Genomic DNA, 144,179 nt, shown 5'->3' on the forward strand with positions numbered 1-144,179 from the left:
GCATTTTAAATGTAGTTTAATGGAATCATGCTCGTTTTCATATGTTATATATTGGCCTAAAACCCTTTAGCCCACTGTATTCCCAAAACGGATGGCTCCAATAATGCAGCTAATGGAAGTCACTTGAGAAGCAAGCTCGATCTTCTGAAGCGTTGCATCTCTGTTTAAATTTATAGCTATCAGTTCCATGAAGCCTTTTCACTCATCTAATGAGGTTTTTCATTTTCAAAGCAATGATACGTTGCTCTCTGAGAGATTGGAAACTTCTCAAGTTCATGATGGGAACTACATTCCCAGTTATAGGTCAGCAGAGCAGTAGATCTGGCCACACACAACCCGGCTTTGTTAAAGAAGTGGTTAAACATCATTCTAACAAAGATACAAGATTACTGGTATTTATATTTCCCACACCAGTCAGTTGAACTGAAGAAGCTGCTCAGATGAGCAGTGTAACGTCTTCAATAATTACTCAGCAAGTCCAGTTGTTTATTTTTGAATTACTTGTATTAGATATACTGGTATTTATACTTTTACTACATTTTTTATCTAGGGACTGGTCCAATACCCGTTCATCATGTTAAAGTCTTAACACCATGGATAAAACAACCCTGAATGACCCACAAAGACCCATACAATGTACGACCCCTCATAGCTTATCCATACGTTCAGCCACCACACACCCATGAAAGCATGGTATACATAGTGGTAGAAGGAAGATGTCCACAAAGCAGGTCTTACACATCCCCAGTCTGTTGGTTGGTTGAGGGACTAACCAGTGATACTTGAGCTGGTTTGAAAAGTAGATATGGCTGTCTAAGGGGATACCAATGCTTAAACTTGTACACCAATGTAGGGCAAAGTTTACTATCCAAATCTGAATCTTGTACACATAGGGGCAAATTCACTAAACGACGAAGCGCCTAACGGTAGCGTGAATGCGCCAGCGTAGCACATTTTCGTTAGTTCGCCGATTCACTAACGGACGTTGGCGTAAATTCGCTAGTGTTACTTCGCACCCTTACGCCTGGCGAATTTGCTCAACGGACGTAACTACGCAAATTCACTGACGCGCGCATTTTTCTGAACGCTACCTTTTACGCCAGACTTCCTTCGCCACCTCAGACCAGGCGAAGTGCAATAGAGTAGATAGGGATTGCTTCAAAAAAAGTAAAAAAAAAAACGCTGGAATTTTTTCTTTTTTTATGGGTGATAGGCTGAAAAAGATCGAAAACATTTTTGGGGCTACCCTCCTTCCCCCCTACATTTCCTAACTCATGGCACCTTAACTATACAGTGGGCACATGTGAAAGGCAAAATAAAAATTTTATTTGCTGTTTTGAAGGTTTCCCAGGCTTGTGTAGTGATGTTACATATACCTCCATTGTAACTTCAATTTGGCGCCGTATGCAAATTAACCATCGCTAGCGTAACTTTGCTTTGCTTGGCGAATTAACGCTAGCGCAACTTCGCAACCTTACGCTTCCCCTGAGCGCAACTTCGGATTTCAGTGAATTTGCGTAGCGCATTGGCAAAAATACGCCTGGCAAAGCGCGGAGAAGCGGACGCTGGCGAAACAACGAATCTTAGTGAATGTCCCACATAGGGAGAGCAAAGTTTAGTATCTAGCCTTTATTCTTCTTTACATACACATGACATGCATTTTGAATCTTGCAGACATAGGGAGAGTAAAGTTTAGTATCTACATCTTAATCTTGCGACATAGGTAGAGTTAACTTTAGTATCTGCCCCCTGAATCTTGTACACATAGGGAGAGCAATGTTTGGTATTTAATCTTTTTCTCTCCCTATACACACACAAGATCCACATCCTGAGTCTTGCACACATAGGGAGAGAAAGGTTTAGTATCCAAATGTTAATCTTGCGCACATACAGAGAGAAAAGTATCAATCTTGTACACATAGGTAGAGTAAACTTTTGTATCTGTTCCCTGAATCTTGCAGACATAGTGAGAGCAAGCATTATTATCCATATTGTAATCTTGACATATAGGGAGAGCAACGTTTAGTAGCAGCACCCTGAAAGATGAGTATTACTAATTCTGATATTTACAAATGATGTAGACAGTCTATCTAGCAGTTGTGAAAAATCAAATACAAGAGGAATAAGAAGAGAACCATTGTAGCTACAGAAACAGTTTGTCTTCAGCAGGGGAGAGTGCACAGCAGATACGGATTGGAGGATCCTGTGCGCATAATAAATAAGCAGTCGTGGAGAGCATAGAGGCTAATTCAAATATAAGGTATTGTTATGGGCCATGGAAACCAGATTATGTTACAGAGGGCGGCATTAGAGCACTAAAAATGCCCAATGTGTCTCAGCCATAAGACAAAATAAAAAGAGCCTTTAAATCAGACAGAATCCCTGTAAGAAAATGTGCCGGTTTTCCATGCAGAATAATGAGGAGTTTAATCTCCCGGGCTCAGATAGAAGAGGTTTCCATTCATATCAATATCTGTGTATTGCTCCTCCGCCTGTTTCACTTATTAAGAGAATTGCTATTTTTTCCTCTTTTGATATAGAACAGAAGCCAATCCTTCAGCGGTGATAAATGACTGGGCCAATTACATTGCTTGCTGAACTCTTGGCCAGCTGCTTACATTTATCACCGGGGCTACATTTTTATGTGTTACTGTGTTTTATTTATGCCGCTATCTATCTACGCAGGGCATCATCAGTATTCCCATCCATTCTCCTATCACAGCTTCCAGGAACCATGTGACAACTTTCTCTTTCCCAGAAAACAGTGGGGGACAAATTGATGTGATGCATGGTACAAAGCTTAGCTCCATTACAATGAGGGATTCTACCCCTACAGTCTGTCAATTGCCCTGTAACTAGTGATGGGCGAATTTCTCCCGTTTCGCTTTGACGAAAAATCGGAAAGTTCACAAAAAAATTGGGAAATTTGAAAGTTTTCACGAAAAAATCGTGAAATTCTGACGTTTTCAGGAAAAAATTTTGCAATTTGAACGTTTTCACAAAAAAATTGAGCAATTCCAACGATTTCACGAAAAAAATCGAGAAATTCTAACGTTTTCACGACCTCTAACCTCTATGCGTTCGACCTTTAATCAAATAACAAAGCAGATACACCTATTGTACTACATGCCTGCCCTGGAACATTAAATCCAGGTTCAGACTCGGGGGCCCACAGAGGCTCAAATCTCAGGGGCTTTGCTTGGGGCCCGACGGATCTTCACCAAATCCAGAGCAAAGATGGTGTCTGGAGGGGGCCACTCTAGGCAAGGGCTTCAATCAGTGCCCCACTCGGTCCTGCATTACAATTTTCCTGGTGCCCCACTGACCTAGTCCAACCCTGAGTAGAGAAAATAGGTTACTTATACTGAAAAACAATAAAGTTATAAGATCTGTTATCTGGAATGTTTGGGACCTGGCTTTTCTAATTAAGAAGTCCTTTCGATAATTTGGGAAGGCTACTACAGGTATGGGATCTGTTGTCCGGAAACCCAATAAACTAGAAAGCTCCAAATTACGGGAAGGCCATCTCGCATTGACTCCATTTTATCAATTTTTTTTCAATTATTTTCTTTTTTCTCTGTAATAATAAAACAGTAGCTTGTTCCAAACTAAGATATAATTAATCCTTATTTGAGGCAAAACGAGCCTATTGGGTTTACTTAACGTTTAAATGATTTCCTAGTAGACTTAACGTGGAATATGCAAATTATGGAAAGACTCATTATCTGGGACAACACCAGGTCTAGAGCATTCTGGATAACAGGCCCAATACCTATAAAAGGATTTACCTGTCACTGTTGTATTATCAGTTCACTATGGAACATGCTTTCACAGATTTTGGAAATTTCTGAATAATGGGTTTCTGGATAACAGATCCTGCACATGTACATGGTTTGCAGAGTAAAATAGGACAGATGCTCGGTTCTAAACATATTGCTTTGTAAAGTATAGCAACTCAAGCGTTGCATTTGTTTTATTAAAAATAACCAGCAGAGGGCACTGTTTTATTTAGTGATTGAATACAGTCAGAACAATCATGGCTGCTCCCATTTATTATTATAGGCATAAACACAAATCTACAGATCAATATGGCTGCCTGTGCAGAATGGCCCATACTATTTTCAACACGTATAGGAAGATAGAGTGATTGTAAAACCTACCATTAACAGGATATATATCCCTTTAAAGTTCATGGGTGCGGTTTGGTTTGAGGAGCTGAATGCACTAAAAACAACTCAAAGCTATAGAAATTATGAACAAATAATAAATGGAAGTGTTCACCCCAAACTGGCCTTCAGAATGTGCCACCTAGGGTGGGCCAGCCCAACAATTTCAGAAAGTGAAATTTTAACCCAAGCCACAAATAAAGAGCAGGATTTAAGAGAATTTGGACACAACTATTCTAGAGAGTAACAGAAAAGGACCATTTTAAGGTGCCAGTGGGCTCCCTACAGTTGCCCCAATAATTTTGACATAGTACTACCTTTTAACTGGTCATCTAGACTACAATTAGGCAGGCAATAAAGACATGTTCTGTGCTTAGTAGAGTACAAGTGGAGGTGCTCCAGGTGCTCCATCCTATAATGACAGATAAATACAAAATGGGAAAACAAAGTGAAAAATTCAACGTCTTATTAAGAACTGTGTTGTGGTGGCTTAAAATCTGTCATTTCAGGGTGATGTGTTAAAAGTTATAGTGGATGAAAGATCTGATGGCGGACCCCTCAACAAACACCCCTTTTGCCCATTTATCATAGCGGCCCTGGTGACAGAGTTGGGAGGGGGGTTGTGAATGGGGCAAAGGTAATAGCTGAAATGTTAAAGGGTCATCATTGTAGTAACTGGCAGGGAAAGGTGGAAGGGGGGCAAGAGACTAGAATCTCATGCCATTACAGTAGGGTTGCCACCTGCGCGGGCCAAACTTACTGACATCTGGAATATGTTTCAATGGTCAAAGTAAAAGAAACTGGCCTGTGACGGGAAAGGACAGTTGGAAGGAAGTACTGAAACATACAATGGGGCTCATTTACTAGAACTATATAAAGATTTACAATATTACAAATATTTTTATATAGTCAGTGCATTCAGGGCAATTTCATTTCCTGGTGTTTCTGGCTCTTTCCACCAGTTTGGCCCCTTAATGTACCTTCTGACATGCCGCAAACCTCCCACTGACATATATCAAATCACAGGGCGATGGTGGAATTCAACACTGATTGTAGCAAGTGGAAAGTGAGTTCACGTATGAGTATAAATGCACCTATAACACATGGATGACCCTTCTTGCCCCAATTTTTAATCAAAACTATTTTTTCTCACCATAGAGAAGAAGCTCTTGTCACCTCACCCGACCTCAGCTGAAAGGGTCTAATTCATAAAATGACTTGGCTCGGTAATAGGAAAGTGCACAGCTCCAGGGGTCACCCTGATCCGCACGGGTTATTTAGAACACGGTGAAAAGAGAAGAATGAAAGAAGACTTTAATGAAATCAAACATCCATCCATTGGTTTTGTTGTTCCTAAAGGCACTCTGTGTGCAACACAAATAATCACTCCCTCGGTAACTAATGTGGTTGCGCAGGTGCATATTACAACAATACAGTTATTGGCCTGAATCTTGACCACAAATGGGTATAATAAACAAATTATGGTTTAGTCCAGGGGTGTCCAACCTGCGGCCACATTCATATATGATGGATATGAATGTGGCCCAGCTTCAAACAAACGGTTCCAGAGGAAACGTCATGTCACAAAGGATATGCCCCCCCGGACCCAATGGGCCCACCCGCTGTCACTACTTGGTACCTTGCATTGGCAATTCAGCTTGTTGTTCCGGTTGCGCTCCGGTTGTGCATGTCTGACTTGCACTCTTCACTTTCCTTTTTTTATGCATTGCAAAAACATGAATTACGTACATTTGCATCACATTGCATGTAAAAGGAGACAAAAAGGAACACAGCCAGCTCTAATCCCTCCTGTAACTTCGTAAAAATATTATTATTAAAACAATTTTCTGCACTCAAAAACATAGTGTCAAAAGTCAATGCAGAACTATAGCTCAACCGATGGGAGAGATGACCCGGGTGTAAAAACCCCAGGTCCGACACTTAAGATTTTTCAATTCAAATTGACATTTTATGCAATGAAGTTAGCACTCACCAAATCAGGTAAATGGCCCGGGTGCCGTGCCGTGCCCCAAACCCGTAGCTTTAGGCGAAATTTCAATCAAAAAATGTACACGCACTCCTGCAGCCAGCCGGGGAGGTAAAAAAAAAGCTTTATTCCATGTTGCTAAAAATGTAGAAGGAGAGAGAAAAGGAAGGGGGGAAACAGAAAGAAATTAAGAAATAAAGGTATGGAGATAGGAGAAAACAAGAGAGTGAAATAACACTATGGGGGTTGTTTATCAAAGTCCGAAATTTATCTCAATATTTTCTGCTACAAACTCTGATCAAATCTGCTCGGGTTTTTTGCGCTTTACAATTCCTGAAAATTTGCCATGCGGGAAAAAAATCAGATTTTCTGGATTTCTTTGGATTTCAGTCTGTCATCTTGTTAGGAACAGGTTTACTATGCCAGGTTATAACTATATGGTGACCTATGGAGTAGGGAAGATGGGGGGACTCTGCCCATTGCCCAGTTAGTAATAATAATAATATAATAATAATAAGTCTATTTAATATCCAGGTGTCCCATATTCCAGTGTATAGCTTCATCTGGTTATCCAGCTGGTATTTTAGTTCTTTTCTGTGTATTTTCTTTACTTTTACAAATCAAAAGTGTGTTTGTATTTCATGTGCGGCCCCAGACAATTTCTGTGGCCCAGATAAGCCAAAAGGTTGGACACCCCTGGTTTAGTCTGAGACATGCCCTGACCAAAAATGGCATAGTGACCAATACCAGTGATTAATAGTGTACCGCACCCACAGCATTTTAGGACCTTCCAAACCCTTAGAAGATAATCAGTATTAGAGATATGTAATACTAACAGTGTTGGGCTGAGCCTCCTAGGGGCCACCAAAGAACCGTTTTATTAAGATACCCATAATTAAAGATATAGAGACTCATTTATAAATTTCCCACAGGGCAGAACGATTCTCACCGTGAAAATATTTGCCCTACACATGGTTATATTTATAAACCCGAATAAGAGCAGTGTATTTAATAAGCAAACAGAATCCCAATTTGTATTCGCAGTGTGAATGTTCATAGGGGATTTGTAAATTTGATATAATCGTTTGAGTTATGCCAGAACTTGGAGGTGGAGAAAATATTCACAAAACAGTTTTTGCAAATTGCGAATTTAAATAACTGTCCACGATATTTTCGCACACAGCGACCTCACCCATTTATTTTTGAGCAATGCGGATTCGCAAAAAAAAAAAAAAAAGAGACTGGCACAGCAGTGTAATATTTCAGCGTTCTGGAAAAAACACAGGCAATACAACAATTTGCGAATAAATGTGTGATGCGCAAACTTTATAAATGACCCCCAGAAAGTGCTAAATTCTTCACTTGTGCAGGAAGGTCTGATGGAACGTTCCTACCTTGAGGCCCACCTGGATATTCTCTGGTGCACTGGCAGACCAGTTCCACTTTGCACAAAAACAACAAAATAGGAGCCAAAGCAACCAGAGGAAAACTACAGAGATCTGGGATACCCTGAAAACCATGGTTGGTTGGAATAGAACCCAATACCCCACTGTGACAAGGCAGATATTAATCTGATGCGCTGCTAATTCCTCCAAACACATATAGATTTTATCTCTGTAGGGTTCACATCTACTGGCCTGGCCCTGTCCTTAATACTGCCATCAGCACCCTAACTCCTGGCACCAACTGGTGCCGCCTATCATGGACATCTGAATGAAGTGCAAGCTCATGACACCGACCTGTTGCATGCAGCACCTTTGGGCTCAACTTGGGGTAAAAAATACCCAGGGCAAATCGCTTCCATTGTTCCCCCTTGGTGCCTTCTCCCCAATTTCTGAAATCTGAATGTTATCCGGAACCTTTTCTGAAATTTGTCACGGGTTTTTAGAACTGCTCGGATACATTTAATTGATTTTATGAACAGTAATCAATCAATTGTGCGCTCTGTGCGTTGCCTTGCAAAAATACCTCTGGAAATGTTGCGATCTATAGAAATATAAAAAGGTTGTGGGAGCACTCCACGGCTACATACTAAAATACAATGGAAGTGCTACTGATCTGGCCAAATTAACTACAGACATAAAGAAAAAGAAGAGAGATTGATGAATACACATTCCCTGGTCCTCTGTCACATAAGTAATCTATCTAGACGTATGTATTTACAAAGACAGGGTTTTTTTAGTAACAAAATTAAGATCATAAAATTGATAAGCCACCATACCCGTCTCTTTAAACGGTGGCCGCGCCTTCGAAAATGGGTGTTGGTCTGGGCAGTTTCTCTCTCTTAAAAGCCGCAAGCGGGGGAGGATTAATCTCATGGAACCAATGCTGGGGTCTAGGTTATCTCTCCCCTTTGAAAGCTAATGGCGGGGGAGGACTAAGCCCTATGATTGAAACCAATGCCCAGGTCGGGAAACATTTATTTCAGGTAATGCTCTTATGCCGGGAGGCTTTAGCATTTGAGTATTATGACCAGAGACAAATAGTTAGGGACCGCCATATGGGTTTTACCTTGACGTGGTATGGTGGCTTATCAATTTTATGATCATAATTTGGAACTAAAAAAACCCTGTCTTTGTAAATACATGTATCTGCATAGTGACAGGGGACCAGGGAATGTGCATTGATCAATCTCCCCTCTTTTTATCCATAGAAATATATTATAACCTTGTACATTAACGCTCAATCAGTACATGTTACTTGGCCTTTAGTTCTATTAAGTGTCTCTGTTGGTTCTTTTGAAGGTTGGCTCACCCATTGTAGATCTGACAATATCACATATGAAATAAGTTATGGGAACATTTTTGTCAGCAGGACAACTTTTAATTTTGAATACATTGCTCAGTAACATTCCCTTATATATATTCTGTTGCGTCTTTCCTCCTCTTCATATCTACTAGCGTTTGCTTCTCGCCCTTCCCACACAGTATCCTCCTTTCATCTTGCAACGAGTGGAACGGCCAAGGTATTTTACATTTAAGAGAGCCTCACATGAGCGTAGAACACTGAGAATACGTAAGTAAATCCAACCACAACATCAACTGCTGATCTACCCTTTCATTACAGGCTGGGGAGAGCTGTAAACAAGAGCTGTAAGTGAATGAGTAAGTGCTGAACATCCATGACATTCCCACCCACGCCGCTCTTTGTTATAGCGTTCTTCTGATAAAACTGTTTATACAGCAGGCAAGTGTGAGATACAGCATCCATACCTGCAAGGAACAGAGAGAGAAAGAAACAAGATGCCATGTTGTGAAGAACTATGGCAATGGTTTAGAAGCACATGGTGTAGTGATGGAATTAAGAAAGAACAGGTACAGTAGTGATGTGTGGGTTGACCTGGGACTCGCAGGTCAGGCGGGTACGGGTCAACTTCTACACAATGTTTCCTGGTCGCTGGCGGGTGTAAGTTGAGCTCTTCTTTCTGCTTTCCCCACCCATGACCTTACTGTGCGGGCTTCTGGCAGCTACTATTTATAGACCCCGTCCTCTTTCAGGACATCATGAAGGTCTATAAATAGACGGGCGTAGGGTTCGCGTTAGGAGAGGGCGGGTGCGGGTCAACCCGCCAGTCAGGGCCATAGTTAGAGAACAGGCAACCATGGACTGAAACATTAACAAGGTCACCTGGAGGCTTCCACCTTTATCTTTCAGGGCATTGTGGGATGGTGTACTTCACCAAAAGTAGAATGACCACAGGATCCTTGACATTTGGAGGGGTTGAACTTGATGAACTTAAATTTGTAACTACATTGTACAGTGGTCAACAAGAGTGAGATGTACAAAGAAACAAAGTTAGCACCATCTGTTATAGCGTGCAAATTTGTCTTTTTTCAAGTGGCCCCTGTAATACTGTATAGGGTACCAAAACAAAAACATTCTGTGCTGTACTTTAAAATAGGACAAGGGTCTTACAATAAACACTGGTTAGGTTATACAGTTAAGTTGGGTTGGAAAAATACAAAAATTCCATCAACCCCTCCAAATGAATAATTGATTTAATGAGGAGCTGTATGATCAATGTTAGGCAGGAATCTATATTACCGGTAACATTGACCCCCCTATCCTTTGGGGTTTGGATCAATACAAGTTGGTCTGTTGGGAAGTTTTGTTTGCCTTTCCCTAGGTTAACTTGCCATAGGTTTTGGAAGCGAAGAACCAGATGGACAAACAGCTTTGCCTTCCCCAGATCGCCAAGGCAGAAGAAAGCCCTGTAGAAGAATCCATCATCTTCTTCTGCTTATTTATGTGGTCCTCTATACCTCAGTCATTAGACCTGTGCAGTTTTGCCAACATCTGCAAGTCTTGAGTACTTCAGTCTACATGTACCTCTTCTAAGGCTGGTGACACAAGCTAAGGCGACAAATCTCCTCTTCTTCGGGTGACTAATCTCCCTAAAAAGCCTTCCTGCCAGCTTGAATGTAAATTGCCAGGGGGGTGGCACTCATAGCGCTTTGTTTCCCGAAGTTGCCTCACAAGTAAACTTCGGGCGACTTCGGAAAACAAAGCTCTCCGAGTGCCATCCCGCCAGCAATTTATATTCTAGCCAGCAGGAAGGTGTAATAAAATTACCTGTGTGGTGGGGTCTACCATCTTGGTTCAGGCCTCTTAAAGGCTTTGGTGCGAAAACACACGTTCTTTGGCGCAAATTCTTCCCCTACAGAAGGCCCATTCTGACTGCTGATAGAGCTTGGTTCCTAGTGGTTTCCTGAGCCTTGTGCATCTGATCCTGTATCGGTTTGTCCTGATTATCCGGTTTTGACTCCTGCCTGTTCCCTGACTACTCTGCATTCTGTATCCTGACCCTTGCCTGCCTACGACAACTCTTCCAGCTTAACCACTTGATTGACAACCCGGTTTGACCCTTGCCTGCCTGACGTTTCTGATATCCGCCTGCCTCGACCCAGCCTGTCTGACCATCCTTCTGCCTAATCCTTTTGTACTGCGACCTTCGGCCCAAAAGACTTTGCTAACAGCCGTGCCCCTTCGCCAGCCAGAACATCTCGCCTTGTACCCCTCGTTAAGTCCAGGTGGAACCCAAGTAAGCTGAGGGCTCCTCCCGAAGCCCAACGGTGGTCACACTACTGGTGAAGCCGAGTCGAGACCAGGGTGCTTGGCACTTATTCTGGTATTGGGTGCCGGCCGTGACAGAAGGCTTTTCGGGGAGATTAGTAGCATGAAAAAGAGGAGATTTGTCGCTGGCCGACTAATCTCCCAGGAATCTTAGCGTGTCACCACCCTTACTGACTCATGCCACATGCTACTGAATGACTGTATACTTATTTATTATAATGTTTGTCCTCCTGAAGTTATACAAACAGGTGTGAACAGTTGTAGCCTTGAGGAGCACAGGAGCCCATCTCTACTACAGGACTACTATTATGATTTTCTCGAGTTACAGAAAACAGTTGAAGCTGAACAGAGACAAGTCATCGGTAAGGAAGGACATGGTGAAACGCGTGCAGTGCCCATTAAGTTTCTCCGCCGCCTGAATATCAGAGTTTGGCAGCACGCAGAGTGACCTTCATGAATAAATGAGAAGAAGATGGTTTAGTTTGTGATTGGACAACTTCCCAATGTCACTCACTTTCAGTGCGAGCTGTTTGTTTCACCGTGACAAGGCTTACATTTGTCAAATGTCCAAATCTTAGTCAATTCTAGGAAAGGCCAACTTAGAATGATGTTATTTCTGCTGCGTATTTGTGCGTGAGAAGGCCGAGCAATGAATTTCTGATTTTGATCATATTTACAGTAGGAGTCTTTTTTTTTATTTTTTTTTGCGTTAGGAATGATGCTAGATCACAAAAAAAACCTCTGAAATAAGAGGCTGGAGGCCTGGCAATATAGAGGAAGGCTGATACATTGTCTCAGGGACATCAAAGCAGTGGCTTTATGACGTGGGATACTGTCTTCTTGGCTGAAAAATAGCTCATTATGCATTAGAACAGCGATTAGTATGGGGGGTTCTCTTGTACCCTAGTGGTGCACTCCAGGCAAGCGGGGATACTATGCAAGAGACCAACTGTATTTTGCACCATGGCTTCATCTTTTGCTTCTACCAAGATGTTAAATCCCTGCTAATGAATAGCGGCCCCTCACTGTAGCTATGGGACAACCATATCAAGAAATCTGTTCTGCCAGGTCATACTGGACTGTTATACCAAAAATCCATTATTCAAAAAGAATCAGCTTATATACATTTTATAGGCAAAGGGAGCATAAAACAGTAATATATTTTAATTTTCAAGACAGTTACCATTTAAACAGTAAAAATGATCAATAACATGACAATGCTCTGATTGGCTACCAATTGAACTGGCTAGAGAAAGTACTATCATTCTAATTGGCTGCTACTGAAATAAGATCTGAGAAGGTTCTAATAGTTAAAGGGATACTGTCATGGGAACATTCTTTCAAAATGAATCAGTTAATAGTGCTGCTCCAGCAGAATTCTGCACTGAAATCCATTTCTCAAAAGAGCAAACAGATTTATTTTATATTCAATTTTGAAATCTGACATGGGGCTAGACATATTGTCAATTTCCCAGATGCGCCAAGTCATGTGACTTGTGCTCTGATAAACTTCAATCACTCTTTACTGCTGTACTGCAAGTTGGAGTGATATCCCCCCTCCCCTTCCCCCCCCCAGCAGCCAAACAAAAGAACAATGGGAAGGTAACCAGATAGCAGCTCCCTAACAAAAGATAACAGCTGCCTGGTAGATCTAAGAACAACACTCAATAGTGAAAACCCATGTCCCACTGAGACACATTCAGTTACATTGAGAAGGAAAAATAGCAGCCTGCCAGAAAGCATTTCTCTCCTAAAGTGCAGGCACAAGTCACATGACCAGGGGCAGCTGGGAAATTGACAATAAGTCTAGCCCCATGTCAGATTTCAAAATTGAATATAAAAAAATCTGTTTGCTCTTTTGAGCAATGGATTTCAGTGCAGAATTCTGCTGGAGCAGCACTATTAACTGATGTGTTTTGAAAATAAACATGTTTTCCGATGCCAGGATCCCTTTAATTTGGCTACAGATTGATCCAGTCCTGAAAAGGTTCCAATACTGTGGTTGGCCATGTAGAACTGGCCCTGAGAATGTTCCAATACTCCTATTGACAAATAAATACTCCAATAAGTCTCTGTTGCACTGTTTGCACATGAGAATACCCTACAAATAAATCAGGTCTCTGCACATATTCTATACAAGCTTAGCTTGTTAATATTTGATACAGAAATGATCCTTAGGCTGAGACAATACAATGGCTTATTCTTTATTTACACTTTTTTCTTTTCAGAACAAGGAGCCAGTGGTAGGTCAGTACTGATAACAACATCTCAGCCTCGTCTATTAGAGAGATCAGCTCATACCTGTCATTTATGTAACACAGAGCTCCAATATGGTACCCGGAGGCTCAGGTTCATGAACAATAGTTTGCACACCTTCCCTTTGTGTCTGCAGCTGCAGGTTATTATACCCATTATCCTCTCCACTTACATTTAACTCCCTATAATACAGGGAACAAGAAACATACCTTTACTCCTACCAATTATTCTATTCATTTTCCAGAGTGAAATTACAGTACATGCGAAAAATCCCAACAATGGGGCTTTTTTAAGTGATGTATATATATATATATATATATATATATATATATATATATATATATATATATATATATATATATATATATATATATATATATATATATATATATATATATATATATATATGTTCTGAAAGTACCTGCACTCTTACTCCAGTAGCCAATGGTGGGTGCTCTGGTCAAATGTAATGTACAGCCTTTAAAGTGGACCAACACTCAAAAGAAAAAAATATACATGGTGTCTTGATAAAGGTTCTCTGTGCAGGACCAAACATTCACTTACACCATTAAAGCTTTGCCCATAAGTAAAGTCCATGTTCTTTATGCTATTACTTTTTGTGGCAGCACCTGGGCTTATTTTGCCTTTTTCTAAGGGGGAGTGCACTGCTCTTCTCTGTGTCTGTCTCTCTCTCTATAGAGATATATATATATATATAACATTAGGCGGGGGTGCAATGAGGCTGTGACCACAAAATACATATAGACAAACACAAGAGTCCTCTGCACTCAACCCATTATCAATATATTTAAGACATTGACTGGATTGGACTGGCCAGATATGGGATGACAATATATTGCAATATATGGACAAACAATCCCTGTTTTGTTTAAAGGGTAAGGCATTTTTTAGTAGCAGTATGCACAAAATGTCGCTGTCTTAAATATATCGATAATGGGTTGAGTGCAGAGGACTTCTTGTATTTGTCTATATGTGTAGATATATATATGTGTCCTATAAAGGTCCTAATGTGGACCAAAATGTTGGACACAAATGGCACATCATTAAATCTTTTTTTACAAACACACACATTAAATATATATATATATACACACATTTATATACAGGGTTGATTCTTGTCTCCCTGAGGCGGTTTCCGTGCTGCTGCCCACCACTAAACAAACCTGACTACTGCCTGTTCAATCTCACCTTGGTTATCATATTGGCCCCTCCTTATTCAATATGAGTCACTAAAAAAAATAAAAGCTCTCAGCTCTACCATCAGATGTAGCCAAAGTGTCTGACGGCGGGCTGGGGATTTTCTTTTTCATATATATAGTTTGTATATTGGCACCAGTGCTGTCCTACGTACTGCCCCTTGGGTACCGATATATAACTATGGCCTGACAAACAGTAGATTATATATTTATCAATTAACCTGTAGAGTAGAACTGTGAGTCCCCCCCCCCACCCAAACTGTAACCTAGTAGTATATTTATACCTTTTTATTGATGAAACAGAAAAGGAGCTTTTGTGTACTCACCTTTAAATCTCTTTCTCTTCAGTCAATTGGGGGACACAGGGACAGTGTGGCATAGCTAGTACCACTGGGAGGCAGGACACAACTAGGAAAAAAACAGGCTCCTCCTCCACTGGCTATACCTCCAGCAGGCGGAGCATGTACCAAAGTCAACAGGAATAAGTAATAACTTGAATTCTAGGGATGCACCGAATCCTTCTGCCCAGCTGAACCGAATCCTAATTTGCATATGCAAATTAGGGGTGGGGAGGAAATCGCGTGACTTTTTGTCACAAAACAAGGAAGTTAAAAATATTTTCCCCTTCCCACCCCTAATTTGCATATGCAAATTAGGATCCGGTTCGGTATTCGGCTGAATCTTTCACAAAGGATTCGGGGGTTCAGCCGAATCCAAAATAGTGGATTTGGTGCATCCCTATTGAATTCTAAACAAAACTAGTACTTGCAACACACCCATCACGTCTGACGGAAGGTAAGGGCCTCAATCCAGGGGGGGAAGCCCTGCGTTCCCCAAGCAACTGACGAGAAAGAGATTTAACGGTGAGTACACAATCTCTTGTTCTTCAAGTCAACTTGGGGGACACAAGGAACAGTGGAGATGTACCAAAACTGTCCCCTAGAATCCCGGTTGGGAGAATGAGCCCTAGGTAGAAGGAACTACGGCGGCTTGAAGCACCTTTCTGCCAAAGCGAGTGTCAGAAGCTGCAAAGGTATTGAAATGGTAGAATTTGGAAAATGAGTGAACCGAGGTGCACAGCTGTTTCTCTGATGCCTGTTTTCTGTTTTGCCCAGGACATGCTCACACCCCTGATGGAGTGAGCGGTAAGTCTGGTGGAGTTTGGCTGTATGCAGTATAGTGTCTCTGAATTGCTTGTTTAATCCAATGGGAGATGGTCGACTTGGAGGCTAGATTGCTCTGATGTGGCCCTGAGGGAACATCAGTAACGAATCTGCCTTGCAGATGTCTTGAACTCTGTGTAGGTAGAATTTTAAGGCTCAAACTGGGTCCAAGGTTTGCAGGGCAGAAAGTCGGAACAGTTTTTTCTTGATTCAGGTGAAAATCTGAATCCACCTTCGACAAGAAGGACGGAACTGTGCGGAGAACCACCCTGTCGTGGTGGAAGACCAGGTAGGGCAATTTGCACGATAAAGCTGAACTGAACTGAAATGCTCCTCGCTAAGGCAATTGCCAGGAGAAAAACTGTTTTCCAGGTGAGCCATTGAGGAGACACTGAACCCAATGGTTTAAAAGGTGGCATTGAAATGTGCGTAGTACTAATGTGAGGTCCCATGGAGAGACTGGTGCCCGTATGGGGGAGCTACGTGAGCTACCCCCTGCATAAAGGTCTTGACATCAGGCAGTAGTGCCAGGCATTTCTGGAAGAGTACCAATAGCGCTGAAATGTGTGACTTGAGGGAACCTAGAGACAACCCCATAGAGATCCCTTCTTGGAGGAATTCCAGAATATTGGGTATAGATAGCAGCCTGAATTTTGCCTTGCGTTGGGTGCACCATTGTCGGTAGGTAGACCAAACACTGGCTGAGACCAGTTTGCAGGCAGCTGTAGAGAATCCCTTTTGTGTTAGAATTTGGGTCTCAAGAGCCACACCATCAATTTGAGACTGTTTGGGTTAGGGTGGTGGATTGGTGCTTGAGTTAGAAGGTCTGGGAGTGACGACAAGGTCCAGGGTTTTTCCACGGAAAAATTAAGATCTGTGAACCAAGATCTCCGTGCCCACCTCAGCACTGTATGAGGGTGGTCTGTTCTCGTTGCATCTTCTTGGTGATCCTGGGTAGGAGTGGCAGAGGTGGGAAGGCGTATGCAAGATGAGATTGCCCGATGGCTGTCAGAGCATCTTCGTATATGGCCAGGGGGTCCCTGTAGCGAGCCAGGAAGGCCTGTGAGTCCTTTCAAAAAAGCTGCAAGTTTAAAGGGGAACTATAAAAAAAATTAAAATTTTATATAAGCTTCAGCATACTGAAGTAATAAACTTTCTAAATACAATCAATTAAAAAATCTGCATTGTTTCTGAAATAATCAAGTTTATGTTCACTATTCCTCTATCAGCATCTGTTTCTCTTCATTCTCTCTTCATGCAGCAGTTGGGCATCAGCTATTCATTGACAGTTAGATCCAATATCTCATATGGGGGAGGGGGGGCATTCTTTCCTAGCAGATGTATTAGAGCTCACTCAAATAACTGACTCCAGTACAAACAAAATAACTGTCTTTTGCACAAATTCTGCATGTAGAGGGACAGGATTTCTGGTGATTTTAATAGAGTGAACTCTAATGCTTCTTCTAGGCAAAAGGAGTCCCCTATATGATATATTGTATCTAAATGTCAATCAATATTTTTGTGATAGTTCCCCTTTAAGGTAGGACAGGAGTCTTAGCAATGTGTCTGCATTGCAGCACCAGTTGCAGAGAGCGCACACGTACATGGTGTGACTTACGGTCGGATTCATTAACAGTCCACGCTACATTAGATTTTATGCTGCAGACTGAAGACTTACTGACAGATGACAAATTCATCCCACTCGTTGATGATGATTCTTTAATCGAATGATATTTACACTGGACACCTTTGGCCCTCAGTCAATTGAAACGACAAGCTGCGGCAAAGAGGGGGCTCCCTGGCTCCTGGGGGATCAAGCAGAAACAGCACAAGTCTTTATACAGAGAGTTTGTTAGAAACAGGGGCTGCTATTTTCAGGTGGAGGGGGGAACAGAATCCTCTCATACATCACATACACGTCGGCTGTAGAGCAGTGACCAGCAACAAGCCCACAAGCCAGAGGGCACGAGCCCGGGAATACATGTGCTGCGATCAATGCGGCACAATTGTGCGCATTAATCTATGTGGAATGCTGTCACATTATTGATAGCGTTGAGAACCTCGCAGATGTTTAAAGCGCTGCTGATGATAATCAAACGTTTTTGTTTCTGCTGTTAAAGGGGATGTAAACCTCAAAAATAAAACCTGGCCTAATGAAAGAAAGCTCCACTGTAAGCAACTTCTCAATACACATTCATTAAATATTGGCAAGGGTTGGAAAGTTATTTGTAGATGTAATTGCTATTGGAAGCCTCGTCTGTCTCTGCCTTTCTATTCTTTTCCCTGGTGGCTCTGGGATTCGAAACAATGTAACAAAGGGCAGCTCATTATTAGACCAGTGAAGAAGCCTGCGAGAGTCATTTCTGCTACAATGTTTCATGAGACAGAAGCAGAGTGGAAAGGGACACAAAAGGGCTGCGTTCAATAGCAATTAGATTGACAAATAACTATAAAACCAGCAGAAATGTGCAACAAACATATATTAGAAAGTTGCTTACAGTTACATTCTCTTTCATTAGGCAACATTTTATTTTTGGGTTAACATCCCCTTTAAGTATGCTGTAAAACAATGGCAATTTGAAGGGAAGAAGCAAGTGAGGGTTCCTTGTATTACTAATGGCCACCCAGTTAAAATGATGCTTCCTTGCAATCCGAGCTTTCTGCTGCTTGATAAATGTTAAAGGAAAACTATACCCCCAAACAATGTAGGTCTCTATTAAAAGATAATGAGTAAAACAGCTGATGTGTAAAACCCTGCTTCATGTAAATGAACCATTATCATCATAATATACTTTTTTAGTAGTATGTGCCATTGGGTAATCATAAATAGAAAATTGCCATTTTAAAAAACAAGGGCCGCCCCCTGGGATCGTACGATTCACTGTGCACACATACAAACCACATGTAAGGTCACATGAGCCAATTAACAGACAGAGTTCTGCCTTTTGCTTCCTCACTTCTTCCTGTTACAGTTAGTGTTGTAGTATTTCTGGTCAGGTGATCTCTGAGGCAGCACAGATAGTCACGAAATGGTGGTTCAAGGCAAGAGATGTAAAAGGGCAATATTTATGTAAATATATATTCCAGTTTGGTAAGATTCTTTAATATGTCATTCAATTTGATATAAACTATCTGTTGCTTAAGTGTTCATTTTGGGGGTATAGTTTTCCTTTAATACAGTGAAACCTCGATTTTAAGTATCCTAGTTTTAAGTTTTCCTGCATTTTATATTTTTTGTTTGTGGTCCCACCAATTTATAATGCATTTCAATGGGTGCATTTCCCTGATTTTAAGTAATGTTTTCCTCGATTTTACATCAAAATTTTGTCCAGATGTACCCAAAAACTGCTTTTTTTCCTCTATGAATGTTATTATTTTTGAAATAAAGAGGTTTAAAATACCAACCAACATTTTACCATGGTTCTACCTGTAAATGGTCAGTTGCAATGAGTCTGCCCCTTATACAGTCCTGCACCAATCACTTATTGCTTTAGAGTCTTGCACATGTCCCCCATAGTGTAACATTAATGCTGCAATGCTTCACCCTTGTTAATAAAACAGGAAATAAAGTATATATGATGATGCTCTATACTGACATGGATGCAAATTCTGAGGTCATTTCCTGTTTGTTGCCTATATAATGTGATACCTGTGATTTGTTGAGAGATTTTTTTTCTGGCTTGATGAAGGACACACGTGTTGTCCGAAACGTTGCTAAGTGATGCACTGATTTTCTAAAATATCTTTTTGCAATATACGAGTGCTGCTTCTCCTTTCTATACATATATATATTGTGGTGATGTCACCACTAGGATACCTGGGAAAGTCCAGGACGGTTCCTAGTCCAGGCCAGGCGTTTTGTGTTTTCCTGAAGCACTCCAGGTGAATAATTAAAAGGCAGCACAAGCCAGAATAGGGAGCTCCAGTTTGGGGAAGGACACAGGAAAGCTGCGATCTCACTGAGAGGATTGAAATCACCACAAGGTTTGGTACTTTGTTTCTGAATGTTCTCTGTTTTTGGAGAGACAGGTGGTAGGCCTCCTACTGGTTAATTAGGAAAACTGAACTGTGTTACTTAGAAGCCCATTAAGTGGCATCGATTTTTTTTTCAACTGTTCATTCTGTTTATTTGCTGCAAGTGATAAAATAAACTGCTGAAGAGAAACTAAACTCTCATGAGTTGTGACGTGGGATCCCGCTACCTAATCCCTTACAATATGTATGTACAGTTAGGTCCATAAACAGACAACATGCGGTCAAAGGAGCTCTCCATGCAGGTGAAACAAGCCATCCTTAAGCTGCAAAAACAGAAAAAAACTCATCCGAGAAATTGCTACAATATTAGGAGTGGCAAAATCTATACTTTGGTACATCCTGAGAAAGAAAGAAATCACTGGTGAACTCAGCAACGCAAAAAGACCTGGAAAAACATTCTTTGGACAGATGAAACCAAGATCGACCTCTACCACAGGGATCCCCAACCTTTAGAACCCGTGAGCAACATTCAGAAGTAAAAGGCGTTGGGGAGCAACACAAGCATGAAAAATGTTCCTGGGGTGCCAAATAAGGGCTGTGATTGGCCATTAAGTAGCCCATATGTGTCTTGTCAACCTACATTAAGACTCTGTTTGGCAGTACATCTGGTTGTTATGCAGCAAAATCTTGCCTCCAAGCCTGGAATTCAAAAATAAGCCCCTGCTTTGAGGCCACTGGGAGCAACAGCCAAGTGGTTGGAGAGCATGTTGCTCATGAGCTACTGGTTGGGGATCCCTGCTCTACCAGAATGTTATACAAAAAGTATGGAGAAGGCATGAAACAGCTCATGATCCAAAGCAAAGCATGATGTATAAAACATTTGGGAGGCAGTGTGATGGCTTGGGCGTGCATGGCTGCCAGTGGCACTGGGACACTAGTGTTTATCCATCATGTGACACAGGACAGAAGCACAGGAATGAATTCTGAGCTGTTCAGAGACACTGTCTGCTCAAATCCAGCTAAATGCAGTCACATTGATTGGGAGGCGTTTCATAATGACCCAAAACATACAGCCAAAGCAACCCAGGAGTTTATTAAAGCAAAGAAGTGGAATATTCTTGAATGGCCAAGTCAGTCACCTGATCTGAACCCAATTGAGCTGCATTTCACTTGTTGAAGACTAAACCAAGTGAAAGCCGCTGCAGTAAAGGCCTGGCAGAGCATTAAAAAGGAGGTGTGAAGTGTTGTCCATGAGTTCAAGACTTCAGGCTGTCACTGCCAGCAAAGGGTTTTCAACCAAATATTAAAAATGAACATTTTATTTTCAGTTTTTTTAATTTGTCCAATTACTTTTGAGCCCCTGAAATGAAGTGATTGTGTTAAGGCTTTAGTTCCTCACATTTTTATGCAATCTTTTTGTTCAACCCACTGAATTAAAGCTGAAAGTCTTCAGTTCAACTGCTTTCGAGTTGTTTCATTTAAAATTAATTGTGGTAATGTCCAGAAGCAAATTAGAAAAAAAAGTCTGTCCAAATATTTATGCAATGGGAGTGCCCCCTACAAGTCATTTGATAAATCTGCAGTTACAACGGTTTCACCCAATAAAAAGTTTATCTACTGCAACAAGTATTCTCCTGATGGGACCAACAAGTAATTTTAATTTAATACACATAGCCCAATATGTGTAAACAGAAAGGTCACTTGCATGTATAGGACTATACAAGCAACAAACATTACAAGTCTAAGAAACGTAACAGAAATACGATTTCAAACATCTTTAAACATTCAACCTTTATATTAGAATGACAAAATATTAGAAGAAAGCTAGAATATAATAAGGCTTACAAATTATGGATCAAAACAAAGAGTTGTTGGTTCGAGGTCTAGTAAGTCAGAGCAACCAATCAGCAGTTAGCAAATCCCTGGTTTATAAGAAACTCAGGAATGAATCCAAACTTCTGATTGGATGGCATGGGTTACAAGAGCTGTACAATGTTCTACACTCAAGTGTTCCAAATGGTGTGAAGAATTACATAACATTCTTTATATAACAAAGAAGTGAAATTACAAGTGAACAAACACACCCCAAAGAAACAAAGAAAGCCAGTCACTGGGGGGTTCCAATTTGTCAGACCCCCTCCACCCCACAAGTATTACTAATTACTTACCTCTAGGGATGCACCGAATCCAGGATTCAGCCATTTTTCAGCAGGATTCTGAACCCTTCTGCCCGGCCGAACCCTAATTTGCATATGCAATTTAGGGATGGGGAAGGAAATCTTATGACTTTTTGTCACAAAACAAAGTAGAAAATGTTTTCCCCTTCCCACCCTTAATTTGCATATTCAAATTAGGATTCGGTCTAATCTTTCACGAATGATTCGGGGGTTCGGCCGAATCCAAAATAGTAGATTCTGTGCATCCCTACTTACCTCTTAGCCCAGACTGACCCTATTCTTAGAAAAGAGCAACAAAATGGCACCCCATTGGTCCTTAAAATAAACATTTCACTGAATGCAACGTAAAGGCACAATGAGCCAACCTTCAAATGTGAAATCACCGAATTCCAACTTCCAGTGACAGAATAATGCACAAATATCAGTCGAATGTAAAAGGAACTAGGAAACATTTTCAAATTAAATAGAGAAAGGGCTGAGCAATAGTGTTAAATATGGGTCAACGTGAATAATTATAATTTCTTGTGTCAGACAATTAATGTGTGTGAATGAATGAAAAGCCATTCGAATTTTATTGCGGGTAGCAGGCCTGGCTCTGAAAGATATAGCACATCAGCTGGTGGAGCTTTCAGACAGAAAAAGATCTGGATAACCAGCTGCAGCTCAAATGTTTCTACTTTGGTCTTCGTCAGTCTATTTCCATTTTGCGATCATGGCCACCTGGGGGGTCTTTTTAACGGAGAGTCATATCATGTTGTTCATATTGCTGCATGAAATACGTATTATTTTATTCTTATCTGAACCATAGATTTATATTTTACACATTTTTATCTGAATTTCAGATTATTGATTCATGGACTATGTTTGTCACCTCTTCTTTGGTGCGACAATCTCCCCAACTGCCTTCCACTACCTTCCCTCCGGCTATAATGAAAAATCGCCAGCGGTATGGCACTCGAGGCACTTCGTTTTCCTGAAGTCGTCCGAAGTTGCCTGCCGGCGGGAAGGTAGGAGAAGGCAGTTCGGGGATAGTCACCCGAAGAAGAGGCGATTTGTCCCCGGGCGGCTAATCTCCCTGAATCTGCCGTACCCTTAGCCATAGATTTATGCCTGTGATAAAAAGAACCCTAATGGTTGGCATTATAATTAACCCCCTGTCTCCTCTTCTAAACAATTGGAAGGAGTGCCTCATTTTCATTCCAGTAGAGCAGGAGGTCCGGTCAGCGGGGCCGGTTTATTCCTCGTCTTCGGCCTCTTGGTTTAACGGCTGGAAAGGCAGTGTTGTTTGTCCCCTTTCAGGATCTTTCATTCGAAGAATTCTGACGAGGCTGGTCGAAGGTAAGGAGCTGCAGAGATACGAAAGGAAATATTATAATATAATACACAGGTATGGGATCAGTTATCTGGAAAACTGTTATCCACAAATCTCTGAATTATGTAAAGGCCGTCCCATATAGACTGTATTTTACCCAATTTTTTTTTAAATAATTTCCTTTTTCTCTGTAATAATAAAACAGTAGCTTGTACTTGATCCCAACTAAGATATAATTAATCCTTATTGGAAGCAAAACCAGCCTATTTTAATGTTTATTTAATGTTTACATGATTTTCTAGTAGTTAGTGGTAAAATGGAAGAGCTGGAGGAGACCGAAACTTGGCTGAATGAGTCACATGACTGTGCAGTTAATATCAGTGGCTATATTTTGTTTCAGAGGGACAGAGGCAAAAGGAAAGGAGGAGGGATATGTCTGTTTGTTAGGCAGGATTTAAAAGCTCATATAAAGGAGGAGGTAATGTTAGAAAATGAGGGGGCAGAAGTCGTATGGGTGGAGTTCTTCACTAATTGTAAAGAGTCCAGCAAATTAATTGTAGGAGAATGCAAAAGATCCTCTAACGTAAGTGAGGAGGAGGAAGCTAAGCTCCTGATGCAAATAAAGGCTACTAGTTTGGGGAAAGTAATGATATTGGGGAATTTTATTACCCAGATATTGACTGGAACCCTAATATTGGTTGGTCTTTCCAGCTGATGCAAGGTCAACCATTCTGATTAGAAGAAAGGAGGTTCCAATTAAAGATTCGGAATGGTTTGTTACAGTGAGAGCTGTGAAGATGTGGAATTGTCTCCCTGAATCAGTGGTACAGGCTGATACATTAGATAGCTTTAAGAAGGGGTTGGATGGTGTTTAGCAAGTGAGGGAATACAGGGATATGGGAGATAGCTCATAGTACAAGTTGATCCAGGGACTGGTCCCATTGCCAATTTTTCCCCTCTGAGGCAAATTGGAGAGGCTTCAGATGGGTTTTATCTTCCTCTGGATCAACTGGCAGTTAGGCAGGTCAAAAAAAAAGTATGCAGGTTCAAATAACAGAAAGATCCGTTATCTGGAAATCCAAGCATTCTGGATAACAGGTCCCATACCAGTATATAGGAAATAAGCTAATATAGGATGGGCTGAAAGCACCAACACACTTACAGCTTACATTGTATTTTCCTGTTGTGCATTAGCATATTATTTTTAATCCTCGTCTAATACAATTTAAAAACTGCTGAAAATGAAAATTTCGGACTGAAAATATATGCAGCATAAAGCAAAATGTGGCTATTGAATTTGGTTATTGATTCCATGGCCCAAGCACTAAAACAACAGATCCACAGACTGTAAGCCCTAATGAGAAGGGTGCCCTTCACCTCCTGCATTAATTCGATTTTGCATGTTTGAAGTAACCACCCTTCTATTGTACATCCCTGCTAAATATGTTGGTGCTCGAGCAACTTGGAATGACCGTCTGCTATACGGTACGAGAGGTTGGGAGTCCACTTACAATTGAATCTGTCAAAAACAAAAGATAAATCGATTTCTAAGTCATATTTCTCAGCTTTGACAGCTCTCTTATTAGCAGTGCAAATAGCCAGTAAGCAAATATGTACGCAAGGAAAAGCTTATTAAACTATCATGAAAAATTGAATATAAGCTTCATCCTACTAAAATAAGAAACTTTCTAAATACAATCAATTATAAATGTTGTACTGTTTCTGAAATAATCACGTTTATATTCACTATTCCTATCTAAGCATCTGTTTCCCTTGATTCATGCAGCAGTTGGGTGTCAGATATTCAATGACAGTTAGATCCAATATATCCTTTTGCCTAGAAGATATATTAGAGCTCACTCTATTAAAATCACCAGACATCATGTCTCTCTACATGCAGAATTTGTGCAGTTATTTTGTTAGATTTTGTTTGTAATTGGATCAGTTATTTGAGTGAGCCCTAATTCATCTGCTAGTAAAGGAGTCCCCCTATAAGATATATTGGATCAAACTTTCAATGACTATCAACTCCAGAATGAAGAGAAACAGATGCTGAGAGAGGGGTCAGAAATTATACAGAATATTTGATTGTATTTAGAAAGTTTCTTACTTCAGTACAGGTATGGGACCTGTTATCCAGAATGCTCGGGACCTGGGGTTTTCCGGATAACGGATCTTTCTGTAATTTGGATCGTCATACCTCAAGTCTACCAGAAATTCATTTAAACATTAAATAAACCCAATAGGCTGGTTTTGCTTCCAATAAGGATTCATTATATCTTAGTTGGGATCAAGTACAAACTACTGTTTTCTTATTACAGAGAAAAAGGAAATCATTTTTAAACATTTGGATTATTTGGATAAAATGGAGTCTATGGGAGACAGCCATTCCATAATTCGGAGCTTTCTGGATATCGGGTTTCCGGATAAGGGATCCTATACCTGTACGATGAAGCTTATATAAAATTTACATTTTGGCAATAGTTCCCCTTTAAGGACTTCGTTCCTTCTCCATATCCCACATCTATGGCCTGTTCATGCTCTAAACAATGTAATATAATAATGCAGTAACTTTTCTGTAGCTGCGAGAAAGTGGCTGACGTTGAGAGAGTGTAATTCACAAATGTGTTGCTGAATTAACCAAAACGATCTGCTTCTTAAGCAAAACCAAGGAGCAGAAATGTGCTGATCTTTCCCGTTGCTCTGATTTTTCAGTTATTTATAATGATTTGTGAAAGAGATTAGCTTCCCTGTAGCTTTAAATTTCGACTTCAAAGTCAACAGGGGAGACTGCGGGGTTCTCCAACTTGAAGGAGCATTGCTTAGCAGAGATGCCGGAGGGATCCGGCTCAAAAAGTCTGTGCTCCTTTTATCTAAGCTTTACTGTAGTTCTGAATAACTTGCTGAATGATGTGATCAAGAGAGGAAAAATGACCATGAAGAAGAGAAAAACAAGTTAAATTGATGTCTGCTCATATTTATGCAACTGCAGCAGGAAACAAGGTGAAGTGGAACTCGGCAAAATTGAGTTCAAACAAGATGTAGCAAACAAATATTTTTTAGGAGGTTATTAAAGGGGTAGTTCACCTTTAAATTAAAGGCACTGTCATGGAAAAAAATGTTTTTTCCAAAACACATCAGTTAATCGTGCTGCTCCAGCAGAATTCTGCACTGAAATCCATTTCTCAAAAGAGCAAACAGATTTTTTTTATATTCAATTTTGAAATCTGACACGGGGCTAGACATTTTTTCAGTTTCCCAGCTGCCCCAGTCATGTGACTTGTGCCTGCACTTTAGGATGGAATTGCTTTCTGGCAGGCTGATATTTCTCCTACTCAATGTAACTGAATCAGTCTCAGTGGGACTTGGCTTTTACTATTGAGTGTTGTTCTTAGATCTACCAGGCAGCTGTTATCTTCGGTTAGTGAGCTGCTATCCGATTACCTTCCCATTGTTCTTTTGTTAGTCTGCTGGGGGAGAAAGGGAGGGAGTGACATCACTCCAACTTGCAGTACAGCAGTAAAGAGTGATTGAAGTTTATCAGAGCACAAGTCACATGACTGGAGGCAGCTGGGAAATTGACAATATGTCAATATGACTCCCATGTCAGATTTCTAAATTGAATATAACAAAATCTGTTTGCTCTTTTGAAAAATGGATTTCAGTGCAGAATTCTGCTGGAGCAGCACTATTAACTGATGTGTTTTGAAAAAAACATGTTTTCCCATGACAGTATCCCTTTAACGTTAAGTATGCTTTAGAGAGTGATATTCTGAGACTATTTGCAATTGGTTTTCATTTTTTATCATTTGTAGTTTTTGCGTTATTTAGCTTTTTGCAAGGTCCAATAGGCAAGCAGAGTTAGTAATGCCGTTATACATGAATGGGAGAACTCTGCAACAGGAAAATAATTAACTTCACAACCCTACAAGTGGAAATGGAAGGGGTTGAGTGGTGGTCTAATCTCGGTGGTGTTGCCCTGTCAGTCTCGATTAGCTACTATAAGAATGGTATCGATTATAAATTACGCATCCCAAATTTTGCAGAGCAGTAAAATGCTCTTGTAACAAGCCACAGTGATAAGCTGCCTGACATTTCTAATTAGACACATCCCAATCAGGCTGGAGGAAATAAGCATTTCCCTAGGAGGATCTCAACAAGGTGCCCATGCCAAGACATCCATTATGATGCTGAATACTTAGCCAACAATATGGCTGCTACAGAGATTGCGCCTTATTAAAGCAGCCCAAGGCATAAGGTAAGCAAGAAAAAGGAATCTTGGCTTCCCATAACGTGTTTGGCATCTTGGGCAGCAGTCGATAATGGGCACAATTTTCTCAGTCTTTTAGCAGTGGGCAGAAGATTAAAATGCAATTTGCTAGCAGCCATTGCAGACGGCAGTACGATGAATTGGCATTATTGGGGCAGATTTATGCTTTGAGCGACAGAAATGTAAAAACAAAAAAAAGGCGCTACAAGCTGTTTCCAGCTTCTTTGATAACTCTCCTAACAGAAGAGATTTTAAAGGGATACTGTCATGGGGAAAAACATTTTTTTCAAAATGAATCAGTTAATAGTGCTGCTCCAGCAGAATTCTGCACTGAAATCCATTTCTCAAAAGAGCAAACAGATTTTTTTATATTCAATTTTGAAATCTGACATGGGGCTAGACATATTGTAAATTTCCCAGCTGCCCCAAGTCATGTGACTTGTGATAACCTTCAATCACTCTTTACTGCTGTACTGCAAGTTGGAGTGATATCACCCCCTCCCTTTCCCCCCCCCCAGCAGCTAAACAAAAGAACAATGGGAAGGTAACCAGATAACAGCTCCCTAACACAAGATAACAGCTGCCTGGTAGATCTAAGAACAACACTCAATAGTAAAAATCCATGTCCCACTGAGACACATTCAGTTACATTGAGAAGGAAAAAAACAGCAGCCTGCCGTAAAGCATTTCTCTCCTAAAGTGCAGGCACAAGACACATGACCAGGGGCAGCTGGGAAATTGACAAAATGTCTAGCCCCGTGACAGATTTCAAAATTGAATATAAAAAAATCTGTTTGAGAAATGGATTCAGTGCAGAGTTCTGCTGGAGTAGCAATATTAACTGATGTGTTTTGAGAAAAACATGTTTTTTGATGACAGGATCCCTTTAAATATATTAGAGGAACAGACAATTGCCCTTTGCCTAATGTTTCTATGCTAAAGGCAATGCTGCTAAACTCTGCCTCAACTCACTTACAATGTAATGTCAGAGTAAGCCCTAATATTTGTATTTTAGTCTGCAAGGTGGAACGGAGAGCAGCAATGCACAAGAAACTGTGAAAAAATGCATTTTGCCTAGTTTTCATTAAAGGGAAACTATTGCGCAAATTAAAATGCAATATAAGCTTCATCATACTGAAATAAGAAACGTTCTAAATACAACCAATTAAAAATTCTGCATTGTTTCTGAATATCAAGTTGATCTTCACTATCCCTCTCTCAGCTTCTGTTTCTCTTCATTCAGGAGTTGGGTGTCAGATAATCATCGACAGTTAGATCCATTATATCTTATAGGGGGCTCCTTATGCCTAGATGTATTAGATCTCACTCTATTAAAATCACCAGACATCGTGTCTCTCTACATGCAGAATTTGTGCAAAAGGCAGTTATTTTGTTAGATTTTGAGTTATTTGAGTGAGCTCTAATACATCTGCTAGGAAAGGAAGTCTCCCCCCTATAATATATATTGGATCGAACGGTCAATGAATATCGGACGCCCAACTGCTGCATGAAGAGAGAATGAAGAGAAACAGATGCTGAGAGAGGGATAGTGAACATGAACTTTATTTCAGACTCAGAGACAATGCAGAATATTTAATTGATTGTATTTAGAAAGTTTCTTATTTCAGTATGATGAAGCTTGTATTCAATTTTCATTGCCGTGATAGTTCCCCTTTAAAATAAATTAATAGATTTCATTATATCCTGCAGCAAGTTACAGAAAGGTGTAAAACCTCTTTCAGTTTACATTTGATCCAGCCTCTTGGGCGTTAATCCATCTGTATTATAAACTGCTCCTTATCTGTAAGCCCAACACCAAGAAAGCAATTAGGGAAAGTGACGGTGTAGTTATAGAGCTCATTATCTTTCTTTGAAACTAGTGTGCTTGTGGGTGCTGACAATTTGAGACATTCTATTCAAGCTGTATTCAATTAGGTGGAAATTTCAGGGGGCTTTTCAGGAAATTAATTTCACTGGTTAATGGAAGAGTTAGCGTGCATATAACATTGAAGAATGCTGCATTTTTCAGTAACTGGTCAACAAACAGTGATAAGGGCAAGAAGATTTGCTCACTAAACCCTAAAAATTAATGTGGCTAAAAATGCCATATTTTATATATTGACCTTATTGCACCTAAAGTTATATATTGACCTTATTGCACCTAAAGTTTCAGCTTGTCAATAGCAGCAATGATCCAGGACTTTAAACTTGTCACAGGGGGGGTCACCATCTTGGAAAGTGTCTGTGACACTCACATGCTCAGTGGGCTCTGATTGGCTGTTGAGAAGCTAAGCTTAGGGCTCGTCACTAATTATCCAGCAGAAAATGAGCTTCCCCTGTAATATAAGCTGATGCTACAGGTTTGCTGATTATTAAATTCTGATGCTAATTGCACTGGTTTCTGTGCTGCCATGTAGTAATTATCTGTATTAATTACTAATCAGCCTTATATTGTGACATTTCTATTCTATGTGTACTGTATATTGTGAGTGGGTCCCTAAGCTCAGTAAGTGACAGCAGCACAGAGCATGTGCAGTGAATCAGCAGAAAAGAAGATGGGGAGCTACTGGGGCATCTTTGGGACACAGATCTTTACTGCTAAACGGCTGTGGTTGCCTTGGGCTGGTACAGAAGCACAAAACATAATGTACAACATTTCTAGTCTACTTCTTTAGTTAAACTTTAGTTCCCCTTTAAAGGAGACATAAACCCTAAAACTTAATAGGGCTAGAAATACTTTATTTTATGTACTCAACTTATTGCACCAGCCTAAAAGTTTGGCATCTCTATAACTGTAATAATCCCGGCCTTCAAAAGTTGTCACAGTTTGGATTCTGTTTGGAGAGTTGAGCAACACTCACATACTCAGTATTCTCTGGGCTACTTTTGTGAAACGAATCTTTTAAAAATTATTAAGCAGAAAATGGTGTTTGTGAAATAAATTCATGCCACAGGGCTGATTATCAAATCTTGAACTAAACTGGTTTTAGATCTGCCATGTACTAATAATCTGAAGTGATCACTAATCAGCCTATCGTGACATTTTTATTCCATATAAACTAGGGATGCACCAAATTCAGGATTCGTCCAAGATTTAGCCTTTTTCAGCAGGATTCAGATTCGTTAGAATTAGGGATGCACCGAATCCACTATTTTGGATTCGGCCGAACCCTAAAATCCTTCGCGAAAGGTTTGAATAGCGAACCAAACCCTAATATGCATATGCAAATTAGGGATGGGAAGGGGAAACCATTTTTTACTTCCTTGTTTTGTGACAAAAAGTCAAGCAATTTCCCTTCCCGCCCCTAATTTGCATATGCTAATTAGGATTCGGTTCAGCCAAGCAGAAGGATTCGGCCGAATCCTGTTGAAAAAGGCCGAATCCCGAACTGAATCCTGGATTCGGTGCATCCCTAGTTAGAATCCAAGTGCCTGGCCGAATCAAATCCAAAAAAATCATGTGACTTTTCATCACACAAAGAATCAATTCAAAAATTCATTATTCTGTAAGGGTAGAACTCAATGCATGTGACGTGTCTGATGTCCTGAAGATACAGGGAGTGAAGGAGAAATCGCAGGTAAGAGCTACATTTATTCGACTGTCGGATGAAAACGATACACGCTGCATCTTCATCCGACAGTCAGATAAATGTAGTTCTTACCTGCAATTTTTCCTTCACTCCCTGTATCTTCAGGACATCCGAAACGTCACATGCGTTTCGTCGCAAACAACGTGTTGTCTCCAGCCGCACCCTCGAGTTCTACCCTTACTCTCTTCCCCCCTCGTTTGCCTAATTTACAAATGCAAATTAGGTTTTCGGATTCAACCAAATCTGTGGATTTGGTGCATCACTAATATATACAGTATATTCTGACAGGATCCTTAAGCTCAGTAAGTGACAGCAGCACAGAGCATGTGCAGTGAATCAGCAGAAAAGAAGATGGGGAGCTACTGGGGCATCTTTGGAGACACAGATCTTTACTGCTAAAGGGCTGTGGTTGCCTTGGGCTGGTAAAGAAGCACAAAACATAATGTAAAACATGTCTAGCTACTTTAGTTAAGCTTTAGATCTCCTTAAAAGCAGCCCTGATGAAATAGAATGGTTAGAGGTGCAGCTCCGTTACCTCATATTCTGTGGAGTCAGTAAAATAAACTGCCGAAACCTCTGTGAATCTGCCATGGACAGCATCATATCCATTGATATCCTTCTGTTGACCATGTCCTGCAAATACATAAGGGTTACATAGAACATTAATACCAAAGCACAGCCATTTGCACAAAGTAGGCCAATCAGTTGCTAGGTTCTGGGCAGTCACCTTGCTACCTAAAATGATCCCTTTAAATATATCAAAGAGATAGACACAAGATCCCACTCGTTCATCACGTTGGGCCACCTTTTAAATCAGTAGCACTGCACATGCTCAGTGCGCTCTGGGATGTTATTAATAGGGTTTGACGCTTAATAGGGTTTGTTTGAGGGATCAAACGGCAAATGAGGTCATAGAAGCCAATACTACAGGGCTGGTTATAAAATTCTCAGAATGCACTGGTTTCTGAGATGCCATGAATTGTGAATCTGAATTAATTACCTATCACTAGGCAATATATTTAAGCTGGCCAACTAAGTCATCCCATATCTGGTCAGTCCTACGCTTAATTTTCATCTGATTCATTAAGAATTCAATTGCTTCATTATACATTTTACAAAGGGACTAAGTTTTACCTGCAACCTACTTGCTGCTTTCAAAGACAAAACTCCCAAACTTGGTTGCCCTTTTTATTAGCCACCAGTGGGATCACCTGATTATAGTAGCAGTAGCACAAAATGTTTCAACATCTTAAATATATTGATAATGGGTTGAGCACAGAGGTCGCTTGTATTTGTCTATGTGAATTTTGTGGTCACAGCCTCATTGCACCCCCGCCTAATGGTTTTAAAATTAGCGGTGAGCACAACTTTCCCTTATATTTTATATATATAAATGTGTTTATTACAGCAAAAAAAACAAAACAAAACAAAACACTGACGATTTGGCTAGCTCCGTCAGCGTTTTTTTTTTGCTGCATTAACCTTTGTACTTTTCCATAAGTCCAGAGAGTTTTGACTTCATTTCTCTTTTGGATTTTTTGCACCCAGGCATTATTGATCCACTACACGAGTTGTGCTGGCACCACACTGTCTGGAACAGGCCAAGTGCTCCCACCCTGAAATGAACTACTAACCTAGGTGCTATCTTGTACCAGTTACATAATAGTAACTGTCCAGATCATAAAGCCAAAAAATAGCAATAAAAAAAAAAAAAGGCTTTTTAACAGAAATCTTTGATGGTGCTGTCTACTACAGTTTGTTTGGAGATTCAAAGTCAGTTGGAGTGGACACCGAAGGACGTGCACCTGATTATTTATAAGGAATGGGAGTTCCTGGTGAGTGCTGGCTTAATTGCATTTCCAGTTACATAATAGTAATTCAAAATATAAATGCACACTGGGATTTCATAAAATGTTTTAAAAAAAAAAACAACATGCCAAACATTTCGGTCCTTTATTAAGATGATATATACAGGTATGGGACTGGTTATCCAGAATGCTCGGGAAATGGGGTTTTCCAGATAAGGGATCTTTCCGTAATTTGGATCTTCATACCTTAAGACTTCAAGAAAATCATGTAAACATTAAATAAACCCAATAGGCTGGTTTTGCTTCCAATAAGGATTAATTATATCTTAGTTGGGATCAAGTACAAACTATGGTTTTATTTTTACAGAGAAAAAGAAAATCATTTAAAAAAATTCAGGATTATTTGAATAAAAAGCAATCTATAGGAGATGGCCTTTCTATAATTCAGAGCCTTCTGGATAATGGGTTTCCGGATAAAAGATCCCATACCTGTATATTATGGGGGTTATTTACTAAACTCTGAATGCAGAATAGTTAAGTAATTGGACAGACTGTTGGGGCCAGATGCATATGAGAAAACATTCCCTGTAAATAGCTATTGTCTGCTCGATTGCTGTGCTCCTATATGTGTGCATACATGATAACATTATGGCTTGATGAGATTATGACGAGGCTGGGCTCACATTGCAGAAAACCCATTGATGTGACAATTACCAATTAGTAGCAGTGACAATTGAGAGAAAGGTTGTAGGGTGGGGTGATTAATTTTCATTATTTCATTGTGGAAAGGGCAACTAATCTATCAGACGGATCAAACCACACACCCTGGATGGAGAAGAATGTGGAGGTTGGTATGGCAGTTGGGGGTCAGGCAGGATCAGGCACAAAATAAGTTTAAATCTACCCTTTCTAGTGGGGGATACTTAGAGCCAGGGCCGCTATTAGGGGGCACATGGGGTACAAGTATACTGGGCCTGAAGTGGGGCCCCGGCAGTGCTGAACTTTTAGAAAAAACCATGCTCCCCTTGACAGCACCAAAGCCATGCCACTTGCTTCCAAAGTCCCGAACAGCCAAATTGAAGAAGTGTCGAAAAGTCCTGAAGTGGCGAAAAGACCCGAAGTCACGATAACAGCCACAATTGAAGTTCTGAAGCGACCAAAAGACCCGAAGTCCAGTAAGGAGGCGAAGTTGAAGTCCTGAATCCACGAGTTGAATTCCTCTGAACAACAATGTGTGTTTTTTTTATATTATATTGTATTTTTTTAATACTCTATAGGCCCCTGCCACCAAAGTTTTTTTGAAAAATATTCTTTGAGGGTCAAGGGGGGCCCTGGCACCAATGTTTAAAAAAAAAAAAACAACAACTTATGGGGGGGGGGCCCCCTGGTGCCAATGTTTTTTTAAACTTATAGGGGGGCCCTGGTCCCCAATAGCTTTTTATAACCTGTGAGTGTGTGGGGGTTACCTTTTTTTAGCGCTGATGTCTGTGTGCTCTTTTAACTGTGATGTGGAGTGGGCGAGATCTGGGGTGGGGGCCCTGAAAAATTTGAAGTACGCGGTCCCGTGATTTCTAACAGCGGCCCTGCTTAGAGCTCATGGTTGCTCGGCATCTCACTGTATGTGAATGCTCATTAGACCTGCAACGTAAAGGAGCAAATCCATGAAGAATCTCCAAGCAATTACATGGATTGCATGAAATCTAATAGTCAGCGCTGCAATCCAACAATGTGCAGTTTTAATCTGATTGCAAAGGTCGGCATTTATCATTGTGCACCACTAAATAGAAGGCTTTTGCCGCATGCAAACGTGATCAACACCACACATATGGTTTCTAGGACAAACAAAGACAGGAGAGTTGAGATAGGTACATAGATTATATCAGGATTAGCCATAGCACGCAAGTGCAAAAAGTATTTTTTTTCTTTTTGATTGCTGGAGTTCAAGGATTAATACCCTATGCAGGTATCGTATCCAATCCAATCCAATCTTCTGCATAGGGTACTGCCCAAGTTCCTTGGAAGGAATGAAGGATTATCCACAAAACTAGTGCTGGGATGTGCAGCTGCTACATAATGCCAACTAACAGTATAATATATAACAATATAATAGAATAACAATATAATGTATAACAATATAATATAATAACAATCTAATATACATGTGCTAGTGGACACTGTTAGCTTCAAAACAACCAATGCTAGTTTTATTTCTTGGCATACTAAAAGGGAATGCTATCTTGTAGCTAAAGCTTTCACTGCTCTGTACAGGATTGTTAGGGTAAGGGCACACGCTACTATTTCGGGAGATTAGGCGCCCAGCGACAAATCATTTATTCGAGCAACTAATCTCCCAGAACTGCCTTCCCGCCGGCGGGATGGCACTCAGAGCGATTTGTTTTCCGAAGTCGCCTCACAAGGATAATTTTGGCGAATTCAGAAAGCCGAATCGATCTGACTGCCATCCCGCCAGAGATTTACATTCTAGTGGCAGGAAGGCAGTTCGGGGAGATTAGTCGCCCGAAGAAGCAATTTGTCGCTGGGTGATGAATCTCCCGATATAGCAGAATGTGCCCTGGCCCTTACTGTTCTCACATACAGAATTTAGGTTGCTAAACAGTCACTACAATCAGCTGCCCTAGAGACAAGGAAGCAAAATAAACTTACTTGGCAGTTTTGATTCAGATGAACTTTTAGAAATGTAATCTTTATGGTTAGGGCCAGACGGCTGCAGATCTCGGCATGCATTTCTCCACAGGCCAAGAATCTGCTTAGCCTGCACCCAGAAACACTTTTTCCGCAAGGGTGCAAACAGATTTGGTGGATTTCGAAGCAGAAACGCAACATTTTGCATTTCGCACTGAAAGTCACCCTGCGGCTTCAGTCCTATCCATTGTCTGACTATAGCCTTAAAGGGGACCCGTCACACAAAAAAATTATTCAAAATCCTATTTTATCACATTAGTTAAGCAATTATAACAGGCAGGCAGGAGCCAAATATGTGGACACTGTTATTAAGACAAACCTTGTATCATCTCAGTATCTTGTTTGTGCATCAGAATGGGGGGACCTGATGTCCATCCCCATGCCCTGGTTACACAATTAAATGGTGAAGAGAACGGGGGAATGTGGGGAGAGCAGTGACATCTAGGAAGTGCTGAATGGAAAGTGAAAGTAATTGTCTGCCTAAGGCATAGAGGAGGGACAGACAATATTTGATTGACAGCTGAGATTTTTAAATGAGCTTACAACAGCTATGAATGCTTTAATAAAATATAGAAATTGGATTTCATGTTTAATTTCAAAAGGACTTTTATTATACAGATTTGTGTGTCTGGGTGAGAGGTCCACTTTAAAGGAAAACTAACCCCAGAATTGTGTCCCCTCTTGAAATAGTGACCGCACATGCAGAATGAGCACAGCCGAGCTCACGGGCACAACCTTCTTCTATTCGGTAATCTTCATATCGTCTTCCTCTCCTTCACACATTTCAGTCTCTTTCGGCACATGCGCAGTTGTTGGGAAGCAGAAGATTGCTCCAACTGCGCATTCACCATTACGTCGCTCACATCACAAAGATTACCGAAAGAAAGAAGATGGAGGCCGTGAGCTCCGCTGCGCTTATTCTGCATGTGCGGTTACTGTTTCAAGAGGGGACAAAATTCTGGGGTAAGACTGTGCAGGGGGGGAGGAGGACCAGTAAGTACTTAATGGGGGGGGTTTAGTTCTCCTTTAATGGGACAGTTTCCATCGGGCACAGCTCAGCACAAAATTGCTCAGAAAGCTCATATGAACACGGCTGCTATTTGCATTAATTAATATTTTCCTATTTGTTTATATTAGCAGTCAAAGCACTGTGTACCTTGTGCATCCCTGTTGTTCAATCCCGGTGTGGGACAGACAGAATTTAAGTGTCTCATGATGCCCCTCAACTCGCTTCTATTCCCTCTGTCATATTGAGCCATATAAGTGAGCAGAAATGTGTCAAGTGATGATTCTTGCATCAGTGATTTAAAGAGGGTTCCAACTTGTGTTCAGATTGTTCCCCAGAAATAAAGACTTGTTTCAATTACTTTACATTTTTTACAGTTTTTCCAAAATCTTAGATAATGTTCCTGTTTTTGGTGTTTGAGTCTGGCAGTTTAGTAATTCTGGTGCAGACTCTAAACTGTTACAATTTTGCAACATTGAGTTGATACATTTCTCAGCAGCATCTCTGGAGTATTGGCAACTATTGTATCAATTCTAACAGCTGCCTGTAATGAAACCCAGGGATTCTGCTCAGCAGGGACAAAGATAAGAAATGTATCAACTAAATGTATCAATTTAGAATAATTTAGAGCGTCAGTGACCTCCTTCTCCCAGAGCTGCTTTAGAAAGGTGAAAAATTAGGACTTCAGTATTAGAAAAACACAGAGAAGATAGAAAGTAACTGGAAAAAGTATGCTATCTGAAACCAACTGAACGGAAAAAAGTGTTGGAAGGTAAACAAACCCTTTAAGCATCTGAGGTTCTGTCCAGGCACAAATAGGGATACACATTAGCAGTGTTCAACTACTAATATTATGAGAACAGATGAAATAAAAATAACGAATGTAAATTGCAGAAGTGATCAGAAGAGCACACTGATCCATTTTATATTAAGTTGGGCTTGAGGGTATACGTTGTCTTTAATAATACACAAAAGCCGTGGATATCTTGTAAATGATATCCTTATAAACGGTGCCTAGTGATGTCATCAGTTATAAACGGAGAGTAGTGATGTCATTACTGTCACACCACTCACTGAAACTTGTGTAGTATAATAAATAAAGTACCCCCTTGTTGCAAAATATGAGGATATTAAAAGTAACCCTGGAGTTCCATGACCTGCATAAAAGAACTCGGCCTTTGGACTCGTGTTTTTATATGGTCATGGATAATATAATATCCTTATATTTTACAATAGGGGGTACTTTATTCACTATTATTGCCATAACAGAAGCAGTGCTGAATAAAAATGGACGATGTTAGACAACTAGACAAACACATTAAAAAGAAAAGTGTCAGTAATTCCGGAATTACTCTCACCATGTAGACGTCAAACTCATCCAAACACCTGAAGGGAGACTCTGCAATTGACCAGAGAGAGAGGATAAAACACACAGTGGAGAATGATCGCTCTCCCCCAGACAGAGATCTCATATCACTTAGTGCTGCCTTGTTCCCTTCTCCTGGTTGGACCTGGAATGAAAACATAAGTAGGTTATTATCCTATGTCCTAAATCATGTAGCACTAAATGCGATATGCAGGTCCTATCTTATGAGCTCATGTGCTTAAATGGGTGGTTCACCTTTAAAGTAACTTTTAGTGTAATATAGAATGACCAATTCTAAGAAACTTTTCAATTGGTCTTCATTATTTATTTTTTAATGGGCGTCGCTGACCCCCATCTAAAAAGCAGATGCTTGGTAAGGCTACAAATGTATTGTTATTGCTACTTTTTATTCCGGCCTCTCCTATTCATATTCCAGTCTTTTATACAAATCAATGCATGGTTGCTAGGGCTAAATAAAAAGCTAAATAACTCAAATTCCTTAAATTATAAAAAATGAAAACCAATTGAAAATTGTCTCAGAATATCAATCTCTACATCATACTAAGGGGCCGATTCACTAAATTCGAGTGAAGGATTCGAAGTAAAAAAAGTATTTTTTGGGCTACTTCGACCATCAAATGGGCTACTTCGACCACGAATCGAAGGATTCGAAGTAAAAATCGTTTGACTATTCGACCATTCGATAGTCGAAGTACTGTCTCTTTAAAAAAAACTTCGACCCCCTACTTCGGCAGATAAAAGCTACCGAAGTCAATGTTAGCCTATGGGGAAGGTCCCCATAGGCTTTCCTACGTTTTTTTGATCGAAGGATATTCCTTCGATCGTTGGATTTAAATCCTTCGATTCTAAGGATTTAATCGTTCGATCGAAGGAATAATCCTTCGATCGTACAATCGTAGCATTTGCGCTAAATCATTCGACTTCGATATTCGAAGTCGAACGATTTCAATTCCTAGTCGAATATCGAGGGTTAATTAACCCTCGATATTGGACCCATAGTGAATCAGCCCCTAAAAGTTAATTTAAAGGAGAACAATCCCTTTAGCTGCAGCTGGGGCTGACGTACTCCATAGCACACCTGCAGAACAGAGAGCACTCCTTGAGACCTTTAAATCTTCTTGAAGCTATAAATGAGTGCTGTTCCTTCAGTTGATGTTTAAAGGGGCGGTTCACCTTTAAGTTAACTTTTGGTAAGTTATAGAATGACCAATCCTAAACAACTTTTCAATGGGTTTTCATTATATAATTTTTTTTTTTTTTTTTTTACAGTTTTTGAATTATTTGCCTTCTTCGGACTCCTTCCAGCTTTCAAGAGGGTCACTGACCCCATCTAAAAAAAACAAAAAAATCCTCTGTGAGGCTACATATTTATTGTTAGTTCTACTTTTTATTGCTCATCTTTCTTTTCAGGCGCTCTCATTCATATTTGTCTCTTATTCAAATCATTGCTAGGGGACTTTGGACCCTAGCAACCAGATTGCTGAAATTGCAAAATGCAGAGCTGCCGAACAAAAAGCTAAATAACTCAAAAATCACAAATAACAAAAAATTAAAACCAATTACTAAACGTCTCAGAATATCACTCTCTACATAATACTGAAAGTTAATTTAAAGGCGAACAACCCCAAGAGTTTGGGAGTGGCAGTCTCTTTCCACTCTCCACTGTACATCACCCTACGATCTAGTGTATGTGGGACTAATGTACAGTGTCCCATATAACAGCTTTAGCACAGCCTGGATAATACACTGTATACTACATTAGAGATTATCGTAGCTAGATCTGAAGTCCCGTATACCTCACTACAAACCTACTGCAGCCGAGACTGATGTGCTGTACAAATGAGAATTGTGTTGGGTATAATATGAGCCAGGGCAATTATTGTGCTGTTAAATGTCACGAGATTGGGCTGCCAATTAACACGTGAATGCCAAACCAATCTTTTAGGCTGATTTCCTTGAAAAAACGAGAAAGCATTTGAGCCTGGAACTCATCAACAAATGTTTTGATAGCCTTCAAATCCCAATGATCATAACACAGATTATAGCTCCTTTGCTGCCAGCAGTTTTAACCAGAAAGATCATTGCTGAAAACATGGGAAATATGTTCCATGTACAACAGCACCACCTAATGGTGGATAAATGTATGCCACTATATTAACCTCTGTTGTCTTAAAGGGGAACTCTAAAACCAAAATTTGATAAAGAGGCCACATAACACAGAAACCCCTAATATACCCATCACAGTTACCTGTTTGTGCCATTTTCTATGCTGAAATCCAGCTGTTTAACAGTTTCTGAAATCCTGGCAGGGGGTCAGGGAATTGGGGACTTTCTGTCCGAAACCAGACACAATGCAGGTCTCTACTACAGGGTGTTCTGTGAGGTATTATACATGGAATTGCCACTGCATTTATCCTGCCATGTGTTCTAGGGTTTACAGATGGAAATAGCCCTGGGATACTATGAAGGAATCGGTCTAGAACATTTCTATAATTATTGTTTATGCTAACCTACTTATTCGTTCGTATAGGGATTCTGTCAGGATTTTTATGGTTTACTTTTTATGTAGAGGCAGCCATCTCAGTGTATTGAGCCTGATCCTGAGCTTTGAGAAAGAGCCAGCGCTTCAGGATGGAACTGCTTTAAAGGAACAGTGACAAGCTGCTGTGTAGCAATGGCGGAAATTGAAAAAAAGTCTATATGGCACAGGTTAAATAGTGGATAACAGATAACACCATTATGTTCTACAGAGCTTATCTGCTGTGTAACCTGAGCCTTTTCTCCTTTGAATGGCTGCCCCAATTTATACATAGCAGCTTATTTATATAACCAATAGTAGTGTTTCTGAAGCAAACACACCAGTTTTACCAGCGCAGGGCAACACTGCATTATGTTTGCATTACTTTAAAATACGTATCAATGTTACTGTTCCTTTAAGACAAATATTGTTTCTCCCCATCCCATTGTATTATACCACGACTAGTGGTAGATATGAGAATAGCACCGAAGCAGAAAAAAAAGCAATTTTAGCAATCCAAACAAATCCTTCAGCAGAAATGTCAGGTAGCTGCTATCTGGTTAGGTGCCCATTGTTCTGTTGATAGGCTGCTGATGGGCTGCTGGGGGGGGGGGAGGGGTGATAACACTCCAACTTGCAGTACAGCAGTAAAAAGAGTGACTGAAGTTTATCAGAGCACAAGTCACATGACTGGGGGCAGCTGGGAAACTGACACTATGTCAAGCCACATGGAAAATTTCAAAATTAAATATATAAAAATCAATTTGCTCTTTTAAAAAACAGATTTCAGTGCAGAATTCTGCTGGAGCAGCACTAATAACGGGTGCGTTTTGTAAAAAAAAATTTCCCCCAGAGACAGTATCCCCTTATGGACTTACCGTTATTGAGAGAGTCTCATTCTTATGGTCGAAGTTTATCTTGCCAGAGTAGGCCCTCTGTGATAGCAATGAGTCAAAGTAAATCTTGCACCGGAAAGTAAGGCACCTGTAATTGGGGAGGCGAATACAAAGTACAGGTAAAAAACATTTTGAGAATCTATAAAGATTTAAAGATGCTAAATGTTCAAAACTTTCCCTGCCTTTGTAGTGTTTTAAAGGGGTTGTTCACCTATGTAATGTAGTTATATTCTGAGACAATTTGCAATTGGGTTCCATTTTTTTATTATTTGTGGATTTTGAGTTATTTAGCTTTTTATTCAGCAGCTCTCCAGTTTGCAGTTTCAGTCTTCTGGTTGCTAGGCTCCAAATTACCCTAGCGACCATGCATTGATTTGAATACGAGACTGAAGTATGAATAAGAGAGGCCTGAATAAAGAGATAATTAATAAAAGGTAGCCATAACAATATATTTGTAGCTTTACAGTGCATTTGTTTTTAGATGGGGTCAGTGACCTCCATTTGAAACCTGGAAAGAGCTAAAAGAAAAATGCAAATAATAAAAAAAAACTATAAAAAAAAAACAATGTAGACCAATTGAAAAGTTGCTTAGAACTAGATATTCTATAAAAAAAAACCCCTGCCCCCCTACCCTGGGTACACCAACCTCCCTGCTGCCCCCCAGCCTACCTGCCCCCCCCCCCCGGGCAAATGCCCCTAATTTTTTTTACTTACCCCTCCGTACAGATTCTGGCCTCGGAGTTCACAGCAGCCATTTCTTGTTCTCCGATAATCACCGTGTCATTTTTGGTGCATGCGCAGTTGGAGTCAATTTCCAGTCCCGAACTGCGCATGCGCTGAAAGTCACGAAAATTTAGGAAAAATTTTCGCCAGTTTTCATGACTTTTGGCACATGCACAATGGTTGGGGACTGGAAATATACTCCAACTGCGCATGCGCCGAAACATCCGAAAAAGACTGAAGAAAGAAGATGGCTGCCGTGAACTCCAAGGCCTGAATCTGCAAGGAGGGGTAAGTAAAAAATTAGGGGCATTTGCCCGGGGGGGGCAGGTAGGCTGGGGGGAAGGATAGGGGGGGGGGGGGTTTTATTACGAGTTGGATTCTCTTTTAAAGGTGAACCACCCCTTTAAGGTGGCCATACACGGGCCAATCATGTGCTGTATCCATCTGCGAAGATAACCTGCCCTATCAATGAACCAACCACTCTCCACAGTATCTCTTATGATCATCAGGCCACCATACATGTGCAAAGAATCTTTCTAATTGGTACGTGCATGGCCCAGCTCTAGACAGGAGGAGGGCTCATTTAATTTCACATCAGGTTTTGTGTTTCTTCTCCCGAAGCTCATAAAAAGATTGAAAAATATAAAGGGCATGGGGGAAGAATTCAAGGTTAAGTAACTATTTGTAATTCCCCTTGCAGAGATTGTATTGGATACATCAATTAATTGGAAATCTGGCTGTGACTAAATGTAATGTCCTTTTGGAATCTTAAGAAACAACAGTGTGTGGAAAGAAAATGAGGAGATTGTCTGTGCCAGGCATATTACACACATCACTAGTTTGCTTAATTAAGGGCTTCAATCCTGCGTCGTGACAGCTCACTTATCTAATATTTACTTGTACAGGTATAGGATCCATTATCCCGATATCCAGAAAGCTCCAAATTACAGAAAGGCCATCTCCCATAGACTCCATTTTATCCAAATATTTAAAAATGATTTCCATTTTTTCTGTAATAATAAAACAGTAGCTTGTACTTGATCCCAACTAAGATATAATTAATCCTTAATGGAAGCAAAAGTAGACTTAAGGTATGAAGATCCAAATTACGGAAAGATCCATATCCGGAAAACCCCAGGTCCCGAGCATTCTGGATATCAGGTCCCATACCTGTAGAACTTTCTTCTGATCTTCTTTATTCACTACCGTCAGAGCTCTGGCAAATTATTTGTCCCAAAAAGCCAATCTCAGACCAAGCCAAACTGGCCAATAAATGCTGGTTTATTTGCCCACATTTGGCAAGTTTGTGCCAGCGCTGTGAGCCACAACAATTAGGCATTTGCTTTTTGAGTATCACAGGCAGAAGGCTACTCAAAGCTAGTTAGCTGTTCAATATAATACCAATAGTATAGTAATTAATTTTTAACCAATTAACCAGGCAGTGACCAATCAGTGACACTGCGGTGTTTATACAAATGGCCTGTAGATGTCACTGTGCCCAGACTTATACTGTGCATACTTCATACAGCTTGAAAGTGAAAGTTACTGTTGTGTAATGGCTGCATGAGAGCCTGCTAATAAAGCAATGTTACCATATATACTCGAGTATAAGCCGTCCCGAGTATAAGCTGAGGTACCTAATTTTACCTCCAAAAACTGGGAAAGCTTATTGACTCGAGTATAAGCCTAGGGTGAGAAATGCAGCAGCTTCTGGTAAGTTTCAATCAAAAAATTGAGGGTTTCTGCTCCCATTGGAGGTGCCGGCGTCTCATTTTTGGATGCCGGCGACCATTCTTGGACGCGGCCAATATTCTTGGAGACTATTCTTGGATGCTGGCGACTAGTCTTGGACGCCGGCGACTATTCTTAGGTGCCGGCGACTATTCTTAGACGCCGGTGACCGTTTTTGCGCTTGTCCCGAGTATAAGCCAAGGTAGAGTTTTTCAGCATATTTTGGGGGCTGAAAAACTCTGCTTATACTCGAGTATATACGGTATATTCTACTCATCCTCGGCTACCCAAAACCTAAAAGATAGAAAAATTTATATCAAAAAATGATATAAGTCCCAAAGCTTTCTTCAAGTAAAAAATATTAATTTATAGACACACCTATGACTAAGCGCCGGAGGGTGCGAAACGCGTAAGGTGGGATATGGCGGGTAGTATGTACCAGCTTTAATTCTTTTAAAATGTACTTCAATAAATTAATATTTTTTACTTGAAGAAAGCTTTGGGACTTATATCATTTTTTGATATAAATTTTTCTATAGTTGATGGCCCTTTTGAACTGGGGCAAGTCCCGTGGGCTTGGTTTGATTAATATGGACTCCCGATTTTGTATAGAGTAGCAAAACCTAAAAGACACATGGGTCATAACTGTTGCTTTTGAATCTGAGCTGAATGCTGAGGAGCAATTGCAAACTCACTGAACATTTATGTCCCATGTGGTCCCCCTTAAAGGAGAATTCAACCTGTAATAAAAAAAATCCCTCCCCCTACACTGGGTAGACCCTCCTCCCCCCAGCCTACCTGCCCCTCTGGGCAAATGCCCCTAAATTTTTTTACTCACCCCTCCGTGCAGATTCTTGCCTCGGAGTTCATGGCAGCCATCTTCTTCTTATCCGGTAATCTTCGTGTATTGACGGCATTTTCGGCGCATGCGCAGTTGGAGTAAATTTCCGGTCGTGAACAAATGCGCATGCGACGAAAGTCACGAAAATTTTCAAAATTTTTCGGGACTTTCGGTGCATTCCCATTGTTTCGGGCCTGGAAATTTACTCCAACAAAAAAGACAGAAGAAAGAAGATAGCTGCCGTGAATTCAGAGGCCCGAATCTGAATGGAGGGGTGAGGAAAAAATTAGGGACATTTGCCGGGGGGGGGGGGGGCTCTACCCAGGGTAGGGGGGAGGGTTTTTTTTTATTACAGGTTGAATTCTCCTTTAAAGTCCCTGACTTACTCAGAGTTATAGAGCTGAAAAGCAGGAAGTAGTGTTCTGGCTATTATGTTACACATCCAGTCACTCCAGCCTTTATACATTACATTTGTGGCTAACTAACTATATTAGAAACATTTTTTATTTTGCACAGCCTATCTATTTACCCAGTTTTTATTTTTACACTGAACTGTTCCTTTAGAGCTGGAAATGCAGCACGTTGTGTTTTAGGCAATAGCCCTAGTTTCTATGAACCACATTTTCTGCTTGATGATATAGGACAACCCCTAAACTCGACTTCTCAGCAGCTTCCCAGAGCACACTGAGCATGTGCAGTGCCACGGACCCTCAACAGATGGCCTAACTAAAGTTGAAAACATGGCAAGCTCTGCGACTACTTTGAAGGCCTGGATCATTACTATTTTAGGGCGGAGAAACTTTGCAATGCTATGTCCAGTATATAAAAATCAGCATTTCTAGTCTAGGCTTTAATTTTGTTGTGGTGTATAGTCATGTGGCGTACAGTCATTTCACATGTATATTTGTATGAACTACGAAGTCTCCACAAACTGGATTTTGTTTATGCTACATATTTTAAGTTTTTGTTATTTAGCCAATATTTTGGTACCAGCACATCAAATAACCTCACTAGACTATACAGTGAATCTATAGTTAGCATAAACGGCTTAATACAGGTATGGAATCCATTACCCGGAAACTCACTATCCAGAAAGCTCTGAATAACGGAATGGCCGTCTCTCATAGACTCCATTATAATCAAACAATCCAATGTTTACAATAATAATCCAATTTAAAATTTACATGATTTTCTAGTAGATTTAAAGGTTTTGTAACATACATTTAAAAAAAAAAAAAATTCGTTAGTATAGAATGAAAAAAAACAAAAAAACAAAGACAACAAACTTTTAAATCGCTAAGTCTTTATTAAGAAATAACTAAGGATGGGCAGTTTTTTTCACCTTCCTTCGCCACAAAAATGACGCCCATAGACTTGTATGGCGTTGTGCATCAAAAAAAAGACGCGCGTCCAAAGACTTTAATGGGTGTCGGCGGCAAATTTTTGGCATAACGAACAGGTCAAATTCGCCCATCCCTAGAAATTACTTACTGTAACGCCACTTGCACTCTTCAGAAAAGGCGACAGAGCGTAGATCCAACGTGCGGCGCTCAATTTTTCCTCCCCGGCGATCTCCTATAAGGAAGGAAGGGAGGAGCAAACGAGCGCAGCGGATCGCTGGATAGCCTTTTCTGAAGAGGAGCGCAAGCAGAGTTTCGGTAACTTATTACGTAATAAAGACTTTAGCGATTTAATTTTTTTTTCGTTCCATACCAACGAATTTTTTAATAAAAAAAATTGATGTTACTGGTCCTTTAATCTATGTATATCCAAATTACGGAAAGATCCGTTATCCAGAAAACCCCAGGTCCCGAACATTCTGGATAACAAGTTCCTTACCGGTATGTTCAAAGCAAACAAAACTGCGAAGGTAATAATTATCTTTGGGAACACGTAGAAATGTTCTTACCTCCGAAACTGCTGGTAACTCTTGTACCTCTGGGCCATAATTTCGTCTAACAATTTGATAAACCTCTTCAGGTGCTTGACTTTGCCTTCCACATCTTGATACCTTTCTTTTGCTTCATGGTATTGCCTTTGCAGCAGAAACAACACAATAATGTTACTGTACAGCCTCAACAAATATAAACTGCAAAAAAATAATTTTGCAATATGCTAGTTCCATAAGAAATTCTTTTTCCCCAACTTTTGTGATTATTTTTTTTAATGAAAATGAAATTGATAGTTTGCAGGTACTTCCCCAGTACATAAACAGAAAGTGAACCTTTATCCTAACTAATAGCACTCTAAAGTGGCTGCCACACTATTTTTAATTCAAACTGACACCGTACAAGAGTCGAATTATCTTGGCAAGTGCAAATTAGTTCTTCTCCACAACCTGATGAAGACATTACGAGATTGACAAATCCAGGGAAATAAACAGAGCAACCTGCAAACTGAATGACAATTTAAATGGACCAATTATTCGTTTAAAGTCAAAATCATATAGACACAGACACAAATTCACCAATCTCTCCCAGCATCCTCAGCTGCAAAATCTGAGTAAGTTTGGACATGCTAAAAGGGGACCTGTCATCCTAAGAAACAATTCCAAATTCTTTTATATCATGTTAATTGAGCAAAATAAACTTTACTTAAACTATATTTATTATTTAAATTTTGTTTTCTTCACTCTTGGAATCACACCAAGCAGGCAGCAGCCATTTTGTGGACACTGTTATTTAGATAAATTGTGTATCACCCCAAAATCTTATGTAAGCTCGAGAATGGGGAACTTAATGCCCATACACAGTGCCATACATAATTACCGTATATACTCGAGTATAAGCCGTCCCGAGTATAAGCCGAGGTACCTAATTTTACCTCCAAAAACTGGGAAAGCTTATTGACTCGAGTATAAGCCTAGGGTGAGAAATGCAGCAGCTTCTGGTAAGTTTTCAAAAAATTGAGGGTTTCTGCTCCCATTGGAGGTGCCGGCGACCATTGTTTTTGGATGCCGGCGACCATTCTTGGAGACTTTTCTTGACGCCGGCGACTATTCTCGGACGCCGACGACTATTCTTGGACGCCGGCGACTATTCATAGACGCCGGCGACCGGTTTTGCGCTTGACCCGAGTATAAGCCGAGGTAGAGTTTTTCAGCATATTTTGGGGGCTGAAAAACTCGTCTTATACTCGAGTATATACGGTATAGAGCTTTGGGAGGGAAAGGGCAATGTAAGAAGTGCAGCAACATCTAGGAAGTGCTGAATGGAAAGTGAAAGTAATTGACTGCCCCACCTCTATGCCTCAGGCATAGAGGCGGGGCAGATAATATTTGATTGACAGCTCAGATATTTAAACACCTTTATAACCGGTATGGATGTTTTAATGAAAAAAATAATTTGTGTTTCATGTTTAATTTGCAAAGGAGTTTAATTATGCAGCTTTTTATGTGTAGGTGACAGGTCCACTTTAAGATCTGCTTTAATCGTGCCATTTCTCTGGCCACTGTGCTCATCAGCTTTGATCATGCCGTCTCTGATCTCATACCATCATTTGGGAAAAGAAAACAGGAGCACATGGGAATAAATAGCCTCTGGTTCATAAGTTTCTATTTTGGCAACTATAATAACCTACTTGCAGTCGCTGAAAGATGAGAAGAACTACACTGGGTTAAAATGAGAACTCAAGAACTTTTTTCCTAAAAGTGCTTTGCCTACTGCTGGAAAGAACCGAACCCCACACACCTCTAACCACGGAAGAGAAATCCTACCTGCTCCTCCCACCAAGTATCAGTATTCAGTATATAAAAGGAAAACTATACCCCAAAATGAATACTTATGCAACAGAAAGTTTATATCATATTAAGTGGCATATTAAAGAATCTTAAACTGGAATATATATTTAAGTCAATAATGTCCTTCTACATCTCTTGCCTTGAGCCACCATTTTGTGATGGTCTGTGTGCTGCCTCAGAGATCACCTGACCAGAAATACTGCAGCTCTAACTGTAACAGGAAGAAGTGTGGAAGCAAAAGACACAACTCGCTGTTAATTGGCTCATGTGACCTAACAAGTATGGTTTGTTTGGGATGTTTGTGTGCATCATGAATCATACGATCCCAGGGGCGGCCCTTATTTTTCTAAAATGGCAATTTTCTATTTAGGATTACCCAATGGCACATACTACTAAAAAAAGTATATTATTATGAAAATGGTTTATTTACATGAAGCAGAGTTAGATATGAGCTGTTTTATGAAATATCTTTTTATAGAGACCTACATTGTTCAGGGGGTATAGTTTTCCTTTAAACCTTTGGTTACATACAAACATGAACATGTGAAGACAAGTTAACGTCCCTTGAAGAGAAACTCGTATGAAGAATTTCATTTGCTAAGGCCAATGAGAAATAAGACTGGCTATTTGCCTACTTTATTATTTCCTCTCTGTTTCCATGGAGAACTTCTTCAGAGTTTATTTTCTCTCTTAACCGGTTAATTTCGGTGTCTAGGCTTCTAGCAGTTCTACTGACTTCTATTCGCTCTGGGCAGATACATTTGGCCTGGGAGATTTTCACCTGAAACAACAAGAATGTACTGCATTACTTCCATAAATCAAATTCTGTTTAAACAAATAAACAATTTTTTACTCATTTGAAATATGTTACCTTTTAGATGATAATGATAAAATAAAGTTTATATGTACAGGCAGTCCCCGGGTTAGGTACGAGATAGGGTCTGTAGGTTTGTTCTTAAAGGAATACTATACCCCCAAAATGAATACTTGAGAAAAAGATTTTTTATCAAATGAAGTGGCATATTAAAGAATCTTACCAAACTGGAATATATCTTTAAGTAAATCTTGCCCTTTTACATCTCTTGCCTTGAGCCACGATTTTCTGATGGTCTGATAATTAGTGACGAGCCCTAAGCTTAGCTTCTCAACAGCTGCTCAGAGCCCACTGAGCATGTGAGTGTCACAGACACTTTCCAAGATGGTGACCCCCTGTGACAAGTTTGAAGTCCTGGATCATTGCTGCTATTGACAAGCCGAAATTTTAGGCTGGTGCAATAAGTTCAGTATATAAAATATGGCATTTTAGCTATATTGGTTTTAAGGGTTTAGTTCTCCTTTAAATGAACTGCTCAATAGTAGAGATAACTTGCTAGGCTTTCCAATAGCCTGAGTGCAGGGATCTAAAGCAAAATATGATAAATTCTGGAACGTTCTATTAGCAAGCCAATACTCTAATAATTAAACAGTGATTTCCACTGGGCTGCATTTTCATACTTGTACAATTAAGGGACCAGTTATCGAGAATGCTCGGGACCTGGGGTTTTCCGGATAATGGATCTTTCTGTTATTTGGATCTTCATACCTTAACTCTGCTAGAGAATCAGGCAAACATTAAATAAACCCAATAGGCTGGTTTTGCTTCCAATAAGGATTAATTATATCTTAGTTGGGATCAAGTACAAGCTACTGTTTTATTAATACAGAGAAAAAGGAAATCACTTTGGATTATTTGGATAAAATGGAGTCTATGGAAGATGCCTTTCCTTAATTCAGAGCTTTCTGGATAACTGGTTGCTGGATAATGGATCCCATACCTGTACTGTGCCCAGTGCATGTACATGATGAGTACAACAAGCAAGGATTCATATATCAGCACAGCCTGACGCACCATCCATTCACAAACTATGGAATACTATGGAAAAACAGACTCTGCTTACTCATAAAAATGTGTATCTTCCAATTTATCTCCCAATTTTGTGCTCAAATCTGTAGCAATCTGATTTAACACAAGTCCCTTTGACATGATAAAATCACATAGGGGTGGTGATTTAATTTTCTAGATTTGAATTAAATGTTATACCCTGAATCTAATGCAGAGAGCTGGGTTTACATACTGAGTGTTACACTGCATAAGGAATCTCACCTCCAACTCTTGTTCTTTGGCTGCTACTTCTTCCTTTCGTTTTTGGATGCGGTCTAAGTGCTCCTTCAGTTTTTCCTCATAGTGCTTTCTATGTCGTTTGCAGTTCTCCACTTCTTGATCAACTCTGTGAAGGTCTTCCTGCATTAAGTAATTCATGTTTTTTTCAGAAATATAGAATGCACAACACTTTTTTATACACTGTAGTGTACAAATTGCAGTGATTGGCCAGGGTCATCATTCTCCATTACTACAAAATCATCTTTCACAAACTGTGGTCATGGGAAAACATTTTTTTTTTTTTCAAAACACATCAGTTAATAGTGCAGCTCCAGCAGAATTCTGCACTGAAATCCATTTTCTTAAAAGAGCAAACATTTTTTTTTAATTTAATTTTGAAATCTGACATGGGTTTAGACATATTGTCAGTTTCCCAGCTGCGCCCAGTCATGTGACTTGTGCTCTGATAAACTTCAGTCACTCTTTACTGCACCCCCCTCCCTCCCCCCCCCAGCTGCCTAACAACAGAACAATGGGAAGGTAACCAGATAGCAGCTCCCTAACACAAGATAACAGCTGCCTGGTAGATCTAAGAACAGCACTCAATAGTAATAGTATTAGTAATTGAGTAGGAGAAACATTCAGAATAAATGGAAAGCATACCTTCACCGGTTCAGCCACCTCTGCCACTGAGCTGATTTTCTTCTTTATTTCCTCATAATTAATCTCCGCCGTTGTTAGAAATGATTTCAAATTCCCCATTTTCTCCTTTGCCAGTTCTACCTCTTGTTTAACAAGTTCTATTTTATTCAAGTTTTCCTCTGCTTCACCCTCCTGTTAGAACAAGGCAAAAGGAAAAAAATATAATCGAAAAATGAAACTTTTGTTCCAATGACTGAGACTCCTGTGCGGGTACAGTTGGGCAAATGTGCACAACCTGGACCAGCTAACGTACAACCCGACCCAAACTCACTTGCCTTCTATCAAGAGTCCTGTCTCTGCAACCCAAACCTTGGCAAAACTTTAACCGGTACTGGGACCCGCGTAAACTGGAAATTATGTGACTGTGGAGGCGAATTAACCAGGTGAGAGGAAAACTTTTAACATGGTAAGGTGGGGGCAATGTGAGCCTCTAATCGGCCAGGGTAGCCACTGACTACCCACGTTTAGGGACTTTCTGCCCAAAACACGACCACTTTACCGGTACTGTATGGGTACCCAACCCGATGCAGGCTATTATAATTAAGCCATTAAAGGAGAACTAAAGCCTAAAAATGAATGTGGCTAAAATGCCAGTTTTAATATACTTAAAGAAGAAGGAAAGCAACCGCAGCAGTTTGTTGCCAATAGATTGTCACGAGCACCAGTCGGCGCGTCTATTCCCTTCGGCAGCGAATCCAAGATGGCAGTGCCCATAGATACCATGTAGGTAGCAGAGGCGCTGTGACTCCGGCACCAAATTCAGATATAAGGACGCCCATTCAATGCCCCAGTATGGGTTTTGTTTGTGAACATTCCTGGGTGCTTTAATTATCGTGTTATATGGATTTCTGGACTTTGACCCTGCCTGAACTTTGACCTGACATAGATAAGCCACAAAAGTGCAAGCTATAACACTATATTTATTCTGCAGAATGCTTTACCATACCTGAGTAAACAGCTCTAGAATCTCTGTTTGTTTAGGATAGCAGCTGCCGTATTAGCTTAGTGTGAAATCACTTCCTGCCTGAGTCTCTCCCTGCTCACTTATAGCTCTGGAATCAGATTACAGCAGGGGAGGAGGAGGGTGTGGGAAATGGGAGGGAAAGAAGAGCAAACCGAGCATGCTCAAGCCCTAGCCCTGGAGGTGTATGCTGAAAACAGAAAGTCGGATACAGAAACCCATGTGTACACAATAGAATGAAAGAAACGCTGTGTTTCTTTTGACAGAGGACTCTGAGCAGCATTACTTTGAGGGTTTCCTGGTGTATTTATATAGTCCTTTCTGATAATGCTTACTTCGTTTTAACCTTTCCTTCTGCTTTAACTTATTGCACCACCCTAAAGTTTCAGCTTGTCAATAGCAGCAATGATCCAGGACTTCAAACTTGTCACAGGGGGTCACCATCTTGGAAAGTGTCTGTGACACTCACATGCTCAGTGGGCTCTGATTGGCTGTCGAGAAGCTAAGCTTAGGGCTCGTCACTAATTATCCAGCAGAAAATGAGCTTCACCTGTAATATAAGCTGATGCTACAGGTTTGCTGATTATTAAATTCTGATGCTAATTGTACTGGTTTCTGTGCTGCCATGTAGTAATTATCTGTATTAATTACTAATCAGCCTTATATTGTGACATTTCTATTCTATGTGTACTGTATATTGTGAGTGGGTCCCTAAGCTCAGTAAGTGACAGCAGCACAGAGCATGTGCAGTGAATCAGCAGAAAAGAAGATGGGGAGCTACTGGGGCATCTTTGGAGACACAGATCTTTACTGCTAAAGGGCTTTGGTTGCCTTGGCCTGGTACAGAAGCACAAAACATAATGTTCAACATTTCTAGCCTACTTTATTAGTTAAGCTTTACTTCTCCTTTAACATGTACGGACTCCAGAAAAGACCTTGTCTTACCAGCGTGGCGATGTCTATGGAAGGCTGCTCTTCCACATTCTCCAGTTCTGATATACGTTCCAACAATGGGCGGTGGTCTATCTAGGAAAAATATAACCAGCAGTGTTTATCATCACATTACAGCATTCGTGATGAATTTCTAAGGTCTCCCAAATGCCTCGTGTACATTGGTGGATGTTGTGTTAATTCAATTCAAATGAGCACAGAGCAATTAACCTCATTCCTAACCCGCTACTGCATTCACAGGCTGCAGGGATTCCTGTTCTCCAAGTGATCTATGATTGTTGAAAAGCTCTGCAGCACAATTGGATCAGATTTTACATTGCCCGGTATCTTTCATAAAAAGAAGCTTTAATCACGACGCTTGATAGCACATAAAAAACATGAGGCAAAGGACAGTCCTAACAGAATCAAATCACAAAGTTGCAGCAGGGCAGTTCCATAACAATATCCATGTGCAAAAGGCCTGAACTCTTCCTTAAAGGGGAACTATTGCGAAAATGAACATTTAATATAAGCTTCCTCATACTGAAATAAGAAACTTTCTAAATACAATCAATTAAAAATTCAGCATTTTTCTGAAATAATCAAGTTTATCTTCACTATTCCTCTCTCAGCATCTGTTTCTCTTCATTCTCTCTTCATGCAGCAGTTGGGTGTCAGATGAATGATCCAATATATCTTATAGGGGGCTTCCTTTCCTAGCAGATGTATTAGAGCTCACTCACATAACTGATTCCAGTACAAACAAAATAACTGCCTTTTGCACAAATCCTGCATGTAGAGAGACATGATGTCTGGTGATTTTAATAGAGTGAGTTCTAATACATCTTCTAGGCAAAAGGAGCCCCCCTATAAGATATATTGGATCTAACTGTCAATGAATATCTGACACCCAACTGCTGCATGAAGAGAGAATGAAGAGAAACAGATGCTGCAAGAGGCATAGTGAATATAAACTTGATTATTTCAGAATAATTGATTGTATTTAGAGTTAGAGGAAGAGTATATTACATTTTCGCGATAGTTTGCTTTTAATCCACACATGCTGCATTGAAGCTAAATGAATACATGAAAGTAAAAATCTACAATGTTGAAAGAAAGGCAGTAACGGTATACTAAATCATTAATACATTAGCTGGTGCAGTTCATATGACAGTAAGGATATCCAGGCAGAGGCTGCCCAGCTGTACTTTTATGAGATGTCCCTTAGGCAGTTAGGAGGATGCTGGAGCTGGATTACTGCAGCAGCTGGATAACTGCAATGTGTGAATCCCTGTTCCCAGCTATTAATTCCATATTCTGGCAGCTTTATTAAGTCATATTAAGAGAGACAATATATTTTGCACTAGAGGAGTTTAGTAAAGGAGAATAAAAGCAGAATAGAAATATTTACGATAAAGCAGCCATACTTTTCCCTGAATGTAGCCATGTCTTTGCCGATTTACCGGAAAGCCATAGCACCGTCTGGGAAACTGTGGTTAGAGCTACTGTCGTACCATTATAGACAAATAGCAGGGGACCTTTTTACCCATAAAGTGGATCACCATACCAGAGGCCACCCCTTTAGACTAGAAGAAAAGAACTTTCATTTGAAGCAACGTAGGGGGTTCTTCACAGTCAGGACAGTGAGGTTGTGGAATGCACTGCCGGGTGATGTTGTGATGCTGATTCAGTTAATGACTATAAGAGGGACTTGGATGATTTCTTGGACAGACATAATATCAAAGGCTATTGTGATACTAAACTCTATAGTTAGTATAGATATGGGTATATATAGAATTTATGTGAAAGTAGGGACGGGTGTGTGTATGGATGCTGGGTTTTCATTTGGAGGGGTTTTCATTTGATGGGCTTTGTAATCACCTTGATCTGCAGCCCATCCATAAAAGCACAAACTGATGATCTTTGTTTCCCCCAAACCCCCGAATCCTTTGTGAAAGATTTGGCTAAATACAGAACCGAATCCTAATTTGCATATGCAAATTAGCGGTGAGAAAGGGAAAACATTTTTTAGTTCCTTGTTTTGTGACAAAAAGTCACGCAATTTCAAGTCATGTCAAGTCGTTATTTATTGCCTTTTGTACCAGGAGTACATAAGAATTTCTTTTGCAGCACAGTGCAGTGAGACACATTGATTTTTACAATATATTGATATTTACAATATATGTGGGATACAGAGTATAAGATTCCCTTACCGCCTCTAATTTGTATATGTGTTTGCCTCCAATAAGGATTAATTATATCTTAGTTGGGATCAAGTACAAGCTACTGTTTTATTATTACAGAGAAAAAGGAAATCATTTTTAAGAATTTGTATTATTTGGATAAAATGTACCCTATGCCCTAGGGATACACCGAATCAAGGATTCGGTTTGGGATTCAGGGGGATTTAGGATTCGGTTTGGCCGGGCAGAAGGATTCTGCCAAATCCAAATCCTGCTGAAAAAGGCTGAATCACAAACTGAATCATGGATTCTAGTTTTTATATACAGGAATGTCAGGAAGGCCATTGTCCCATGTAGTACATTTTATCCAAATTTTTAAAAAGGATTTACATTTTCTCTGTAATAATAAAACAGTAGCTTGTACTTGATCCCAACTAAGATATAATTAATCCTTATTGGAAGCAAAACCAGCCTATTGGGTTTATTTAATGTTTACATGATTTTCTAGTAGCAATGAAGATCCAAATTTCGGAAATATGCATTATATGTAAAGCCCGGGGTCCCAAGCATTCTGGATAACAGGTCCTATACCTTTATATGTGAAAATTATATATTTGGGGGGTTTTCAATTTTCGCAAGATCTGCGAGTGCAGTTTTTAGAATATACATACAGGTATGGGACCTGGGGGTCACCATCTTGGAAGGTGTCTGCGACACACATACTGTGACATAATTTACAAAAGTTCTAGCTATTGCTTTAATTAAACTTTAGTTCTCCTTTAAAGGAGACAGAACCCAGCCCAAACAAACCTAAATGTAAAAATGCTGAGAGTGCTCTTATAAGCACTTTTGCAATTTATAATATATTTTTATTACTATTTTCATGATATTAGCCGTTTTCACACTGAGAATATTGTGAATAAAACACAATATAAAACGAATATAAAAAAGAATTGACCTATTGCTTTGCACCTTCCCATCCCTCTTAATCCAAAAACAGTCATATGTCTACCCCACAACATGTGTTAAAACATAACTTTTAATAAATATCATTAAGAAAGAGAAAGAAAAAAGTCCAGATTAACACCATTAAAAATACGTTATTTTTAATGGTGTTAATCTGGACTTTTTTCTCTCTCTTTCTTTCTTAATGATATTTATTAAAAGTTATGTTTTAACACATGGGGGCACATTTACTATGGGTCAAATACCCTCGATATTCGACCATCAAAGTTAAATCCTTCGACTTTGAAGTCAAAGGATTTACCGCAATTCGTTCAAAAAAAAAAAAAAAAAAAAAGAAAAAAAGAAAAATTGCTCAAATTGAACGACCTCAAGTATTTTAATCCATCGATTGACCGATATTCCTTCGCTCACAAATTGCCTAGAAAGCCTATGGGGACCTTCCCCATAGGCTAACATTGGTGCTCGGTAGGTTTTAGGTGGCGAAGTAGGTGGTCGAAGTTTTTTTTTTTTTTAAAGAGACAGTACTTCGACTATTGAATGGTGGAATAGTGGAAATTTTTTTCGTTCGATTCGAAGTCGAAGTAGCCAATTCGATGGTCGAAGTAGCCAAACAAATACTTCGAAATTCAAAGTATTTCTCATTCTAATCCTTCACTCGAGCTAAGTAAATGTGCCCCATGTTGTGGGGTAGACATATGACTGTGTTTTCGGACTAAAATGGATGGGAAGGTGCAAAGCAATAGGTAAATTCTTTTTCTTTTCTATATTGGTTTAATTATTTGGTTGTTTTCTATTTGATGGGAGGTGCTCCCCAATACGCCTTACTTATTCACTATATAAAACGAGCAGCTCCGGCAGAATGACAAAAGCCTAAAATTACTGTTGCGGGAATCTCTTGATGCTCCTCTGCTTCATGGGGCAGGAGCTATAGAACTAGAATTGTAAAAGAGTTCATAAGAGTTCTCTATTTACTCTTTAAGGTCATGTGACCTTGATATTACGGGAAACAATGTGATTAAAGACTGTTATCAAGTGGTGCTAAACAGAAGAAAGGATGGTTACCTGTATTTGTTTCTTGGAGTTATGATACTGGCGCAGAATGCCTTCATTTTCCTTAATGTCTTTATCTACAGACTGCGCACGCTGCTGGAACGTAGCCATCTGGGATCCAAAGTTTCTAAGCTCTTTCTCCAAATGACTAAAGAAAAAATTTTTTTTAATGTAAGTTAGGGTAGAATACATTTCTAAAGACAAGCTCCTGCTAAACTGCTTCTGGCAGAACTTGCAGCTCAGACAACAAAAACAGCTGAAATCACCCCAATAAACGTTAAAGTAGCTAAACAAACTTTCTCAGATGTTAAAGGGGTGGTTCAACTTTAAGTTAACTTTTAGTATGTTATATAATGGCCAATTCAAATCTACTTTTTAATTTGTCTTGATTGTTTGTTTTTTAATGATTGGCTTTCTTCTTCTGACTCTTTCCATTTTCAAATTGGACCCCATCTAAAAAACAAATGCTCTGTAAGGCTAAAGATTTATTGTTACTGCTACTTTTTATTACTCATCTTTCTATTCATACACCTGTCTCTTGTTCAAACGAGTTCATAGTTGCTAAGGTAATTTGGAACCATAGCAACCAGACTGCTGAAAATGCAAACTGGAGAGTTGCTGAATAAAAAGCTAAAAAATCCTCCTGCGTACAACAAAGAGAACATATCTACAAAATTCTAACCTTTCAGTTCTATACCCCAGACAGACTGCACAAACTGCTCCCACAACACCCTCCTTTCTGCTGGAGCAACTGTGAAGCTCAAGGTACCTTTACAGCACATTTTCTGGGACTGCCCATTTATCCAACCCCTATGGAGAGAGGTCACAGACCTAAGAAGTCAACTGATATTCCATCCAGTGCTAATGGACCCCATTATACTTTTATTTAGGGATGCACGAATCCGCTATTTGGGATTCGGCCGAATCCCCAAATCCTTTGTGAAAGATTTGGCCGAATACCGAACTGAATCCAAATAAACATATGCAAATTAGAGGCAGGAAGGAGAAAAAGCGGGGAAAAATGTTTTACTTCCTTATTTTATGACGAAAAGTCAAGTGATTTCCCTTCCTGTCCCTAATCTGCATATGCAAATTAGGATTCGGTTCAGCCAGACACAAGGATTCGGCCGAATCCGAATCTTGCTGAAAAAAGCTGAATCCCGAACCGAATCCTGGATTCGGTGCATCCCTACTTTGATTAGGTAAACGAATACCCAAGTACGCAAAAGCGGGTAAGCCTTGGTCAACTAAATCCTGACAGCTACTAGTTTAACGATTGCTACCAAATGGAAAAACCAAGCAACGCCTACACTGACCAAAATAATTAACAGAGTGAACAGCAATAGAACTTTTGAGGCGGGTATTGCCCACACACAAAACAAGACAGAACCTTAATATTTGGTCCATATGGGAGTTACGAGGTCTGGCAACCACCCTGACCCACTAAGCCTAGCAGAGACCAGGCTCTAAGTCCGACTTATAATGATGTATTATACCTACAGCAATGATCCACAACCAGTAGCTCATGAGCAACATGTTGCTCTTCAACCCCTTGGATGTTGCTGCCAGTGGCCTCAAAGCAGGTGCTTAATTTTGAATTCCAGGCTTGGAGGCAAGTTTTGGTTGCATAAAAACCCGGTGTACTGCCAAACAGAGTCTCAATGTAGGTTGATAATCCACATATGGGCTATGAAATGACCAATCACAGCCCTTATTTGGAGGCCCAAGAACATTTTTCATGCTTGTGTTGCTCCCCAACTCCTTTTACTTCTGAATGTTGCTCATGGGTTCAAATGGTTGGGGATCCCTGACATAGAGTAACACTGGCACCTACTTGCACCCAAGTTTCAATATCAGTTTCAGTTACCTGTTTATTTTATACCTCGGTGGCATTTAGAGATAAAGACTGAATGCTGAAATAAAACAGATCACAGGCTATAAAGGCCCTAGATCTAAACTGAGCCACTTTTGCTGCAATCTATTGATACATATGCTAGGAATGAAGCTATCTTTAAAAATGTTTCTATTATCTTAAAATGTCGATAAAAAATAAGTTACCAAAAATAAAAAATAAAAAGTAATATTTTTATTTATATACACAATTAGCTCTAAAAAGTGTGAAACTAACCAATTGAAATATTAGCACGGAAACATAAAAACTCCAAAGCATTAAGTATGAAGCTGCGAATAAAGTTAAACTGCAGCTCATCCGATTAAGAGTATGACCTGGGTTGTGTAAACTAAAAAAAAAAAAAAAAAGCTAAATAATGCAAACCACAAATAATAATAAATTAAAACCATTTGCAAATTGCCTCAAAATATCACCCTCTACATCATACTAACAGTTTGGTTAAAGGTGAACAGTCCCTTTAATTTACAATAAACTAAATGTAGTAACAAAGCTTAAGCCTCGGAAAATGACTCCTGCACGTACTGCAGTTTGTTAGTGTATATAGATGTTATCAGACACAGGGGTCCGTTTACTAAAGTGCGGTAAATCTGACTAAGTTTCCGCATGTTATCGCTGAGAATATTTTTACGCCAGAATATTCGCAGCGACTAAGTTTACTAAACAGCGATGCGCTCAGAAGTCATTGCGATCACTTGCAGTAACTACGTTAATGAACCAGCTTACGTTAGCGGTAATTTTAGCGAGTTGCGAATTTTCTGGCGAAAAATTAAGTTTTTGCGAATATTTATGCTATAAAATAGTCTTGTTTTATGGCGGTTATTATGGCAATTTTTACTGTGAAATTTATGGCCAGAAATGCATCTTTAAAACTCATAAACTTTATTGACTGATGATTATACCATCCAACAACATCACCAGAGTAACACCAATCAAACATGTATGCATCATATAAACCCTTCTGCCAATAGAATCATAGAAACAAGAAATGATACCAATCAATCTCTTTGCTTCATAGAAACGCACAGTTTAATGTAGCCAATCACAATGAAACCAAAAAAGCGTAGACGCTGACGAATCCTTGGACTGTGATGCCGCTGCCAATAATACGACTCTGAGCTGAAACTGCTGCTGTTGCAACAGAAAGAAGCAGAAGCCAAAACATGCTGTCAGCAATAGCTACAGATCTGTCTCCTGTCAGCAAAGAATGATGGGTAACAAAAAACAGTATTATGGGATATTTCCTGCCCCTTGAGAATTTTCTGGCGAAAAAAATACTTTTACGCCACTACATAGGTGGCGGTAAAAGTTTGCGAATATTCTGGCGTTAATTTTGTCTTTAGCACATTTCGCTGTTTAGTAAACCATGCGTTAATGTGTACGTACCGTTATTTTCAGTGAATGCGATAACTGGCGAACAATTATTCTTGCGCAAGAAAATTCGCAAATTTATATTTACCGCAGGTTAGTAAACTGGCGATAACATATTTGGCGAAAATTCTGTCTATATATTGTGCGAATATTTTTAACGCACTTTAGTAAACGGACCCCACAGTGTAAAGAATATTTTACGTATGATGATGAATATGATTATTTTAGTCACAATGGTTTCTTTATGTGGCAGTACATGGGACAATAAAAGCTGCCGACCAAGAAAGAATGTTAATGACTATTTTTTTTAATGGCCGCAGGAAAGATCCCCAAGGCTTTCATTTACCAAGTGACTTTCAAGGTGTCTTTTCTGATGATTGCAGGATTTTGCTTTACTTATGTAGATAATGTACAGTAACTCCAAGTAGATAAAAGGCAAAAAAGCGAATACAGAAACACAGATGGCAACATGCACACAGCTAACAGGAGCAGGGCCGCCATCAGGGGGGGACAGGGGGGACAAGCGTGCCGGGCCCGGGCATGAAGGGGGGCCCGGCAGCGCTGCATTTTTTGAAGATCCGGGCCCCCCTTACGAGCGCCCGAGCCGTACGTCTTGCCTCTTGCGTTGCCGAATGCGGAAGTGCCGAAAAGCCGAAGCGCCGAAAAGTCCCGAAGTCACGAAGCGCCGAAAAGACCCAAAGTCACGAAAACAGCCGAAGCCGAAGTCCTGAAGCAGCGCAAAGACCCGACGTCACGAAAACAGCCGAAATTGAAGTCCTGAAGCGGTGAAAAGACCCGAAGTCACGAAAGGAGGCGAAGTTGAAGTACTGAAGCCATGAGTTCAATTCTACTGAACACCAGTTTGTGTGTTTTGTTTATTTTAATCCCCTGGCCACCAATGTATTATTTTAATATTCTATAGGCCCCTGCCACCAATCTTTTTTTTTAAAACATTTTTTTTGGGGCCCCAATTTTTTTTTAACTTATAAGGGGGCCCCTGCCACCAGTTTTTTTTTTTTACATTTTTTTTGTTGGGGCCCCAAGTTTTTTTTAACTTATAAGGGGGGCCCCTGCCACCAATGTTTTTTTTTAAAAAAAATAAATAAATAAAATTTACATTTTTTTTTGGGGCCCCAATTTTTTATAAGGGGGCCCTGACCATCAATAGCTTTTTACAACTTGTGGGGGGGGTTCCTTTTTTAGCACTGATGTCTGTGTGGTCTTTTAACTGCGATGTGGAGTGGGCGGGATATGGGGTGGAGCTTGGTCGTCAGTGTGGGCGGGGCCCAGGGGGCCCCAAAAATTGTTGTACGGGGCCCCGTGATTTCTAATGGCGGCCCTGAACAGGAGAAACATAAACAGCAAAAAGCAGGAAACCGTGACATAAAAAGGAATCCATAAATAACTAACCTTATTTCTGCTTCAACATCTCGACTCAAGAGAGTAGCCCTGCGACTGTCAGATGAATAGTAACGGTTTGTATACACCTGGTCACCTTCACCTGTAAAGGCCTCACGGCAGTTTCTGGGAGGAGCCCTTTTTTGCATTATTTCTCTTGCTTCGTCCTTACCCTGCAGACAATATATAAAAAGATTAAATGAATGCAACCTATTATACCACAAAGCTTGATGTTGCTTTTCCAATTAGGGCATAGTCCAGACATTCCCAATCCCAAATGGGTATGTTGGCTCAGCAAGAGGGCCCGTAGCAATGGAAACGGATTCCAGCCTGAAACTCAAAGTTGGGAACAGTGTAGCGTTAAAGCAAATCTATTGTCTGGATACTTCTTACGAACTGAGCCATATTCATAGTAAGTGGATATCAGTCAGGATCATCACGCCGCTTACCGAAGATTTTATAGGTATATGGCCTGATAAAAGGATAAGTAAACCTTAAAAATAAGTGAATGTAACATTGATGAGAGTTCTATTCTAAGCACTTTTGCAATGTACATTCATTATTTATTTATTTTTTGTTCCAAGATATTAAAGGATACATGTACTGTTAATACGAATGAATTTTGTTAACAGCGCCACCTGCTGGTTAATTTCCAACCAGTATGACCACCAAGTAGTCAAGGAAGTTGTCAGGAGAAAGAGGTTGTTCTGATGTTCTTCTGGTTAGGAAAGATTTGAGAAAGGTTTCAAATTTTTTGCCTAACCAGAAGAACATCCCGTAGGGCTAAGTGTTCCTAGAAAAGCACGCAGAACATCTACATTTTGAAAGAAGATAATTTCCACCATCCAGCCCACTTTGTAAAAACATGTTGGCTATGTGTAACTGCTCAAAGGAGACCTGATTTGCCTTGCACCAATTAGAATACACCTTCCACACCCTGTAGTAAGCCCTAGAAGGCAGCTGCTTTCTGGCCTTGATCATAGTAGCTACACCACCATCAGAGAAGCCCTTGCGCTTTAGGATGGCGGTTTCAACATGGAACCCTGACGAATGAGGTCTTGGCGAGCCGGAAGCAATTCCCGTTTGCCAGTGAGATTAAGTCCGAAAACCATAGTCTTCTCAGCCAAAAGGGGGCCATGAGAATTATTGTTAGGTCATCCTGCCTGAACCTCTTGAAAATCCTTTTGTGGGGACTCTCTAGAGACCAGAGTCCATCTGACTTGAGGACACTGAAAAAACACTTTCATTTTTTGGTGTTACTGTTCCTTTAAGCACAGGGTATGTATATTGAAGGGGAGGAGTTTTAGTTGTCAGTGTCCTGTCTCCTGGTGAGAGGAGCTTAACCCTGGTGGCAGTCATGTTGTTGCAGAAGTTCATGATGTAGAGATGTACAAAGCTGTGTATGAACACACTTAAAGGAAAACTATACCCCCAACACGAACACTTAATCAACAGATAGTTTATATCATATTAAGTGGTATATTAAAGAATCTTACCAAACTGGTCTATATATTTAAGTAAATATTGCCCTTTTACATCTCTTGCCTTGAACCACCATTTAGTGATGGTCTGTGTGCTGCCTCAGAGATCACCTGACCAGAAATACTGCAGCTCTGACTGTAACAGGAAGAAGTGTGGAAGCAAAAGACACAACTCTGTCTGTTAATTGGCTCATGTGACCCAACATGTTTGGTTTGTTTGTGTGCACTGTGAATCATACGATCCCAGGGGGCGGCCCTTATTTTTTAAAATGGCAATTTTCTATTTAGGATTAACCAATGGCACATACTACTAGAAAAGTATATTATGAACTGGTTTATTTACATGAAGCAGGGTTTTACATATGAGTTGTTTTATGCAATATCTTTTTAGAGAGACCTACATTGTTTGAGGGGTATAGTTTTCCTTTAACGTATGTTAACATCCACACGCAGCCGAGATGCATTCCCTGGAAGTATTTATAATATTGCATTTAGAGGGACATTTTACATCATTATTAATGCTTACCTTAATTATTAATATCGTCTCAATGCCTCTCATATCAATCAGGCAATTTGTAACTACGGGATGGTCGATTTCCAATGCAGTCAGCACAGTTGGATGATCTGGATGAAATGTGGCTCTGTAAACATGGCAGGAAAAAAAATCATACATGTCGTATATTACCCCCAAACCTTGCAAGCAAAAAACTAGACCATGAGCAGTTACAAAGATTGCTAATGTTTGTATTTTTTAAAGTCAAAATAGAGCAAATACCACACAAAACTTGAATAACGGGCAGGCACCACTCCGGAACCAAAATCGATCATTCAGTAGAATCCAGGAGCACAAATTTTTTATAGTACAAAAAGTCTTTATTTTACATTATGTATAAAAGATAAAAGCCTGACGAGTTTCGTGTCCCCCAAGGACACTTAATCATAGGCTAACTTACTTATGATACATACACAATATTTAAAGGAAAAAGAGCCAATAGAAAATGTTTTGCTACAACAACAAAAAACATTTTCTATTGGCTCTTTTTCCTTTAAATATTATATATGTATCATAAGTAGGGATGCACCGAATCCAGGATTCGGTTCGGGATTCGGCCTTTTTCAGCAGGATTCGGATTCGCCCGAATCCTTGTGTCAGGCCGAACCGAATCCTAATTTGCATATGTAAAGTAGAGGCAGGTTTGGAAATCTGTCACAAAAGAAGAATTATTTCCACTTTTTCCTTTCCTACCCCTAATTTGCATATGCAAATTAGGGTTCGGATTCGGTTCAGTATTCGGCCGAATCTATCACCAAGGATTTGGGGATTCGGCCAAATCCCAAATAGGGGATTCGGTGCATCCCTAATCATAAATAAGTTAGCCTATGATTAAGTGTCCTTGGGGGACACGAAGCGTGTCAGGCTTTTATCTTTAATACATAATGTAAAATAAAGACTTTTTGTACTATTAAAAAATTTGGGCTCCTGGATTCTACCGACTGATCGATTTTGGTGTTCTGGAGTGGTGCCTGCCCGTTATTCAAGTTTTGTGTGTCGTTCCCCCTTTGCTGAAGGTCTGGGGCATGAGCACCCGGACCCACCGTATAAAGCGGTAAGCTTGTCCCCTTAATCAAAGAATCCATGCTTCCTATGGTCTAAATTTATAAAGCAAATACCAGTCTATTAGATGGGGATATGTACCATTACAGGAGCATGTTAAACAGGTGGTTACGTTTTTACTAAACTGTTAGACATTTATAGTATAAGACTATTTAATTTGTTTTTGTTTGAAGACAAATTCAAATACTATAAAATAAAATATTTAAAAAAGACCAATTAGAAAGTTGCTAAGAATAGGGCTTTCTATAACATCCTTACAGTAAAAGGTGAACAACAGAATCCTCACCTTTGCCTAACATCATAGACATGATCGATAAACTCGTTGACAATAATTTGTGGTCTTCTGCCTCGTGGATATTCTCTTGACATTATATTTTGCAGCATTCGTTCATCCTGGTGATTATCACAACAAAAGGCAAACATGAGTCCTTTAAGACAAGACTCAACTGCAAGTGCCAGCTCTTGGTCTTTCAGATGGATGCAGGCACCTAGGGATGAAACAAAGGAAGTCAAGCAATAAAATAAATATCAGGCAGTTGCCTCCAGCTGTTTAGAACTAGATCTGTCAGAAGCTACAGACTTAAAGGGGACCCGTCACCCAAACAAATCCTATTTTATCACATTAGTCAAGCAAAATAAAATTTAATTAAACTGTATAAATGATTTGAATCTTGTTTCCTCCAGTCTGGGAATTCATAATTATAACAAGCAGGCAGGAGCCATTTTGGGGACACTGTTATTAAGACAAGCCTTGTATCATCTCAGAATCTTGTTTGTGCACCAGAATGGGGGACCTGATGTCCATCCCCATGCCCTGGCTACACAATTAAATGGTAAAGAGAACGGGGGAATGTGTGGAGAGCAGTGATATCTAGTAAGTGCTGAATGGAAAGTGAAAGTAATTGTCTGCCTAAGGCATAGAGGAGGGGCAGACAATACTTGATTGACAGCTGAGATTTTAAAATGAGCTTACAACAGCTATGAATGCTTTAATAAAAAATAGAAATTGGATTTCATGTTTAATTTGAAAAGGTCTTTTATTATACAGATTTTTGCCTCTGAGTCACAGGTCCACTTTAACGGGAAATTGTGGCTATACCATCTGCAAGGTCCAGCGAATAGTCCTATTTCTCTGGAAATCGCAACCCAATATTTCTAGGCTTGATTCACCACAGAGCACTGAAGTGATTGACAGGTGTCTGAGGTATAAAATATATTGATATATATAAATATATTTCTATAGCTAAAAAAAAAGTCTCTTTAGCCATTTATCTTGGAGATCCAATACAAACAATGGGGCTGATTTACAAACATAGGTGCGATGTAAAGACATAGATGGTTGCTATTAAGCATATTTGCAAATATCATAAAGATGTTTTTTTAAAATACGGGTATGGGATCCATTATCCAGAAATCTGCAAATAACAGAAAGGCAATCTCCCATAGACTCCATTTTATCCAAATAATCCAATTTTTTAAAAATGTACTTTGCTTGTACTTGACCCCAACTAAAATATAATTAATCCTTATTGAGGGCAAAACAATCATATTGGGTTTATTGGACGTTTATTTAAATGCCTGGTAAGACTAATCATGGAAAGGCCCCGTATTCGGAAACTACCAGGCCCCAAGCATTCTGGATAACAGGCCCATATTTATCCTACCATTTACTACAAGTACATTAGAGGACATAATAGACACTTAGCAGGGGACCTTTTTACCCATAAAGAGGATCACCGTACCAGAGGAAATAAATTTACATTTTTAAAAAACCTGTACCCACAACCACAACTCGCAATTTGACCCTCATGTTCCTGCTACCAGACCCGCAATAGGCCAACTAACTTTCCAACATGGGGGACACGCAAAAGTGGAAGAGACCGCACATTTGACCGGATGAGACGTCACTCCGGCTCCGAATCTTCAAAAAAAAATTGAAAAACTGAAAAACCACAAGGGAGGGATCATGCCTGCACCTTTGTTGGGTGCCCAGCCGGATTACCCGCAGACTGACCGCACGGCCAAGGAATCGGGGACTTTTTGTCCGAAACCCGACCACTTTACGGGTATTCCGCGGGTATACGACCCGATGCAGGACTCAAAAACAGTTGACTTTTTTTTGCTCGAGTTCCCACTCAGACTATGGACTTCAAAGGCACTGATCTCCAAACAGGGCAGATTTTGACCCAAGAATGCGACATGTGTATTCTCGCCTTATAGCAAGTGCAATGTAGAGTCTTTTCAGCTAGTCACTCCCCAATAACACCACAGCAGCATACGAGTACACGGTGTACAAATAATTCATTCTACCATTTAAAATGTTATTGTTGTACCAATCAATGTATTTTTTCTAGATGTAACACTGGGGTGTAGGAGCCATTTCAGTTCATTGTGTCTGATCCTGTGCTTTCAGAAAGAGCCAGCACTATAACTGCTTTCAGATAAGCTATTGTTGTGGTCGGACATTTTTTTTTACTATTGAGCAAAACTCACCCAAAGGTCCAACAGGCTTCTTTCTAAAGCGGCCAAGTTTATCAGCCTCATCAATTGCAGCCAGAAGGGCCGGCATATTTTGCCCAAATCTCTTTAACCGGTCCGTCTTACTCTCATGTAGCTCCTTCAGCTGTCGCTTGTGCTGTTCCAGCCTTTGTTTTATATTCCGCTCTTCATTTCTGTTTCAATTGGACATAAATAAAATAAGTAATGCTCTGTCTTCTCTCCATGTCTGAAACATCCACATTTTTTAGTGCATAGGGACAACCAGACCAATCATCAGAGAAGTACAGGACGAGAGTTGTCCTGGGTCTGATGAGTTTTAGTTCTTAACGGGGGGGACTGGTCATACAGTACTCACTTGGATTAGCCCGGCCCTCTACTTTTCCACTTTGCAGGTAGTGGGAGCTGCAGTTTCTGCACTATGCAGTAGTTACCTAGGGATTAGGTAGGTTGAGGGTTGAAGTTTGAACTTTCCCCCATGCCATGCTGTTCCTACCCCCATGTCACTTACATAAGACTGAGGGCAGCATGTTCCTCCAGTAAGATGGAGAACAAAATGTCAGTGATGTTATGGTGTGTTTTTAAAGGGGTGGTTTACCTTTACATTGACTTTTAGTATGTTATAGGACAGTCAATTCTATTGAACTCTCCAATTGGTCTTCATTATTTATTTTTTATAGTTTTTGAAATATTTGCCTTCTGCTTCTGACTCTTTCCAGCTTTCAAATGGGGGACACACTGACCCCATCTTAAAACAAATGCTCTGTAAAGCTACACATGTATTGTTATTGCTACTTTTTATAACTCATCTTTCTATTCAGACCTCTCCTATTCATATTCCAGCCTCTTGTTTATATCGATGCATGGTTGCTAGGGTAACTTGGGCCCTAGCAACCAGATTGCAGAAATTGGAAAGTGGAGAGCTGCTGAATAAAAAAGCTAAATAACTCAAAAACACCAAATAAAAAAAATTAAAACCAATTGCAAATTGTCTCAGAATATCACTCTCTACATCATACTAAAAGTCAACACAAAGGTGAACAAACCCTTCAAACATTAGGCCCCTGAAAGGGGGCCCCAGAAAATGTTAAGGATAATGGCACACCATGAGATTTGTCACGGTTACGTAACTGCGTCTTTCCTCCAGAACAGTAGCAATGGTTAGTAGAATTGTCTCTACTTGTTTTCTATGGAACAACTGGAATTGCTAGAGTCATGATTGGCGTGTTCTGTATGCCCAGCTCAAGTGTCATGTACACAGTGCCTGATAATAAAGATAGTGCCCACTAATAAAGATGCTATGGCACAGAAAGTGATAGATATGGCAGCGGGTCTGATTCATGGGGATAGAGTATGGCTAAATGTACAATGACTTAGAGGACAAGACAACATTAGGAACAAAAGCCCATAACCTTAAAGGAACAGTTCAGTGTAAAAATAAAACTGGGTAAATAGATGGGCTGTGCAAAAAAAATAAATGTTACTGATATAGTTAGTTAGGCAAAAATGTAATATATAAAGGCTGGAGTGATTGGATGTCAAAGAGAACTAGGGATGCACCAAATCCAGGATTTAGTTCGAGATTGGGCATTTTTCAGCAGGATTTGGATTCGGCTGAATCCTTCTGCCCGGTCAAACGAGATTGCATATGCAAATTAGGATTCGGTTCAGTATTCAGCCAAATCTTTTGCAAAGGATTCAACCGAATCCAAAACAGTGGATTTGGTGCATCCCTAAAGAGAACAGAACACTACTTCCTGCTTTTCAGCTCTAACTCTGAGTTAGTCAGCGACCTGAAGGGGGCCACATGGGACATAACTGTTCAGTGAGTTTGTAATTGATCCTCAGCATTCAGCTCAGATTCAAAAGCAACAGATATGACCCATGTGCCCCCCCCCTCAAGTCACTGATTGATTACAGTCTGGTAACCAATCAGTGGAAACCAATAGAGCTGAAAAGCAGGACGTAGTGTTCTGGCTATTATGTTACACATCCAGTCACTCCAGCCTTTATACATTACATTATTGGCTAACTGACTATATTAGAAACATTTTTTTTTATTTTTACCCAGTTTTTACTTTTATACTGTACAATTCCTTTAACAATAGAATTTTCTGTTGCTGCTCTTCAACAGAATTTGATACTTGCATAGTCTACATCAGGGCTGCCCAGCTAACCAAAACATACATGGTAGCTGTGTTGTGCACTGCATTGGATTACTGTGCATTGTAGTTATTGGTGATGACTGATGCCCAATTGCCAAAAAGCTAATTTAGGAAAGGGGACCATTTAAGCCTGATTTTGTATTTCTTTAGACCCCCCCCCCTTTAATTTGAGTATTTTATTTATATTGGTAAATAACTGTATATTAGCTTTTCTTTCTATTGATAAACAGGAAGAACCAACATAACATCTATAAATAAAATGGGTTCAGTGTGAATTCTACAGCCTCAGTGTTCCATTTTCAGACACCTGCAGTAAAGCTGAATATGCTGACATTTTAAAAACATAAAATAATGGTGCTGTCCTGCTTATTTCTTAGCACAGGTATATTATTCTCGCTTGCTTGTCAGCTCCTCTAGGCATTGCAGACCAGCCAAACACAGCACAATTATGTGCAGCAACCTGGATGTTTACAGAAGGGAAAGTGTCGTGTGTCATTGCTCTTAAGCCGGCCATAGACGTTCACATCTTATTGTTTGTACGACGAACATTCAGATAACATTTGTAAGTTTCAATGCAATGATCTAAAATTAACCTTTCAGATTTAAATTGTAGGATTAAAGGACAAGGAAAGTCAACTAAAATAAGGCTAGAAATACATAAGCATGAACTTTCTGCACCACAAAGCCTAATCAAACAAATGATTTACCGTATATACTCGAGTATAAGCAGAGTTTTTCAGCCCCCAAAATATGCTGAAAAACTCTACCTCGGCTTATACTCGGGTCAAGCGCAAAAAACGGTCGCCGGCGTCCAAGAATAGTCGCCGGCGTCCAAGAATAGTCGCCGGCACCTCCAATGGGAGCAGAAACCCTCAATTTTTTGATTGAAACTTACCAGAAGCTTCTGCATTTCTCACCCTAGGCTTATACTCGAGTCAATAAGCTTTCCCAGTTTTTGGAAGTAAAATTAGGTACCTCGGCTTATACTCGAGTATATACGGTATGCTTTCAAAGTTGGCCACAGCGGGCTGTCATCTTGTAACTTTGTTAAACATCTTTGCCTGACCCTGAACATGCTCAGTGTGGTCTGGGCTGCTTAGGGATCATCATAAATAAAGCTGCTTGAATTCTGCATGGCTGGTAAGTAAGTGGGGGGCTCCCCCTGCTGTTCATAAGTATGATTATTTCCCTGCAGAGCAGTTAGGGACCACCTGACAATTCCTATCCACAGCAGTAAATGAAGGGAGAATTTCACTGTATACAGTCAGGTTTCTGATAAAAACGGTACACATTTTTTAATTAAAGAATATTGGATATAGGTTTCTTTTTCATTAAAGAAAGTAAAAATGGGATTTTATTTTTTTGCCTTTCCTTGTCCTTTAAAGGGGTGTTTCACCTTCAAGTTAACTTTTAGTATGTTATAGATTTGCAAATTCTAAACAGCTTTTCAATTGGTCTTCATTATCTATTTTTTTTATAGTTTTTCTTATTATTTGCCTTCTACCTCTGACTCTTTGCAGCTTTCAAATGAGGGTCACTGACCCCATCCAAAAAACGGTTGCTCTGTAAGGCTACAAATGTATTGTTATTGCTACTTTTTATTACTGATCCTTCTATTTTCAGGCCTCTCCTATTCATATTCCAGTCTCTTATTCAAATCACTGCATGGTTGCTAGGGGAATTTGGACCATAGCAACCAGATTGCTCAAATTTCAAACTGGAGAGCTGCTTAAGAAAAGCTTAGCATAAAAACCACAAATAATTAAAAAAGGAAACCCAACTGCAAATTGTCTCAAAATATCTCTCTTCATCCTGCTAGATGAACAACCCTTTTAATAAGTTAAAAAAAAACTAATCATATGATGTTGTGGCCAGTAATTAGACAGCAGTTGCATAGGTTGTGTCAGAGAAATGGTAGTGACAGTCACCTATGGATATTGTCAGGTAATACATGCAAAGATATTATCATTACCCAACTGGAATTGTCTAACCTGCCTGACTAAATGACCAATCGCAATGGTACGAAAATTGTCCGGACGACAAAGTGTGAGAGTCTGTTTCATATCGGTGTGTCTATGGTCAGCTTTAGTCTCACCCCAAATGATCGCCTATTCACTTATTAACTTATATTAATTAAAAAGTGCCAATAACTATCCATTTGTAGCCTTATAGAGCATTTGTTTTTAGATGGGGGTCAGTGACCCCCCCTTTTAAAGCTGGGAAAAGTCAGAAGAAAAAGGCAAATTATTAAAAAAACTATAAAAAATAAATAATGAAGACTAATTGAGAAATTGTTTAGAATTGGCCTTTCTATAACATACTAAAAGTTAACATAAAGGTTAGGGATGCATTGAATCCAGGATTTGATCCGGCCGAACCAAATCTGAACCCTAATTTGCATATGCAAATTAGGGGCGGGGAAATTAAAAACAAGGAAGTAAAAATGTTTTCCCCTTCAAATCTGATTTGAGTTTTCGGGTTGATTTAATTCAGTCATCCGTTGGAAAAATCTGATTTTTTTTAATAAATTTCGAATTTATGGGAGTTTAGGGGAGTTTTTATCTGCCCGAACTGCTCCCCCCCGTGTCTCTGCCTGCTTCAATGAAAAAACTCCTGCGGCAATGCACTCGCGGTGCTTCTATTTTCGAAGTCGCTTGAAGTTTCCTTAAAAGGAAACTTCAGTCGACTTCGGAAATCAAAGCAATGTGAGTTCGGGGAGATTAGTCGCCGGCTGACTAAATCTCCCCGAATATCCAGGTGTGCCCTTACCCTTAGAAAAGCCAGTTATCACTATGGTCTATTTTGTAGCTGTGACAAGTAGCTGCTTCTAGTAGCTTTGTGTGTCTTAACACTAAAATTCCTTCCTACAATTAGAGCTAGCCTGCACACGGATAATAATGTCAAGGACTCAACAAGAATAAAAAAAGAGGCTGTGACCATAAATACTCAGTTATATTCAGGACAACTTCAGCTTCTTAAATAAGACAGAAAGTCTGCGTAATTCCCCTTAGGTAACAAAATACAACATTAAATATTGAAAAGCAAGTCATATTCTTCCTATTCGTCAGAAGATAACATGTTAATGTTTCATTGCTCTTACTGACGACAGGTTGGTATATTCCTGGGAACACAATTCTCTTAGGGGCAGATTTATCAAGGGTCGAATGAATTTAAAAAACTTCGAAATTCGAATTAAAAAAGACCAACGTAAATTTATTTTAGAAAAAAATAATAATTTTTTTTTTTTTTTGGCCGAATCAATTGACTCCAAATAGGTTCGAGGTTCAGGCTAAAACAGCAATTCGGCAGGTTTTATATGGCGAATGGTTGAAGTCAAATTTTTAAAGAGACAGTACACGATGAATTTCGAATTTTCCTCCGTCGAAGTACACAAAAATTAGCTCGAAATTCAAATTTTTTTTTATTCGAATTTTCACGTCGACCTTTGATAAATTTGCCCCTTAATTTTTTTAAATAGATTCCAGGTCCAGCCCCATCAAAACATGGATACACACAGTGTAAGGACATGAGAGGAAATGGAAAATTTATTTAGCATTATACCCAATTCTGGCCCGCTCTTCCTTATATTTCTCAATCGCCTGCTGAAACTGATGAATTTGTTGATTGGTGGTAATGTCTTTATCATGAAGCGCTTTCATCCTCTCCCTTATTTGGTTTATCTCTTTTTGCCGTGCCATTTTTTCACTCTCAGAATCATTATCAGCACTAGAATGAAAAAAAAAAGGAAAAAATTATATATATATATATATATATATATATATATATATATATATACACACACTCACGATACAGATGATAGATATGCCTGGGTGAGGCAGAGTCAACAAATAGTCTCTATTCACTGCAAAAAGATTCCGCACTCTCAGGACTTTAAAAATTATTTTATTGCAAAGGACTAACATTTCAGCCTATATACACATACACAAAGGAAATGTACCGGTATAATAAAGTGGATCAGAGAGCGGTGATAAACTTTGATCCAAGGTGTATTTGAAGATGCTGAATTATAATTCACTTTAACAGAGATTTACAGCAACAGTAGAAGACTTAAGCTGACTCAGTGATTATTAAATGGTTACACTAGCTGTTTATAGATCAGTTAGGCTGGCACCCCTAAACGGTGTCTTTCTATAGTGAGAGGTGAACACACAAAAATACTTCTACCTTTTTTTAAGCTCCTCAATACGTTTGTGGAGTTGCTCTGCATCTCTTTCTAAACGTTTTAATTCCATTCTATGTCTGTTATACAAAACCTAGGAAGATAAATGGTTCTTGTTACACTTCCAGATCATAAATATATTGTTATATTACATTATACAAGGATACAAGATTAGATTTTTCAAAGGGGTAGATTTATCAAAGGTCGAGGTGAATTTTTGAATGTAAAAAAATCGAATTTCGTGCTATTTTTGTGTACTTTGACTAGGGAAAAGTCCAAATTTGATTTGAATAAAATTTGAATATTGAAATTTATGATGTACGGTCTCTTTAAAAATTCGACTTTGACCATTCGCCATCTAAAACCTGCTGAATTGCTGTTTTAGCCTATGGGGGACCTCCTAGAACCCTTTTGGAGTCAATTGGTGGACTTTGAAACATTTGATCGAATGCGCTGTTCCTTCAATTCGTACGATTCGAATTCGGTTGAATACGGACCTATTCGATCAAAAAAAAAAAAACCAACTTGATTTCGGTTGGTCTTTTTGAATTGAAAGTTTGAAGTTCTTTCAATTCGAAATTCGAACCCTTTATAAATATGCCCCTAAAAGTCCATGTTCAGTTTCAGAGAGCCGTTGCTGAATAGTAAAATGAGGAAGGAGAGAAAAGAACTCTTGAGGTCAGTCCTTTAAGACTGGCAGGGGTGCATGCAAGAAACCCAGAAGCACCAAGGAAATCTATTTTGTGATGTTCCTCATTATTTACTTGGATAAATGCATAACACCCCTGACAGATAGAGTTGCCACCTTTACAGAAAAAAACTTAACGGCCGGTGGGGGGCGGCCTATGATGCAAAAGTGGGTGGGGCTACACAGTGTGCCGTGAAAGGGGGCGGAGCAACATCGTCCCGATGTCAAGAACACTGTAAAAAAGGTAAGTTCTGCGCGAATTGGGGGCAGGCCGAGGGCTTTTTTTAAAGGGTATTACAAATAACTGGCAACTGCATTGCCGGTAAATTTGTAATACCGGCTCCGGCCTTGGCAGGTGTTTTACCGACTAGGCCGGTAAAATACCGGCCGGGTGGCAACCCTACTGACAGAACATGACAGATTTATCTTGGCCTTGTTTGAAGGCCGATTTGGAACTTGACCAAAAAGACAATCGATGACAGGTGAATCAGGTTATAGTAAAAATACTATACTAATATTACTACTAATAAAATACTAGTATTAAGAAATAAATGGCAACAGCAGGAATACATTTTATCTATTTCGGGTCCCCTCTCCTTGCTGACAGGGCTTTATCTATAAAGTCTGGATACCCCAATACAGGGAAAAGAATAAAGATTAAAAATCTAGCAGCCACATATTTCTATAGTAAAAACAAATGTTTGGTTATTGTGCAAGACTGGTTAAACTGACAAAGTTTTTTTTTAGAGAGGAAAAGAATTACCTCTGACTCGTTATAGGATTTCCTTTTCTTTTGCACATCCTCTTTTAGACCAATGCCCTGGGGCTTGAGCGCTACAGCTTCCTGCGTGATCTTATCAAGCTCCTCTTGTTTAGCCCGGAACTTCTCTTCAGCATTGATTACTTTGCCCTGAAAGGTAAAGAGTTACATCTATCTGACTAAAGACTTTTACTGACTAATACTGAAAGCCAAGTTGGTAGCATATTGGTCTCTTCAGCTAACTAATCTTATTCAGATATTAAAGGAACCGTTCAGTGTAAAAACAAAAACCAGGCAAAATAAAAAATGTTTCTAATATAGTTAGGGTCCAGGACTTCAAACTTGTCACAGGGGGTCACCATCTTGGAAAGTGTCTGTGACACTCACATGCTCAGTGGGCTCTGAGCAGCTGTTGAGAAGCTAAGCTTAGGGCTCGTCACTAATTATCCAGCAGAAAATGAGGTTGGTCTGTAATATAAGTTGATACTACAAAGCTGATTATTAAATTCTGATGCTAATTGCACTGGTTTCTGTGCTGCCATGTAGTAATTATGTGTATTAATTACTAATCAGCCTTATATTGTGACATTTCTATTCTATGTGTACTGTATATTGTGAGTGGGTCCCTAAGCTCAGTAAGTGACAGCAGCACAGAGCATGTGCAGTGAATCAGCAGAAAAGAAGATGGGGAGCTACTGGGGCATCTTTGGAGACACAGATCTTTTTTTTTTTTAAAGGTTTTTATTTTGCATTTTAAACAAAAAAAAACAAAAAACAAACAATAAACAGCACATATATGCTTTACACTTATTCAGCTCCGTTTACAAGTACTTATATGTATAGCGATGGTTTGAAGAAATAAATAGCCAATAAACTCAATTACGGCAGAGTACTTCTCATAAATCAATCATCCGGAGGGGATGCATGGGGGTTGACTTTTAGCCAAGGGTCCCATATTTTCCCAAATTTCCCAGGTGTTCCCCTAGCATTGTACATCAGTTTAATTAAGGGTAATGTACCATTGATCAAGTCAATCCATTGCTGCAGTGAGGGAGGGTTAGGGCTCATCCATTTCATAATTACTAGTTATTTCGCGTAGAAAAGGATCAACCTCAGAAGTGCTCTGGATTTCTGTAAGGGCACTACCTCATCTATGACACCTAATAGGCAAAACTCCGGGGACTTGATTCCTGGGAAGGAGAGGAAGACATTGGCGTATTGTATGACTTCTGCCCAGTATTCTGCTACTCGAGGACAGTCCCATATCAAATGGAGGAAACCAGCTTCATCCCTGCCACATTTTACACAGGTGGCTCCGTCTAGTTTACCCATGGCTTTGAGCCTCAATGGGGTAATATAAATTTGGTGAATCATTTTAAATTGAATCATTCTGTCTCTGAGTGAAATTAAACAGGGGTATAGGTTATCTATAGCCTCTTCCCATTGGTCCTCCTCTAGAGAAGAAACTGAAAGAACTGAACTGTGCCTGAAATGCATGTCTCAGTTGAAAGTATCGAAAGAATTGTATATGGAGACACGGATCTTTACTGCTAAAGGGCTGTGGTTGCCTTGGGCTGGTACAGAAGCACAAAACATAATGTACAACATTTCTAGCTACTTCTTTCGTTAAGCTTTAGTTCTCCTTTAAATGAAAAAGCCAAGCTAAATGGCCTTAAATACAAAACTGTAGGGTCACACACTGACCTTCATCATGGCAAGTGTTGCCTATACATTGATAACAAAGGACCAAATCTGCCTGCATGGGCTGTTTTAAATTACTCATAACATCTTTATTGTTTTGCTAAGTGTCGTTTCATCTGTTTCCCCAAGAACTATCCCTACTCATCTGTTTAAAAGGTACAAACCCACTTTTTTTTTTTGTTTAACACACAATACAGGTTTGATACTCTGATCAACTGGTTAAAATGATAGGAGGAACTGAGGTTATACACACAACTGCACTGTCTTTCTAAGACTCAGTTATGGTGATATTCTCTTACTGTCATGGGAAAACATCTTTTTCAGAAAGCATCAGTTAATAGTGCTGCTCCAGCAGACTTCTGCACTGAAATCCTTTTTTCAAAAGAGCACTGATTTTTTTATTTTTAATTTTAAAAATCTGACATGGGACTAGACATACTGTCAGTTTCCCAGGTGCCCCCATTCATGTGTCTTGTGCTCTGATAAATTTCAGTCACTCTTTACTGCTGCGCTGCAAGTTGGAGTGATATCACCCCCCCCCCGCTCTCTTCTACCCCAGCAGACTAACAACAGAACTATGTGAAGGTAACCGGATAACAGCTGCCTGGTAGATAGCACTCAATAGTAAAAATCCATGTCCCACTGCAATTCCTTCAGTAACATTGAGTTGGAGAAACAATAGCCTGCCTGAAAGCAAAAATCACGACAGAATCCCTTTAAACATACATTTAATCAGCAGTTCTTTCCACAAATTGGTGAAAAATTACCCTTTTTAGAGGCTTGTGTTATCTGAATAAGCACATAAGGTTATATATAGTGATCCACAAAACACGTACACACGCATACATACACCATCATGTATATAAAATGATATAAGTTTATATACCTGGCATTCTTCTATCTTCTGTTCATACTTCACTGTACGTCCTTCTTCAGTAGAAATTTGCTCTATAAATGGTTTAATCTGTTTCTCTGACTCAGTTACCTAAAATAAACAAAAACATTTTGACAACTGGCAAATTTCATTAAAACTGTTGGTCACACTGCACAAGTGTATGGCTTCCTTCACAAAAAAAAGTACTTGGAGGCTTAGGGACCCCTAGTAATAAAACTCAACATCTTAAAGGGATAACAACAGTGCATTAAATAGGGGTTGTGCTGAACACAAGGAAAAGCTCACCAGGGCCCATGCCATTTTATTCTTTAGATCTTCCAATTTTTCCTTCATCTCTCCCAGTGAGGCAATACTCTTAAACCTCTCCTCTTTTTGTATGCACTCCTGCCGCAGGTCACGAAGTCGCTAGAAAATAAAATTGGCAGGTCCTTAGATTTTGCCTTTATAAAAGAGGCACCCAGAGACTTCAAGGCAAGGGTGCGTTTAGTATCAGATCAGATGTAATATAATGTATATATTTAAGTATGCATAGTATGTGAATAAATATCAGTTAACCTCTCCTTATCACACAGGTCATTAGCTGCCACAGTTAAAGGGGCGGGTCACCTTTAAAGTAACTTTTATTATGATATAGATGACAAAGTCTAAGCAACTTTTCAATTGGTTTTCATTATTTTTTTATAGTTTTATATGTCTTTTTTCTTCTGATCCAAATGGGATTCGCTGTCCCCTTCTAAAAAAAAAACAAATGCTCTGTAAGGCTACAAATGTATTGTTATTGCTATTTTTATTACTGATCCTTCTATTGAGACCCTCTCCTATTCATATTCCAGTCTCTTATTCAAATCAATTTATGGTTGCTAGGGTAAAGCTCCCCATAGACGCGACGATTCTTCTTGCCGAACGACCGATTTTAGGGAAGCCCGACCGATTCTTCGAAATTATCGTGCGGTTAGTGGGATTCGAACGATCGTACATCTTACGATTTAGGCCGTCATCTGTCAGGAAATTGATCGGCCAGGTCAAAAAATCTTTGTCGGTCCCAGTACAATCTATCTATGTTTGCAGGGCCAAGCACGTAGCTCCCCTTTGTTTTCCTGGCAAATTGGTCTTTTTAATTGATGGTAAATTTGTACGATCGTACAATCGTTCTGAGAAGATCGTGGTCTCACGATCAGGATCTGATCTTTTAAAAATCTCAACATCTATGGCCAGCTTTAGTTGGGCCCCAGTTACCAGATTGCTTAAAATGCAAATTGAAGAGCTGCTGAATAAAAAGCTAAACTCAGAAACTTTCAATAATAAAAAATGAAAACAAATTGCACATTATCTCAGAATATCACTCTCTACATCATACTAAAAGTTATTTCAAAGAACAACCCCATTAATGACAATGGAAAACAATCACTTGCCCCTTATTGTTGAAGGAATTAAACTTCCACTATTCCTTTCAACCTTTGTATCATGTAGTTAAGCTTCTCAAGAGCCACAGGTTGAACAACAAGTAATCTATATTTGTACACCTCAGAGACCAATCGGTTCTTACCTCACCACCATTTTCGACTTGATCGTGAGTCCTGGACTTTGTTTCCATGATGTAGGAGTAATCTTCCTTCATCTGCTCCAGCTGTGTTGCTTTCATGAAGAACTGCACAAGAGAATATGCTAGAGTTGGCCAGGTAAAGGTAGGCAAGTACTAGAAAGGCTAGTTAATTGTGGAAACAATAAATGGTTTGTGGGAATGTAGATAAAGGTAAGGAGAGCGAACTTTGCAGTGGTATGCTTTCTAAAATGAGGTGATGTGACAGATAGATGAGAATGTAGGAGTTTAGGAGATTGACGGAGATAGAGGAGCCAATGATAGAAACGAGTGTGGCAGTGGGATATACTGTATACTTTACAAGCTTGATTCGGGGGGGGGGGGCAACAACAGCTTCCAGGTGACACTGAAACCAATGCAGTGTAATGGGTTTTCAATAAGACGTGTTTTATGATATGTTATGATATGTTTTATGATATGATAACTGGGAAATCATATTATAAATAAGATTGTGCTATGCATACAATGAGAGCAGTTGAAATTGTTATGATCTAAGAAGAAATCCGAAGCATTATTTGTCCTTAAGGGTGAAGGCACACAGAGCTACTAGTAGCGGCTACTTATCACGGCTACAAAATAGACAATAGCGGTAATGGATTTGCCAAGACACTACGGGGGTTATTTACTAAACCATGACTTTTTTCTGGCTGAGGTTTTATATTTTATAAAAATTTTTAGAGGAAAAAAAAAACCTTGAATTGTTTGAGATTTATTATACTGCAAAGCTGCAAAAACTCTGAATCCAAAAATTTGCCTTCTCAAACCTGCTGAGGTCATGTAGAAGTCAATGACGGATGTCCCTTTAACTGTTTGAAGATATCGTGATCTGTGCTGGGTTTTGATCGATAATCCGAAAAAATTCAGGGTTTTCGGCCAATACCCAAAATTTTTTTTAAAAAAAATCGAGTGATTTGGCCTTCAAATTTGAAAAATTCTTATGATTTGAGTTTTCAATCTATTTTATCAAGTCTTTTCCCGACCCAACTTTTTCGAGTTATTATAAGATAAAATTGTGGATGGGAGTTTGGTTGAGCCTGGTTTAATAAAAAGATGAGATAAATGTTTGTTTTAGCAGAGACAATTCTCAGTGTCTAATTTTGTTATGATGCATATTGCATATTTTCTGTTAATTCAATAACGTTATGTCACTGCTAAAATACTAATGTTTACATAAGGCATGTTATATATTAAAAGGAAGTTGCTACTTTGAAAGCTCAGCCAATGATAAACAAAACTCCACAGAATTAAGAGGGGTTCCCAAACTTTTTCATATAACTGTATATAATATATAATGTATGTGAAGGTATGGAGGGGTGTGTGTATGGATGCTGGGTTTTCATTTGGAGGGGTTGAACTTGATGGACTTTGTCTTTTTTTAACCTGATCTAACTATCTTACTATATGTGTCTATGGCAGGGTATTTTTGTAGCCACAAAAGTAGATGCTACTAGTAACTGGAGCTACTCCATTGCGCTGGATTTTAGGGTCAGGTTTTTGACCAATGCAGTGTGGGGAGGGAGAGGGGTTGATGACAGTTAAGGGGGGGCTTTTGTTACTGGGGGGGGTTAGTTTTTCTTTAAAAATATACTGAAAGACAAGTGCAAGGAGGGATAGGTGTTAACAGCCTAGAGTAAGATTAGTACTCAACTCACCTTATACTTGTCCGATTCATTCTTAGACTGAAGGAAATGTTTACTCATCTCTTGAGTTAGAACAGACACTGGGTTATCTACCTATAAGAGGAACAGTGCAAAGTATCTAGTAAAGAAACAGTTTGTACAAAAGTTATTTTACTTTAATTTTTAAAGTAATATCCATCTGTGAAAATAGTTAAACATTGCCCCCTCACATGTCCGGCTATTAAAGCAATACTGGAGCGTTTGAGACCTAGGCATAACTATGGGTTATACACATCTGAGTTCTTGCAGTTCTAACTGGGTGTGTTCTCTGTATGCGGTCTTCGTGGAGGACTACAGACATCAAAATACCTACTCATGGCAGTAGCTTTTCCTTTAATACACTCACTACGGCATACTATAGTGAAACAGATCAAGCAGTGCTCAAGAACATGGATTTCTAGCATTCTTAATCAATAGTCATCTCAGTGGAACTCGAGTTAATCCCCTGTATCAGTTGAAATACCTGTTTATTTAGCACTTCATTTTTTATTTGTCATCTAAGTGAAGTCATTAATGTCAGGAGCGCCGTTGGTGCTCCCGTCTCCGGCGCTGCCCCATCCAAGATGGTGGCGCCCAAGAACCACGTGGGCCTACGCCAGCGTCCTGCCATTTAGTCAGCTACCGAAGTCAATTTAGAGAAAAGTTCTGTGTCCCACAAAAATTATGCTGATCGAAGACGGAAAACTTCTCCTTTGTAAAAAGTTGGGGACAAAGTGTGGCTTTCGACGAGAAACTTTCACCTCAAAGTTCCTTTCCCCCAAGTTGGGTCCAAAATTTGTTGGTCCATTCCCCATTGTGGAAATTGTTAATGCCGTGGCTATCAGACTTCAGCTTCTCCCTGAGATGTGAATACCTAACGTGTTCCATGCATCTCCGGTGAAACCAGCATTCAGCAGAAGATTCTCTTCGGAGCAATCGCCTCCTGTTTCTATCTCTGTGGAAGGTCAACAAGAATACAAAGTGGAAAAAAATTTGGGCCATTGCAATTCCTGATCCAATTGAAGGTTTTCGGCCCTGAGGAGTGCTCTTGGATTAAACAGGCTGATACGGGAGTTCTACAAACAGTTTCCAAGAAAACCACGAGTTGGTGGTCTCTGGCGACGTCCCATCCATGCTGTCGGCGCCCACGAACCACGTGGGCAGACGCCGACGTGATGGCGTCTGGCGTGAAATTTGAAAATAAAAGGACTTCCAGGTCACTGGTTCAAGATCCGATTGCTGAATCGTGTTCCTGGGTTTCCTAAATTCATAATTTACTGTTTCCTGGATTCCTGACCCTCTGCTAGACTCTGATTCTTGCTGCCTGCCTTGTTGAACTCTTGCCTGAACTTGACTACCCTACACTGGACCCCTTTGGATACTGCAAGACTTTTTATACAATTAATAAGGACCCATTCTCACCGTGTACAATGTTCTGATGTCCTCCTTGTTCATAATAATGAGCAGGCCCAGTGACAACCGTTTATAAAGCCTATGCTAGTACCTTTCGATATTTCCCAAATGATTCAAAGGTTAATAAAGAAATCTTGCTCGGTTTAACCAAACAAACCTATTTGACCTACAATCTAGTTGGGCTACCACGGGTTGTCACAAAAGCAATACTGCTGGCAGAATAAGCAGATCTGCTACGGTTTCCAGTTTTATATACATAAACTACAAATCTCATTTACCTGTATATTGAAATGATCAAGAATTGCTGTAAGCTCCTCTTTCTTGTTAGAAACTACAGCACCTACAAGGAAAAAAAAAATATTATTTATTGTCTTTTCATTAGATATATGTAACACTTGCTGTATATTCATTCAATGTCTCATTTGGGTGGTAAAATAAGTTCCCTTTGTAGCCCTAAGAATGTGTTAGAAGGTTGAAACACAATCTGTGAATAAAGAAACGATTGTTATTCCAGTAGAAGCACAGAATGGAACTGGTAAAACAGTAGAAGCTACACTCCATAAACCTAAACATCCTCACGGGGATTCGTAAAGCATATTATATCAAGGTGATTAACTGCTGCATGAGACTATAGTCCATTTTACGAAGTCTCATGGGATCCACTGGGATTTGGATTGGCAAATACAATTTTTATTATTATTATTTTACAAATGTTCTCATGCAGTCATCACTTGTGCATTTAACATATTTGCAGAATGTCATATGTGATGCGGCTACTTGAGGACACTGCTACAAAATGGTTTACGTGAAAGACGTGAAACATAAAAAAATTATATACATTATTGCATACGTACAATTATTTGGTATTACAGCACAAAACCTTAAAGGGGTCGTTCACCTTTAAGTTAACTTTTAGTATATTATGGAATGGCTAATGGTAAGTAACTTCATTTTTTCTTTTACAGTTTTTAATTATTTGCCTTCTTCTCCTGACTCTTTCCAGTTTCCAAATGGGGGTCACTGACCCCATCTAAAAAAAAAAACAACAAATGCTTGGTAAGGCTACAAATGTATTGTATTGTTTTTGTTACTGATTTTTCTATTCTGGCTTCTTCTATCCACATTCCAGTCTGTTATTCAAATCAATGCTTGGTTTCTAGAGTAATTTGGACCCTAGCAACCAGATTGCTGAAATTGCGGGAGAGCTGCTGAATAAAAAGCTAAATAACTAAAAAAAACACAACTAATAAAAAATGAAAACCAATAGCAAAAAGAATTTCACTCTTGACATCATAGTAAAAGTTAATTCAAAGGTGAATTTAATTCTTTTAAATTCCAGTTTCATAATAACCTTTATTTAGAAATTACAACAAAGATATACATTGTACATCTCACAGGCTTACACAGCCCTGTTGTTAGACACTGCTGAGGTTCTGAAGTTATCAAGCTCACTTATTAAACCATTAGTTTTTTTTTCTTATGTGATTTTTTTTGGTTTACCTTTTTAACTGTTTTTAACAGAAAGAGAAAAACAAACAACAGAAAAAGATAGCTGGGTAATTAATATTCGGTGCCATTATCTTTCATACATTCTTATATCTTCTATAAGTATTTAATCTTTATAATATATAATTTTAAAAATAAAATGTTTTCCCATAGGTCTCGAAGATTTGTGCTTTTGTTTACTAATGCAAAACAGTCTTTTTTTTCAGTTGTTTGCTACCATCTAGTGGTGGCCATAAATATTATATTGTATTATATTATATTCTAGAGTCTAAGCTACCAGAATCTAATGAGAGGGCATAAATCTTTAATAAAAAACACCAACATAAGGGGAAAATATATTGGCAGTAGTCTCCACTACTTTTTAAAACACACGAGTCTATGATGGATAGCAGGTCTAAACTGAGATTCCGAACAGGCCCTAGAATTTCAAGTACATAGAAGCCCAAACAGGCCTAATAGTATTTGCCTTTGGCATCTAACAGCAGTCCCTCAGGCATTTGTCAGAATGTACACATAACCAGTCCAGGCCTGGTGGAGAGAATAGTTTCAAGGTTCACCAAATGCATTGGCACTGGTAGTGGAAATGTCCAAAACAATGCAGGGTCAGTCTTCTCCACGGTTGCAAAAATGTATTTTACTTCTTTTCATATTTCCTTTGCATAAAGTTTTTGCACATTGATCTAGACCAACACCAATAGCTCATCACTATTGAAAACTTTAGAAGCCAAAGAAGGACACCAATCGCTTACCTGTAGCACTTTTTAGCTTGTATGTGCGACTGCCGTCGGTAGTTAGTCGCTGCTGAACTGTTATAGAGTTTCCAAATACATCGGGCTTGTAGGCATCTTGCCCTCTGTTTCGTAATGTAATAGAGATCTCTGCAAACCTAAAGAGAGATTTATAGATTTATGCAAAATCAGTTGCCGCTATATGTATTAAGATCCCATCTGTAAGATTCCCTATATGATTCCAGTCCCTATATGATCAGTTAGATATTGCTTAAAGGACAAGGAAAGTTAAACTAAAGAATTAGGCTAGAAATGTTGTACATTATGTTTTGTGCTTCTGTACCAGCCCAAGGCAACCACAGCCCTTTAGCAGTAAAGATCCTTGTCACCAAAGATGCCCCAGTAGCTCCCCATCTTCTTTTCTGCTGATTCACTGCACATGCTCTGTACTGCTGTCACTTACTGAGCTTAGGGACCCACTCACAATATACAGTGCACATAGAATAGGAATTTCACAATATAAGGCTGATTAATAATTAATACAGATAATTACTACATGGCAGCACAGAAACCAGTGCAATTAGCATCAGAATTTAATAATCAGCCCTGTAACATCAGCTTATATAACAGACAAACCTCATTTTCTGCTGGATAATTAGTGACGACCCCTAAGCTTAGCTTCTCAACAGCTGCTCAGAGCCCACTGAGCATGTGAGTGTCACAGACACTTTCCAAGATGGTGACCCCCTGTGACAAGTTTGAAGTCCTGGATCATTGCTGCTATTGACAAGCTGAAATTTTAGGCTGGTGCAATAAGGTCAGTATATAAAACATGGCATTTTTAGCCATATTCATTTTAGGGTCTAATTCTCCGTTAAGCAGCTGGTTCTTAAGAGAAGATATCAGGGATCATGACGCACTGATCTAATGTAACTACGTTTTAGGCCTACCATTTATTTTACTAAAACACACAATGCTACCTGATAGCTATGATACTCTGATTCAGTAATTGTGTAGATAAGAAAGAATTAGCACTCACGTTTGTCCTTCCTTGACAAACCCCTTTATTGATGATCCTCTGTTGGTAATGGCGGCTTTTCCACCCAAGCCCACAATGAGAGCCGTCAATACCGCACTTTTGCCACCTTGGAAAAATAAAACAGGAAAACAGAATATTTTAGCTTTTCTTTTTTTAAGTGGCATTTAAGACCTTTTATACATTCATAACAATGACTGAAATGTTATACGATATGGATAAGTATTCACATGCATTCAATAGGTTATTTGTGCTTATAGTATATTGAAGTCATTAGCACATATTTGCTTTTGAAAATAAGACTGTGCCATTGATCATGAATTGGTTCACCTTTGAGGTAACTTTTATTAGGTTATAGAACGTTCAATTCTAAGCAACTTCAATTGGTTTTCTTTATTTTTTATAGTTTTATAGCCGTCTTTTTCTTCTGGCTATTTGCAGCTTTCATAAGGGTGTCGCTGTCCCCTTCTAAAAAGTCTCTTTAAGGCTACAAATGTATTGTTACTTTTTATTACTCATCCTTCTATTCAGACTCTCTTCTATTCATATTCAAGTGTCTTATTCAAACCAATGCATAGTTGCTAGGGTAATGTGGGCCCTAGTTACCAAGATGCAAATTCAAGAGCTGCTGAATAAAAAGCTAAATAACTCAAAAACCTTCAATAATAAAAAAATAAAACAAATTGCAAATGATCTCAGAATATCACTTTCTACATCATACTAAAAGCCATCTCAAAGGTGTACAACCCCTTTAATGCATAATATACTATAAGTCTAATGGCACAAAGGGATATTCTCCAAAGGTATATTTAAAAACGTCCAAAACCAATACTTCTCATTCGATTTAATAGTAAATTTACTGCTGCGTTGTTACAAACACTTTTCAGCCTGAATATGCATATTCTGGGGCTTGAAAGCACCAATTCTTATTTCTTTTTTTTTCTGTGTGAGTGTGCGGTTCTTTTAACCCTGCCTTTGCATATGCAATTTAGGGTTCAGATTCGGTTTAAGATTTGGCCTAAATCTTTGATGAAAGAGTTGGGATCAGGCAGAAATATATAGGATTTAAGTATCTTTTAATATAAACAAGTCCTACCTACTCAGAAGCCATGTTCCAATATCTTGCGCTGATGAGATCTAACAAGATGGAGACAGGCTGTCTGCAAGTTTGGATATATGGCTCTGAGCTATTGGGCTGTATCTGTGCTATAAAAGCAGCGGTTCTGGATGCAGAGTTGGCCAAAGGGACATAAAGGAGTGATTTGCATGTCTCCACCCATGAGCTATGTATATGGCACGGGGAAAGTAAGTATCTTCTATTTTCAAGAAGGCTTTATGCTGCATGTCTTTCGCATGAAAGGCTTTTTGGCTGCTTAACAGGCTAGGCTCTTGTTGCGTTGTACTTATTTTTCTCCCTCTCTCTCTTTAATAACATACAAAACAAATTACAGCAATTCGATCACATCATCAGGATATCAAAATGCTGGAATTTCTTTAGTTTGTTTATTAAAATCAGTTACTCTGACCCTGTTGAGTGCTCCTCCGTGTTCCATATACATAAATGTATACATAATAGAGTACATACTTACTCCCATTATTTCCTATAACAAAGTTAACATTCGGTCCAAAGCGAAAAGGTCCCAGCATTGAATGACACATGAAGTTTCTCAGAAAGATGGATTCAATGATCCCAACGTCACCTGTGCCCTTTGAAACCAAAATGGAAGAAGAAAGTTATCACTTGGCTGCGATCAACCCCTCAACTGTGTTACACGTATAATACAAAGACTTTCTGTTTAAATCCAAGAAAGTAAAACAAAAACAAGGATTTAAACCTTTAGCTGCATGGTGTTTAACTTGTCATTTGTAAACATATCCCAAGTACAAACATTATTAGAAGTTGATACGAGTAAATATGGACACTAACAAATGCTTTAACTCTATGCAACAAGGGTTAAAACTAGTCAACAGTAGTTACTCGCGAAAATAAAAGCTTCATCTTGCTGGATTAAGAAATTTTCTAAATATAATTAATTAAAAATTCTGTACCATTTATGAAATAATTAAGTTATTCTTCATTCTCCCCCTCTCAGCAACCTGTCTCTCTTCATTCTGTCTTCATGCATTAGGTGGAGCCAGTTTTTGATTGATGGTTAGGTCTAATACAGCCTTGGGGGGGGGGGGATTGCACCCTTAACCTAGGTGCTCACTCTTTAAAGGAACAGTAACGTCAAAAAATAAAAGTATTTTAAAGTAATGAAAATATAATGCAGTGTTGCCCTGCACTAGTAAAACTGCTGTGTTTGCTTAAGAAACACTACTATAGTTTATATAAATAAGCTGCTGTGTAGCAATGGGGGCAGCCATTCAAAGGAGAAAGGCTCAGGTTACACAGCAGATAGCAGATAAGATGTCTGTCTGTCTAATGGTGTTATCTTTTATCCATTAGTTAACCTGTGCCATATAGCCATTTTTCAATTTCCGCCATTGCTCCACAGCAGCTTGTTTATATGAACTATAGTAGTGTTTCTGAAGCAAACACATCAGTTTTACCAGTGCAGGGCAACACTACATGATATTTTCATTACTTTAAAACACTTACATTTTTTGGTGTTACTGTTCCTTTAAAAATAACCGGCTCTAATGGAAATCCTGTTTTGTCAGAGTCTGTTATCTTTTGTTTGTGCTGGAGTTAGTTACAATAGTTATTCTGCTAAGAAAGGGAGCCCCCCCCCCCTAAAAGATATATTAGACCGGTCAATCAAAATGTGACCCACCATGAAGAGAGCATTGAGAGTGACAGGTTGCGGAGAGTGAAATACTGAAGAGTAACTTGATTATTTCTTAAACGGTACAGATTTAAAATTGAACGTATGTAGAGAGTGTCTTATTTCTCAATTTAGAAATAGATCCCCTTTAAGCTGACCATACATGAGCCGATATAATCATAGGAAATGAAGTTTAGTGGATAGTACAGGTTAGACAATTTATGTAAGATAACGATAATAGCTTTGCATGTATCTGTTAATATCCAGGGGTGACGATGTTATACCACGGTTGTCTGTCAATTAATGGCCAGAACATTGTCTGATTTGTTATTTTTCCTACTTAAATCCTTCAATTTAAATCAGAATGCTCCGTTTTAGATTACTGCATTAAAATTGTACACTCAATATCCGAATGTTTGTCATATGATGAATAAAATCTGAACCTGTATGGCCAGCTTTAATCATAAGCTCTATAATATAGCAGGAAAAGTGTAAAGCTATTTTGGACGAGTTTAAAAGCGAAACTAAAGGTCCAAAATAACTTTTGCTCACATCAGTTACTTGTATAACAAACAGCTGCTATGCTGTACCACAAAACATACAGCTTTATGCCACATAAGATACAGACCCGTTATAAAGCTTCACTAGTTATCCAGATATCACCAATATTGCCCATAATCTGAACATAAAGTGGGTTTGGATACCTTTGTCCCAGGCAGAGTATAATGCATTCATTTGAACACAGAGATTTAGGGTGGTGCCCCAGGAACCCAGAAATTTAAATTTTTCCTGCACAGGGAGCTAGCCTTTACTTACCCTTTAATTACATACAAAAATAAAACATTTGTATATTGCTTTTGAAACTTCAGTATCCTGCATGGGCTACAAGAAAATTCCCAGTTTTTTTGTCTTTGTAATGTGTTCCTGGGAAAGTCATTTAGACAATATTCCAAGGAGTAGCAAAAATCGTATTTGAAGCCTAGCAGGGTAGTACAGGTGGCTTTGTAAGTATGCATATCTTTATGTATATAGTACTGCTTGTATACACAGAACTGTACATTTTTACGGTGTATAGGCTATATATAAGCTACAGCGACAAGAAGTATGAAGTATAAGCATATAGGGAGAGCCTATATTAGGATGGAGTTAATAGCACTGAAATGGCTACAATAAAAAATACAAATGAATTTGTTCATTATTCTCTGGGATCATAAATATGTATTTGCAACTTACTGACTGAGATGCACTGACACGCTGAGAAGAAGCGAAGGACACTGAATTCTCATGGTCACTGTCTGCGTGTGAGTTATCGGCTTCTTTCCTTTGCTTTTTGCGCTGTCCATAGTCATTAGAGACACTGGGTCCGGCCTGACCATAATCCTCCTCATCGTATGGGTCGTCCACCTCTTGCCTTTGTTTTTTCCTTTGTGAAGAGGGAGCGATGGGGCTGCCATCTTTTCTCTTGCCCATTACTGCACAAGGAAAGCAGAGAGGGACAAATCACTGGACAGTTAACACCATGACAGTTGCTTCACCTCATGTTTAATACAAAGACAATAAAGAGTTGTTAGGTGGCTATCTGCATCCCCCAAACACTTCTTGCTCTACCTGCAGCTCCCAAACACATCTTGCTCTACCTGCATCCCCCAAACACTTCTTGCACTAGCTGCAGCCCCCAAACACATCTTACTCTACCTGCATCCCCCCAAACACTTCTTGCTCTACCTGCAGCCCCCAAACACTTCTTGCACTACCTGCAGCCCCAAAACATTTCTTGCTCTTCCTGCATCCCCCAAACATTTCTTGCTCTACCTGCATCCCCCAAACTCTTGCCCTGTCATGCTCTGGTCTCCAGGGCCACACCACGGTCTTGACCCAGACTGACAAACTGTGGCACCAAGCAGCGGTGGCGCAAAGAAAAAGCTGCCGGGTTGCACAACTGTCAGTGTTTGATCCCACCCACCCCTGAGAATAGGGGAATCCACCAAGCGGTGATAGATGTCTTTTACATCGGTCACAGGGCCCAAAAAGGCTACAACAGGCAGTTCAGCAGTTGCCATGACTACACAGTTCCATTGGCTACAAAAGAACTGACAAAGCAAAATGCACTATACCTGAATGAATGAGGCATGTGCCTAAAATGCTACTCCTACAAGCAGGCCCGGACTGGCAATGTGTGGGTCTACCATAAGATGCCATAGAAAGTCACTATTTAGTGGGCTGGTGGGGAGCTGATTGGGCCTCTGTGTATTTGGAATGTCAGGGCCTATTTTGACTCCCAGTCCAGACCTGTATTAGAAGTGGGCTCAGGACAATAGCCAACAAGGCTTATAATGATTATAATGATGAGCAGTTACAGGCAAGTGTGGAGCTTGCAGGTGTCAGTGGGATGTCACATGTCTGTATCAGCCCCATGTCTATGATTTATGTGCCAATCTGCCTCTGCTGTGAGACTGACAGGAGTCTCACTAACTTGCTAAATACACTCCCCTGTTGTACAGCTCCAAACCTGCGGCCCCTGATCCCCAACTACTGCCCTGAGAGACTGATCAAGCCTGACCAACCACAACAAACAATAACTCTACCACAGCACTCCTCTCACTAAATGCAGAACTACAGTTCCCAGCATCCTCTATAAACATGTCCATAAGCTTCTCAGCCAGATAACTTCAGCCCCTCACTCAGTGCAACTACAACCCCGCGTTATTTCTTGCCACTCAGTCATACAAGTATCAGAACCTTACCCACTACTCCCAGGCCGCAGCTTCGACTCCACAGAAACTCACCACTTAGTTATACCGGTCCCGGCTCACACTTCTCCCCCGGCTTTCACTCAGCAAATCTCCTCTCAACAAACTGGCGCCTAATAGTAGCCCCGCCCAGGAGGTGGAACCAGCACGTTCTTCCGGATACGACGCTAAGTAAGGGGCGGGACTTGGTTGTCAGAGCGTAAGGTCACGTGGTTTAGCAGTCGCGCTATAAAAGCTTCGGTTTAGACGCAAGGGAAAATTAGCGCTGGGGATACTGAAGTTGTGGCCTGAGGATTAGGCGGCCGTGTAACAAATACTTTCCTCTCAACATCTGGAAAGTAAAAAGTGGGATAGAAAGATCTGCTGTGCGCAAGACCACGCCTATTTTGTGACCACACCCCCTTAATACCACATTCAATTTCCACAATTTGTCACGTTATGGAAAGTTTGAACACATTTCTGGGGTTTTTATGGTCAAGGTTTATGTGTTATTACAGTTTTGCTGATGAAGGTCATTTCAGCTGTAAGTCTCAGTTTCCCTAAGAGACCTGCTTATCTTAAATAGTTACCACTGTATCTTTGCTTAGCTGACATTTGTATCTAAGTGCAGGCGCTGAGTCAAAAAGCCTTTAGTTTAAAGGATGGTTAACGTTTAGTATTTTATTATGGCTTATTCTAGGAAACTTTTCAATTGGTCTTCATTATTTTTTTTTATAGTTTTTTAATTATGTGGCTCTTTCCAGCTATCAAGTGGGGGTTACTGACACTCATCTAAAAAACAAATGCTCTGTAAGGCTACAAATGTATTGTTATTGCTACTTTTTATTGCTCATCTTTCTATTCAGGCCTCTCCTTTTCATATTCCAGTCTCTTTTTCAAATCACTGCATGGTTGCTAGGGGAATTTGGATCCTAGCAACCAGATTGTTTAAAACGCAAATTGAAGAGCTACTGAATAAAAATCTAAACAACTCAAAAGCCACAAATAATAAAAAAATGAAAACCAATTGCAAATGGTCTCAGAATATCCTTCTCTACTAGGTAGGGTTGCCACCTTTTGAAACAGTGGAGCCCGGGCAGGGGGTGGGGCCGTGACGTCAGGGGGCAGGGCTGTGACATAGATGGGATTGTCTGTGATGTCAGGGGGAGGGGCTACGTTATGCCGATCGCCGTGTCAATCAAGGGAATCCTGCCCGGTTTTCCTTATTTGGAAAACCGGGCAGGAAGTTTTGACCCGGGCAGCCCTTCAAATTACCGGGCAGGTAGGACTGAGCAATTTTAAGGGGTAGATTTATTAGGGGTCGAAGTGAAATTTCAAATTTTCGAGAACATTTTTTGGTAAAAATTTTCAAATTTGAAATGTAAATTATCAAACTCGATTCAAGTTTTAATTCGAATTTCGAGATTTATTATACTCTCGCCCTTTAAGAACTCAAATTCAATTAATCACCATCTAAAACCTGCCGAATTTCTGTATAAATCAATAGGAGAAGTCCAGGGATCAATTTGGTGATGTTTGCAGCCTTCCTGACATTCGAGTTTATCAAGTTTTTTCATTCGATTCGAGTTTTTCTAATTCAAATCAAATTCGATTCAAGTTTTTGGGTCGATTAAATTCATCCAAGCTGAGAAAATTCAATTTTACTAATACATTTTGATTGGTCAAATTTCGAGTTTATGGGAGTTTTAAAAAAACTCACATGAATTTGAAATTTGACCCTTGATAAATGTGCCTCTTAGGGGCCCATTTACTAAGCTCAAGTGAAGGAATAGAATAAAAAAAACTTCGAATTTTGAATGTTTTTTTTTGGCTACTTCGACCATCGAATGGGCTACTTCGACCTTCGACTATGACTTCGAATCGAACGATTCAAACTAAAAATCGTTCGACTATTTGACCATTCGATAGTCGAAGTACTGTCTCTTTAAAAGAAAACTTCGACCCCCTAGTTCACCACCTAAAACCTATCGAAGTCAATGTTAGCCTATGGGGAAGGTCCCCATAGGCTTTGCAATCTTTTTTGGGTCGAAGAAAAATCGTTCGATTCGAAGGATTTAATCGTTCGAATTGCCGTAAATCCTTCGAAGTCAAAGGATTTAACTTCGACAGTCGAATATCGAGTGTTAATTAACCCTCGCTATTCGACCATAAGTAAATTTGCCCCTTAGTGTCATAAATGACTCCTAATATTTCTTATTGTGTAGATTAGAGAAACAGGGAAATAAATATTACACTTCAAGAGGACACAAATCTAAAACAATTGTAGAGAATTTAAGGGGGTTATTTACCAAAATCTGAATTTATCTCATATTTAATTTAAAAAAAAAAACACAACCAAACCCCTATGTCCAATTTAAGCTTATTTATTAATAGAAAAGCTCAATTTAATCAGATTGCGGAAAAACTTCATAAAATCAAGCGATTCTGAATTTTTCTTTCTTTTTTCCCGAATTGCTTGAATGTTTCAAGTTTTTGCCTGAAAAACACAGAAAAAGTTTGATTTTCAGGCTAAACCCAGTGCAGACCACCTAAAATTCAAATTGAAATAGGCGCCTCTCCCATTGACTTATACAGGACCTCGACAGGTCTGAGAAGATTCTGGCTTTTTGCAGCATCGGGCTATAATAAATCTCGAAAAGTTCTAGTGAAAAAAAACTCATATTTTTTGAGATTTTAACATTCGGATTTTAATAAATAACCCCCTAAATTTGCGGTCCTGGATCGAAGAAAAGAAATCAAACTTGACCGCTCGATATCTGCCCGAATTTTGGCCTGATATAAATTGGGAGGACCCGTTTGGAGCTAAATTCGTTTCAAGAACTGATATCGGCACCTATTTCCAAATACACTGGGGATTGTACATACTGTAACAGGTTATGGGTTAATTAGATTAACAAGGCCAAAACTTCAATTTTGTATTTAATATACCAAAAAGTGCACAGTGAATATGAAATAGGTATAGAAACTAATGGTATAAACAATGATATACATCTGCATACAAACAGTAATAAATGGAGAAACAAAACAAATCCTATACTTGGAAGTCCCTCTGCTTTCTATAGTGGGTGATGCACAGATTCCATGGAAAGCAGAGGGACGTCAAGTCCCAGAATCCATCACGTTACAATAGTGTTGTAACTGACCCCAGTGACCAAAGAGACAGACTATCATGATTTCTGACTGAACGAACTTGTGTCAAAAAGGGGAGGTATAGTTTCCCTTTAAAAATAATGATGAAAAAATAATGATGTAAATAAACTTCCACTAACCCCCCCTTGATTTTTGTATATTCGCCTGAAGCTGTGGCTCAGCTCTATGTGGTTTTTTAATAGCACCCCATACCCACCCCTTTATACTAATGGTGGTCCTATGCTTTTAAATATGGGCGTTGGTTTGAGCAATCTCTCTCACTTAAAAGCCCTTGCTGGCGGGGGAGGATTTAGCTTTCAGATTGAAACTAATGTTCAACACACACAGTGTACAGGTAATGCTATTATGCAGAGAAGTATCTTTTTATATTAGGGACCGCCATATGGGGTTTACCTTGACGTGGTATGGTGGCTTTTCAATTTTATGATCATAACTTTGTAACTAAAAACCCCTGTTTTGTAAACATGCACTTGCATTTATACTGAATTACTTATGAGACAGGGGACCAGGGAAGTGCATTGTAAGTAGCACTTCCATTATACTTGAATATATTTTGATTTAAGCCTTAAGAGTGCTTCCACTAACCCCCCCCTTGATTGAAATAAAGTTCTTACTAAATAATAATACATTACCTCATATGTAATAAAATACACCAAGTTTATCCAAGTGCAGTAACTTATAGCAACTAGGGATGCACCGAATCCAGGATTTGGTTCGGTATTTGGCCAGGATTCTGCCCAGTAGCGTCACTAGAGGGGGGCGGGCCCTGGTGCGTGACGCGCAGCCGGGCCCTGTCCCCCTCTGTTCGGCCGCTTTTGGCCGCATTTGACAGTGGCGGGTGAGCTGCCGGGGGGCCCTGAGGGGGTGCGGGCCCTGGCCCGCTCGCACCCCCTGCTCCCCCGGTAGTTCCGCCACTGATTCTGCCATTTTCAGCAGGATTCGGATTCAGCTGAATCCTTGTGCCTGGCCGAACCGAATCCGAATCTTTGAAATCATGTGACTTTTTGTCACAAAACAAGGAAGTAAAACATTTTCCCCACCCCCTCACTGATTTGCATATGCAAATTAGGGTTCTGATTCGGTTCGGTATTCACCTGAATATTTCAAAAAGGATTCGGGGTTTGGCCTTATCCGAAAAAGTGGATTCTGTGCATCCCTAATAGCAACCAAGAAGATTAAAAAAAATGGTGACCAGTAACCAGTGATTGGTTACTAGAGATGACTAGTCCTGTAACAAACTTTGCACCTTCTATGAAGATGTGTTTAACATGGATGAATGTTCACAGTCAAGTAACTCAAAGCAACCAATCAGCAATTTACAGTATAATAAAAAGAATCATTAGACAGGATGGAATAGTTTATATGAGTTAAACAAAGGGAACTTTTGTACCTGGTGGGAAGAATTACAGGACATTATTTATGTATAAAGAAGTGAATATAAAATTACAAACAACTGATATAAAATCACAGGCCAAAATGGAACTACAGAGCAAGGTCAGGAGGGTCGATATATTCCTCATCTTCTGCCTCTTGGTTTAATGGCCGGAAAGAGAGTGTTGTTTGCCCCCGTTCAGGATCTTTCATTCGAAGAATTCTGACGAGGCTGCTAGAAGGTAAGGAGCTGCACAGATACAATAGGAAATATTATAGTATTACAGTGATGAAAGTACCAACACACTTGCATTCTATATCACAAAGGTTTATTTGAAACTATATATATATATATATATATATATATATATATATATATATATATATATATATATATATATATATATATATATATATATATATATATATACAGTATATATATGTATGCTCATGCTAGCGGTCGGCAGATTGCTGATTGATGTGGAATACATTTTGATATTGTCTTTAATCCACTGTAAATTTTAACTGAAATTTTAAACAGATATATATGTAATACAGGTAAAATGTATCTGATACTGTATGTCTGGCTACTAGTTGCATGGGTGGGCAACAGAAACATACAACAGATCACACTTACTGCTTGTTTTTCCTTCCCTGAACTGCTTCTTTCTGTGCCTCTCTGTCCTTTTCCTTTCCCCACTCCCCTCCCTGCAGTGTTTATTTCTCTCCCTCTCTGCCCTGTTCATTGAACCCCCTCTCTGCCCTGTTCATTTAACCTCCTCTCTGCCCTGTTCATTTAACCCCCTCTCTGCCCGGTTGTTTAACATCCTCTCTGCCCTGTTCATTTAACCCCCTCTCTGCCCTGTTCATTTAACCCCCTCTCTGCCCTGTTCATGTAACCCCCTCTCTGCCCTGTTCATTTAACCCCCTCTCTGCCCTGTTCGCTGTCCTTCCTCCTCCCTTCACTGCTTGTTCCTCTCCCTTGTCCTGCTATGATTGGGAAAAAAAGAAAAGAAAACTGCTGTATAAATTAAACATAATCTGCTACTGAAAGTTTTTTATTCTTTTATTTACAATTTGAATGGTTTCTTATTTAAGAAAAGACTCAAATCAGTGAGTTCAGGGTTAACAACCCAAAAACTCAAAATTAGAAACTCGAATCGATTGAATTGATCAAGTTTTGGGCAAACCCCCTCCAAAAAAACTCTAACATCATGAAGGTTATTGACATCTTCAAATGGTTCGAGGGACCTCTGCCATCAACTTCTACATGACCTCGACAGGTTTCAGATGGTGTATTTTCGAGCTATTCCAAGGGTCAGGGTACAATAAATCTCAAAAAATTAAATTTAAAAAAAAAAACAACGGTAAAAATTCAAGGTTTTTTTTTAACCTGAAAAATAGATTTTTGCCCAAAAAACTCTCGAAAACTGGAACCTTAATAAATTTGCCCCATAATGTTGAAAGGTAAGTGTTTCAGTATGACTTCAAAGGAGCTCCTATTTTTGTCAAAGTTGGCTGGGATCCTTTAAGGGGACTGACCCAGAGTAGATCTTTGCCTCCAATCTCCAGCACATTTAGTAATAAATAAGCGTAAAAAACACGAGCGGAGTTGATCGCAGTTTGTAGCAGAAAATATTGAGATAAATTCAGACTTTGATAAATAACCCCCTTATTGTCCACATCATAGTGCACTAAGCAGCCTCTGTGTAATGGAATGATGAGAGATCACACTCAATTACCTCATATTCTGTGGGGTTAGAAATATAAACTGCCGAAACCTCTGTGAATCTGCAAATTTCAGCATCATATCCATTGATATTCTTCTGTTCACCATATCCTGCACAAAATGAGAGGCTTTAAGAGAATATTCATAACTATATATATATATGCACAGCCATTGCCAAATATTGGGCAAGATGATCAGTAAGTGCTGGGCAATTACCTACAGGAGGATCTCTGGCTATACCACATAATTTGATTTTCTAATTTTGATGGGTAGGGTTTATTCTGATTCAAATTGCTGAAAATAATATAAACTATACCCCAAAGGGCATTCAACATATTCTGACTAGGCCCAGGTTACAAAATCTAACGAGGATCTTCCAAGAAATCATTTGGGATGGCCAGTGCTCCATCTGTACACTTGGCCCTAGAAAGGCATCCGGTTTGCCTTTCCTTTTAGCATATAATGGTTAAAGAATACAAGTCTAATTTGTCTTAAAGGACCAGTAACATAAAAAAAATTTTTTTTAAAAAATTCGTTATAATACAACAAAAAAAACCACCAGGACAAATTAAAATTTCAAAATTGCAAAGCCTTTATTAAGAAATAACTTACCGAAACTCCACTTCCTGTCCTCTTCAGAAACGGCGATATTGCGACCATCCATAGTGCGGTGCTGGATTTGTCCTCCCTGGCTATCTCCCATAGTCTACTGACAGCAGGAAGACGGTGCTGGAAAGCGGACGGCTGGATGAAGAGCTGAAGTGCCTGGTGTGTTCCCGGAACATCCTTGTGCAGAGCAGCGCGCCTCTGGGGAGATCTTGCAGGGACTCAGCCTCCTACTAACCCGGCCCTGCAGCAGCAGGCGATTCTTAGCGAGAGTGCCCCAGGCGGGTGGCAGGGCACACAGACATCGCAGACTGTCTCTTCATCCCCTCTGGGGCGCATCTATCAGCGCAGGAGAGTTACATCGCTCAGATACAAGAAGCGGTGTGCGGCTGGTGCCGGTGTCTGTGTGAGGCGCAAGAGTGAGCGCACACCGACAGCCGCACACTTTTTTTACAGGCAGCAGCAGCACACCCTGTCCCCTCCTTTCACCTCCATCGCTCCGGCTTTGAACCAAAAGGGGAAATCGGTACAATCCCAGCAGCCTCTCTCCAGAGCGGGACTAAGGAGGCTTCCGAGCAGCGGCGCGATGCAGATTACAATCTGTGCATGAAAAAGGCGAGTGCTGCTGCTGCCTCTGAAAAAAGTGTGCGGCTGTCGGTGTGCGCTCACTCTTGCGCCTCACACAGACACCGGCACCAGCCGCACACCGCTTTTAGTATTTGAGCGATGTAACTCTCCTGCGCTGATAGATGTGCCCAGAGGGGATGAAGAGACAATCAGCGATGTCTGTTTGCCCTGCCACCCGCCTGGGGCACTCTCGCTTAGAATCGCCTGCTGCTGCAGGGCCGGGTTAGTAGGAGGCTGAGTCACCGCAAGATCTCCCCAGAGGCGTGCTGCTCTGCACAAGGATGTTCCAGGAACACACAGGGCACTTCAGCTCTTCATCCAGCCGTCCGCTTTCCAGCACAGTCTTCCTGCTGTCAGTAGACTATGGGAGCTAGCCAGGGAGGACAAATCTAGCACCGCACTATGGATGGTCGCCATATCGCCGTTTCTAAAGGCTTTGCGATTTTGAAATTTTAATTTGTCTTGGTGTTTTTTTTTTGTTGTATTCTAACGAATTTTTTAAAAAAATTTTTTGATGTTACTGGTCCTTTAAAGTGGACCTGTCACCTACACATAAAAAGCTGCATAATGAAAGTCCTTTGCAAATTAAATATGAAACCCCAAAAAATTTTTTCATTAAAACATCCATACCTGTTATAAAGGTGTTTAAATATCTAAACTGTCAATCAAATATTACCTGCCCCGCCTCTATGCCCGTGGCATAGAGGAGGGGCAGTCAATTACTTTCACTTTCCATTCAGCACTTCCTACATGTCACTGCTCTCCTCACATTCCCCCTTCCCTCCTCAGGCTCTATAATTGTGTAGGGCACTGCAAATGGACATTAGGTCCCCCATTCTCGGGGTGATACACAATTTCCCTTAATAACTGTGTCCACAAAATGGCTGCTGCCTGCTTGCTGTGATTGTATAATTCCAAGACAGAAGGAAACAAAATTTAAATAATAAATACAGTGTAAGTAAAGTTTATTTTGCTCAACTAACATGATAGAAAAGAATTTGAAATTATTTCTTAGGATGACAGGTCCCCTTTAAAGGGATTCTTTTTATGGTGTCATTCTTATTTCTAAATGACACAGTTTACTCTGTAAATACTCATACCATATAAAATTGCATTCCTGAACCAACAAGTATATTTTTTAGCTGTAATATTGGTGTGTCATTTTGCCTGGTCATGTGCTTTCAGAAAGAGCCAGTGCTGTACTATGGTCACTATGGTACTATGGCTTTCTGGCAGGCTGTTGTTTATACTACTCAGTGTAACTGAGGGAGTCGCAGTGGGACATGGATTTTTACTGTTCTGCTGATGGGCTGCTGGGGGAAAGGGAGGGGGGTGATATCACTCCAAGTTGCAGTGTAGCAGTAAAGAGTGACTGATCAGAGCACTAGTCACATGACTGGGGGTAACTGGGAAACTGAAAATATGTCTAGCCCCATGTCAGATTTCAAAATTGAATATAAAAAGATCAGTTTGCTCTTTCAGTTCTGGAGCAGCACTATTAACTAATTTGTTTTGGGGGAAAAAACAGTTTTCCCGTAACAGTATCCCTTTACAGGAAACTGCCATATTAAAGGAGAACCCTAAAAATGAATAGGGCTAAAAAATTGCATATTTTATATAATGACCTTATTGCACCAGCCTAAAGTTTCAGCTTGTCAATAGCAGCAATGATCCAGGACTTCAAACTTGTCACAGGGGGTCACCATCTTGGAAAGTGTCTGTGACACTCACATGCTCAGTGGGCTCTGATTGGCTGTTGAGAAGCTAAGCTTAGGGCTCGTCACTAATTATCCAGCAGAAAATGAGCTTCCCCTGTAATATAAGCTGATGCTACAGGGCTGATTATTAAATTCTGATGCTAATTGCACTGGTTTCTGTGCTGCCATGTAGTAATTATCTGTATTAATTACTAATCAGCCTTATATTGTGACATTTCTATTCTATGTGTACTGTATATTGTGAGTGGGTCCCTAAGCTCAGTAAGTGACAGCAGCACAGAGCATGTGCAGTGAATCAGCAGAAAAGAAGATGGGGAGCTACTGGGGCATCTTTGAAGACACAGATCTTTACTGCTACTGCTTTAAGGGCTGTGATTGCCTTGGGCTGGTACAGAAGCCCAAAACCTAACGTACAACATTTCTAGCTACTTCTTTAGTTTAACTTTCCTTGTCCTCAGGGTAAATGTTGAATAAGCAATGTAACATCTCACCATGTAGACGTCAAACTCATCCAAGCACCTGAAGGGAGACTCTGCAATTGACCAGAGAGAGAGGATAAAACACACGGTGGAGAATGATCGCTCTCCCCCAGAAAGACACTTCATATCACTCAGTTCTGCCTTGTTCCCTTCTCCTGGTTGGACCTGCAATAAGAACATTGGAGGTTAAGAAGTCCTAAAACACACAGTAAATAATAAGTTACGTAGCTCCAATATTGAAAGATCTATGCACTCTCGCTGTATACCACACTACAAATGTACAGGGCTTGATGAGAAGCTACAGGATACTTTAATGAAAAGGAACGATACTTAGGAATATTCAAATTAACTTACTGTTGTATATGAAATGGGAGTTCACTAGTGTTCAGCGAATTTCTCCCGTTTAGCTTGGTTGCTATAGGTCACTGCACCTGGGCAAACTTAGTGCCTTTTATTACATAACCCTATTTGGCTTTAGTTATTTGTTTTCCCCATGGGCATTCTTTTTCATTTTTGATGCTCTCTATCCTGCATATTTGTTTCAATCATGTGTGAATCATAATACAGGTATGGGACCTGTTATCCAGAATACAGAATGGGACCTGGGGCTTTCTGTAATTTAGATCTTTACACCTTAAGGGGCAGATTTATCAAGGGTCGAAAGTGAAAATTCTAAGTAAATAAAAAAATCTGAATTTCGAGCTATTTTTCTGTACTTCGACTAGGTAATAGTCCAAATTCGATTTGAATTTGAAAAAAATTTGAATATCAAAATTTATCATGTACTGTCTCTTTAAAAATTTGACTTTGACCATTCGCCATCTAAAATCTGCCAAATTGCTGTACCTCCTAGAACCCATTTGGAGTCAATCGGTGGACTTTGAAAAATCTACGTTGTTTTTTTAAAAAAAATTAGGATCGAATACGATGTTACTTCGTTTCGAACGATTCGAATTCAAACAAATACGGCCTATTCACCCGCAGAAAAAAAACGTTGAATTTTTAAATAAATTTCGGTTGGTCTTCAAAAAACTCCCATTACTTCGAAATTCGACCCTTGATAAATCTGCCCTTAAGTCTACTAGAAAATCAAGTAAAGGTTAAATAAACCCAATAGGCTGGTTCTGCTACCGAAAAGGATATCTAAGTTTGGATCAAGTACTGTTTTATTATTACGGAGAAAAAGGAAATCATTTTTAGAAATAGATAGGATTATTTGAATAAAATGCAGTCTATGGGAGAAGGCCTTCCTGTAATTCGGAGCTTTCTGGATAATGGGTTTCCGGATAACGGATCCCATACCTGTATTTGAAAAAAAAAAAAGTTTGTTACAGTGAGAGCTGTGAAGTTGTGGAATTTTTCTCCCTGAAGTTGCAGATACATTAGATAGCTTCAAGACAAAGAGATTAGAAGGAGTTTTAGGTAAATGGTGAAAACCAGATAATCAAATCCATACACAGTTGACAATCCATTCATAATGAATACTTGGACAGTAAAATATCCCTTAAAGGGCCGAGTGAAAAGAAAAAACCTACAGTGTTATATATGTAGCTTTTGCCAGATAGTTATAAATTACTTATGCCGACCAACTTACTAGACAAAGGGTCAGATTCAATTCAGTGAGAAAAAGGTTTATCACTTGAAAACCTATGGAAGAGATTCAATTTGAGATGCAATCAAATTCAGAAGAACTTATCTCACTGTTTATCACGTGAAAACTCATGGACGAGATTCAATTTGAGATGCAATTCAATTCAGACAAACTTCTCACTGTTTATCACGTGAAAACCTTTGGAAGAGATTCAATTTGAGATGCAATCCAATTCAGAAAAACTTATCTCACTGTTTATCACGTGAAAACTCATGGACGAGATTCAATTTGAGATGCAATTTAATTCAGAAGAACTTATCTCACTGTTTATCACGTGAAAACCTTTGGAAGTGTCAAGACCGCCGGGAGCGCGAGGAGTCGCGTCCGCTCCCGGCGGCGAAGATTCCAAGATGGCGGCGCCCAGGCAACCCACGTGGGTTCCGACGCCGGCGCCGTGACGTCAGCGCGGCGCGACGGTCGCAGGCGCGCTGACGCTGGCGCAAGGGCGCCAAATTCAAACATAAAAGGACGCCTGAGGCGCCAAGATGGCGCCCGAAAATAGGATTCTGTTCCCTGAGAGTTTCCTGGGTTCCCTTGCTGTTTTCCCTGCTTATATCTGCCTGATTCCTTGTTGTGACCCCTTGCCTGGACCTGGACTTCGCTGATACTCTGCCTGCCATTGACCCCCTGCCTGGCTCTGGACTTTGTTTGTATTCCGCCTGTCTTTTGACCTGTGCTTGGACTTTGTTTATTCTCTTGTCTTACCCCTGGATACCACGACCCTGATCCCTCCTGAGGGGCTTCCTCCTAGATCCGGACTACTCCCCAGAGGGGGCTCCCGGCTCCCTGACATTATTTTCGGGCCATGGATCCTTCTGAGGAAGCCACACCTCACGTCGGACGAGCGCTCCGCGGACTGGCATCCCGCATGGAGGACTACGAAAACCAGCAGGTTCGCATTGGGCAAGCACTCGATGTCCTGCTAGCTCAAGTGCCTTCTACGCCCTCCGCTGCTCCACTTACTGGAGATCCCCCCATGGCGGCAGCCTCTACGAACGTGAGCTACCCGACAGGTGAGCCTCGCATTCCACCTCCCCCTCGCTTCAGTGGGGACCCACAAGCCTGCAGGGGATTTGCCACACAATGCCAAATTCAATTTGAGTTCCAACCCACACAGTTTCCAAGTGAGCGTTCCAAGGTGGGTTATGTGATGTCTCGATTGGAAGGCAAGCCACTGGAGTGGGCAACGTCTCTTTGGGAGAAGAATTCCCCGGTGACTTATGATGTTAAAGACTTTCTCCAAGCTTTTCGCACAGTCTTTGATGCTCCAGGTCGGGTTACGAACGCCCCTGCCCGTCTCTTGCAGCTCCGACAGGGAAGCCGCAGTGTCAATGAGTACGCTATAGACTTCCGAACACTGATGGCGGAGACTTCCTGGTGTGATGACGCTTATAAGGCCGTATACTACCAAGGCCTATCCATCCGCATCAAAGATGATCTCGTCTCCAGAGAGACTCCTGACACCCTGGAAGGACTGATTGCTCTATCTATTAAGGTGGACACCCGTCTCAGAGAACACCAGGTGGAGAGAGAGCGCAGCAGACGATTTTCTCCCATATTGGCCCCTCGCTTTTAAAGGCCGATTCTACAAGCACCCACTGTCCCTGTGACTCATGTGTCCACGTCTCCCCAGGAGGAACCTATGCAAGTAGGAAAGGCTCGCCTCTCCGAGCAGGAAAGACTCCGAAGACGTATGGCAGGTCTCTGTTTGTACTGTGGTGGGCTTTCCCATTTTGCCAACGCCTGTCCTGCCAAAGCCAAGAGTTTTGTACCCCGAGGTATGTTTCAGGTTTCTCATGTATGGGGCATCACTCGAAGGCCTCAGGAGAAGTATCAAGAAAATTCACGCAGACTTCTCCTTCCTTTGCAGATTCACCTGGCAAGTAAGTCTATCTTCGAAAGGGCCTTCCTTGACTCCGGAGCAGATGGCAATTTCATGGACGCCTTCTTTGCCGAACGCATGAAGATTCCCCTGCTTCCATTGTCTTCACCCCTGCGAATTACCGCCATAGATGACAAACCCCTGGAGTTTGAATTCGTCACAATGTTCACGGCGGAACTTTCTGTACAAGTTGGGGCGCTGCATCAAGAAAAACTTTCTTTCTTCATCATTCCCTGCCCTTCTACTCCAGTAATATTGGGTCTTCCGTGGTTACGTCTGCACAACCCCACTATAGACTGGTCCACTGGGCAGATCTCTCGTTGGAGTTTATTTTGCCTGCAACATTGCCTTCCGCCAAGACCCCTTGAGAAGGTGAATGTCTCCACTGCGGAACTAAAGACTTTGCCCTCCATTTACAAGGGATTTTCCGATGTGTTTTGTAAAAAGTCTGCAGAGTTCCTTCCCCCACATCGCTCCTACGACTGTCCGGTTGAACTCCTGCCAGGAGCTATGCCCCCCAGAGGGCGCACCTACCCTCTCTCTCCTGCAGAGACTACCGCTATGAAGGAGTACATCCAAGAAAATCTCCAGCGGGGGTTTATCCGCCCTTCTACCTCTCCTGCAGGGGCTGGGTTCTTCTTCGTGGAGAAGAAGGACGGAGGCCTTCGGCCTTGTATAGACTATCGGGGTCTGAATAAGATCACCGTGAAAAACAGATACCCTCTGCCCCTGATTGCCGAGCTCTTTGACCAGCTGAAAGGGGCAAAGATTTTCTCCAAGTTGGATCTCCGGGGGGCCTACAACCTCATTCGCATCCGGGAGGGTGACGAATGGAAGACGGCATTCAACACTCGGGATGGGCACTATGAATATCTCGTTATGCCCTTCGGCCTATGCAATGCCCCTGCCGTCTTCCAGGAGTTTGTTAATGATGTGTTCCGAGATCTCCTAGGAAGGTTCGTAGTCGTATACTTGGACGACATCCTGATCTTTTCCAAGGACCTTGAAAGTCATCGCTCCCAGGTGAAGGAGGTACTCTCTCGTCTGAGGAAGAACTCTCTCTTCGCCAAGTTGGAGAAGTGTGTTTTCGAGGTATCCAAGATCCCCTTCCTAGGATACATTATCTCTCCAGAGGGATTTGAGATGGACCCCGTGAAAGTGTCGGCCATCCAGGAGTGGCCTCTCCCACTGAGTACCAAAGCAATCCAGAGATTCGTCGGATTTGCTAATTATTATCGACAGTTCATCCGGGGGTTCTCTTCCCGCATTGCACCTATCCTGGCCCTCATCCGGAAAGGGGGTAAACCCAGCCTGTGGCCTCCATCTGCCATAGAAGCCTTTCAGTCCTTGAAAGAGGCCTTCACGTCCGCTCCTGTTCTTCGACATCCCAATCCTGCACTACCCTTCTGCATCGAAGTTGATGCTTCTGAAGTCGGAGCCGGAGCTATCCTGTCTCAGAGACACTCCTCTGATGGAAAATTGCACCCCTGTGCGTTTTTCTCCAAGAAGTTCTCATCCGCAGAGCAGAACTATGATGTCGGAAATCGAGAACTCTTGGCAGTCAAGCTTGCCCTTGAAGAATGGCGTCACCTCCTGGAGGGTTCTGAAATTCCTGTCCAGATTTTCACTGATCACAAGAATCTGGAGTTCATACAGTCCCTCAAGAGGCTAAATCCCAGACAAGCCAGGTGGGCCCTTTTCTTTTCCCGATTTAACTTTGTTTTGACTTATCGCCCAGGTTCCAAGAATTTGAAGGCCGACGCCTTGTCTCGTAGCTTCACTCCGGTGGACCGTGACCCTGAAAGACTGGAACCAATCATTCCACCAGTCAAGATCATTGCCTCTCTGTATCCCCAATTTGCCGACCAGATTCTGGCTGGGCAGTCCTCGGCTCCTCAAGATACTCCGATTGGCATGGCCTTCGTCCCTCCAGAACTTCGCCTGGCCATCCTGCAACAAACCCACTGCTCCAGGCAAGCTGGACATCCTGGTCCGGCCAAGACCCTTGAACTCTTGAGGCGCCTAGTCTGGTGGCCTGATATCCGCAAGGATGTAAAGGACTTTGTGGCTGCTTGTAATGTCTGCGCCACTTCTAAGCCTAGCCATTCCCGCCCCAGCGGGTTGTTACAGCCTTTGCCGGTACCCTCTCGTCCATGGACGCACCTCTCTATGGACTTTATTGTCGAACTTCCTCCCTCCGGTGGGAATACTGTGATCTGGGTTGTTATTGACCGCTTCAGCAAAATGGCCCATTTCATCCCTTTGAAGAAGTTACCCTCTGCGGTGGAATTATCCCAACTCTTTATTAAGTACATCTTCCGCCTGCATGGTTTCCCGGTGGAGATCGTCTCCGACAGAGGCACCCAGTTTACCGCCAAGTTCTGGCGTTCCCTATGTAAAGATTTGGGAATAACACTTCAATTTTCGTCTGCCTACCACCCGCAGACGAATGGGGCAGCTGAACGTGTGAACCAAGCCTTAGAACAGTTCCTGAGGAACCACGTGTCTCTTTGCCAGGATGATTGGGCTGACCTCCTCCCGTGGGCGGAGTTTGCTCATAATAATGCATGTCATTCCTCCACAGGAAGGTCTCCGTTTATGGTGGTGTATGGACAGCACCCTCAAGCCTTTCCTCAGGATTTCGTGTTGTCGGACGTCCCGGCTGCAGATGATCTGGCAGCCCATATGCTTGCTATTTGGGCTGCAACCAAGTCTAATCTGGAGAAGAGTGCTCTAGTCCACAAGACTTTCGCGGATCGCCGTAGAAGGCCCTCTCCTCCCTACAAGGTGGGTGATAGTGTCTGGCTCTCTTCCAGGAATATTCGCTTGAAGGTGCCATCTCCCAAGTTGGGTCCGAAGTTCCTGGGTCCGTTCCCCATCTCGGAGATAATTAACCCTGTAGCCATCAGACTTCAACTCCCACCAGAGATGAGAATCCCCAACGTGTTCCACGTCTCCCTGGTGAAGCACACCATCTCTAACCGTTTCTCTGATGTCCAATCTCCTCCTCCTGCCGTCTCTGTAGAGGGTCAACAAGAATTCGAGGTGGAGAGAATCCTTGATTCCAGAATCTCCAGAGGGTCCCTTCAATACCTCATCCATTGGAAGGGCTTTGGCCCCGAAGAATGCTCTTGGGAGGGACACCGCGATGTGCATGCTCCTCGTTTGGTAAGAGACTTCCACTCCAAGTTTCCCCAGAAACCAAGTCCCGGTGGTCCTGAGGCCCCCCGTGAGGGGGGGGTACTGTCAAGACCGCTGGGAGCGCGAGGAGTCGCGTCCGCTCCCGGCGGCGAAGATTCCAAGATGGCGGCGCCCAGGCAACCCACGTGGGTTCCGACGCCGGCGCCGTGACGTCAGCGCGGCGCGACGGTCGCAGGCGCGCTGACGCTGGCGCAAGGGCGCCAAATTCAAACATAAAAGGACGCCTGAGGCGCCAAGATGGCGCCCGAAAATAGGATTCTGTTCCCTGAGAGTTTCCTGGGTTCCCTTGCTGTTTTCCCTGCTTATATCTGCCTGATTCCTTGTTGTGACCCCTTGCCTGGACCTGGACTTCGCTGATACTCTGCCTGCCATTGACCCCCTGCCTGGCTCTGGACTTTGTTTGTATTCCGCCTGTCTTTTGACCTGTGCTTGGACTTTGTTTATTCTCTTGTCTTACCCCTGGATACCACGACCCTGATCCCTCCTGAGGGGCTTCCTCCTAGATCCGGACTACTCCCCAGAGGGGGCTCCCGGCTCCCTGACAGGAAGAGATTCAATTTGAGATGCAATCCAATTCAGAAAAACTTATCTCACTGTTTATCACGTGAAAACTCATGGACGAGATTCAATTTGAGATGCAATCCAATTCAGAAAAACTTCTCACTGTTTATCACGTGAAAACTCATGGACGAGATTCAATTTGAGATGCAATCCAATTCAGACAAACTTATCTCACTGTTTATCATGTGAAAACTCTATTGAAGTCTATAGGAAAAAACTATAACTGAATTTGGAGAAAAGATTTTTCCTTGAACTGAATCTTGTCCATGAGTTTTCAAATGATAAACCATGAGATAACTTTTTCTCCCTCAATTGAATCTGGCCCAAAGATTGATGCATGGATTCTTTATTAAGGACTTACTGTTATTGACAGAGTCTCATCCTTATGGTCGAATTGTATCTTGCCAGAGTAGGCCCTCTGTGATAGCAACCAGTTAAAGTAACACTTGCACCGGAGAGTAAGGCTCCTTAAATGAATAAAGGTGAAAACAAAGTAAAGGACATTGTTTTTTAAATATTAAATAACTCAATATCATATTTAAAACACTGACCATGTCTTGAACTGCTCTCTGTTTTGGAAACCTATGAAGATTATGTGAAATGTTGAAAGTTTCCACACTTGGGTAACGTAAAGCAGGTCATGGGCGTGGAGATATATCCTTATATCCGACGAACGCTTGTTTGTTGCAATATACCGACCTACCACTAACCATTTAGATCAAATGAAGTAGTAAATAGAACAAATCGGATGATGTTCTGCCCATTAATTCAAAGACAGCAATCGTGCGAAATTTATCAATGTTGTTACTACTGGGGGGCCAATCTGGTGAACCAAACCAGGCAACATATACTATTAAAAACGTATTCATAAGGATGGGGGTGAAGTATGGCCACTGGGGTTCATCTAATCCCTGATCTAGTCTACACCAATGCAGTAACACACAGCAACCAGGCATTTGCTTTTAGACTATGCAGTAGACTGCTTAAAGCTAGTTGGGTGCTCAGTTTTGAGTAGCTTTAATTTAGAAGTTGGTTAGCTTTGAGGCAAAAACATGGGAATATGTCTATACAGGGCTGCCATCAAGGGGGCACATGAGGTACATTTGTACTGGGCCCAAAGGGGGGCGAGGTTGCACTGCAGTTTTCGATTTAACCAGGCCCTCCATGACAGCACCAAACCGCTGAAGTCCTGAAGAGCCGAAGCTGTGAACAGGGCCGAAGTTGAAGCCCTGAAGCCGTGAAAATACCCGAAGCCATGAAAGGAGCCTAAGGTAAGTTTTACTGAAAATCAGTGTGGTTTCTATTTTATTAAACCCCTGGCCACCAATGTAATATTTTAATACTATATAGGCCCCTGGCCACCAATGTTTTTTTTTTTTTAATATTCTAATAGCCCCTGGCGCCAATGTTTTTTTTTAAAATGTATGGGGGGGCTGGCCACCAATGTTTTTTTGAAAACTTTTATGGGCAGTGCTGGTTTTACATTGCAGCAGTGGCGTAACTAGATGTTGCTGGGCCCCACAGCAAATTAATTTTAGGGCCCCAAAGATATCCAGTGTTTGTCCTGTTTTACCAATATATGTTCAAATTGCTCATCAATGAGAGCCTCATGGGGCCCCCTGTACCTCCCTGCAGCCGCAGGGTCTGCTTCCTCTGTAGTTACGCCCCTGCATTGCAGGCACCCCTAGGCCCACTGCCGTTCATCGCCCCTGTCCCCTCCCCTTTATTTGTTCATCATTGGGACCGGAGCAATGGGGATTGGTGCATGGGAAATTTAAAAAATTATTGTATCTCCAGCATATCCCCAGTGTTTTTGAACCAATATGGGTGTGGTTGGGCAGCATGCCGCCCCCTAAAATTCTGCCGCCCTAGGCCTGGGCCTAGGTGGCCTTTCCACAAATCCCGGCCTGTTTATGGGGGCCCTGGTGCCTTTTGTTTTTAACTTATAATGGGTTCCTGAACACCAATGGCTTTTTATAACTTGGGGTGGTTTACTGTTTTTAGTGCTTTCTTTGTGGCCTTTTTACTGTGGTCTGGGGTGGGCGAGATCTGGGGGGCACTTGGGGGGCTGGGTCAGGGCAGGCAGGGACCAGAGGGCCCAGAAAATTTTGTTGTACGGGGTCCCATGATTTCTGATGGCGGACCTTTGTCTATATATTTGGAAGATAAAGGTCAAATTGGCTTGCATCCCACATGCACCCACCTTTAGCTTTTGGGATACCGAAAGCAATTGCTTAATCTGTGGAAGGCAGGCAGGTTGATTTAATACACCAGCTGGCCTAAATAGATAAATATTATGTAATGTGGCTATCTATATGTGTAGCCACATGCCATTCTTTCATTGGTTTAGGTCAACTGCACTGAAATATGCCATGTAAACCAAGGCTACTGGCTGACTGCATCACAGTATTAAAAGCGTACCAATTAATTCTCTACCAATCAACACCTATAATTCTGTCTGGTAGTTGTCAGATGACAATGGAGGCACAAGTCATTCCTACTTTGCTGCTGCCTAAGCTAAATTATCATATAATTGAAATTTTGTTAGCTAATATGGAGTACAGTCCTCTTCTTCCCTGTATATCTGTATGAACAACTGTTTCCTCGAACTTTTTTTTAACATGAAAAAAAAAAAAAAATCTTATCAATCCTATATTTTGGAAGCAACACTGGCCTCTGCTAGTTCAGTTTGTCTACGAATAATGAAAGGCTCACTACGGTCAATGCAAAGTAAAGGAATAACTGTATGGCAAAATGCAGGAATACTCTTACCTCCGAAACTGCTTGTAACTCTGGCACCTTTGGGTCATAATTTCATCTAACGATCTGATAAATCTCTTCAGGTGCTTGACAATTCTATCTGCATCTTGATACCTTTCTTTTGCTTCATGGTATTGCCTTTGTCACAGAAAAAAAACACAATAAGGTCACAAATATATAAGCAGCTGCAGGAAAGGGGAGAACATAGTATGCCCAAATCATGCAGCATAGACAGATGGAAGACATATTTAAATGCCTTTCATTGATTTTAAAGTAAATACATTCTATCAAACGGGACCCGTCTCCCTTATCTTCAAGTCTGTGAGCTGGCAGGAAGGTCTGTACAGAAAGCAAATGTTCTGTTTTATTTTTCTTTCAGTTTAGAAGCAATTATTCCTTAGACAAATGCCCTATCAATCAAAGTCCTTTTCTTCTATTCTCCCACTCCTGAAGGCACTTAAAGAGATTCGGTCATGATTTTTTGGTATAGTTTTTATTTCTAAATTACACTGTTTGCACTGCAAATAATACACTTTACCATATAAAATTTAATTCCTGAACCAATTAGTGTGTTTTAGTTGTAATATTGGTGTGTAGGTGTATTTCAGGTCATTTAGCCTGGTCATGTACTTTTAGAAAAAGCCAGTGCTGCACTATGGAACTGCTTTCTGACAGGCTATTGTTTCTCCTACTCAATGTAACTGAATGTGTCGCAGTGGGACCTGAATTTTACTATCTTGTGTTAGGTAGCAGCTATCTGGTTACCTTCTCATTGTTCTGTTGTTAGGCTGCTGGAAGGGAGGGGGTGATATCACTCAAATTTGCAATACAGCAGTAGTGACTGAAGGGGGCGTGGCTATGTAAGGCGCGTAAAGAAGTTCCGTGCAGAAACCATCCTAAACTACCACCCCAGAACAATTCTTAGCATCAATTTACCCTAAACACTTGGGGAACTATTGACAGAGCAGTTCTATGAGTGCCCGCAGCCGAAGCCGCCGCTCACGGTCCCTCCAAATTGCCCCTAAGCAACAACGACGCCATTTTGACTAGACATGAGGACTGTGCTGACGCAGACACACATCCTGACATGTCTGAAGCCTCCGGTAAAAACCCAGAGCGGGTAACGGACATTTCACCCGAATCCAATATGCTTCTGGAAGCCATTAAGGAATCCCAGACGGCGATATTGCCCAGAATGGACGATCTTCGCGTTGCAATCCAAACAGAGATTGCACTGTTCCAGGCCTACATGGACAAAATTCGGGGCCGACATGGACAAAATTCGGGGCCGACTAACGGAGACTGAGCCCCGAATCAGCGAGGCGGAAGACACCCTGCACCAACACCAGCCGGTTGGATTTACAGCGTCAAGTTAAGCTGCTATCCCAGAGAGCGGAGGACGCAGAGAATAGAAAGCGGAGCAATAACGTACACATCATAGGCCTGCCTGAAGGAGCTGAAGGCCTAAATCTGGCTGATTTCACAGAGAAATGCATAGTATCTGATTATACCGCTGGTTCGACTCCTCTCTGTTTTATCTTCTCTTCCTCTACTTTTCCCTCCCTTTTTTCTCTCTTTCCCATTGATCTGTATCTCTTTTGTAGATGCATTGTTGTTAAACTCAATAAAAAGAAGTTTTTTAAAAAAAAGAGTGACTGAAGTTTATCAGAGCACAAGTCACATGACTGGGGACACGTGGGAAACTGACAATATGTCTAGGACCATGTCAGTTTTCAAAATTAAATATAAAAATATCTGCTGGAGCAGCACTATTAACTGATGCGCTTTGAATAAAACATGTTTTCCCATGACAGTATTCCTTTAAGGAATCTTGTGTAGCTTTCCTGAGAATATGCACGTCACCATTGTGTGACTGCTTTCTAATGTGATCACGCTTGATACTATTTTTGTGGATTCTCTATGGGCCCAGTTTAAGAATGCTCAAACATTTGGGTCCAAAAAGCACACAAGAGTTCCTAAACTCTTTGTCATGGCCGGCACCCAATACCAGAACAAATGCCAAGGACCCTGGTCTCGGCTCGGCTTCACCAGTAGTGTGACCATCTTTGGGCTTCGGGAGGAGCCCTCAGCTTGATTGGGTGCCACCTGGACTTAACAAGGGGTACAAGGCGAGGAGTTCTGGCAGGCAAAGGGGCATGACCGGATAGCAAGAGTCTTTGGGCAGAAGTCAAGGACAAGGCATCTGATGGAAACGGTACAGACCGGATCAGGACAGGCACATAGCAGAATCGTCAGGCAGACAAGGGGTCAAAACCAGTAAATCAGACAGACTGGATAAGGCAGAAGGATGGTCAGACAGGCTGGGTCGAGGCAGGCGGATATCAGAATCGTCAGGCAGGAAAGGGTCAAACCAGGTTGTCAATCAAAGGGTTAAGCAGGAATCGTTGTCGTAGGCAGGCAGGGTCAGGATACAGAATGCAGAATAGTCAGGAACAGGCTGGGTCAAACACGGATAATGAGTCAGGATAGCAAATTCAGGAACAGGTAGCAAAAAGCTCAGGAAACCTCAGGATATGATCCTATAACCCTAGCTACAGGTCTGAATGGGCCTTAAATAGGGATCCAATTGGCGCCAAAACGTGCTCAATTTCGCGCTGTTGCGCGCTGGCGCAATCACGCCGGCGTGCCTGCGCCTTTAAGAGACGCGCAGGCACGCCGCGCGCGCCCTAGGGATCCAAAAATGGCGCCGGCAAGGACAGGAGCGGCGCAGCGGGCATCCACGCCAGGGACGCGGCGTGACCCCGCTGCCCACTAGACCACCAGGGTAAGTTTCTTACATTCTTGCATGACTCCTTCCTTCAAATACCTTGGCTTTGTTCATGACCAAAAAATGAAAAGCTCGGGAGGTTTTAGGTGATTCTACTGCAAGAAACCATCAACAGTTTCTGAATTATGGATCACTAAACAACCAATATAAATTGTCAAGTTCGCCCTTCAACATTACGACATTAATTTAACCCTGTCAGTGGAAATGACACCTGCTTAAAATTTCTTCCAAAGAAACTCAAATTGTGATTTTACTCAACTCCAACAAAGGACAAGCTAAAAAGTCTTTCAAACTGCAAGTAACACCAATAACGTTGATTCAGAAATCTACTTTTGATAAAGAAAATTATGATGAAGATTTACACATTGTTCCAGTGGATGTTGAACAAGATGAGGCTTGTGTGCCAATTATTACAATAACTTTCATTAGTCACGGGCGTTTCACGAATTTATTCGCTGGCGGCGAATCGCGCAAATTCGCACCTGGCGAATAAATTCGCCCATCACTAAACAGAATCAAAAGAGCTTTCAGAACAGGCAACAAAAGGCGGACTGAATCTTTTGAACATTTTTAAACCATTTCCGCTGATATTATTAAAATGGCTCAGGGCACACTGTCTGCTTCATGGAATGATAGAGCTCACACTCTACCATCAAACATAGCATCTGTTTTAAGACCAGAAACAAATGAGGAATATTCATGATAAAATATAACCAAAGTGTCTAACAGCTGAACATGGTACTGTAAAAATAGTGAGTGATAGTCTTAAACATGAATCTAGGTAGGGTCTCACTCGTATGCACTGGAGCCTCAAGGTTGCTGCCATGATGGCGGAGGGCGACAAGGTGACTCCATTAGAAGCAGACCTGCCAAGGCTTCTAGAATCTCTGCCAAAGAAAGAGGACCTATTACAAATGTCGGCTGATATCAAGGCAGCACAAGAAAAAGCAGCTGCAGATATAAAGGCAGACATAAAGGCCCTCATACACTGCATTGACTCTATTAAACACGCGCAGAAAGAATTGGCGGAGAGAGTGCAATCTCACAATCGCCAACTGGAAAAACACGGGACATATACTGTATGGGACCTGAAACGTCAACTAGAAGATGCAGAAAATCACAGTCGCAGATGTAACCTTTCGCATCAGAGGTTTTCCAGAGGATATTGAGATGTCTAAAGCCAAAGCCCTGCTAATGGAACTATTTAACAAACTGCTCCAACAAGACAAATCTATGGACATCCCGATAGATCTAATACACCAAGCAGCAACGGCAAGAAGGGGACACCCCAGTGACATCCTGTGCTGCCTGCATAACTAAAGCACAAAGGAAAAGATCCTCCGGAGAGATTGGCTAACTGAGGGTGAAGGAAGACAACATAGAAATCTACCAAGATGTTGCTTTCTCAACTATACATCAGCGAAGACTGCTGAAGCCACTGCTAACATTATTTAAAGAACAGCAGCTCCGCTACCGATCAGGCTTTCCTTTCTCTTTACAGGTTTACAAAGGGGGCAGGATCCACATTCTCCGGGGATCCCACAACTGAACTTTGACTTGACTTGGGGCAGCTGGGAAATTGACAAAATGTCTAGCCCCATGTCAGATTTCAAAATTGAATATAAAAAAATCTGTTTGCTCTTTTGAGAAATGGATTTCAGGGCAGAATTCTGCTGGAACATCACTATAAACTGATTAATTTTGAAAAAATATTTTTTTCCCATGACAGTATCCCTTTAAACAGTCAATTATCCACAGACACAGGGGTGACCATTGTATCTTACAAGCAAAACATAAAATAAAACCTAGCCCACTGGGCACTACCTTCCAACTTTGGAGCAGTCCCTGACTAGACTGGGCCCCTTGTGGAGGACCAGCACAACAAAACAGTATTGTTTGGCTCACCCCTGTACTCACAGGACTCTTTCCTGGTAGTGTTTAGCCTCCTGGCTTCAGGCTCGGACTGGCAATCTGTGAATTCTGGCAAATGCCAGAGGGGCTGCTGTAAGATGCCATAGACAGTCACTATTTATTGGGCTGGTGGGGTGCTTTTTGGGCCTCTATGTGAGCTGTTTGGGCCTCTGTGTTCTTGAAATGACAGGGCCTGTTTTGATTCTCAGCCCAGACCTGCCTGGTTTACTCAATCTCTCTCTGAGAGTCACAACTTTGTCAGGGTCACAGGCTCCCTCTGCTTCATGCAGTATCCGGCGGCACCCCAGCTCCTCTGGGAGTTCTTTACACAGCCAGGTCTCCTACCTGCTGTGCCCTGCTGAGAGCCCCACTCTCACATTCCAATTAACTTTAAATATCCTTTCCACAGGACATCTTTCCTGTGTAAGGTGAACTCCAATGTCTGGACTGGATCTGCGGAATGGAGTCCCTGGCTACTGAAGTCTTTAAACAGAGCATGGATTCTCTGATTAATAACCCTTCCTGGAGCCTATCTCAGTCCCTGGGGAGAAAATAAAGGCTAAAGTGCCCTTTTTCCACCTTTTCCTCGTCACTCTACCACACCCCTTCGTTTTTACTTATATCTCTTTGCAGAATTAACACAGCGGAGCTCACGGGCGCCATCTTCCCGCGCTTCGGTAATTTTCGTGTCTTCTTCCTTCCCTTTGGCCATTTCCGTCACTTGTCAGTTGTCCTCAGTTGTTCAGGACTGGAATACTGCTACAACTGCGCATGCGCCAATACAGAGCTTACTTACCGAAAATTACCAAACCTTTGAAGTTGGCCCCTGTGAGCTCCGCTGCGCTGAATCTACACCTAGGCGGGGGGGACTATGTAAGGTAGGAGTTTTTATGAATAAGGGGTTTGATTCTCCTTTAAGCCACAAATCGTAGCGACATGTAACCATATACTTAAGGGGGGGACAATTCAGCACACAGTCATTAGAAGCTCACATCTGCTTTATCCTGAAACACAAAAAAAAGGCCCAACAAATTAACGCCCGATATCCCTCAACGGAGATTTTAAACTACTTGTTAGTATATTATCCAAAAGATACAAATTTTGCTTAACAAACTCATACATTTGAACCAAGTTGGTTGTATAACAGGCAGAGAAGCTAGGGATAATTTAAATCGGCTGATAAACAAACTACATAGCTAAACAAAACAAACTTTAATGCTTTCTACCGAAAAGTGTTTGACAGAGTAAACTGGAACATTATGTTGTCTTATGGATACAGCAATAATGCACTGGATATGCTCCCTATATCACTCCCCCAATGCCAGAATTAGGCTTAACCAGTTCCGAACAAACCCTATCAAGGTAAGAAACGGAACTCGCCCACCCCCAAAATTTATGGCATCCGTATCCGAGACAAGCATCACAGAGTAGCAGCATATGCGGATGATCTCCTATTTTTCCTGATCAGTGCCAGTCTCCCTTGCTAATTTGGAACAAGAAATCGAATCTTATTGTATGGGAAACTCAGTTATTTCAAAATCAACCCCAGAAATTCTTTGCCCTTGACTTAAATCTTTCAACGGATGCAAAATCTTCTCTTGGGACGAATTTTCAGTACAGCTGGGCCAACAACTCCATGCAGTATCTGGGAGTGTATATTACAAACGATTATTCAAACTGGACATCTCTAGAATAGCTACTAAAATCACAGCAGACCTCAACAAATTTAAGGACAAGCCTATCTCATGGCCGAATAAACGTTATCAAAATTAATGTAATGCCCCGATTACTATACATATTTCAAGTAATTCCCCTACCTGTCCCCAAAGGATTGTTTTCCAAGATAGACAAGACAATAAGGAACTTTATCTGGCAGGGCAGACATCCCAGAATTATGACCAATTCTAGCAGGCTCGCGGACTGGCACTCCCTAGTACAATTAGATATTAACAGAATACTCGATTGGTCTCATCACTCTGACACTAAAGCTGGCCATAGATGTACAGATTTTTAAAAGATCCGATCATCATCATGAGACCACGATTATCTCGAAACGATCGTACGAATTGTCCATCAACTAAAAAGAGCATTTCAGGCGATATTGTCAGGAAAACAAAGGGGAGCGGCTTGCTTGTCCCTGCAAACATAGATAGATTGCACTGGGACCGATAAAGATTTTTTAACATGGCCAATTAATTTTCTGACCGATGACAGCCGAAAAATCGTAACATGTACGATCGTTCGAATCCCACTAGCCGCACGATAATTTCGAAGGACTGGTCAGACTTCGCTAAAATCGGTCGTTCGGCAAGAGAAATCTTTGCGTCTATGGGGACCTTAAGAGCTGGATCTCCATAGATCAACAAGCCATATATACTTACCTCATACACCTACCCTGGGTTAACCAAATACATCATACAGAGACCACCCCAACTTACAAAACACTATGGCAGTATGGGATAAACTTATCAGTTAACCATATCTCAGTTAACCAATTGGCTAATACATGATAAGTTACAGCTGATACATTTTATATACATAGGCAAATTTATTGAAAAAGACCAACTCATGATAGTTTTTTTTTATTCCTATAATTTAGGCGGAAACTCCACACTGAAACGTCCCTTATTCACTTTTGTAAAACTAAGTTCACAGGAGAACACCTCTCCACAAGCTCTTTCACAAATATATTCCTGCCTGACACCAAAAACAGATGTGACTCGCTTAAATGAGACCTAGAGCTGGAACTAAACGAAAAACAAGTATGCACCTTCATTAACAACATTCGTCACAGCTCCAGATGCTGTAGAATCCAAGAGTTTAACTACAAATTAATGACTCGGTGGTACTATATTCCAGCTTGTCTAAAGAAAATATGGGGACACACCTATGACCTTAGCAGGAGATGCTCATGCGCCACAGGTATCCTACAACATATCTTCTGGGAATGCCCTGTAATACCACGGATTTCTGAGGAAATCCTGGGAATGCCCATAACTAACAATCCGGCATACATCTTGCTGTTCCATCTGGATAAGCCTCTCTCACAATTTTTTAATTCACCTGAACCTTTCCTTCTAAATGCTGGGAAATGAATTCCCTTACACTGGAAATCCCAGCAACCTCCAACCACACATGAATGGTCGATAAAAATACAGGAATTGTTTCAGTTTGAAGAGCTCTCCACAGTAACAGACGCACAATTTACAACATTTTCTATTAAGTGGCTCAGATGGATTCTCTTAAAAGAGTTGGAAACCTTTCAGCAAGAAATGGAAGCAGAACCCTTAACTAGTAACCCAACAGATTGAAAGACATCCCTCCTCCTGGTTTTTTTTTTCCTCCCCTTTTTTCTGTCTTCCCTTCCCTCATTCCTTTTTCTATTTCTTCCGCTTCTCCACCCCATCCTCCCTATATCCCACACATACCGAAAGAGTGTCAAGAAGCGCGGCCAAATGTTTATTAATGGTCAATATGTTTATTAAGCGGATACGATGGCTGTATGACACAACAATGTATGTTTTTCATTTGTTTATTAAAACCAATAAAAATCCTGAATTAAAAAAAAAAGTGCTCATGTTGTGTGGCAAAAACACAAAAAAATATTTAACCTACATTTGTAAACATATTAAACTTTCAAGTAAAAGATAATAAATTGTGTAAAATATTGAGTAGTAAATTAAAGTGCAATTTTTCTTGCCTTTATGGCAGCAAAATGATCTATAACATTGTCAAAGTCTATTTTCTTCGCAATTTCATGCTCAATAGAAAGGATGCTTAGGTTTGAAAGCCTTTCTTGTCCCATAGATGAACGTGAATAATTTTTAATAAGTTTCAGCTTACTATAACTTCTTTCACATGATGCTACAGTTACAGGCAAAGTCAGAAATATGCGAAGTGCAGTAACAATGTTTGGATAGCAGTCTGCAAGTGAATATTCCTCTATCATCTGACACAGGTCTAGAGGTGTTGCAGACTTTGCATCTGGCAATAAAGCTTCCACTTGATGTTTAAAGGTCTCAATCTCTGAGCACAATTCGGAAGCATCCAAATCCTTGCTATATTTTAAAGCAAGATCAGATGCAGCTTTCTGTAACTGTGGCAACTCAAATGTGACAAGGGCAGGGCAAGAAAGAAACTCAAAATCGACTGAGGTGTCCATTAGTGTTTTTGATTTCCATGTTAAGTCAGAGATCAGAACATCAAAAATTTGATTAAGGCTGATTGTAAAGTTATCTCCAGCAGAAAGGCTTGCTCCTTCATCGGCTGATTCATATGATGCTATGACTTTTACTTTTCTTTTCCTCTTTTGGGGAAATGTTGCCGGAATCCCAAGTTTATCACAGACATCTCTGGCGTAAAGGTAGATTTCATCAACACCGATGTCTCGCATTTCTTGGAATGTTCTTCTCAGGCCATCGATCATTTTTGAAGCATCAATGATGGATATGTCTTTGGCTTGCAAGGCTTGGTTAACTCTATCAACTTGGCCTAAAATCTTATTCCATACAAATAAAGTGCAGAGAAAATGATAGTCAACTTGCAAGAGAAGAGATTGTGCTGTAGACACAGAATCAGAGTTTGAAGAATTTTCTCTGATATCTGACAATGCCTCACACACATTAATGATCTCAGCAAACAGTGCTTTCACAGCACTTGCTCTTGATGCCCATCGGGTGTCTGTGTGCCCTTTGAGAGTTGTTTTCAGCATATTTTTCATTATTTCCCAGTGACTAGTAGATGAGGAGAAAAATGTAAATAGTCGTTGAACTGTACCAAAAAATGTTTTCATTTCAGCATTTACAGAGGCTGCTTGTACACCTGCTAGGTTGAGGCCATGTGCTGCACAAGGAACACATTTTGCATATTCATTTTCTTCCAAGATTCTTGCTTGGACTCCATTATACTTCCCGGCAATATTTGCTGCATTATCATAACCTTGGCCTCTTGCATCCTTGATGTCAATGCCATCTGCTTGTAACTTGTTTAAAATTTCTGAAGCTAAACCACTCCCAGATTTCTCTTTGGTGTGGATGAAGTCTATAAAGCTTTCTTCAACTTTCACCTTCCCTTCAACCACACTGACATACCGTATGATTTCACTCATTTGCTCTTGATGGCATATATCTGGTGTACAGTCCAAGATCAGTGAGTAGTATTTAGCTTCTTTTATTTTACCAATAATCTCAGATCGCACTCTCTTCCCCAGAATGCTGATAAATTCATTTTGAATCTTATGTGAGAAGTAATTTGTAGAACCTTTTTGGTGAGTTTCAATCTTTTCATTAAGTGCTATGTTATGGTGGCCTATTACTTCTATAATATCTAGAAATATGTCAGCATCTGGGCTACCAATAACATCAGTTGAGCCTCTTAATGCTAAGTTATTCCTTGCAAAGAATAAGATAGCATCTAAAATGCACTTTAAAACATTACGCCACTTCTGCTTTTCAGTCGTGATCATTTTTTCTAATTCACTATCAATGAACTTTCCTTCCTTCATTCTTTTTTCCATGCGTTTCCAGTTTGAATGGTTTTCGCGATGGTCTGTAGAATTCTCATGAGCTGGAATGCATGGGTTCAAATTCTTCCAGTCAGAAAAACCCTTTTTTTGGGTTGATCAGTGAAAAATTGTGTTTGCCAAACAAAATACATGGAAAACAAGACAATGAATTTGATGTTTTGGAGTATATTAACCATGATCTTTCAATCTTTCTACCACTGGGAATTTGTTTGGTGAACCACTTAGGGTTAAAGGAGTGCTCCTCATGTGACTGGGACTTTCCAAAATTCCCATCTTTGCCTTGATCAGGGCCCTGCTGTACAAGGTACCTTCTGATTTGATCAGTTATTTCTGGCCAGGAGGGTGGATCATTTAGATTTATCTCTATTTTAGGAGTGTCTTCCATAGGAATATCATCTGATATTGTGTCACCCTGTATCAAGCTTTTACTGGCTATAGGTGAGCTGGGGGCATAGATTTCACTGGCACTTTCCTCACCGTCTGATTCTGCACAGCTTTTACTTTTCTCCATTTCTGGGGTTAGTTCCAAATCTTGGTCAAGTTCAAAACAGATTTCTGGAGCCGTTTTCATGGTGCTGGTGCCCTGACCACTTAAACCAATGTCACTAGGGCTTTCTTCTGAAGTTGAAGGTGTTTCTGCTTCGTACCTTTGCTTGGTTTTAGCCATTTTTGAAACTGCTGTGACAGCTTACTTGCTTCGTCTTCCCTTATCTTTCTCCTTTTTCTGAATTCTGCACCAGATGACATTCTTTACAAGATAACAAAGTAAAAAAAAAACATTTTTTTTTAATTCAGGATGTTCCAAAAGGCCATTTAGATCATGCATAACACACAATCACTTATAATTATAAAGGATTATTGAAATAAAGAACTAAGAAGACTAAGAAGAAGAAGTGACTAAGCTGATAAAAGGCAATGGAAGGGCTCAGTTATGGGTAATGGTCAAGTTGGGATTAGTTACACTGGAGAAGGGACAGTTAAGGGGGATATGGTCACTATATATATAAATATATAGACTGACCATATTATAAAGTCTTTAATGCTTTATTGACCAGTAGGCCATTTAAGCAGACATAAAGGATTGTTAGAGTGGATGCTCGAAGTCTATCCTCTTCAAAAGGCAAATGTACTACTAAATACAATGCTAAATGTTAAAGAAAAGGATTGTATGCGCTTTAAGAGAATGAGTAAATACAATCTTACTAATATTAACACTTCAAGCCCAAGGACTAAGCCTATTGCCCTTTTGGGGGCAGTAAAAATTACCCTCTAGATCAAGAAGTTACTACTTAATTAAGCAAGTGACTTTAACATAAATATATGGTGGTAAATTAGGGTTGCCAGCTGGCCGGTGTTTTACGATAAAAATGATGGTTTGATCCCAATGTTATTAATAGGGAAAAAAGCTAAATATATAGGAAGACTGGTATTTTTTTCTAGAAAAGGTGGTAACCCTATGGTAAATATGTATGTGTTTTTTCAAACCTCAGCTACCATGATTGACACAGCGATCGGCCAATCACCGATTGCTGCACCATAGCCCCGCCTCCTGATGTCATGGACATGCCCATTTACATCACGGCCGCCCCCTGACGCCACAGCCCTGCCCCGTCTCCATTGCTTCAAAAGGTGGCAACCCTAGCAACAGTATACCCATTCAATTTTCTCTATTGGGGCACTGGCTCCAATACTATGAGTATATATCTAGAATCCCTGTATACAATATAACCCCGAATTTATGTCCCTGGATTTAACCAGTGGCGGAACTACCAGGGGAGCAAGGGGTGCGTACAGAGGGGGGCGGGGGGCCCGGCTCTGCATCCCGCACCAGGGCCTGCCCCCCTCTAGTTACGTTACTGGGTTTAACGTTTTCCCGCATTTTACGTCTTTTGTTTACAGTCCCACCATTCTTAATGCATTCCTATGGGTGCAATTCCTTCATTTTACATTTTGTTTTCCCGGATTTTACATAAGTTTTTTTAGCCCTGTCCCTTGCTAATCGCTGCATTTTTAGATAAAAAAAAACCCTTACTTTATGATTTAAGGCTCCTGAAACTTTCCCTCAGAGTCCATATTGCACACCGATCAGTGAAGCAGGAAGAGAAAGTCCGCGATAGCAACAGCAGTGAGAGGAGGGAAATGTGTTATCTTGTGTCAGGCAGCTGCTATCTGGTTACCTTCCCATTGTTCTGTTGTTAGGCTGCTTGGGGGGGTGATATCACTCCAACTTGCAGTACAGCAGTAAAGAGTGACTAAAGTTTATCAGAGCACAAGTCACATGACTGGGGGCAGCTGGGATATGTCTAGCCCCATGTCAGATTTCAAAATTGAATATAAAAAATCTGTTTGCTCTTTTGAGAAATGGATTTCAGTGCAGAATTCTGTTGGAGCAGCACTATTAACTGATGCATTTTGAAAAAAACATTTTTTCCCATGACAGTATCCCTTTAAGGGCTCTTACACATGGGCGTTTGTTTCTGCACTCCCCTGGGTTGCGCTTTCTTCCTTTCAGCCATAGGGGAGTGCTGGAGTAGACGTACTGAATTATTGTCAATGGGGCTGTACACACACAGTTCTCACAGTGGATGCTAGATGGCACTGTGTTAAAGTATAAAACCCTTTGAAGCCATGCTCTCAGTGTCCATTTTGCTTTAGCCCTTACCTGAGCAGGCATGAAGGGACTGGGCACTGCATACCTCCCAATATTTTGGAAGTAAAAAGAGGGACAAAGAATTTTTTTCATCGCGTAGCGCAGCATTTTTTGACCACACACCCTAATTACCATGTTTGTTTTACAAAATTTGCCAGGTTTGAAAATATTTCTCCTTATCTAAACTGTGTTTTTGTGTCTCAAAAAGTATCTTATTTGCACCTGTTAGCTGTTCTGGGCTCTCTGCTAAAAGCCAATTAAAGTGGACCTGTCACCCAGACACAAAAATATGTATAATAAAAGTCCTTTTCAAATTAAACATGAAATCCAATTTCTATTTTTTATTAAAGCATTCATAGCTGTTGTAAGCTCATTTAAACATCTCAGCTGTCAATCAAATATTGTCTGCCCCTCCTCTATGCCAGTGGCATAGAGGCGGGGCAGACAATTATTTCACTTTCCATTCAGCACTTCCTAGATGTCACTGCTCTCCCCACATATCCCCGTTCTCTTTACCATTTAATTGTGTAGCCAGTGCATGGAAATGGACAGCGGGTCCCCCATTCTGGTGCACAAACAAGATTCTGAGATGATGCAAGGCTTTCCTTAAAAACAGTGTCCACAAAATGGCTCCTGCCTGCTTGCTATCATTTTGAATTCCCAGACTGAAGGAAACAAGATTCAAATAATTTATATAGTGTAATTAAAGTTCATTTTGCTTGACTAATATGATAAAATAGGATTTTGAATGATTTTTTTGGGTGACGGGTCGCCTTTAAGTGAGAAACTTTGTTTCTTTTTCTGGCTGTTCAGTGCAGAGAAAAGAGGGACTTTCCAGTACAAATGAGGGACTGCGGGTTGAGCTGTCAAAAGAGGGACTGTCCCTCCGAAAAAGGGACAGTTGGGAGGTATGCCACTGGAACCTAGGTGCATTAGGCCTGGCAAAGGATAAGCTATACACTGTCATAGGTCACTCTAGGAGTGACAGACAGGTTATTTAGTTGAGCAGCCCAAGGCTTCGGAGGAGAGGCAGAGGGATTAAGATCCCGGGTACTAATTGCTCAGAAGTAGGGACTAAGTGTACAGATTTAGAAACTCTGCTTCCTGTCTTCTACAGAAAAGGCGAAAGGGCAACAATCCATTGAGCGGTGCTTGATTTCTCCTCCCTGGCTCTCTGCTGCTGGATCCTTTAGCTGTGCTTTCTGTAGTGCAGCGGCGCTTCCAGCATGAACTTTCCTGCGGATCTGCGGTGCCGGTGTTCCTATGGGGCCATGATCTGTCTCTCACTGCTGTAACGGCTCAGGCACTGCTGTAACGGCTCAGGCACTGCTGAGCGGCAGGACTCGGCAGTGCCCACTCAGTACCGCACTCAGACTACAAGTCCCTGTGTCCCACTGCCGGTAGCTCTTTGGGAGAAGCTGCCCAGCAGAAGGGACGGATGCATGGTGGGACTTGTAGTTTTGTCGGTAGCTGCATAGCCCCTGACAGAAATAGAGTTGCAGCGGGTGCGCGCAAGCTGTGAGGGCTCTAGGACGCGCTACCGGTTGTCCCAGCAAACTGTGTAAGAGAACCCCCAAATACCCCCAGTCCCCCCTAAATACATCGGCGCCCCCTTTCCAAGTCTTCCTTCTACCCTTGCCACACAGCCGCCCTACAGGGAACTGTCCCGGACTCACCTCCCCGGGCGGAGGGGGATCTTGTGGGGCCTGAGCAGTTATAGCAGTGAGAGAGAGAGATCGTGGCCCCATAGGAACAGCGGCACCGCAGATCCGCAGAAAGTTCATACTGGAAGCGCAGCTGCACTAAAGAAAGCACAGAATGTGGCAGCTAAAGGATCCAGCAGCAGAGAGCCAGGGAGGAGAAATCAAGCACCGCTCAATTGATGGTTGCCCTTTCGCCTTTTCTGTAGAAGACAGGAAGCAGAGTTTCTGTAAGTTATTTCTTAATAAAGACTTTGCTTTTTTAAACTATAATTTGTGTAGGTGTTTTTTTTTCGTTGTGTACTAACGAATTTGTAAAAAAAAATTTTTTGATGTTACTGGTCCTTTAAGCATAAAGAACCAATGGCGCCCAATTATTGTGCATAGCACTTTGTTACATTTACACTACACCCTGCCTCCACACCGTTGCGAGGGCTTCATCCCTAAGAGAAAGATCTCATCCGGAGCACAAATATAAATGAACGTAAACTTTTAGTAGAGACGGTGCCACTCATTTTACTGTAGTGCTACATAACAAAATAGTGTAAGCAATCTGCCTATCATTGCACACACATAAAGTCAAGAAGGCAACTCTGTAAGGCTAAAATGTTTTTGTTACTTTTTTTCCTCGCAGTCATCTTTCAAACTCTCACTCAAAACACTAACAATCACTAGAAATTTCAGGGACAACAATTCTAGCAAATACACGTTGCAGGGCAGTACTGGTTACAATCAATTCAGCCCTACTCGCTGGACTTTTTGCTACGTATCTGAATTTTCAAGTGATCTGGCCCTACTTTAAGTCATCACAATAAAACATCTGAATGTTAAACACATTATAACACATAGAGCAAGGCAAACATAAAATCTTGATACCCAGGATCACAAGACAGCATTCATTTGAAATGCACAAACATCATATTGGTAACTAATAAGAAGTGAGGTTTCAGGCCCAGCACAAGGATAAATAAAGCCAGTGTCACAAGGCAGCCTGATAATTTACAGTTAATGCACAATGAATTCTTATTAACAGCCCTTATTTAGTAAAAAGATATTTAGCTCTGTACATTATAAACATCTAAAAGTTTATTATTAAATCTAGGCAAATCTAGCATTTTTTTGCATTTTAAAGTATTATATTTTTATAATAAATCATACAAAACAGTCCCAGGCAACACATCAGCCCAAGCTTACAACTGTATAATCACAGCACACATAAAACTGCAACCCCTACCTCCCAGTTACAACAAACATAACCCTAATCAGCTCAGCACATCAGCCCCTACCCCCTCGATCACAACACAGTCACCCCACACGAGGCCCAGATATTCAGAATTAATAAATGTGCCAACTGCAATCATTCAACCACATTAAATTAGCTCCCCCTTCTTGATTGTTCCCATATACCAGTGCCAGAAGCCATTCTATTGCTCCCATGTACTACAGACAGTAGCCATCATATTGCCTCAATGTACCTGTGCCAGCAGCCATCATATTGCCTCCCTGTATGGTACCTGTGCCAATAAGCCCGACAGCCATCCATCATACAGCCCCCTCTGTACCTGTGCCATCAGCCATCCATCATACTGCCCCTTTATCTGCAGCCATCCATCATACAGCCCTGCAGTACCTGTGCCAGCAGCCATCCATCATACAGCCCTGCAGTACCTGTGCCAGCAGCCATCCATCATACAGCCCCCTCTGTACCTGTGCCATCAGCCATCCATCATACTGCCCCCTGTATCTGCAGCCATCCATCATACAGCCCTGCAGTAACTGTACCATCAGCCATCCATCATTCTGCCCCCTGTACCTGTGCCAGCAGCCAACCATCATACTGCCCCCTGTACCTGGCAAACAAGCCCAGCAGCCATGATATTAACCCTGGCACCAATCTTTACCTGTGCCAGCAGTAGCCAAAAATAAATCAGATCATACTGCTCAACCCCAAGTATCTATGTACCTGTGCCAGCCTAGCAGCAACATTAAAAGATATGGGCCCTAATCTCTACCTAGGTTTACAGTACAGAAAGAATATCTTCAATCTTCCGTGCAATTGTGCAAGGCTGCGAGTGCTGAGCCACACAACGCACCAGGCCAACACTTCTCTGCCTCTCTCTGCCGCGTCAGTGACATCATTGACGCACGTACGCACGTTGTGCTGCACCACCGCACTAGACAGAAGCAGCTCTTAAGCTGTCTAGTACTTGCCGGCAAGAAGGAAAAGGTGAGGCGGAAGGTGGATTCCGCCTGACTCTGAGTGGCATGATTATAGAAATAAATTATTAAAAAATCCCTCTTTAAAGTGCACCCCTCAATGATGGCATCCTGGGCAGCCACCTACTCTACCTACCCCTAGTTCCGACCGTCTCCAGCTTTGTGATGCAAACCAGAAACGCTTGGGCTTTGATGGAACACAGGACATAAGGAACTTTATGGGTGGTGGTGATGAGAAAACTAGGTGATAACCTTCGCTCCGTGTTGCTCACTGGCAGAACCCCGTTTCGGTGCAGTTTTCTGCTGATAGGAGCACCGACCTGGGTGTCAGGTAAGTAAATATAACCACTTGGGGTGCCATGTGCTCACAGCCATTACAGTTTTACAGTTTGCTGTTGTCTTGCTGCTGAACTTTGTTTCACTGTGGAGGATCCTCCAGTGCCTGAAAGCTCAACCAAGAAGGTTTGGAGTTTGGATTGCCGGATTTTCATGTTCACACTATGGAGAGTGTTGAGAGCTGCAGTTCAGCAATGGATATCGGGAGAGCTCACACTATGATCAGCGTTGGGAGCAAATACCTGAAGGATTCAAGCCAAGTGATCTGCTCGACTGGGAGAGTCTGGAGCCTATAAAGAATCTTCATCGCTGTGGATGCCTGTCAGCTTTGTGTGAGACTACCTGTCTGTGTGACTCCTTTGGGGTGAGTGTTACCTGAGGGAAGGGGTAGGAAAGGATAAGGATCCAGCGATCTCCTGTTTGGAGAAACAGGCTTTTTGTGTGTCTGCCACGTGGGAGCAGCACTTTGTCCAGTTGGGAAAAGTACTGGGGCAGGTAACGCTCCCTGGGACATTGTACTCTTTGAGGAAAGGTAATTAAGACTCTTGTCTGCCAAAGGAGTTACGGGACATTACCTGGCAAGGAGGGCCACGATCTTGGACTGTATATATTTCCCAGGGGATGGGTAATGAGAAATGTAAATGTGTTTACTTGACCTTTAATGTTATATAAAGTTATTTGTTACACAGAATAAAGTATGTAAGTGATTGTTCTTCCTAATGGGCCAACCGCAGGTTTATTCTCGGATCCCATTAGGTGAAGGCACTGCCAGAGAGGAGTTTCCCAGTACCTTTCACTTAGCAAATGGGACTGAGGACCTGCATCAGTAAGAATTATGTGATGTACAACCTTGGCACCAGGAGGGTGGGCAAAAATGGGTTACACTTACTTTATTATTTCTTCTCTGTTTCCGTGGAGAACTTCTTCAGAGTTTATTTTCTCTCTTAACTGGTTAATTTCGGTGTCTAGGCTTCTGGCAGTTCTACTGACTTCTATTCGCTCTGGGCAGATACATTTGGCCTGGGAGATTTGTACCTGAAACAAGTATTGCACTATTACTGTAACAGACATTAAATGTGTAGTTCACCTTAAAGTTAACTTTTAGTCACTCCTTGAATTGGAAACAAAAAGGTGAAGGGATGGGGTGTGGCATGTGTAGCCCGCCCACAGCCAAAAGCCACACCCTCAGGAGGCACACGTAGCATTCCTTCAAAAATTTTCTACAGGCCATGCCCCTTTGGTTGCCACACTCCCACATAACAACAGGATGGCATAGTGGCAATTTTTTTATGTATAAATACCCCCCGGAAACCCATAGTAAAATGGGACGGATGCAATTTCATGAACCCATAGCAGGGTGGGACAGAGGCAATTTACATAATTACAGTTAATGCTGTCTCTATATGAAGCTGCAGTCGCAGTTAATATAAACAGTCATGTCCTTGCTGATGTCATCTACATGTTGTCACAGTGACAGTTACAAAAACCCAACATAGGTTTTAAGCAGGTTTATGGTCTCATTTGGAAAACAGTGGCAAAACATTAAATTTTATGGCTCTGTCTAAACCATCAGTATTCGTTGAATTTTTGCCTCTTACCCAATGTTATGTCTCCTCCTGTGTCACTGCCTTACCAGGAACGGTGGAACATACAGGGAAAGGCAGAGCCCTTTGACCCCTGCCACTAGTGATAGTTGTAGTTCAGCAACCACATGCAGGGGCCACAATAGACTTACCAACACGCTGACACAACCAGGAACTGGTGGGCATTAAGCATGATGCAGAGCCCTAAACTTGTAAGGATGCTGGGAAATGTAGTTTAAACACAGTTCAGGGCCCTGAGGCTTGACAATTCTTTCTCTTGCACAGAGGCTAAAGCCAAAAGGGGGGTACAGGAAATGTAAATCTAAGGGGTCGCTTACACCCTTTTATAGGGCATGGGGTTAGTTCTCGTACACAAGGTAATTTCCCCGGTGCCAGCCCTCAAGTTCCCCCCCCCATGTGCAGACACACACTCAAGTGCATCATTTAGTTCTATTATGCTTAAAAGACTCTGCTCCAGGGTCTCTGAAATGAATAAAAAACATAATCCTCTGTGTGCCCATTGGGCAGGCTCATTTGTGCCTCCCCCTTTCTCTATCCCTATCGATGCATCAGCCCAAGGAAGTGACTCAGTAGCAGCTGAGATGCAAATCACAGTGACATTCATTTGTTGCAGACTTGCCTGTTATTGTACTCACAGTTCCGAAGAGGCAGCAGACACACTTCCTTCCTGGACACATATCCTGTTGAAATCTCCCCCCTCGTGGCTCATACCTCTGTCCTCCCTCCTCGGTCGTCAGCCCTCCCTCCTCAGCACTCAGTGCTGAAGCTCTCCATTCTCAGCCCTCCCTCCCCAGCAATCAGCCCTCCCTCCCCAGCAATCAGCCCTCCCTTCTCAGCAATCAGCCCTCAGCCAGGCTTACTAGCTGAGGTCTGAGCAGGGCCACCATTAGAAATCACGGGCCCCGTACAACAAAATTTTTGGGGCCCCCCTGGGCCCCGCCCACCCTGGCGCCCAAGCCCCACCCCTGATGTTACACTACGTAAGAAATCTCACCTCCAACTCTTGTTCTTTGGCTGATACTTCTTCCTTTCGTTTTTGGATCCGGTCTAAGTGCTTCTTCAGTTTTTCCTCATAGTGCTTTCTATGTTGTTTGCAGTTCTCCACTTCTTGATCAATTCTCTGAAGGTCTGCCTGCATTAAGTGATGGATCTCTTTAATTCTTATATACTGTATTTATCTCAAGTCTTATCTCCTGATCTATGTATAGAATACAGTGATGTTAGAGTTTCACTTTGTTGCTGTTCTCTATTCCTCTGAAATCATCCTTCACAAATACTGACTTTTATCATTTCTGCAAACTTTACAAATACATTACATACTTTACAATACATACATTACATTCAAAAACAGGGGCTTGTTAAAGCTCAGCAAACATGCCACTACGTTTCAGGATTTTCATGGTCTCTGTAGTCCGTTGGTGATACCTAAAGAGACATGTTTCTTTATACTATCCATTTCCATTGAAATATTGTAACAACTCAGAAATAAGAGGATTTAGTCAAATCCTTTTCTTTCTTATCATCTGGTTGGGGACAACACTATTGCAGCTCCTACAACTTTCCTTTTACCCCCGCCCACAGCACCCAGGCAATGAGTTTGTAAAAAGGGAATAAAACAAATCCAATAAGGATAGCTATTTACAAATGAGAAAACAGACTGATTCCATCAAATGAAAATATGAAAAGCACTAACATAAATACATGGTTGATTTGGGTGGAAAAACAATTAAAATCCATATTCTATTCTTTCAATTAGTGTTGAAAGACACATATTCAGAATGAATGGAAAGAATACCTTCAATGGTTCAGCCATGTAGGTCACTGAACTGATTTTCTCCTTTATATCCTCATAATTGCTCACTGCCATTGTTAGAAGCAATTTCAAGCACCCCATATTCTCCTTTGCCAGTTCCACCTCTTTTTTAACAAGTTCTATGATGCTCCTGTTTTTTGCTGCTTCGCCTTCCTGTTAAAACAAAGCAAAAGAAAAAACAGAAATGTCTACTTATTAAAAGGTACTTGACAAATCTTTTAGCAGTTTCAATGATGCTATTATTTATTAGCCTGGTATAGAGGATGAACTCTTTCAGCCAATAGAGTAGCCTGTAGGGTGGAGGAGGAGGTGGCAGTGGAATCAGGTAATGATGCAGACAAAGGAAAAGTGAAGGAAGGAGCGGAGGAAGAGGAGGAAAGACAGAAGGGGAAAGCAAGTCTCCCCAAGAGAATGTACCCTAAAGTTAAGGCAAGTGGGGAGAAGGAAGAGGGGTGGAAGGTGGAAAAACTCAAGGGTAAGAGCTGAGGGGATATGGCAGAAGAAGAGCAGGAGCTGGAAAGGGAGGATCAGGAAAGGCAAAATACAAAAGAAAAGGGGGAGGAAAGGGAGAAAAAGAAGGAAGGAAGATCATGAGCAACAAGAAGTTAAAGGGGAAAATGAAAAATTAATATAATCTTCCTCATACTGAAATAAGAAACTTTCTAAATACAATCAATTAAAAATTCTACATTGTTTCGGAAATAATTAAGTTTATATTCACTATTCCTCTCTCAGCATCTGTTTCTATTCATGCAGCAGTTGGGTGTCAGATGAACGATCCAATATATCTTACAGGGGGAGCTCCTTTTCCTAGCAGATGTATAATAGCTCACTCAAATAACTGATTCCAGTACAAACAAAATCTAACAAAATAACTGCCTTTCATACAAATTCTGCATGTAGAGAGACATGATTTCTGGTGATTTTAATACAGTGAGCTCTAATACATCTTCTAGGCAAAATGAGCCCCCCTATAAGATATATTGGATTATTCATCTGACACCCAACTGCTGCATGAAGACAGAATGAGGAGAAACAGATGCCGAGAGAGGAATAGTGAACATAAACTTGATTATTTCAGAAACAGTACAGAATTTTTACTTGATCATATTTAGAAAGTTTCTTATTTCAGTATGATGAAGCTAATATTAATTTTATGCAATTGTTCCCCTTTATTGGGAAGGAAAGTTATGCTAACAAACCACAACCCCAGTAAATAAGAATAAACAAGAATAAACTGGAGGGGAGGTTCAAACTTCACCCATCCAATCCCCATGTGGCTATACCAGGACTTACTCTTCCCTGGCAAATCAGAGCAGTTAGAAAAAATATGCAGGCACCAGAGGACCTGGCCCGGCATATCCAAGTAAGTGCAGCATGGTCGGGCCCCCCCTAAACACCCCAAACCATGGTCGATGGTGGCCCTGCAGCAGATACAAGAGGCTTCCAATAAACTTTGCAAAAGGTCCATATGCCAATAACCTTACATTTTCTTGTGTTTCATTAATATTCTCTTATAGAAGATATGCAAAGCTCTGTTTCACAAGTCAAGCGCTGAACATCGGAAATAAAATCTTTCTTCCAATGGCTACTAAAATGAAGTCTTGTTAGCACATGTACCCGATCTAGAAAAAGTCAGTGTCTTACCAGAGTAGCAATATCTATGGAAGGCTGCTCTTCCACATTCTCCAGTTCTGATATATGGTCCAACAATGTGCGACGCTCTCTCTAGGACAAATATAACCAGAGAAGATCATTTTCACATGATGAATTGATAAAGCCTCTCACAGTGGTGGTTATTTTAATGTAAATGATCGCAGAACCATTAACCTCATTCCTAACCTTTTAATGGATTCTAAGGGGCTGTAGGGATTTGTGTTGGAGAATGCATGGACCCCATCAGTTGCACAAGGACATGCAGTACATTCATCTCAAGGCAATTTCCATGCATGGACACCATGCCTACAGTCAAACATGAATATTCTCTGATTTTTTGGGGCTGCTTTGCTGTCCCTTGAACTAGGGAGCTTGAGTCTGTACATGACAACTTGAAATCAGGAGATTACCCAAGCATTTTAAAGCAGAATATTGTTTTAAAAAGCTGAGTCCCTGTTACATGGATCTTCCAGTAAGACAAAGACCTAATACACACTTGAAAAAGAACCCAGGAATGGTAAAAGGCAAACACTGCATTGTTCTGAACAGAGGGAAGAAGGGAAAGTTACCTGTATTTGTTTCTTTGAGTTATGAAGCTGCCGCAGAATGCCGTAATTTTCCTGAATTTCTTTATTGACAGAAAACAAACGTTGCTGCGTCGTAGCCGTCTGGGCTCCAAATAGTCTAAGCTCGTTCTCTAAATGACTTTAAAAAAACATAAAATTTCAATGGAAGTTAGGAGCAAAGATATTTCTAAAAAACAAACCACTAATATAAAGCTCCTTGAGGAGAATGGCACACCGGGCTGATTCCAAGCATGATGTAGCTCATTGGGCAGGGGGACGTAATGCTTGCAATTACCCCCAATAACTTTGAATGACAATCGCCTGAAACGATTATTGCTTAGAAACTTTAACTGCATTTGTCCTCCTTTCCACCAAGCTAAAAACAACCTGGTGACAAAATGTTCAAAGAAATTGTGCAACAAATGCTAATCCTAATGACTTCCCCTCTTGCACCTCCTCTAGGTACTCTGTATATTGTCTAGATATATTAATATATTATTCATATTTTACTTCATACTTTTTAAAGTCTGTGTTTTGGCCATCTGCTCTGTTTTGTTTAGCCATATTTTATATAAAGAAAGACCCATTCAGTCTATATATTCAATGAATTTTTAAGGTGGCCAAACATGGATGACAAGTAGGGTTGCCACCTAGCTGGTATTTTACTGACCTTGCCGGTAAAAATGATGGTTGATCCCAATGTTATTAATAGGAAAGAAAGATAAATATATAGATGAATGATGCAGTATATCTTATAGTGGGATCCTTTTGCCTAAAAGAAGTATTAGAGCTCACTCTATTAAAATCACCAGACATCATGTCTCTCTACGTGCAGAATTTGTGCAAAAGGCAGTTATTTTGTTAGATTTTGTTTATACTGGAATCAGTTATTTGAGTGATCTCTAATACATCTCCAAGGAAAGGAGCCCCCCTATAAGATATATTGGATCGTTCATCTGACACTGACACCCAACTGCTGCATGAAGAGAGAATGAAGAGAAACAGATGCTGAGAGAGGAATAGTGAAGATAAACTTGATTATTTCAGAAACAGCGCAGGATTTTTAATTAATTGTATTTAGAAAGTTTCTTACTTTAGTATGATGAAGCTTATATTACATTTTCACAATAGCTCCTCTTTAAGTAAAATTTGCTTGTTTCAAAATGTTTCTCAATAATGTTGTAATTTTTTTTAAATTTCGAGTGCCCTGAAGTGTCTGAAGATTTGAGATTGGGATTGTGTGACACCCCTTCCAGTAAGAGCAGAGAAAAAAGGGTTCGGTTAATAATGCAGAAATGTGACTAAAACTGGAAGAAGGATTGCGTTGGTTAGGGCTGTGCAAATTAGGGTTGAGCATAGGTTAGGTCAGTGATCCCCAACCAGTAGCTCTTGAGCAACATGTTGCTCTCCAACCCCTTGGATGTTGCTCCCAGTGGCCTCAAATTTGATTATTTTTGAATTCCAGGCTTGGAGGCAAGTTATGGTTGTACAAAAACCATGTGTACTGCCAAACAGAGCCTCAATATAGGTTGATAATCCACATAGGGGCTACCAAATGGCCAATCACAGCACTTATATGGCACCCCAAGAACATGGTTCATGCTTGTGTTGCTCCCCAACTCCTTTTACTTCTGAATGTTGCTCACGGGTTCAAAAGGTTGGGGATCCATGGGTTAGGTCATTCCCGACTCATGCATCACAACTTCACAGGTGGCTGATTACAGATTGTACTGATATTTTCATTTGGACTTAATGTTCTATTTCTTCTAAATTGTTCTTAATCGATTTAAGAAAGCCCAAAGGTTCTCACTTATATTCATTCCTATCTAACACAAGGTTTAATAAAATCAGAAAGCAATGACATAAAAAAGAGGAATCCATAAACAACTAACCTTATCTCTCCTTCAACATCACGACTCAAGAGAGTAGCCCTGCGAGTGTCAGATGAATAGTAACGGCTTGTATACACCTGGTCACCTTCACCTGTAAAGGCCTCACGGCAGTTTCTGGGAGGAGCCCTGATCTGCATTATTTCTCTTGCTTCAGTCTTACTCTGCAAAGAAAATATAAGATCAAATACATGTCACCGATTACACCACAAAGCTTATGTTCCTTCTCCCAATGACATTTCCCAGACACTTCCTACCTGTTATGTTGGCTCCCAACAAGCCCACAGCAATGAAAGTAGGCTCCAGCCTCCATGTCAGAGTTGGCATAATATTTGGTATGAAGTTTTTTAATGCAGCTAATTATGCTTGTTGTTTATTGTTATCTAATGATGCATTAAATATGTGTTTGTTATAGTCCCACTAATTTGGGATTTGGCCAAATCCAGATTCCTTCATGAAGATTCGGCCAAATCCTGGACAACCTTAGTTTGTGTATTATTCTGTTTATAGTGACCCACACAGTCGTATTATTCAGGGCCCCACCTGACATGAGGCAATGTGAGAACCTTCTTTCAGGTGGCAGTTTGCAGAAAGTAACTAGGGGTCCCTAATAACTTTAAGATACAATTGTTTTTTTTTTTTTTAAACTGAGGATTTTGTAACTGCAATGCCAGGCCAACAAGTAAAAGGCACCCAAGGAAAGTCACTGATCACCCCCCTCCGCGAAACACTTTATCCAGAAAGCTCCAAATTACGGACTCCATTTTATCCAAAAAATTTTTTAAAATTTTTCTCTGTAATAATAAAACAGTAGCTTGTACTCGATCCCAACTAAGATATAATTAATCCTTATTAGAAGCAAAACCAGTCTATTGGGTTTATTAATGTTTACATGATTTTCTAATCGACTTATAGTATGAAGATCCTAATTATGGAAAGATCCATTATTTAGAAGACCCTAGGTCCCGAGCATTCTGGATAACAGGTCCAGTACCTGTACAAACGCACATCTAGCATATGTTACCACACACAGCCTAGAATCATTCCTCAGGAGAAAGCAGGTAAAAACTAAAACAAAAAAACTATGGCATTTAACTTTGTTATTAATTAACCTTAATTATTAATATCTTCTCGATGCCTCTCATATCAATCAGGCAATTTGCAACAACGGGATGGTCGATTTCCAATCCAGTCAACACAGTTGGATGGTTTGGATGAAATGTGGCTCTGTAAGTAAATATGGCAGGACAAAATCATGACGTTAGAACATTAACTTTATTATTACTGTCATATGCCCAAACCCTAACAATTGTGTGACCTTCTCCAGTCACAAACTCAAAAAGGGGCTAAAGGGGATGTAAAGGCAAAAAAATTTAATTCCATTTTTAATTTGTTTAATGAAAAAGAAACCTATCTCCAATATACTTTGATTAAAAAATGTGTACTGTTTTCATTAGAAACTCGAGTGTATGCAGAGAAATTCCCCCTTCATTTACTTGCTCTGACTGCTGTGGATAGAAAACTTTAGATGGTCCCTAACTGTTCTGCAGGGAAACAATTGTGCTTTGGGACAGCAGGGAAGCAATGTTCAGGGTTATTTTATGTTTTGTTTGCTTAACCTGGCTAGACTTAGCTAATCTCTATATGAAACAACCTCTGCCCCTTCCTTCCCAGCTGTGGGCTGTTCTGTTTATTTCCCAGAGACCGTGTATTTAACAAACAACTATTTCTTATGTAACCTTAACATAATAAATATCTGAATGAAAAGCATGATATAGAGGGAGATTTAGACAAGTTGTTTGTTGACATGTCTTGAGATCTACTGATCACCAGCTAAAGGTCTACTGGTAGATCCCGATCTACCTTTTGGGCACCCCTGGTGTAGAAATTCGTAAAATATATCTTATTTTTTCCTTTTTAACAATGCTGGTGTTCATTACCATGCTCTGAAAGTTTCTAATTCAGTAATAATCATATTAATCTGCACTTTCAGTACATACTGAAAAGCTTCCTTAATGGTAGACAGTGCTGTCTACAGCAGGTGACTTTTAAATCCAGTTTTACTAAGTGTCCAATAGGATTATGGGATGTAATTATGGTCCCTAGAGTGCAGTGGTTTGACTAGATCTTAATGGGCCCCGCAGAAAATTATTTTTCAGGCCCTCAAAATGTCTCGAGGTTGACTGGTTTTTACCAATACTTATTGAAATTGTATATGAATTAGGTTCTCATGGGGCCCCTATACCTCCAGGGTCCCCTACAGCCCCAGGGTCTGCTTCCTCTGTAGTTAAGTCCCTGCTAGTGTGACCTATTACATGCATCCTACTTAAATTGTCATAAGCAGAATCCTAATATGGCCATACATCTAATTTTTCCCTGATTTGCCCACATTGAGCTGGGCGATATCCAGCTGATCCGATCATTTGGCTCTCGGGCCAAGATCAACCATGAAAGCAATACAGGTTGTTGACCAAATCAAGGTGCCAATGTAGTCCGAGCCTGTCTAAATTTTTAATTGTGCCTATAGATATCTGGTTGATTTTTGGGCATATAGTGGTCGGTGTGCATTATACATGGCTCTGCTGACTTGGTCCAGTATGGCCACGCTTTTGATGCAAGCAGGTGTTAGTGGTAGGTATTCATCTCCCCTATCTCCCCTCACAATCACAAAGTTGTACTTTGCACACTGCGGTACAGAGATAATAAGACAATCGATCAAATGCAATGGTTAAAGGGGTGGTTCTCCTTTAAGTTTACTTTTAGTATGTTATAGAATGGCTAATTCTAAGCAACTTTACAAATGGCCTTAATTTTTTCTTTTTTTAATTATTTGCCTTCTTCTTCTGAATCTTTTCAGCTTTCAAATAGGGGTCACTGACCCCATCTAAAAACATATGTTCTCTAAGGCTACACATGTATTGTTATAATCTGTAAACAGAGTGTCACGTTTTGCACCTTATATCCAGAACCCAACCTAAGCTCCCTGGTCTCGGCTCTCACTTCTGCCTTTACCCACCGCCTTTCACCTCGGGAGGAGCCCTCAGCTAATCAGATGCCGCCATGTCTTAATTAAGAGAGAAGCTAAGATAACGGTTCTGGACGAGCAAAGGGGCACGATCGTCTCATCAGCATACTGGAAGGAAGAAAACCACCCGGAACAGGCAGGTCGGGCCAGCACAAGCAGAGAATCTTCAGACAGGCCGGAATCGGATTGAAGAGCGTAGAATAGTCGGAGAAAAGGCAAAGGGTCAGGATTGGAGAAGTCAGAGTAGTAAAGCAGGCAGGCAAGGGTCAATACACAAAGGATCAATAGTATTTACTAAGAATAACACACCTAGGAACAAGGCTAATTGAACCTAACAACGGGCAGTGAGAAATTCAAAAAGGTCCCTTTAAATAGTTTAAATTTCACGCCTTTGCACGATGACGTCATCACGCCAGCGCATGAGGCCGCGTGAGGCCGCGCACGCCATAGAGGAACCGGAACTGCAAGAGAGAGGACGCATGCGGCGGGCTGTGGAAGGGACTATTACAGATTTTATAAGAGACACTGAATTAGTATAAATATATAGTTATGCTATACAACCTTATCAAGCTCATAAAACATCAGATAAACACTGATGTTAGCTGTCATTTTACAATAAAATACTGTTTTCAGTCTTGAATGAAAGCTTCGGAGAACAGTATTTACCATATACCTTCTTCCTTTACATACCTATATACAGTAGAACCCTGATTTTATAGAAAAGAATATTACAGTTTCCTGGAATTTACATGGACTGGACACTTTCACCTTGGAAATGTAAAATGGTGGTTCTACTGTACCTTATCACTTCTCTGGTGATTTTTAGGTACCATTATAGGAGAGGATTAAGCACATTGTACCTACCTTTGTCTAACATCATAGACTTCATTTTGAAACTCGCTGACAATAATTTGCGGTCTTCTGCCTTGTGGGTATTCTCTTGACATTATATTTTGCAGCATTCTTTCATCCTGGTGATTATCACAACAGAAAGCAAACAGGAGTCCTTTAAGACAAGACTCAACTGCAAGTGCCAGCTCTTGGTCTTTCAGATGGATGCAGGCACCTAGGGATGAAAGGAAGGTAAGCAACAAATTTTAAACCCGGCAGTTCTCTCCACTACTAGATATATCGACATCCTCAGCCTTAAATATATTCACTTCTGTGAAATTGTGCCTGTGCTATCCCCAGAACCCTATATCCAGCAAATAGGGTTTTTATTTATTTTTAACTTCTTTTTTTCTGGCTTAAGTACCCAAAACTTCTAGGCAGAGAACTGAAAGTCACATTGCTGCCCACTTTTCTCTATACGAGTGTGAAAAGGCCTGGTTTCCTAAAGCAGATATTGGATCCTGGGGTGGTATATGTACAGTTTTGATAAGGGTATAAAGTGCAAAAAACATTGATTACATCCTGTCTTGCAGGTAGTAAATGTCAGAAAGAACTAATCGCTATTAGAAAGACTCACCCAATGGTCCAAAAGGCTTTTTTCTAAAGCGGCCTTGTTGATAAGCCTCGTCAACTGCAGCTACAAGGGCCGGCATATTCTGCCCAAATCTCTTTAACTGGTCTGTCTTACTCTCATGTAGCTCCCTCAGCTTTCGCTTGTGCTGTTCCATCCATTGTTTAACATTCCGCTCTTCATTTCTGTTTCAATTAGAAATAAACGCAATAAGTAATGCTCTGTGTCCTCTGTACGTCTCAAACATCCAAATTTTATTTGGGCACATGAACAACAGACAGTAAGGATAATGGGAAATCGTTGGATTTTTCATTGTTCTGTAGCAGAGAATTTCCTCAGGCACAGTAGCAATGATGCAATGGGTGGATTTGTCTTGTCTTTGGGACAAATCGAATCCCCATTAAAGAAGAACTAAACCCTAAAAATTAATATGGCTAAAATGTAATGTTTTATATACTGCACTTATTGCACCAGTCTAAAGTTTCAGCTTGTCAATAGCAGCAATGATCCAGGACTTCAAACTTGTCACAGGGGGTCACCATCTTGGAAAGTGTCTGTGACACTCACATGCTCAGTGGGCTCTGAGCAGCTGTTGAGAAGCTAAGCTTAGGGCTCGTCACTAATTATCCAGCAGAAAATGAGCTTCCCCTGTAATATAAGCTGATGCTACAGGTTTGCTGATTATTAAATTCTGATGCTAATTGCACTGGTTTCTGTGCTGCCATGTAGTAATTATCTGTATTAATTACTAATCAGCCTTATATTGTGACATTTCTATTCTATGTGTACTGTATATTGTGAGTGGGGCCCTAAGCTCAGTAAGTGACAGCAGCACAGAGCATGTGCAGTGAATCAGCAGAAAAGAAGCTACTGGGGCATCTTTGGAGACACAGATCTTTACTGCTAAAGGGCTATGGTTGCCTCGGGCAACCAATGTACAACATTTCTAGCCTACATCTTTAGTTAAGCTTTATTTCTCCTTTAAGTATGGCACACATGCACAGCTTTTGCTGAAAACTGCAGCCAAATGTTATGTTTGGCTCTCTATGCACCTGCAGGATGAAAACTTCACAACTGAGAGTAACTTTCTATACCATTGCACTTATGTAACAAGATATTTGGCTTTAAATAGTAAAAACCAAAGACATTAATAGGTGAGTTGCCTGTAGCAGCAGCACTATACTGGTTCAGTAGTTGGTAAGGTGCTTCTAAACCTGGTAGTGCTGAATACAGTGGAATCTACAATCCGTTGAATTTAAACCTTTTCTAAATTCTGCAACCTGTGTCATTAAATCATAAAAGATTATCACTTCATACGCAATTGTGGTGAGCTCTTCTTTATGCTTCTCTATCGCCTGTTGAAGCTGATCGATTTGCTGATTGGTGGTAATTTCTTTATCATCAAGTGCTTTCTTCCTCTCCCTCATTTGGGCTATATCTCTTTGCCGGGCCATCATTTCACCCTCAGAAGCATTATCATCACTAAGACAAGAAGATAAAAAACAATGCCACGATCATCAATACAATTCTTTGTGGGTCCCATAAACAAAAGAACAAGAATTCTTGCGGCAATGTCCTTATTGATCAGTTCTTTTTGTACTGAGAGATGAAAAACATAAAATGTCTTCTACCTTTTTTTCAGTTCTTCGATGCGATTGCAGAGTTGTTCTGTGTCTTTTTCTAAGCGTTTAAATTCCAATATATGCCGGTTAAACAAAACCTAGGAGGATAAATTGTCCTTGTTACTGAACATTTCCAAATGGTAAACAAGAATCCAACAAATCTGCAGCCACAACCCACCTTCTGCTCTTCTGGTGCCAATGAGTAGATTGTGTGTATTATTATAACATAAAGGACGGGTGATAAGAAAAGTTGTGAGCCAGTCAGAGGGAAAATAGATACTTAGGTTAGGCTAAACCTACAAGCTGAACTTGCACCACCTTCTCAGGAGCCCGGAAAAACAAAAAGCGAGGGAAATAATTTCATGTTACAGTTGAGAATCATTAGGGCCGGTGATTAACCTGCTAACCTTCTATTTGGAAAGAGTGGACCCTTCCTGAAGCAGAGACAGCAGAAATAATGAATGCCCAATGACTTCATCTGCCTTTTTGTAGTAACATACAAATAAATCTACATCCAGATTATGAAGAGAGACAATGACAGCAGTAAAGTAAACACGATGACCAAAATTTAAAATGTTAGTCCCAATATAGGGAATCAAACGTACCTGAGTGAGGTTACATTGAGGGGGAGCCACATGAGAGACACCCTGAAAAAAAGCTTCTGACATTAGCCCTAAATTCCAGCTGCTAAGGATAACAAAAAGCCTTAAACAGGGTATTCACCTTTAAAGTTATCAGAAAAAACAATTGCCACTGAAAGCAGCATTTGCTTAACTTTAGGTTCTTGCTTTTTAAACAATGTTGCAAAAGTCTTAGTTCCTCAGCAAAATCAGCTGCCTTGTCTTACATTGTATCAACAGTCTGTGCCACCAGGGCAGAGAATAGAAAGGGATATACAAATAACTTTAAAACCATAGAAAATGTGTCATGAATGTATATTGCAAAGTTGCTTAGAATTGTGTTTTCTTTCATTAGGCAAAACATTTTTTTGGTTTGACATTGCCTTTTTCCTGGCCAATGAGTCTGTATTAACCAGTACAGGTATGGGACCTGTTATCCAAAATGCTCGGGACCTGGGGTTTTCCGGATAAGGGATCTTTCTGTAATATGGATCTTCATACCTTAAGTCTACTAAAACTTTAATTAAACATTAATCAAACCCAATAGGATTGTTTTGCCTCCAATATGGATTAAACATACCTTAGTTGGGGTCAAGTATAAGTATTGTTTCATTACTACAATGTAAAAGGAAATCATTTTTAAAAATCTGAAATATTTGATAATAATGGAGTCTATGGGAGACGGACTTTCCGTAATTCGGAGCTTTCTGGATATCGGGTTTCCGGATAAGGGATCCTATACCTGTACATGCAGAACAAAATCTAGTGGTCCTATAATGAAAACAAATGACATGTTATTGTGCAAGAATAGATACACTGGTCATGCTTTCAAAGAGAGAACCAAGCTTTACCTCAGCATTATTATAGGATTTTGTTTTTTTTTGAACATCCCCTTTTAGAGCTATGAGCTGGGGCTTGAGCGCTACAGCATCCTGGGTGATCTTATCAAGCTCCTCTTGTTTAGCACGGAACTTCTCTTCAGCATTATTTACTTTGTCCTGAAACGTAAAGAGATTTTTTAAACTTATCTGCAACAGAAAGCGTGAGGGTGGCCATACATGGTCCAATAAATCCTGACTCCGCAATGAGTTGGCAGCTTATTGGCTCATTTGTAGGACCTGCTCATCCACATGCACCCCCATCAGATGTCCAAAAGTGTCCAGATATCTATTAAAAAGATTTAAAAATCCCTGCAGGTGAGAATCACACCTTTGCAGCCCACACTATGGCCTTTCTATATCTCAATCTCTATTGACAGTGCTGAACCCGTGCACTAAAATCTTGCTAAACCCAAATGCGTGTGGAGTATCTACCAGCCTTATAGACTACAATATTGACTAAACGAAAAAGAAACATCCTGTATAGTATAGGTACAGAATGCCCTTCAAAAAAGATCACCCCATCTGCAGAAATGTCAACAAATAACACCTTTAAACAAAGATTTTAAAAAAGTTTAAAACATTAAAACTATTG

The 144,179-nt window shown here is 40.6% G+C and overlaps 2 protein-coding genes across 4 annotated transcripts in view; both read right to left on the reverse strand.

Annotated features, from left to right (window-relative positions):
• Positions 1 to 21,613: 21,613 nt before the first annotated feature.
• smc6.1.L (structural maintenance of chromosomes 6, gene 1 L homeolog) lies at positions 21,614 to 91,653 on the reverse strand. Its single transcript, NM_001090081.1, is given in 27 exon segments — positions 21,614 to 23,360; positions 31,722 to 31,819; positions 38,062 to 38,214; positions 41,487 to 41,592; positions 46,709 to 46,834; positions 49,174 to 49,319; positions 50,682 to 50,819; positions 51,342 to 51,512; positions 53,287 to 53,367; positions 57,483 to 57,618; positions 62,161 to 62,321; positions 64,156 to 64,270; positions 65,531 to 65,732; positions 67,738 to 67,916; positions 73,467 to 73,631; positions 74,091 to 74,179; positions 75,537 to 75,683; positions 78,121 to 78,219; positions 78,415 to 78,534; positions 79,676 to 79,777; positions 81,382 to 81,462; positions 83,079 to 83,140; positions 85,056 to 85,192; positions 86,074 to 86,179; positions 87,660 to 87,777; positions 90,072 to 90,310; positions 91,625 to 91,653. Coding segments are annotated over 26 exon segments (3,387 nt in total). The 5' UTR covers positions 90,309 to 90,310; positions 91,625 to 91,653; the 3' UTR covers positions 21,614 to 23,248.
• A 4,427-nt stretch (positions 91,654 to 96,080) lies between these two features.
• LOC108717191 (structural maintenance of chromosomes protein 6) overlaps positions 96,081 to 144,179 on the reverse strand; it is a 72,320-nt gene continuing 24,221 nt past the window's right edge. Inside the window, exons 11-28 of one of the 3 annotated variants that reach the window (XM_041563564.1) lie at positions 143,558 to 143,704; positions 142,692 to 142,733; positions 142,096 to 142,184; positions 141,782 to 141,946; positions 140,471 to 140,649; positions 139,867 to 140,068; positions 137,090 to 137,204; positions 135,981 to 136,141; positions 134,092 to 134,227; positions 133,514 to 133,594; positions 131,849 to 132,019; positions 131,048 to 131,185; positions 129,339 to 129,484; positions 111,336 to 111,461; positions 108,925 to 109,030; positions 101,281 to 101,433; positions 97,852 to 97,949; positions 96,081 to 96,359 (exon numbers count right to left, since the gene is read on the reverse strand). In XM_041563564.1, the coding sequence (XP_041419498.1) occupies positions 96,221 to 96,359; positions 97,852 to 97,949; positions 101,281 to 101,433; positions 108,925 to 109,030; positions 111,336 to 111,461; positions 129,339 to 129,484; positions 131,048 to 131,185; positions 131,849 to 132,019; positions 133,514 to 133,594; positions 134,092 to 134,227; positions 135,981 to 136,141; positions 137,090 to 137,204; positions 139,867 to 140,068; positions 140,471 to 140,649; positions 141,782 to 141,946; positions 142,096 to 142,184; positions 142,692 to 142,733; positions 143,558 to 143,704 (2,394 nt within the window). In that variant the 3' untranslated portion in view covers positions 96,081 to 96,220. Of the gene's footprint in view, positions 96,360 to 97,851; positions 97,950 to 101,280; positions 101,434 to 108,924; positions 109,031 to 111,335; positions 111,462 to 121,997; positions 122,295 to 129,338; positions 129,485 to 131,047; positions 131,186 to 131,848; positions 132,020 to 133,513; positions 133,595 to 134,091; positions 134,228 to 135,980; positions 136,142 to 137,089; positions 137,205 to 139,866; positions 140,069 to 140,470; positions 140,650 to 141,781; positions 141,947 to 142,095; positions 142,185 to 142,691; positions 142,734 to 143,557; positions 143,705 to 144,179 lie in introns of those variants that run through there. The other 2 variants (XM_018264026.2, XM_041563565.1) reach the window with 2 other exon arrangements.

Source organism: Xenopus laevis, chromosome 5L, assembly GCF_017654675.1.
Source record: "Xenopus laevis strain J_2021 chromosome 5L, Xenopus_laevis_v10.1, whole genome shotgun sequence".
NCBI classification, from domain to species: domain Eukaryota; kingdom Metazoa; phylum Chordata; class Amphibia; order Anura; family Pipidae; genus Xenopus; species Xenopus laevis.